Consider the following 137,896-nt stretch of genomic DNA (forward strand, 5'->3'; position numbering starts at 1 on the left):
AAGCTCCTCTGGAGGAGAGTCCCTTAGCAAGGTCACTCCTGACCTGTGACATTCTGACTCAGGATCCCTCACTCGTCCCCCCACAGCACTGTGACTAAAAAGTGGACCGGAAGGGAAGATCATAGAAGACAGTGTGCTCCTGCTGCCTGAGCCCTGGGTCTGCGCCTTTAACTGTGTCCTCACACCGCCCAAGCTCCCTGAAACAAGGGTGCTGTCGATGTGGAAGCTTCCCAGGGAATAGTCCTCGCCTTCCTTCAGGTCCCTCACAGTTCCTCCCCACCTGTTCTGCCCATCGGCAGCCAGGACTGTAACCCTGACACTGGGAGGCTCCTCTTCCTCCTCTTTACTTCCAGGAAGAGAAGCAACCTCACCCCAGGTCAAGGCTGCGGGGTGGGATGGCCCACAGTACCCTCTGCCACGTGGTCATTCATGGCGTCTCCTGGCACCGCTTGCCTCAGTTGCCTTTGCAGAAGAGGAGGAGTTCCTGGCCACATCCCCTCAGCTGCTGCCCTGGCACCCACATCTAGAGACTGGGGAGACAGGCCTGTCAGCAGCCTGTGGGGAACCGGGAGCAGAGTCAGCAAAAGGCACGCAGGAGGCCTAGAGCAAACCCATTGACGGGACCCTGGAGTCCCCTTCCCTCTAGGAACACCTTGAATGATCCTAGTGACTCTCCACTTTGTGGCCATCCCCCTAGAGTGGGTGCGGTGACCTGGGATGCCTGATGACCTCTGTCTCTGGTCTAGCCTTCCCCACTTGAAGGGCAGGGGTAGGTCAGCTCTAAGGTGCACGGCCCTCCAGTGGCAACACCTGCTCATGTGTCCAAGCTGTTCCTCTCAGGCTTGCCCTGGCCTGGGCTGGGCTGGGGTGGGTGTGGCAGGAAGTCTGTTCGTCTCTTCCAGGCACTGACAGTGTAGGCAGGTGGAGACAGGCCCAGCTCAGTCAGCAAAAAGGCATTGTAAAAGGTGGGTAGGGAGTGTGGGGAAGCACCACAAGATCTAGACATTTGGGGCCGTAAAGAGGAAAGTTTTGGATACACTGGAAGCCGGAAGTTTGTGTGTAACATTTTGCCACGCAGGGAAAAGCTTTGGAATTATTGGTTTATGAAAACGTTAGATTTCGTTATTGATATGACTTTTCCAAACACACCCGAAAATGATAGTTTGAAATCATGAAGTAGGGACAATGTGAGTACAAGCGTTTGTTCTTGCCGAGCCGACTCTGTGAAGTAAAGGAGGTTCTACTGCCGAGCTTGTAAGTCTGTTCATTCACAAAAACAGAAGCGAGCAAAGTGAAAGACTCTATTTTGAAGTTGTAAGGACACTGGCTTGGCTGAGTCACACTGCGGCGCATCCCTGGGGGCCAAAATTTAAAGGCCAAAATGTCCACGGGGACAGGGCTGCTGCTGCCTTGACAGAGTTACTGAAATACCACACTCAGGGCTACCGGCTACAATGGGCTTGTGTCAGCAGTAAGGGGAACACCCAAACCTGTGAGTGGGGAGAGTTAAGTTCTAGTCCCCACTGCCTCTAATTTCCTCTCCATTTTTGCTGAATCACCTCATCTTCCAGGGCTGCAGTTGGCAATTGGCATCTTAGGAAGAGGGGTGGGGCTTCCTTGAATCCATTTGAGTTCTGAATCATGTGTTCTAAGTAAGGGTGTCTAGAGCATAGAGCCTCTTCAGATGTTCACTCATCCATTCCTCTAAATGACCCAAGCAGCTGCGATATCCTGTCCTAGAGAGCTCAGAGGCTACTGGAGTGAGAAAGGGGATTCAGAAGGGTAAGGAGGGCACGGGGCACACCACTGGCCAGGACTTGGGATAACTGACACCTCTCACTTGCAGCAGGCAGCCAAGCCTTTTCAGGAATTCTTCCTATGGCTGGCAGATCTTCCCTTCATGTGGGCTGTGCGTGTGTGCACATGTGTACAGACCCAAGTTTACAAATATCTCACCCAGCCATACAACAGGACAGGGTCTCAGTCTGTGCAAGGCCATCAGCTTTCAGAAGTCCCTAAAGATACAAGAGATCTAAGAGACAGCAACCGCTGACTCTCATACTCGTGACCTTAATTAGAAAAAGTGGTGGAGATGTTGTGACGGCCCCTGGCTGCTGTGTTTGCGGTTGTTGAGGGTAATTTTTGGTAGCCTGGCACCCAGTTCCCATTTCTTTAGTGGTAGCACACTAATTTTCCAGTTCATATGGGTGATAGCAGAAGCACTGTCTCCAGAATCTCCCTCCCCCTTGTCAGAGTGAGAGGAGGGCACATGACCTAAGCCAGCCAATCAGAATCCCCTTGGTCCCAGGGCAGGGTTGCAATAGGTGCCTCGAAGCACCTTTTGTCCAGGTGTGAGCGTCTGTGTAGACTGGGGTCAGTGCTGATGCTTAGAGGCCCCGAGGCTGCCCTGATTTCTCTGTTCTGTTCTCGATCTCCGGGTTGGTATTGGGAGAACGTGGCTGATCCAGAGTGGGAGAGGGAGGCGGCTTGTTTTGTTCTGTCCACGCACTCCGGGTTATCTGTGACTGCTGGGTACTGTAGCAGAAGGGAGGGAGATGTGTCTTCACTGGGGATGCTGACAGTTTCTTCAGCATTTCTGCTACTACTTATAAACCGCCAGGAACCTAGAAATGTTACCGTTCCTAAAGAGAGTGAATGTAATTGTTATCTCAATCAATTATTTTTTCAAATTTAGTATAATGAACAACCCACCTCCTAACCCCTTCAGTCTTTATGTGCCCTTCCTTCTAAAACAGATCATTTCTGGAAATTTGAAAGAAGAAAAACCGTTTTTTTTTTTTCATGTGCCCACACTGCCTTGGAATGGAATTGGAGGATCTTCAAATATATGTATTTTAATTATTCTTCATAACTTGTGGGTTTCCATGCTAGCTTTGTATTCTGTGTTTGAAATTTTAAACTCTTGCTTATTTCCTTAGAGCTTTTATTTTATGTATATAGGTGTTTGCCTGCATGCTTTTCTGTGCACCATGTGTGTGTGGTACCCACAAAGGCCAGAAGAGGACATCAGATCCAGTGGTTCCAGCTGCCATGTGGGTGCTGGGAATCAAACCTGGGTCCACTGGAAGAGCAGTCAGTTCTCTGAACCACTGAGATATTTCTCCAGCCCTTCTTGCTTATCTTGAATTTTATAATTTTAAGAGTAGAAAAATATTCTAAGTGAAAATTTCAAATAATGCAAAAGTTATTTTTTTTTAAGTAAAAGATTCACTAGGTCCCATCTCGGGGGCAACAGCATGAGAATTTGTTGCTCAGCACAGATGCAGAAATACCTTTTACTTTTCTTTTTTTTTTTTTTTTTTTTTTTTTGGTTTTTCGAGACAGGGTTTCTCTGTGTAGCTTTGCGCCTTTCCTGGAACTCGCTTTGGAGACCAGGCTGGCCTCGAACTCACAGAGATCCGCCTGGCTCTGCCTCCCGAGTGCTGGGATTAAAGGCGTGCGCCACCACCGCCCGGCTTACCTTTTACTTTTCAACAGACATGAAGTACTATTTTCTCATTGTCTTGCAACAAATTGGTGTCTTCTCTTTTCTCTTAGCTGTCGCTACCATCCTTCCCCACCACGAACAGATGCAATTTTCAAATTTTATTTTATTAATATTAGTGTGTGTGTGTGTGTGTGTGTGTGTGTGTGTGTGTGTGTGTGTGTGTGCATAAATGACAGGGCACACATGTAGAGGTCAGAGGATAATCTCGCTCCTTCCACCATGGAATCTGGTGCTCCAATTAGGTTGTCAGGTTTGTGTGGCAGTCACTTTTACCCACTGAGCCATCTTCCTGCCCAGCTCCATCTTTCTTTTTTTTTTTTTTCAAGACAGGGTTTCTCTGTGTAGCTTTGCACCTTTCCTGGAACTCACTTGGTAGCCCAGGCTGGCCTCGAACTCACAGAGATCCGCCTGGCTCTGCCTCCCGAGTGCTGGGATTAAAGGCGTGCGCCACTACCGCCCGGCCCATCTTTCTTAAGGATCCAGGTACGTGGTTGCATTAGGAAGGACCCCCTATTTGTGAACCTTATTATAGCTTCCATTTTTTTTTCTAATCACAAACAATGCTAACATATGTGTGGGGTGGCAAGAGAGGGACATCAGATTCTGGCAGAATCTTTACTCTTTACGTAGCCTAGGCTAGCCTCAAGCTAACAGTAATCCTCCTGCCATTGTCTTCCGAGTGCTGGAATTACAAGTATGAACCATTATAGATTTGCTTCTGACAAACTTTGCATCTGTCTGGGTTTTAGATCCTGTGTAGATCATCCTGTATAGCTGTTTCCTCACAATGTTATGTTGAAGGATAAAAAGGTAACAGAGTTCTCCAAGAAGAACTGCCTACCTAGTTAAAGGGGAAATGTTTCCCGTTGGCCCCTGAATGACGTTCGTATTTTGATTCCATGATGTGGGGCACTGAAATTGTCTATGTGTGAAGCCTGAGACCTTTGCACAAGCAGTGCCTGGGACTCACGGCTGTAGAGGATCAACTTGCTGACTGGGTAAATAAGAAAGAGCAATAAATGACTTAGACCAGCCAGGAAGAAAGCAGATGTTCATTGATCTCTCCGATGAACAGTCCCCGAACCAGGAGCTTTGTTCGCCGAATTCCCACAAGCCTGGGAGGCAGGTGAAATTGTCTCCATTTTATAGATGGTGACATTGAGGTTCAGTTGGTTAAGCAGTACGTCAACGTCACTCAACTAATGAATCGTGGAGCTCAGATCTGACCTCAAGACTGAAAATTCAGAGCTTAGGGTGTTAGCCACATTTTAGGAAAAATTAAAGAATGAATATTCAAGAACAGTATGTACACCTTAGTGCCATCTTGAACATCAGGTGGTTAGAATCAACAACTCCAGCTTCCCCCGTCAGTACTTGTGGGCCTAGGAACAGGTGTTGGCCAGTGTGGGGTGGGCTGCCCACAGCGGGACAGCTGCTGCATCGGTTAGAGGCCAGCCTTCACCAGATTTTGGTGGAAGCCACAGAGAGGAGGTGTTTCACTGGAGGGCTGGGTGGGAACAGGGAAAAGACAAGTAACTGGCCAGCACTGGAACTTGGGCGCTTCACAGATGGATGGACGGGAGAGAAATGACCGGTGCAGGAGGCGGGAGGCTCAAGACCCGAGTGCTATCCAGGGAACCAGCAGGTGGGCATCCTGAAAGCCCAGGTCTCCATTCCAGCCAGGGCAACTGTTTCTAGTCATGGGAGGGGCATTCAGGGGCAGGGGAGAGCGGGAAGGCTGGTACCCACAGGGCAGAGTACCCCACCCTGCATCCTCACCCTTTCTGCCCTTTAGGACAAAACCAGATGAGAGCCAGTAAGGGGTAGGCATCCCCGGCTGTGGCCACGCCTGCCATGGCCGAGACCCACAGCCGCAAACCTGGGGCGGGGGCGGGAGAGGGGGTGAGGCTTGGCGGTGAGCCAAGAAGGTCTGACTTCTAGGGAGCAACGGTGACTACAGTAGGCTCCCGTGAGCCCCACCCCTCCGTCCTTCCTCGCCCTCCCCCTCAGCAAAGGAAAGCAGTGAGAAACGTGTTTTTTATAAATAGCTCCAGCCCCAGCTGATTTGTAAATTCAGTGGGTTTTTTTTTTTTGTGTGTCAATGACATCACCCTCCTCCCCATGGCAACCCCCGACGATATCAAAATTGCCAGGCAACGTTGGAGCTGCTCGCGCCCTAAAGGAGCAGGTCGCTGCCTGAGGAGCTAATGGAGAGATCCCAAAGTGAGCTGGGGTGCACGGTGGAGGAGGGGCGCGCCGCGGCCGGGGCTGCCGGGCCCTGATCGATCCGGCCAGAGGAAGGCGGGAGTGGCTGCGGCTTGCTCGGCCAGCTCCTCTTGACAGCAGCAGCGGACCCCATCAGGTGGGGGGGAGGGCACTGCTCGGTTCCTGACGTACCGGGAGCAGCAAGCAGCCATCCAGGTGACTAAGCCGGCCCACCGCCACTGAGTCACCCACCCGCCTTGGCTTTTCTTCCTTCCCCCTTTGCGTCTGATTATTTGGGGAGCTAAAAACTTGGAGGTGTACCTGAGGCCCGCCCCTTCTAACTCTCCCCTCCCTACCTCGGCTTGGAGGAAGATGGAACTCGCTGGGAAGCTGCCACTACCCCCTAAGGACATGGAAGGCACGGAGGGAGCCAGAGGTGCCCAGGGAGAGACCGCAGCTGGCAGAGTACAATAGCAGACATGGTGATCAGGCTGCCCATGTGTCCTCTGAAGGTGCTGGAAGAGAAGGGGAGTCTGGTCCATACCGACTGGAGTCCTCCTGTGCCGGCTTTAAGCTCACCTCTCAAGGGGATCTTTCTGTAAACGTGTGGCTTCCAGGGCCATTGGTATTTGGAGAGCAAGGCTGGATTGGCATAGGCAGGCCTGTGCAGGTAGGTGGCTCTGTACTGGGTGTGGACCCACGTGTCTGTGTGAGAGGGTGAGGGTGTGTCACGGGGTGTGCGCCCAGCCAGATCTGAGGGACAGCGCTGGTCAGCGGAGAGCTGGGGACGGGGACTTGACAGCCGCGGTTGATTCTGACGGATGCTGGGCGGGTCCAGTCTTGAATGCATGCTAGGGAGTAGGGAGAGCGAACACATGGCCTGAGCAGACCAAAGAACAGCTGCCTGCTCAGGCAGGCCCAAGCCCTTGCTGGGTCCACAGGACAGAGACATGGCCAGATGCCAAGATGGGAGGTGGTCCTGAGGCCTGGCCAAGTGTGAGAACTAAACTCGGAAGGCTTGGGTCTGCAGGTCCATCGCTCCATCTTCCTGACAGCCCTGGGCACTCGGGGAACGCCTTCCTACCAAGACCGGGTCACTCCCCCATGCAGAGCAGGTCCGCAGGGATGTGTGTGCCCTGCTGCGCTCATAGACACATTCAGTGAGCAGGCTGCTGTCCGGGGCTCAGCTGGGGGCCTCTTCCAGTCCTGCCCCAGTGTGTGTCAGGCAGAGGGGTGTGGGCCCCCTGCCTCCCCCACACCACTGGCAGGCTTTCAGGCACACCGGTGAGTAAGCTGCCGCAGGGAGGGAGGTTGTGCCCACAGAGACTAGATGACACCCATCAGGAACCTTCCGGAGAAAGGAGGCTGAAAGAGAAAGATCACTGAGGTTTTTCTTTTTCTTTCTTTCTTTTCTTTTTTTTGCCTAAAGGTAGAGCAGCTTTCTGGGCTCCAGACAAGCATCAGCCTGCAGTGGGAGAGGGTGAGGCCCAGCTGCCCAGAAGGAGTGCCAAGGTAAGGTCTCCACTGTGGCAGCAGACTGAACTCTTGAGCTGGGGACAGGGTGTCCATATATTGAGGCTACTCCTCACCTAGGGCAGAGAAGCTAACTCCATGTTTACAGAACAGCTGTGAGGAGGTCCTGGACTAAGGATTCCCAAGGCTGCTTGCCTGCTTGCTACCACTCTCCAGGCAGATTTTGAAACAGTTCTGTGGAAACTGGCTTCAGCCTCTGGGCTTGTTTCTGCAGTCCCTGAATTTGCTTCCTGCTCCAGCCGGACCAAGCCAGGGCCACCAGGACTCCTTCCAAGAAACCCTTCTCACCTGCCCCTCATGTAGTCATTCCACAAATATTTATGGCGAGTCCTCTGCCTACTGGATTCCTGCTCCCTCTTGGTGCCCTCTTCCTGAACTTGACCTGCCTGGGGGCACACTAGTGCTCCCCTTAATCTTGGGCTCCCGGCCTCTGCTCAGGGTTCTTGGCTGGTAGGCTCCATCAGGCCCCAGGAACTCAGGTTCATAAGGCACAGAGCTCCAGGCAGCAAGGCTAATGCATTTCGGCCTCTGGTGTGGAATGCCAAGGTCAGAGAACTCTTCATTTGTGCTGGGAGTAGGGGGTAGAGTCTCTGCCAAAGTTGGTTCTGATGGAAACTGAGTTCCCAGGGTGGGCTTGGGAGCTCACTTAGATAAGATTGAGGATTGGCCTTTGGGCCGAGAAGGGTCTCCCTCTGTGGGTAGATATACCCACATTTTTTCTGATGGTAAGTCTGGGAACTCTAATGATGAGGGCACCAGGGGAGTTGGCACCAAGGGCAAGCCCTTCTAGAAGTATTTGATTTGGGTGGAAACTCTGAGCCCCGGCAGGGCATATAGGAACTGCATAACCTTTCCCCCACATATACACTGAGTGCATTTGGGACTTGCCCAGCACAGGGAAGGTGCAGGCCAGTGGGGTCCCAGCATACTCTGTACCATTCTTCAGGATGAGCAACACTGTCCCTGACCTGGGAGAGCACATAGGACCTCAGTCAGAAGGAGCCTATAGTATGTTTTACACCTGGATCCAGCGTGAGGAAAATGACCTAGCTCGGGAAGTTCTTCTCACTTCCTCCCAGAAGATGACTCTTAACCTTGGGAGCCTCCAGGTCTGCAGAGCTGAGCAGAAGCCAGTGCCCAGCTGGGGCCAGAGTGGCAGATGCTAGCAAGTACCTGAGCAAACAGTGAGCCCTCAGGGAAGCAGCTGGCTTGGCCAGGAGGAAGCCTCGGGTAGAAGCCAGGGCATCGGCAGATGGAAAGGCTGTCGGGTGCTTAAGAGGGTTCAATGAAGGCTCTAGGCTGGTTTCTGACCATGCCTGTCTCTGTGAGAGATTCTCTGCACGGAGGACTGACTGAGTCAGTCAAGAGGTAGGCCAAGATCCTCGAAAATGGCATTCCTTACCCACATGGCCCAGAGGCTCCTCCAATGAGCTGTACCTCCCTTGCAGAGGCAGAAAGGGCTCCTGGGAGACCTGTGGCTGGAAGCAGAGAACCCTTCCCAGTGGATGCCATCCAGATTGTCAGTGGAAAGACCCAGCAGTAGAGCAGACGACCAGACTTGGGCAGTACTGGGGTCTTGCAAATCTTATTATCAGGCATTTTGTAGCCATCCTTGAGAAAAGAGCTCATTTCTGTGAGTCTTCTGGTATAAATGAGCTAGCTAGCAGCTTGGGGCAGAGCCTAGGAAATGGAAACTCCTTAGCCAAGGTTGGCCTTCCTGTGTGTATAAGCTATGTGCATGACCTGGGAAGCTGTCAGCCTCCCCCCTCACACACACACACACACACACACACACACACACACACACACACACACACTCCACCTCCATCATAACTTAGACTCTGGGTCCAGGAAGGGATAAGCAGAGAACTGGGACCAATGAGATGAAGGAGACCTTGTCTTTTCTGGTGTCTCATCTGCTATTACAGCATAATCTGTACAGCTAAGTAAACCACACACAATGGAGCTTTATCGGCATCCCAGTTCTAGAGGCTGGGAAGTCCACAGCGGCAGGGCCCACGTTTAGCCAAAGCCTTGGTGCTAACTGCGCCATCGCATGGCGGAAGGCAGAAAGACAAGAGAGCTCCACACACTTCTATAGGACACTGCGCTAAGGACATTAATCCACTCACGAGTGTGGTACCCCGGTGACCCGAACACCTCTCAACCCTGTTGCATTGGGGGTTGCCCGTAGACCGTGGTACCCAGTAGGCTGTGAGGTACAGACAGTGCTTATCCCTGCTCACTGGTTTGCATCTCGTGATTGCCTGGCTACTAAGTACCAAGTCCAGATGGCTGGACGAGGGAGTGGGAAAGAGATACACAGGACAGAGCTCCGGGCCTGGGCAAGTCTGCATGCCGCAGAGGGATGAAGAGAGAAGCTTGGGGTCAAGGCCACCAGAAACTAGCTGAGCCACAGAGCCAGGTTACGACTGGATGGTTTTGTCCTTACGCCTCTGCTGGGCCCCAGGCTCATCCCTGAAGTTGTCACCCATGACTCATCCATTCCAAATACTTCATGAATTCAAAACAGCTCTGAACTAGAACTCCATAAAGTACCCCCTACCAAAAAAAAATCCCTATGTTATGAGTGAAACTACAGATGGGAGCAGCTATCACCTCCAGGCCCAGGCAAAGAGTGCTCAGGGATATGTCGGCCAGACCTCGGACGGTGTCACCGTGGACGGTGTCACTGTGCGCAGTCAGGAGCGAGTGCCAGGCCTGTGTTGCTGCTTCTGCTAACGTGGATGGATTATTTCATGTCTCTCCATTTCAGTTTCCTCTCCTGACCCGCAGAGATAATTAGCAGCTGTGGGCTAGGGCTGTTGAGTGGGTAACCATGATGCTTTCTGCTGAGACCATCAGAGAGGCAAGGTGCCACCAGGAAGAGACCCATCTGATTTAGGGGACTCAGGAGAGCCTTGCTGGGTGACTGTGGAAGACCCTCCCCTGAGAGAAGCCAAGGCATCACAACGGATGGATGATGGATCAGGCCCAAGAAAACCAGGGAGAATAGCAATGCCAGATCCATTTGCCCCATAGAGCAAATGGTGTGCTCAAGGTCTTTAAAGATTCCCAGGCTACTGAAAACAGTTCCTTCTGAGGTCCAGACTTGAGGGTCCTGAGGATTTGGAGCGGATTGTACCCATGGAAGGGAGGGAGAGATGGAGTGGCCTAGGACCACTCCTCTCTGGCCTGACATCTTTGCTCACAGTGGTGGCTGCAGTTCTTGAAGAGCTATGGACTCACCATCCCTGCCTGAATCACAAAGCTTGGAAGGCTGCATGCAGAGAGGACCACTCTGATGAGTGGCTTGGGGACACTCAATCCCAGAGCCTTTTTAAACTTTTCTTACCAAATGGTAATCCATCATAGTAATTTGGAAAATGTAGGCCACTGTTCTGATTTCACCTAGAAACAAAGGCAAATCCAGAACATGACAGGCTTTTGTAAGCTGGGAGAAATCATGTAAGTTCCCTCTCTGAACAAGAGGCTGCAGGACCTCAACCCCAGCAAAGGAACTCTCATAGTAGTCAGTAATGTGTATAAAAGCTCTTTATGGCACTATTGCGGTACAAAGACCCAAGTATTCACAGAGGGATGCCAATGACCATTTTTGGACAATTGGGACTTCTCTGGGGCATGGATTTTGCTAAAGTCCCGTTTAATCAGCAAATCAGACATCCCTGTCCTAGGATGCTCTGCTTGTGTGTGCATTTGTGTCTGTATCCTAGGGTTCCTGACCTCTGGCTAAGGAAGCACCTTCATGGCTAGGTCTTTCCTCCTCACTTCAGGCTGCCCAGAGCTTGGAAAGGGCTTCCCTGCATGCTCAGAAGAGGAAGTGCAGAAACCTCAAGTCAGCTCTGCATTGCTCTGGCCTCTGATCTCAGTGCAGCAGGAACCCAGCCTACTCTCCCCTAGGGCAAATAGCAACAAACCAGTCACCTTGCTCAAGGCTGCTGCATGGCACCAGGACTCCCAAAGCCAAGGCAACAGCAGAGTTAAAACCGGGAGGACTGGTTCTGTAGTTTAGTTTCCTGGCCTGGAGCATCTCCAGCTCCATGGCTTTCTTTCAGCCTCAAATGAGGCATCACATGGAATTGTACAAGAAAGTACTGAGGAAGAAGGAGCTAGGGGACCAGTTACACCACAGCCACATGGCCAGGGGAGGAGAGGACTGTCCACAAATGAGCTCGCCCTCTTAGTTGCTGCAGCACCTTTAAGACAAAGGAGGGTCTCTGACAGTGTTCAGTCCAGCTCGCATTGACTTACAGAAGGTGGGTCCTGAGGTCACCCAGCTAGCTAGAAGCTCCACCTCTCTTGACCAGCCGCAGGCAAGAATGGCCCATAGCTTGATGATTTGGGGAGAGGTGGTTTGGTCTGACAGTGTGAGGCTGGACAGGTCCCTGTGCCTCCTCTGGGCATGCTGTTCTATCTCACAGGGGCCTGAGCTCTGCCATCCCACCCTGCATTCTGCTCAACGTGGGGCCTCAGTCTGACCTGTGCTTATTGACCAAGTAGTCCCCAAGGACAGACATCATTCCTGGCACTAGGCCGCTGGCCAGTGAGCAGATCTAACTAATTTGTGAATGGATTGACTCAAGTTCTGTGTGTCCCAGGTCCTAGCACAGGCCGAGAAGGCCTTGGGCCAACAAGGGGGAAGAATTTGGGCAGAGGGAAGAGAGGGCATAGGGGGAGAGGCATCTCAGATCATCTTTCCACCAGTTATATTTTCCTTTCCAGCGAGGAGTGTGTGTGTGTGTGCGCGTGCGTGCGTGTGTGTGTGTGTGTGTGTGCGCGCGCGCGCGTGCGTGCGTGCGTGCGTGTGTGTGTGTGTGTGTGTGTGTGTGTGTGTGTATGTGTGTGTGTGACATGCTGGTGTGCTCAACAGTATGGACCCTTGCGGAAGCCAGAGGTTGATATTAGTGTCTTCCTCAATTACTTCTCTACCTTATTTTTTTTTAGAGATTTAGTTTTATAAGTATGTGTCTGTGTATGTGGATGCGTGTGTGTGTGTGTGTGTGTATGCTGTGTGTGTTTACATGCCAATAGTGGCCAGAAGAGAGTGGTGGATCCTCTGGACCTGGACGTACAGGATGTTGTGAGCCACGTAATGTGAGTGCTGGGTACTGAACTTGGGTTCTGGCTGAGTCATCTCTCCAGCCCCTTCCATCTTATCTTTTGAGACAGGGTATCTCACTGACCTGGGAGTTCATTATTTCAGCTGGATTGCCTGGCCAGTGAGCCTGGGGACTCTGTCTCCCGCTTACCCCAAGAGTTGGGGATATGCTCTGTGCTTGCCATAGCTGGCTTTTTTATGTGGCTCCTGGTGGGGGAGGGGGTATGAATCCAGGCTCTCACGCTTGCACAGCAAGCTCTTTGCCCACTGAGCCATCTCTTTCCCCATGAGGAAGGGATATAAATATGTAGCTGTCACCATTAGAGGTCAGTTCCCAGGAAGAGGAGGGTGGTCCCGTGTCAGCAGATCTGAGACAGGCAAGGAGACTTTAGGGTAGAACTTGTTGGAAGAAGATGGTGTGTCCAACGTCCAGAAAGGAGGGGTGAGGTAGAAATGTTAGCCCATGTGAGGGATGGAGCCAGACTCACAGCAGGTGGGGCAGGAAAAGCAGATATTCAGGACCCTACGGAAGCATGTAAGAGCAATGTCGGGGACACCCCCCCCCACCAGCTAAGCAGGGGCACGGGTATGGGTGTGGCAATGGTGTGATAAGGACCCACCCTGTCCGTGTTCACAGGAATGTTCCAGTAAGCAAACGGGAGCTTTGCCCAGTATGTGCCAGAGAGCTGGGAAAGGAAATACCCAGAGAACAGACAGTTAAAGAAGCCATGCCTTCAAACATCAACCCAGTGGTCAGAGCTCCACAGAGGCCACACAGCCCAGACCCTGTGGCCTTCATGCAATTACATCTAAGTATGGTCTTCTATTCGAAGAGTTAGGGTGGTACTTGGGGGGCCAACATCATACTCCCTCAGAAGCTTTGGTCCTCATCTGGCCAGGCACAGGTCTCCCCCACACCCATACCATCACCTGTCCTTCCCCATGAAAGTCAGACCCAAGGATGCCACAGTCATAACCGTGCCCCAGCCTCGGACCTGGGGCTGTGGGTCCAGCAGAGAGAAAGAGGGATAATTAAGGGGTCCTCTTCAAAGGGGCTTCCAGCCATTAGTTCGGCCAGTAGCAGTGGCAGCCAGAGCGCTGTAGTGACAGCAAGAGGCATTTGGACGGAACTTTGGGGGCCATTAAGAGTAGAGCCTGCAAAGCAATTGTAGCAGGAAGATATTAAATGAATCCATCATGTCTCTAAAGCGAGTGTCCTTACTGTAGAGATGGCTTTGCTCCCCAAGCCTTGCCAAGTTGGCTCAGCTTAAAGTCCACTCACCCGGGAAGGATGCCATGGTCTGCAGTAAGGCCTCTGCTCCTGAATGGCTCGTCTCAGGTTATCAGGCCCCCTTGGGAAGGTCTGGCTAGTGGAACCCCCAGTGCCAGTTTTTATTTGGAGGGCAGTCTAGAAAGGGTCAGAACTTGAGAAAAAGTAGCCAGAAAGAGACTGTTGTAGATGAGGCTGTCTCCTTCTACTGAGGCCAGTGTGGGCCCGAGCTCCTGTCCCATCAGCAAATGGATGGGTGGTCCCATCAGGTGGGCACCCATGAACTTCCCCAACACCAACTGGACCCTAAGCAGGGCTGGGTTTTTTTCTTGTTGTTTTGTTTTTTTCTGGGCTATGAATCGGTTGAGTAGCAGGCAGTAACTTTATCTTCTGGAAGAATCCTGGAATTTTGCTCTTTGGCATACCACAATGGGCTTGGCTGCTCTTTATGGAATTGTGTGTACACACTCGTGTGTGTGTGTGTGTGTGTGTGTGTGTGTGTGTGTGTGTGTGTAGTCTCCTTCCTATATCAGTTTCATTCACTCTGTTTGGAGGTATTTTTTGTTGTTGTTTTTTTGTTTTTTCGAGACAGGGTTTCTCCGTGTAGTTTTGGTGCCTGTCCTAGATCTCACTCTGTAGACCAGGCTGGCCTCGAACTCACAGAAATCCATCTGGCTCTGCCTCCTGAGTGCTGGGATTAAAGGTGTGTGCCACTGCAGCTGGGCCTGTTTGGAGGTATTGGTCCTGACCCCTGAACGCTAATGCTTAGACCTCATCACTTCACCTTCCCAAGGGAAGAGAGCAACGTTTCCCCATTATCCACAACAATAGACCAAAGCTGAGGTCACGATGAGCAGATAGACAGGCCAAGGGGCTCCAGTCCTGCAGGAATCCATGGTTTCTACAGCTAGACTATGTCTGCCTCCTCCTGCAGGAGGACCCAAGGGTCTGGCAAAGGAAGCTTCCCTAACTCATGCTGCCTGGCCCTTAGAGGTATGCACTTGCTCTTGCCCCTCAGCAAATAGTGGATGGGCTGTCATGGAAAGGCGCTAGCGGGACCAATCCCAGAACAGAAAGAGACAGGTATGGAACATCTTAGATAAGAGGCATCTTCTGGGGCTGGGAGTTCCGGGGAGCAGGCCCACTGCCCCTCCTAGATCCCAGTCCCCACAGACTCCTCCTTCTGCCTGGAGTATGCAGGTGTGTTGGCTGTTTACCTCCCCAGCAGTCTCTGAATGTGAGACTCATGCTGTCAAGCCCATTTTTGGTCTGAGATGGACAGACAGCTTGAGGAGGATCGGCAGGCAGGGTGTTGACTCATGACCAGTGAAACCTAGTACTTGGTCCTAACAGGGGACTCAGTGACCACCTTTACCCTGAACATATGGTAGTTCTCATGTCCTACTCAGATTTTGGGTGAAGATATTCCATGCACCAGACTCACTCTTCCTGCATAGTGGTATAAGTTGACATCTTCCCACTGCCAACTGTTCAGACTGTCCTTGGCCTCAGGGACTTCTGAGCATCAGGTTAGGAGAACAAACTTGGAGTCATGTGATGTGGCTTCTCCACTCAGTAACTGGCTTAGGCCACTGGCTGATGTGCAGGATACCACTGACCTTGCGCCTTATACACAGTGCCATTTCTCACGGCTCTGCAAGCTCAGAAGTCCAAGGTTAGGATCCTGGAAAGCTTGGTGTTCAGTGAAGGTCCATTTCCTGGTTTATAAGTGGTTATCTTTTCATAATAACATCAGGTGGCTAGAGACTGGAGCCCATTCTGAGGCCACTTGTGTCAGGCACTAATTCGGTTCATGAGGTGTTACGGTTTTTGTTTGTTTGTTTGCTTGTTTGTTTGATTTTTAGAGTAAAAGCCTGTCCTCTGGCAGCCCCAACAAGCTAGGCTCAGTCACCTCACTGATAATGCCAATTAAAGAAAGAAGTAATGGGGATTGGGAGTGGAGCAAAAAATATTTATTCAATAAGGCCACACCGGGAAGAGGAGCAAAAGGAGGGATTCAGTGGCCCCCACCAAGTCCATCTTCAAGAGTACCAGCAGGTGTAGTCGTAAACAGAGGGCAGGAGGAGTGTATGACTACCTAGTCCTAGTCAAGGTTGGTTGGTTCTGCCGTTAGCCGCCCATCTTTGTCTCAGCAACATCCTGTGCGGTGGGTGGGTAGGTTGTCAGAAGTGTATGAAGTCCCTTCCTGGGAGGCAAGTTCTGGCCGGCACCAGAGCTTCAGCTCACCCCTTCCCTTAGAAAGGAATTCAAGCAGAAAATCATCGTTCTGTGTGGTCCACTATCTCATAGACTGGATGCCTCTAAGGGAGAGGCACAAGTGCTTCTCTTTAGACTATGTCCCTGCTAACCTGGGGAGTTATTTTGTTGGTGGTGAGTGCTCGTTTGTTTTTGGAGACAGAGTTTTTCTGTGTAGCCCTGGCTGTCCTGGAACTTTCTATGCAGACCAGGCTGGCCTCACATTCACAGAGATCCACCTGCCTCTGCCTCCTGGGCGCTGCCTGGGGTTAACCACCAGAGTTGTTACAAGGGGTCCTCTGGTGCTAATCACCTCTAAGACCTTGCCTCCTAATAACTTTCTCACATTGGTGATTAGATCTCAACATATGGATAGGCAAGCATGTGCATGGGTGGGAAGGATCCATACATATGCTTTACAGCAGGAATTATGGGTCCTTTCTTAGCCACCCTGTGCCTCAGTTTCATCACCTGTAAAGTAAGAATAATAATAGTACGGCACTTCCATCAGGGTTACTGTGCAGATAGAGTGAGGCAGCATAAGCTAAGAGCTTACCTCAGGACTCCGCCCACAGGAACCATTCAGTAATTGGCAGGTGTGATTACTACTGTTGTTAGGAGAGCAGAGGCATCCAGAGATAGGAAACGAACAGAGAGCTAGGGAGCTTGTTAGCAAGCTCCTGGTTCCTAGGAAGCTTTTCAAGTTCTGAGCAGAAAAGCACAGGGAAGGATAATGTGTTTGTATTTCTAAACCACAAGTTGATCCATATCTTTCCTCTTTGGCCCTAACCTGGGCTCGCAGCCCTGGCGGTGCCAGTCAGATGTTCCAACAGGCCCGACAGCCACTGGCTGAGAGAGAATTGGGAAGTGCTCACCCCACCCTATGTGCCACCCTGAGGCCCTTGAAGACTGCGCTGGCTGGCTGGCCAATACTCCAAGAGCCTTTTCTCAAGGTCTTATCTGTGCTTTCTCCAAGGCTCCTGCCTGATGTGTGGATGGCAGCACATGAACTCCCTTGGCAACAGACCTATGCCAGAGACCAAGTCTCCTCAGGGGACTGTTTGCCTGGTGTCCCACAGCCTTGGCACCGCAATGGAGGAAACAGGCCCAGAGTGAGGTGTGAGCACACTGGGGGCAACACTGTCCTTCAGACTGTGGCTAGGACTTGCCACACCGTTGTCCTGCGCCCTCCTCTGAGGCAGGGCTGAGCTGCGCATGGATGAGAGCAGCAAGGAGGGAGAGACACAAACAGGAATCAACCATTCAATTTACCCTTTATATGCCAGTCATCCCAGCCAACAGGGCATCATCCAACCTGCTGAGTTGAGCCTTGTGTAGAAGCAGCGGGAATATAGAAACACCGCTTGATGTGTGTGGCTCATGAGCCTGAGAGGTCCGCTAGTGTAGTCCTGTACTGAGGATGGACATGTCTCTAGCGAATCTTACTGAAAGCTGATTTGGTTAGCTTCATCAACGGAGGAGTCATCACCTCCTTGGTCTATCTTGTTTGCGAGCCCTTGCCTTTCTTGAGGCCGCAGGCCCCAGTTCAGCTTCCAAGGGTGGAGGAGAGACCCAGTGTTTCCTAAACCTATTCCCTGTAAGGAAGGGATGAGACTTGACTAATAGCTATTCTGGGATATGTCAACCTTGATTCAAACCAAATTAGGTACCAGTTGATTTCCGGTAATATTCTAACATTCATATTTTATTGTAGTCCAAAAATTCAAATTAATGCATAGAGCCATGGTTTTGACATATAAAGGTATTTTATTAAAAGACGGTAATTCACATGTACACTTGTGGATCAGTAAAGAAAGTCATTTAGGGTGTTGATTCTAGAGCCAATGCTACACTCCATTCCAGCTTTGGTTTGCAGTTCATTTCAAATCCACAGCAACCTGTCTCCTCCCACCCTCCACACAGCACAACCTCCTTCCTATAGCCAACACCAGGCAAGTACCTAGGCCCAGGGTGACTGATCTATGGGGAAGCCATATTGGTATCACTTCAAGGGACTCAGGCAGCTTCCTAGCTGGCCACAGGAGATCAGGGCTTTGCTTATAATGTCCAGAGGAAATAGAATCCACTTAGGAAAGACAGAGAGGAGAAAGGGAAGACAGAGGAAGGAGTGAACAGACATGAAATGCACATATGTGTGGGGCTGGGAGAAGCTGTGACCAGCTGCTGAAGCTCCCCTACCACCCTTCCCCAGCACACAAGGCTGCACCATGCCTTCCCCAGTACAATGAGGGTATGGAGGTCCGAGGTGCAACCACACAAGGCTCAGAGCTTTGTGAGGCTGGCAAGTTCCCATGGCTCACCCTTATATAGGTTGGTGGGAGCCCTGGAGTACACTCCAGAGAAGCAAGCGAGCCCACAACACAGACGACTTACCTAGAAACAGCACCCAGACGGCTAAGGAACCAGCGATCAAAAATATGTGGCAACCAAGATGTCAATTAAAACCCAAAGTTTGAGATACCTAGCAATGGTGACAAAAGAAACAGTCCTGTACTATCCGGTGTCTTGTGTCCCCTACCTGTGACTGACACCACAGTAGGAAGCAGCCCTTTGGGTTCCAGATGTCACACATTTCTAAGCTAGAATCCCCTCAGCACTCAACGAGTAAAGTTCTCTCCGAGGGCCCAAGTAGAGGACAGCAAAGGTCTTTTCCTTAGTGGGGGAGGAGACAGACAGGTGGCCACTGCCCCTTCCTCAAACCAGGTAGAGGGCTCCTGCTGGGACGTCACCGTCCAGTTTGTGGGTGGCATGCTGCTGGAAGCGGTCTCTCCCCTCAAAGTCCCTTTTCTGTAATCTTAAAACCACAGAAAGTTCTCAGGACTAAGCCGGGGTGACAAGGAAATCGGGATCCCTTTCTATCCTGCTCTCCTGCCTGCACGAGGAGGCCACCCCAGGACAGTCGCAGGGCGGGGGGGAACTTGTCCAGACTTGGCAAGCAAGCTAAAGTGCCCAGTTTCAGGACTCCGGATCGGGCTCTGAGAGATGTGCAAGTGGACACAGGTTTTGGAGAGTGGGCCCGGGGCCCCAGTCAGGTATCTGCGAGCAAATTAACGAGTTGATTGCACAACAGCCGCTCAGTAGATAATCCAGGTCCTGGCTTTGGTGCCGCGGGGAGGTCGCGGCAGGCGGGCTGTGGTCGGCGGGGCTGGGACCGAGATGCTGGAGGGAAGGCGTGGGGGTGGGGAGTGGGGCACGCAGTCGCCCCTTAGGCCGAGCCGGGAGCCCCTGCGCCCCTAGCGATCTCCCCGGAGCTCCGGCGCTCGGCTCGCGGCGTCCCACCTGAAGCCACACCCTGCAGTCCAACTCCGCGCCAGGTGAAGCGGGCGGGCGCCGCACCGACGTGCCGCGGCCCCTCCTTGCCGTGCCCGCGCCGAGGTCCCTCCCGCGGAGGGCGGGCCCGGCTCCCACGGCCTCTCGGGGCTCTCCGCGGCTTCCCGCTTGGCAGGTGGGTGCCCCGGGCGCCGCGGCGGCCCGGGGATCCCGGGACCCGAGCGGGGATCAGGACTCCCTAGGGGACCGGCTGGCCTCGCCCCTGTTCCTGCCCGGGGCTCTCAGTTCCCGAAGTTTGGGACTGGCCCCCCGCGGGACCTAGAGGCCCTGGGGCGCCCGCATACCAGCTCGGCGCCCCACCTCGGCGTGAGCGCCGCGCGGGACCGAGCGTGAAGGGGGGGGGGGGGACACTGGCGACTTCGGAAGCGGCGCTGCGAAGCCCTCCCCTCCCCCACCCGCTCCAGCCCCACGGTCCGCAGCCCAGCAGGCACCCGAGTTCGTTCCGGGAGGGGTGCGGTTCCCAACGTCCTGGACTCCAGCCAGTCGCAGAATCCGCAGGGACACTTAATTACATTGATCACAGTGTGCTTCTCCCTAGGCCGGCAGAGGACTGGCTCTGGAAGGTCCTGGGATCTTCCCTCCCCTGCGTGCTCTAGAGAGCTGAACGGAGAATAGTGAAAAGGAGAGGAGAGAAGGCCACAGGAGGTGAGTGAGGGGCCTCCTGCTCCAGACCTCCCTGGGAGGTGGGTTGGGAGGGACAGGGGGAGGGCAGGAGGCCCTCCTGGAGCTGGATCCTCTAGGCACTGTTAGACAGTGGCGGGGTGGAGGTGCCATTTCTCAATCCATAGAGAGTGCCCGGTAAGTCATTTGCAACCTCTTCCAGCACATGGTAGGCCAGCAGGGCTTCAAATGGACCGCCCAGTCTCTGGCCCAGCCTCTGATGTCATTAGGTTTGATAACCTGCTGAACAAGGCAGAGTCCCGCAGGCCAGGTTCTCAGAACGCATGCTTAGGGAAGAGGCCCCAGATAAGGAGGATGGTAACTAACCCAAGTCTGTGCTGATCAGTGCAGGAAACTCTGCTAACATACTCCAGCTCTTCCCACACTCAGAGAGCAGCGTTCGATGTGGGGTCGGCTCCTGGGATCATCAGGGTCTAAGGCAGAGAGTTCCTGGGATGCGAGCTATAATCTGTGTTTTGCCATATTCTAGTGCTTTTGAGGATCTTCTGACTTGTTTTTCTATGCGGAGCTGGGGAGGGGACCCCAGCCCATGTCTGCTTATTTTGCGCTGCTGTATGTATTTAGGACTGAGAACACAGCATTTGAAACCAAATGGAGGTGGGTTCAGACCTCCCTCCACTTGGCTGATGACTCCTTAGGCAAGTTGTTTTACCTCCTCTCTAAAAATTGTATTGTCTGTAAAGTGGGGTTCAGCGCAAAGTGCTGGTGATAATGCCGCCCTCGTAGGTTAGTTAAAATGTGAAACTGGAATGGTTTACATCCAACAGCCCAAGGAGGCCACCTCACCAGGCTCCGGCTAGAAGAGTTTAAGCTATCTTGAGCTGGGGACTTTTGAGAACAGAGTGGTCCACTTGGCAAGATTGTTATTGAGGGCGTTAGAGACAAGCGATAGGCATAAAACCAAGGCAGAGCGTCTAAGGAAGTAATAGGAGACTCTAACTCGCCACCTCTAGCATGGAGAAAGGGACTGTTTCTGGAAGGAGACCCGGCTTCACAGACAGGAACAGGAGGAACATCTGTACACGTGACATGCATTCTCACGTGTTCACAGCCTGACCTGAGATATTGTTTCCGTGGGTACTTCAGGAACACCAGGAGCCTTTGGCTTGTGGCTTCAGAGTCCATCAGAATAGTGGTGTGTTAGGACAGACTGGGGACTCCTTGTGGTGGAGGAGCTTAGAGTCAGAGAGACTGTGTATCCCACATCTCCACGTGCAATCGAGGAGAGAAGGTTTTCTCTAAGCCTCAGTTTCCCCATCTGTAAAATGGAGCCAGAATAACTGTACCATCCATTAGATGCAAGGATCAAAAGCACCTGGGACAGCATCCAGCACATGGCAGGCATCATACATGTGTCATCTCTTTCTTCCTCTTCCATGATGCCCACCATCTTTAAAATGGGCCTAGTGGTGGGACATGGTGGCACATGACTTTAATCCCAGATATTGGGGGGCAGAGGCAGGGGGACCTCTGTGAGTTCAATTTAATGAGCTCCAGGACAGTAAAAAAAAAAAAAGAAAAAAAAAAGGCCCTGCAAAGCTGGTTCTGCCTATCTCACGGTGGTTTTGAGCATAAAGCAAGGAGGTGAACAAACCAGAGTTCTGGAAAGCTGAGGGCTGTAGGAACGTAAAGCCATCTTGTGGTTGAGGACTGCTGAAGTTCTTCTGGAAAGGTCCTGAGGACCAGGGCTTCTACATGAAGTCAGTTGGAATCTGACAGTAAGAAGGGCCTGGGCCTGTAGCGCTCTTAAGGAACGGCATTCTTCAGCCTTCTTAGAGCCTCCTGCCCAGGCCAGCCCTGTGTGCACCAGAAGCAGGATGGGAAAAGATTGGGATTCTCAGTCCAGCACACAGAGGTCAGAGGGCTGGACTGGTGTGAGCAGCTGCTGAACCACAACACTGTTAGAATGGGCTGGAACTGGGCCCAGACAAGGCCCAAGTCAATATTGACTGTCCTCAGCTGGCCAGCCTACACTTCAGCCTCTCACTCAGAGGGAGTGTTGGCATAAGCTACTGAATGAGCTTCATCGTGGTATTCTTTTAAACAACCCATTATCTCTCCCCTGGGATTCTCTGAGGTCTGTGGTGTGGGAATGGTGTAAGGGTTTAGATCCACTTTGTCTCCCTGGGTCACACAGAACCTCTGTGTCCTGCTCAGTTTTCTGGGGCCTTCTACACCTCAGCACCGTGACCCTAGGCAGCTTCTCAAAGCCAGCAGACCACAGAGCAGAGGATTATGGCTTGAGCCTAAGGTCTCAACCCTGAAGGTAGCAACAGCCAAAAAACAGGTGAAACTTCCTCGGGTGTGGTTTGGGAAGTCAGCATAGGGTGCTGGGACACCACTTCATCTGACTCTCAGGGCGTGTGAAGAGAAGCAACTGGAAGGCCTGGACCCTCCCTCGTGGGGCTGAACAGTGAGGGGACCAGACAGGCCTTGGGAGGAGACAGAAGCCCCCATTGCTGACCATGTTTAAGCAGAATGCAGCCAGACCCCTCTTGGGAGTGCCATGGAGATGGACAGAGGCAGAGGAACAGGTCAGAGGGCCCATCACTTCCTCTGGGGCAGGCTAACCCATACCAGCATCTCCTTGGAAGGAGCAAGCTTACCCTTCCCAAAAGTGAAGTCTTGTTTACCATGGTGTGCAGAGCCAGGTGTGGGGTGATGCATAATAAATGATATAATTTGATATTTAGGCAAACTCCAGAGAGTAAAGGCTGAGAAAAATCTTCCTGGCCAATGAGACTTTTGAGACCATCTTCTGTTCACAGAAACTTCCAATGTGGGGGCTGATGAGGCCCAACGTTCTTCCTAGAGGAGTGGGGTGATGGGCCTAAGGTGAGGTACAAGGAAGCCACACAGGCCTGCTGTAGATATGAGTGTTGGGGCCCAACTCTGTAGGGAACAGGATCCTCTACAGGCCACATCACGCCCAATCGTGGCAATAATGAGTATATTTCTAACCTCTGTAGAATCCAGGAAAGTTGCCTCTGTCTTGTAGTATGATTTTTAAAGTAGGCCCTTCCTCAAGAAATCTTGGGAAACACCACTTGGGCGGGATGGGGTCCTGAGGACTGAGTGAAGCCAAGTTTGCCTCAGGGTCTAGAAGAGACCCTTTCTCTCCTTGCCGCTGTACTTAGGCAAGCAGTTTGGTTTTTGTGGTCATGCCATTCCTCACCTCCATAAGAGAGTGAACACTGCTCCTCACAGACCTGTGCATAGGGATCGTGTACGTGACACACTCAGCCCAGAGCCTGGTACTTCAACTAGACTCTCCCTGAGGGAGCCTTACTAAAATCGCCCCAACAGCTCCCGGAGTAAGGACCGTGACTCTCCTTGCCGCGCCGAGGGAAATGAATCCCTTCTCTTATCAGCAACGGATACAAAGGCTGAGACCTAATATTAGGTCAAGGCCACAGGCCCCAAGGTCCCTGCTGAGCCATAGGCCCTAGACATGAGCTGATAAGCATGCCCTGAGCCTTTCTGTGAGGGAGCTGGGACATTACTTCCTACCATGTCACTGGCACCTGAGCTAGGGCTCCTTCACTGTTCTGTGAACCAGATTCCCAGAAATGGCAGGGACTCCACCAGCCTCATTCCAGTATCCCAGAACTTACTTGTGCAAGAACCTAATCGAATCGAATCCGGTCTTTTCCCCAGGAGCAGCACACCCCTTGCCATTCACTTTTTCTCAGCCTGTGGCCCACTCTCTGAATCCCTTTAGCGAACTAAGCATGTTTTCCTTGAAAGGTATTCAAGGTGTGGAAGCCACAAGCCATCCACAGCCAGATGTGGCAGGGTAAGGTGGGTGGCCACATTCGATACTCGCTCCTGGTGAGAAGCAGGGCCGACAGGTTAGAACAGCTGACATTGATTCAAGATAGGACCCAAACGTGGCTCTCAGAGCACAGGAAACAGATGTACACCCCAAGGGCCCTGCTCTAAGGGTTGTGTCAGTCTGGGGCCTCTACAGTTCGGTCCTGGGTCTGTGAGGAGCCGGCAGGGCAGACTGGCTGTCTTCTCTCCTCCAGGAGCAGCAGTTTCAGAGCTACCCTCTCATCCTCCAAGTGGACACTTGACCTGTTTTCCTTTGTCCCTATGGAATGGTGGCCTCAAACACGGAACCCTGCCCACTGCCCTGGGAGCCTAATCTACGGTTACCTCCCTCCTTCCTCAGGGGCTTTGTTTCTCATACGTGCCAGACCCTGGTCATCAAAGCCCCTAGTGCAACCTTTTTCAAATATTTTGCCCACTCCTTACGGAGTACAAGACATACTGGTTCCATATAAGGTAGGGTCAGCCTACAGGTCAGGATGGCCCTGCTTACCTGGTGACTCAGGCAGGCAGCAGGTCAGGTGGAGGGAGAAGGCCCTGTCCCTGTCACTTTAGACTTCCCGGAGTCTTCACTAGGCTATTAGTGGGGTCCTGTTCCCTGCTGGTGGAGGCCTCACAGTGCACAGGTGGACACACGGACAGACTGCTCACAGTGCACGGGTGGACACACGGACAGACTGCTCACAGTGCACAGGTGGACACGCGGACAGACTGCTCACAGTGCACGGGTGGACACACGGACAGACTGCTCACAGTGCACGGGTGGACACATGGACAGACTGCTCACAGTGCATGGGTGGACACACGGACAGACTGCTCACAGTGCATGGGTGGACACACGGACAGACTGCTCACAGTGCACGGGTGGACACGCGGACAGACTGCTCACAGTGCACGGGTGGACACGCGGACAGACTGCTCACAGTGCACGGGTGGACACACGGACAGACTGCTCACAGTGCACGGGTGGACACATGGACAGACTGCTCACAGTGCATGGGTGGACACACGGACAGACTGCTCACAGTGCATGGGTGGACACACGGACAGACTGCTCACAGTGCACGGGTGGACACGTGGACAGACTGCTCACAGTGCACAGGTGGACACATGGACAGACTGCTCACAGTGCATGGGTGGACACACGGACAGACTGCTCACAGTGCACAGGTGGACTCGCAGACAGACTGCTCACAGCGCGTAGGTGGACACAGAGATAGAGCAGGCCCATGGAATCTGATCTGGGTTTAGTCCCCATTCCCACCCCACACACATACACAGTCATTTCCTGTTTCTGTGATCTGCTCCCCTTGAGCCTCATCTAGATGGTGAATAATGATGATTCCCTTCCTTGCAGAGCTGCTAGCCCTCAGAAGGGACCTAACAGGTACTCACAAACAGCTCCTGCCTTTTCTGATTCTGAATCTCCAAACCCACTACAGTCCCTGTCTGTGACCCCAGGCCTCTGGCTCCCTGAGTCACGGCAGCTCCCTTCCTCCTGAGTTTACTGGGTAGGGCAGCACTTCATCCATAAAGCCTCTGCCAGGGACTGCCATACTCCCGTCTGCCAGGCTCCCTGCCAGGGGAGCTTCCTTCTCTAACTGGTTTTGGCTGGAGTCATCCCTCCCAGCACTGGGCACCCCGCTCTGATCCGGTCATGGGTCAGAGAGCTGGAAGGTAATATTGTAAGTACTCCGTAAACATCATAGTGCATTCCTGGCCTGAGGTCTGATCCTCAGCCAGCCTCCCTATCCTGGGTTAAAGCTAGTGCCTGGCAGAAGTGGAGAGGCCACCTCATGCCTGTCTGTTTCTACGTCAGGTCTGAGGCTACAGCCTTCCTCAGGCTGGGCAGAAGAAAGTGTGGTCTGTGAGGAAACTCCTCCCTTGCTCCTCTTTACATCTAACTCCTCTTTGGATGAACAGAGGAGGAGGACGCAGAGGTGGAGTGACAGACGGTTAAAGGTGGAGTGTGGCTGATTTTATTGAACACCGCAGCCTGTGGTAAATGCAGCAACTGCTCTCTCAAGGCTCTTGGAAATATGTGGGAAGGAGGCCCTAGAAATGGCAAGTCTCAACAGCCGTTCTTCGCAGAGGACATTGGTGTCCCAAGTGGTTCATGGAGACTGGGCAACACTGGCTATCATGGATCCCTCTTACATTTAAAACTATTTTGGGGGCTGGAGAGATGGCTCAATGGTTAAGAGCATGGACTGCTCTTGCAGTTTGGTGCCTGGTACCCAGATCAGATGGCACACAACTGGATAAACCTCGACTTCCAGGAGATCCAACTCCTTCTTCTGGCCTCTGAGGGTACCTGCACTCACATGCATGTACCTACACACAGGTACCCACACATGCACGTAAAAATAAAATAAACCATTATAAAATAGATAAAATATTTTTGATATACTCCTATAATTCCAGCACTTGGGAGTCTGATGCAGGAGGACCAACAGAAGGCCAGCCTGGGCTACATCCTAAAAACTCTGCCTAAAAACCCAGGTTGTTTTCCTTAGACGAATGGACAGGTGGCATAGGAGAAAATCCCCACAGTCCCACCAGTTGCACTCAGCAATTCTTTTTTTCCTACTACACTGCCAAGTGGCGGAGGTGAAATTTTAAGTTGACCCCTTATTCCTCCTGTTTCGACAAAGGAAACCTTAATGGTCTAGTTTGCCTCTGGGATCCAGGAATGCAGACAGGTTTGGGCCCCAACATGTCAGCAATTCCAGAAGCCATCGAACTTGGGCCCAATATAGTCATCGCATGAGACTGGGGAAGGGACAGCCAGACTGTACCCTCCACCCCGGCACCTGCCACCAGCGTTATGATTTTACCTTTCTCATGTAGGCTATGACCTGTATCTAATTAATTTGAGGGTATGCTATGAGCTCATTTCTTCAGGTTCATTTTTTCCCCACATGGATATTTAATTGCTCCAGCTATATTTATTGAAAAGATCATCCATTCCCACCATATTGCAATGTCACCTTTGCCATAAATCAAGTGACCTCATCTGAGTGGCTCTATTTCTGGATTCCTGCTTCTGTCTGTGCCTTGCTCTGTTTGTCAACCCTTGTGCTGTTTCTACGGCATATTAATTACTGTAGCTTTATGATAAATCCCAATATATATTTAGTTTAGTCCTCCAACTTTGTTCTCTCAGGCTGCCGAGGCTATTCCTGGTTCTCTGTTTCCTGCACATTTTAGAATCAGTGTGTCAGTTTCTGCCACAAGAAATATGCTGAGCCTGAAATAAGTCTGTAGGTTGATTTGGGAGTAACTGACATCTTCACAGTGTGAAATCTTCAAAATATGAACAGTCTTTAATATCTCTAATGTTTTATGGCTTTCAATGAGAAGAGATTTATCCCTGTGTGCTTGCTATTTTTAATGTGAAATGATAAATAATGTCATTTCCTTTCTCTCTTTAAAAAATGTATCTTTATCCTATTTTGCATGTGTACGTGTGTGCTGCATAGATGTAAGTGCACCACTTACATGCAGGAGGCTGCAGAGGTCAAACGAGGGTGTCAGATCCCCTGGAACTAGAGCTCCAGGTGGCTGTGAGCTGCCATGTGGGTGCTGGGAACCAAACCCAGGTCCAGGTCCTCTGCAAGAGCAGCAATTTTTGTTTTGTTTTTCAAGACAGGGTTTCTTTGTGTAGCCCTGGCTGTCCTGGAATTCACTCTATAGACCAAGCTGGCCTCAAACTCACAGAGATCCAACTGCATCTGCCTCCCGAGTGCTGGGATTAAAGGCGTGCACCACCATTACCCAGCTCAGTAATCACTCTTAACCACTGAGTCATCTCTCCAGAACCACCACCTCCTCCTCGAGACAGGGTAACTAGCCCAGGTTGGCCTCAGACTCACTGTGTAGTGCATGCTGGCCTTGAATTCCTGATCCTCTGGTCTCATCTGGGATTATAGCTGCTACGCCCAGCTCTGTTTCATTTTATATTGAAATTCAATGAACTTTTATTTATGTTGACCTTGAGTTGAGGACTTTCTAAATTAATTTGGTTGTTGTAGGCTCTTCTGGTTTTTCTTTCGCAAACACACTGTCCCAAGCACGGCTGGCCTGACCACATTTTGGATGAGTCCTAGTGGCCTTCCTTTAGGTCCCAGGTTCTCCATTGTTTAAATAATTAGCTGATCTGAATCTCTATTTCCTACCCAAAGCTCCATTGACTGCTTCTGCCAGCCTCCAACCTCCACAATCCCTTGGATGCTGGTCTTTCTCCTTGTGTCTCTCCGCTGATCTAGAGATCTTGTCAAGGAGTGGCTGGTAGGGTGAACTCCAGAAGGTATGGAGTCACTGAAACCACTTAACACTGCCACCTTCCCTCCCCATGAATCCTATGCAAGAGCCAAGAGCTGATCTATTGGTTGGCTTGGGGGAGTTGCAGAAATCAGGGTTCTTGGAGGAAGGCCTCAGCCAGTTCCTTTGTGGCTCTGGATGGTATTTTCACCTCTAGAAATTTTCACAGCCACGGAGGAAGCAAGTGGGTCTGTGTCTTAGTTAGGGGTTGTATTGTTGTGGTGAAACACCACAACCAAAAGCAAGTTGGGGAGGAAAGGGTTTATTCAAAAGCTTACACTTCCAGGTAACAGTCTATCACTGAGGGAAGTCAGGACAAGAACTCAAACATCTGGAACCTAGAGGCAGGAGCTGATGCAGAGGCCATGGAGGGATGCTCCTCATGGCTTGCCCAGGCTGCTTTCTTATAGAACCCAGCACCACCAGCCCAGGGATGGCGCCACCCACCATGGGCTGGGCCCTCCCCCATCAATCACTGATTAAGAAAATGCCCTACGGAGGCGTTGTCTCAGTCGAGGATCCCTCCTTTCAGATGGCTCTAGCTTGTGTCGCGGTTACATAAAACTAGCCTGAAGAGTCCAGGAGAGAGGGTCTGCTGAGGGGGCTGTGGGGATTGGCTTGCTGGCCGAAGCAAGAGGCAGGGGCCGAAGCAGTCCAAAGTGTCTGCACAGTGGAGACGTGAGGTACAGTGTCTGGGGCCCAGAACCCAGAGCTTTAGTCATGACCCCTTGAGAAGGTAAATGAGAGGGGAAAGAGTTTGACATCACTCCCAGACCCAAATCTACCCGAGTGCCAGCGTCTGAAGACCCCAAGCTCAGGAGCGAGGGGAGAGAGAACACAGCTAGAGAGATGGCCAGCATCTACGGGAGTCTATTACTCTGCGCTCCCTAGCCTTGTGAGCCGTCTTCACAAACACACCGCTGGACAGCCAGGAACACAGAGACTTGAGCTGCCTGGGTAACTTGTTCCAAGTCACTCCTATTTAGGGAAGAGATTCTCTATAGCTGCAACTCAACAATGCATTTCAATGTCAAGTCCTCGGTCTGTAAGGGTCCTGGATACTGACTCTGCCCTTAAGGAGGGTTAGAGGGACTGATCTTCTAAGGGTATGCCATGGACTCCACTGCCTTACACATGGCGAGTTCTACCACCTTTTCCAGTGGTGCCTATTGCGTGCACATCCTCTCCAGAACCTACCAAAGTGGTGGGGGAAATTCTGTTTCTGGAGCAAGAGCAGTCAGGGACCACCGTAATGACCCTGCATGTCAACTCTTGAGCTGGAGGAGGGATCCAGGCATTCACGAGGAGAAACAGGAGAGGCTGTGTAAGACAGTGTATCTGCAGTCCTAGCTACTGCAGAGACGGAGGCAGAGGGATACCCCTCTGGGAAACGCAGAGACAGAGGCACACTGATTCATTTCCTTTCTGAAATGTTTTGAGCTACTTCATATTCAAAGACTCAAGAGTCGTTCATCAATATACTGATGCTGGCCTGGGACTCTCTAGGACTGACTAGGACACCTTTGGAAACCCCTCCGCCCTCCAGGTTCCCAGTTTCCTCCTCTTAGGTCTAGTCATACTATCCTTTCCAAGCCCACGTCATTCCCATTGCCAGAGCTCAGTAAAACCTCATGCAAAATCAGCAAGGTGTGGGTTGCAGGCTAGACCACAAGAGACATTTTGTGCAGTGTCCCAGAATAGGATTAAAATCCACAGGAAATGGGTAAGTGGGACTCTGTCTTTTCTGGAGAACTTGACCTGTAAGGTAGCTACCCTAGCCCTACCCAAGGCTGACCTTTTGATTCCACCCTTCCCAGAATTAAGGCAAAGTGCATGTTCATGAGGAGGGCCCTTCTGGAGTGGCCAAGTGGTATGATACCCTCTCAGCCTGGGCAATAGTACTGCAAACTGACTGGTTAGCTTCTTGTTAATGTATGTCGCTTTAACAGGTTTCCTGTTTGTCAGGCAGCAACAAGCCAGAGCTGAACGTGACAACATTTTTAACGTATCATTTGATTCAGTTTGCTAGTTTTTTCACATTTATGGAGTCGGGGAGGAGGCAGTTTAGACAAGGTCCTATTATATAGTCCAAGCTAGCCTCAAACTCACAGCAATCCCCCTGCCATAGCTTCCCAAGAGCTGGGATTACAACCATGTAACACTATGCCCAGTTCACGTTTACGTTCTTCAGTGAGACTGGTTGAGATTCTCCTTTTCTTGTATTCTTAGTTGACTGAGAGTCAAGGTCACACTTGCTTCACAGACTAAGTCTGCCCGCCTCCTACCCATCTGCCCCCCTTTTGTAATTCTCTGACATGGATTGATGTTTGTAAGGGGCTTTGGGTTTTAAAAAGCACTCCTTGGCAGGCGACTCGGCACAAACAAGAAGGCAGACACCTCTTTTCCTTGCTTGTAGTCTGTGTTGGCTTATTTATTTATTTATGTATTTATTTAATTTTGTATTTGCGGTACTTTTGTCGTTTTCTAAAACTGTTCTGCTGGGAGCCAGCCATTCCCCTGAGGACGTCTGGAAGACAGTGGGGGAATCTCCAGGGACAGAGAAGTTACGCTGAGGGAGAGACACAGGCCTGAGCCTATCTATACCCAGCGCCCACTGAGCCGTCCCAGGGTCCCTGGGACCAGCTCAACTGACCCTCCTCTTACAGGCACCATGTTCCGCAAGAAAAAGAAGAAACGCCCTGAGATATCAGCCCCACAGAACTTCCAGCACCGTGTCCACACCTCCTTTGACCCCAAGGAAGGCAAGTTCGTGGGCCTCCCCCCACAGTGGCAGAACATCCTGGACACCTTGAGGCGGCCCAAGCCCGTGGTGGATCCTTCTCGAATCACGAGGGTGCAGTTGCAGCCCATGAAGGTAAGGGGACAGGCCTATAACCTTGTTCGGCCTCTCCCACTCCACAGGAAGGGAAACCCCAGAGGCACCTGGAGGGGCCACTTGGGTATCAGAATCAAGTCTGCCATCTCAGTCCTCTGCTAGTCAGCTTTCTACCTGGGGAGAATTTTAAGCCAGGTGTGGAGGCTTTTGATGATAAAGAAGCCCAGTGCTTGACAGACTGAGGCAGTCGTATGGCAATGAGTTGGAGGCCAGCCTGAGCTACAGGGTGAGGCCCTGTCTTGAAAAAACACCCTCAAACCTACCAAAACTAATTAATTCGAATTTCAGTTAACAACAACCTTTAAGAATGTCTCATCCGCCATTTAGACCTGTGACCCCAGAGGAGTTGCAGCTGTCCCAGACCAGAGGTCACATGGGAAATTTAAGAGTTGGGTAGGAGTTGGGATCAGGAGCTCCGTTGTAAGGTGGGATGTGGGGGAGCGGGGAGGCCCCAGAACTGGTTTTCTCAGACATCTCTCTGGAGACCATGGGAAGAGCTCAAGCCTGAAGCGCCCCTCCTGAGTTCTCCGGCTTCCTAGACTCGCCTGGCCACCCGCTTTTCATTCTGGCCCGACCCATAGCTACCTACCCGTCTGTCCTGCTGACAAGGGCTTCCTCCCTGCATCCTTATAGGCTGCACAGCACGGGCCTCACCCACTGTGAACACAGACAAATGTCTGGAAACCGAATGGATGGGTGGGGTGATAACGGAGGTGTGTGGGTAGGGATTCCTTGCCAAGGCCCTCAGGCAGGCTCTGAGCTACCCTCTGCCGTGAAGGGGCTGCCTCCCCACACTCTTTTGTCTTCCACAGACGGTGGTACGGGGCAGCTCCGTGCCCACGGAGGGCTACATCTCAGGGCTGCTCAACGACATCCAGAAGTTGTCAGCCATCAGCTCCAATACCCTGCGTGGACGCAGCCCCACCAGCCGGCGGCGGGCACAGTCCCTGGGGCTGCTGGGCGATGAGCAATGGGCTGCCGACCCAGATATGTACCTCCAAAGTCCCCCGTCCGAGCGCACTGATCCCCACGGCCTCTACCTCAGCTGCAATGGGGGCACACCGGCAGGTCACAGGCAGATGCCATGGCCGGAGCCACAGAGCCCACAGGCCCTGCCCAATGGGCTGGCTGCCAAGGCACAGTCCCTGGGCCCTGCTGAGTTCCAGGGGGCCTCGCAGCGTTGCCTGCAGCTGGGTGCCTGCCTGCAGAGCTCCCCACCTGGCACCTCACCCCCTACGGCCACAGGGAGGCGGGGAGTGAAGGCTGCCAAGCACAGCTCGGAGGAGGCCCGGCCACAGTCCTGCCTGGTGGGCTCAGCCATTGTCGGCAGGCCGGGTGGAGAAGGCAGCCCCAGCCCTAAGAACCAGGAGAGCGGCCTCAAGCACCGGCTCTTCCGAAGCATGTTCCTGTCCACCCCTGCCGCCGCTGCAGGCTCTGCAAGCAGCAGCAAGCCGGTCCCTCTGCCACAGAACAAGGTACGTCCGTCCCCTGGGTCTTCCTCCTGGGGTCACTCCAAGGAGGACAAGGAAGCATGCCTAGCAGACAGCTACAGGGCACTAAGTACCAGAGATGCCAAGCCTGCCTGGCCCTCCGCACTTACTGGGTCAGGAGAAGAACGTGAGAAATCAAAATGACCATCTAACCAGCGTGGCCTCCGCTAACCACGGTGGCCTGACTTCGCCATCCGAGTCCATGTCTTCCAGAGGCTTAGCACGTGTGAGTCACAGGCTGTACGCCACCGGGTCATTTCAGGTGGAGCGAAGGAAACCTGTGGTTGACATTCCTATCCTCTGAGGCCTGGCACTCCACTGGGAGGATCCTTCTTTAAAAGCATTTTTAACCAAAAGCTCAGGCCAGAACCTCAAGACCACAGCAGGGATATGTACCCTGGCCTGAAGAGGGCAGGGTCTCTCCACCTCCCTGTTTTGGGAGCTCTGTGGAGCCCCCTGCTTCCTTGAGGACTGCAGGCGGATTCTGGGTTGAGCTGCCTACAGCGAGCACCCCTTTCACCCTCCCTGTTCTCCCCATAACTCTTTCTTCTCCAGTGTCGTACAGAAAGACCAAAGGGTCAAAAGAATCCGGCTCCGGTTCCCGCTTCCACAGTGGTGAATTCGGCTCCAGTTCCCACTTCCACAGTGGTGAATCCGGCTCCGGTTCCCACTTCCACAGTGGTGAATCCGGCTCCGGTTCCCACTTCCGCAGTGGTGAATCCGGCTCCGGTTCCCACTTCCGCAGTGGTGAATCAGGCTCCGGTTCCCACTTCCACAGTGGTGAATCCGGCTCCGGTTCCCACTTCCGCAGTGGTGAATCAGGCTCCGGTTCCCACTTCCGCAGTGGTGAATCAGGCTCCGGTTCCCACTTCCACAGTGGTGAATCTGGCTCCGGTTCCCACTTCCACAGTGGTGAATCCGGCTCCGGTTCCCACTTCCACAGTGGTGTGTGCTCTTCTGCCCCTCCTTAGTTTTCCAGTGTCCCTGGAGGGGCACAGCTTGCCAGAGAACGTGTACTATGCGAATCCATGGGACTGACTTTGCCCCAGAACTTGGAGTAGCAGGACAGGGGAAAGAGGGGAGAGTGTCTTGGTGGTGGCATTCCTTGGCAGGCAGATTAGCATGTTTCCACTTCTCACCTGGCCTGCACCTCCTGTCTGCAGTGACCGTAGCACTCTCTCCCATCCAGCAGGTGATAGCCTACCTGAGCTCGCACTAGGAACTCCAGTGAGGCAGAGGAGCAAGCGGGCACGCACTCACTCAGAGCCGGCATCCTGCCTCGGCCGTCTGGGCTCCTGGATCTTGTGTACACGGAGCTTTGCAATCATGGTGGATAGTTATCATCTAACTCTTGAAAGACAGGCTGAGCATGAGGGTTTCTAGCCAGGCCTAAGAGACGGCGGCTGACAGTGAAGAGGATGGGCTTTGAGAGCAAGCCGGATCCTCTGCTGTGGTGATGCTGTGATGGTGGTCTACCCTGAACTGGAGGGTGACCTGAACTTACAAAGTCTCTGCCAGCTGAGGCACCGAGGAAGCTTCGTGGCTTCATACATTCGTGCCCCTCACGTGTCTGTGAGCTTAGGGGTCTCTGGAAGGGAGGCTGCGACCTGGGAGACATCCTCCACTGAATTAAGGTGCGGCAGGGCAGGGCATAGCACCAGGGAGGTTAAGGTCACCTGATCCCCCCATGTCTGCTTGGGTGGGCTGCAGGGGTCTGGAGGAAAGGGGTCCTAACACTGAGCTGGGCACTGACATCATCTGCTTGAACTGCCAGTCACCACACTGGCCCTCCCGCCTCACTCCTGAGAACCCCTGTGGGCCACTGTGTGTGCCAGGGCACGCCCACAGCGGAAGCGGTTTGTGGTTGTCACAGGCCCAGAGACAGCAGGGTTCCAAATTCAGGGGAGCAGTTTCCTTCAAGGCATCTTGGCAGACTTTCCGGATAAATGTTCTCTCACTGGGGCTCTTCAGCCATCACCGTGTACCTGCTAGACTCCCTGCAAGGCTGGGGCCCACGCTGGGGAGTGGATCCCCAAAGCCTGAGAGTGGGAACCTAGAGCGAGAAAGTCTTTGGTGGAACCTAGATTTGAGCGAGTTCAGTGCTGAGGCCGTGGGCAAAGCCAGTGAGTGTTAAGACATCTGTCTGTCTCTGTGATGGACTTGGGGACACCCTAAGCAGCCCTCTGTGTAGCCCCCAGCCAGTCCCTCTCCACATGTTTAAAAACACAAGATCCTGGAGGGGCTGCGGAGGGGAGGGCTCCTTTCACTCCAGTGCTAGCTGGAAGGCTTGAGCTCAGAAAGGAGAGAGGGTTTCCCTGGCTTTCGGTCAGGACGGGCTGCCCCTCCTCTGCCTCACCCCCGACCGAGGCTGTGAGACCAGCTCCGGGATTCCTTCTCCGAGGGTCCCTTGGCCAAGAGCCTCTTGGTGGGTTTAACCCCCTAGATACACAGCCTCCCTGTTCTACCCACAAGCAGGGCTGCCACACCCCAGCCAGGGCTGCCACACCCCAGCCAGGGCTGCCACACCCCAGCCAGGGCCTCCTCCCTGTCTTGGTTCCGGGAGCCAATCACAGCTACCCACCACCCGTTCCTTGCTCAGGGCCTCTTCCACTCACATCAGGGATCTCACAGTGGCCTGAGGCCTGCCTGTCAGTGGCCCAGGAAGAAATGTCCCGCTAGAGGCCACCCCAGGACCCTCTGTCTTTGTCCTCTCTGGAGCAGTAGAGTGGATGTAAAGAGATGCTCTTGGGCCTGTCACCCGGGACCTTGGGGGTCTGGTTAGACTCAGCTTCAGTTTTCACTTCGTCTATTTAACCGGAAGCCCTGGGTGCTCCTGCTGGTGTCCAGGCCACAGTAGCCAACCCTGCCTCTAGGAAGCTTGCCTGGAATATTCCCTGGCCACACCCGTCATTGTGTCTTTCCCTGTCTTCACAGCTCAGCTCTGCTTTCCGACCACCGCAAAAGGATTCCTCCTCAAACCTGGTCGCCAAGGCCCAGTCCTTGCCCTCGGATCAGCCCATGGGGACTCTCAGCCCTCTGACCACCTCGGACACCAGCAGCCCCCAGAAGTCCCTCCGCACAGTCCCAGCCACTGGCCCGCTTCCAGGCCGGTCTTCTCCAGTCGGCTCCCCCCGCACTCGGCACGCTCAGATCAGCACCAGCAATCTCTACCTGCCCCAGGACCCCACAGTGGCCAAGGGGGCCCTGGCTGGCGAGGACACGGGCGTTGTGACCCATGAGCAGTTCAAGGCTGCGCTCAGGATGGTGGTGGACCAGGGTGACCCCCGGATGCTGCTGGACAGCTATGTGAAGATTGGGGAGGGCTCCACGGGCATTGTGTGTCTGGCCCGGGAGAAGCATTCGGGTCGCCAGGTGGCGGTCAAGATGATGGACCTCAGAAAGCAACAACGCAGGGAGCTGCTCTTTAATGAGGTGGGAGCCAGGTGGGACCATCAGCGGGGCCGTAAGTGTGCAGTGAAGCTGAGGAACCTGGGGGCAACCTGGCAGGACGGCAGGGGGGCAGGGGGCCCTGGCCATGGGATACTGTGCCAGGCACTCAGGCCTCTCTCTCCCCTCAGGTGGTGATCATGCGTGACTACCAGCACCTCAACGTGGTGGAAATGTACAAGAGTTACTTGGTAGGCGAGGAGCTGTGGGTGCTGATGGAGTTCCTGCAGGGCGGGGCCCTCACGGACATCATCTCCCAAGTCAGGTGGGCAGCTGAAAGGGCTGAGCCGAGGGAGGACCACCCCGCCACTGCCTCTTCCCCATAAGGCTAGTCATCTTAGACTCCCTATTTGGGGGTAACTGTGACTCAGTGGTCTTAGAAAAATGGTTACCGCCTGCTTAAATAGGCTGCTTGGGAATTGTAGGCCCCTTTGCCTGGGTCTCCTCTCCACTCAGCCCAGCCACCCTGATAACTCGGCTCTCCCAATGGGTGGCCTATCTTCTCTGTCCAGGCTGAATGAGGAGCAGATTGCTACTGTGTGTGAAGCTGTGCTTCAGGCCCTGGCTTACCTGCATGCCCAGGGTGTCATCCACCGGGACATCAAGAGTGATTCCATCCTGCTGACCCTTGATGGCAGGGTAGGTCCTCCCTTTTCATGTCTCGGCTGTCCCCCATATCCTCTCTAGCACCCCCTTTCCTCCTGGTCTCTACCCACTTCCTTTTCAACTCCCAGGTGAAGCTCTCAGACTTTGGATTCTGTGCTCAGATCAGCAAAGATGTCCCCAAGAGAAAGTCCCTGGTGGGAACCCCATACTGGATGGCTCCTGAAGTGATCTCCAGATCTCTGTATGCTACTGAGGTAACTATTTCCTCCACCTCCAGGTCTCCCTGGAGAAACTTAGGAACATGTAACTCCTCTGTCTTGTCCCTCTTAATAATCCCCACCACTTGTCTTGTCCCCACCACTAATAATCCCAGTTCTGAAGTATCCATTTAACCAGCATCTGTCCCTTGCCCCCCTTTTGAGATAGGGTCTCTCTATGTCGCCCTTGACTTCCTGGGACTCATCGTGTAGACCAGACTGGCCTTGAACTCACAGAGATACCCCTGCCCCTGCCTTGCAAATGCTGGGACTAGAGGCCCTCACCACCACGGCCAGTCCCACCTCCCCTTTTCGATGGAGTCACTCTTGCGTGGACCTCACCGCCAGGAGCAGGCCCTGCCACACACTGCTCTCTTCAGCTCAAGGCCACAGTGGCATATGGCCAGCGTTCTCCATGAGGGATGGCTTCTATGGCCTCTGGCCACTCATACAAAAGGGGTCTGACCACAGGGCAGCTGGCCAGGGGATGAAGGAGGCAGACTCACTAAGGAGACTTGGAAGGAGACAAGATGCTCCATCCAACACACTGCCCCCAAGAGCCAGACCCCAGCAACAGAGTCAGGGCTATTCTCCTGCAGGTGGATATCTGGTCTCTGGGCATCATGGTGATTGAGATGGTGGATGGAGAGCCTCCCTACTTCAGCGACTCCCCCGTTCAAGCCATGAAGAGGCTCCGGGACAGCCCCCCTCCCAAGTTAAAGAACTCTTACAAGGTCGGTTGTTGTGCAAGCTGTGAACTCCCCGGCCTCATACCCCGAGCCCCTTTCTCCTGAGATAAGAGGATGGGAACATAGGCTTCACGAAAGCAGAGAGTATATCCCCTTGGTCCTCTTCCACATAACATCTGTGCTGGGTACAAAGTCACATTTATGTACAAACTCCCACGTTCACTCCAACAAATTCCCACCGGTAGCTGCAGCAGGAGAATCACTTCTTGGCAGGCTCTCGGCAGGAACCCACCCATACTGATGAGGAGGAAGAGTGAGGACCCCAAGAAGGAATCCAGAGTACAGCTCCTTCCACCCTGCTTGTCCGGGGCCCCATACCAACACAGTGCCGTCACATGAATGGCTTGTCCTCTTGTATGACACATCCTGACCACAGCTGAGCCAAATACCACTACAGCTTTCCCCCTAGAACCAGTATACCTACTTATTATAATTCACTCTCTCCTGCCAAATCAATCCCCTGCTGGCTGATTGGCACAGGACAGCTAAGTGGTACTGCCACCTGGTGGCCAAAGCCAAGAAAATGTCCTAGAGGATTGAAGCGCAGTCTCTAAATAGCTCCAAGACAGCTTGATCCTTGGAGACTGCTGTGCTAAGTCTGAGAAGAGCAGGTCCAGAAGAGCGCCCATCAGTGAACTGCCCCAAGGAGGCAGCCTTCTATAGCATCCTAAGGCGGCCTTTTAGATCTGGAACTGGAGCGCGGATGCCAGTTCCATGGCCACTTCACAGAGCGGCAGAGCCGGAATGCCAGGAGCCCCTCCACCCCAACCCCCCCCCCCCCCCGAAGCAGGCAGGGGTAATGGGCCGTGTATGGAACCCAGCTCCCCAGAGTTCCAGACATCCTCATTCCGTTGCTCTGCAGCTCCCATGACAGGTGAACTGGCCTCCTTTTCCTACCTCATAATCCAACAGTCAGTGAGCCTGGGAGGAACCAGGCAGTAAGAAACCAGAGGAAAACGAGGTATAAAACAGTGGGAGCCCCACAGCCACGCCGCAGGGAAGCGACTGTGAGCCAAGGCTTCCTGTCACTGTTCTGCTCCGCAGATCTCCCCAGTGCTGCGAGACTTCCTGGACCGGATGCTGGTACGGGAACCCCAAGAGAGAGCCACAGCCCAGGAGCTCCTGGATCACCCCTTTCTGCTGCAGACAGGGCTGCCTGAGTGTCTGGTGCCCCTGATACAGCTCTACCGCAAGCAGACCTCCACCTGCTGAGTCCACACCCAGGGTGCACCTGCTGCCTGTGCCCGCAGGCGAAGGACACCGGGCAGCCAGTCCACTGGCAGGGCCTACCTGCCTTGTCCTCTCAGTATTCTCTCCAAAGATTGAATGTGAAGTTCCAGCCCTTCCCTCTTGCCCTTCTGCCCGCTGGGCCAGGCCGGACCTGCCCCCCTCAGTCTCACCCCCCCCCCAGCGTCCCAGTTGCCTTTGGGATGACAGTGACCCCCTTCTGCAGGTTTGGCCCCTTTGTTATTTGCACAGGGATGTTTCTAAGAAACACGGAGAGTGGTGCTCCTGGCCACCAGCCAGCAAAGCCGACAGGCTGCTGAAGATTTCTAAAGGCAGTGTCCACTAGTGTCCCGGGCCACCAAGAGGGTGCATGCCCCATCTTCACACGGATACTCGCTGTTCTCAGCTACGGCTTCAAACCCTGGAGGCCCAGAGGGCCGTGGGGAAGGATTTATTGCCTGAACCCTTCTTCCTCCCTTGGGCTGACTTCTGGAAGCCCCACTTGCACCTGTTCCCCATCTGTCCCCTGGCATAGCCTCTCCCCAGCAAGCCTCCACAGAACTGTGAATTGCCTGTGTATAGGCCATGGGAGTAGCAAGGGGGAATCTTCTGAGAGAGAGTATGTAGTTGATGGTAAAAGTGACTCCATTTTTCAGGATGGAGAGAACATATTCTCATTCTCTCTCTCTCCCTCCCTTTCCTCTCTCTCCCTCTCTCTCTGTCTCTCTGTCTCTCTCTCTGTCTCTCTGTCTTTCTCTCTCTCTCTCTCTCTCTCTCTCTCTCTCTCTCTCTCTCTCTCTCTCTGTGTGTGTGTGTGTGTGTGTGTGTGTGTGTGTGTGTGTGTGTGTGTGTAAAGTCCCCCAAAGGCCCAGGCCTTTCCAGTTACCCACAGAGAGCTTCAGAAGAGCTCCCCGCCCCCCACAGTCTTCTTTTCTACCAAGCTCTACTCTGAAGGGACCTGCTTTGGGGGCCTGGTTTTCTGCCTCTCAAGTCTCGTGTTATTACCTAAACAGCAAAGGGGTGTGTGTATGTCAAGTCTAACACATGCTGGGGCTGGCTCTTGGTGTGTCTGAGTTTCTCCCTACTGAGACAGGAGCCAGATCATCAGGGACCCATCCTCTTTAGAACCCTGGGCTGGGACAGGAAGGTGAACCACCTCCTGTGTGTGTGTGTGGGGGGGGGGTCCTTCATGCCAAGGGATGGGTACCTCCTTGTGTGAACCAGCTCTCCCTGCAGACGCTTACCTGCCCCCTTGTCCTCCCTCCCTCCCTTCCCACCTTCCTGGCTGTTGTGAGACAGGGAATGCCAAGGAAGAACTCCAGTATCTGGACCCTATCCAGATAATATTTTTAGATCCCTCTGCTCCCTGGTGACCTGCATTAGGGCAAAAAAACAAACCTGCAAGGTCTTTTTCTAAGGGTCAGAGTTTTAAAAACAAAAGTATCTTCCCTAGAAATGTTTGTGAATCGTTTGCACTTGTGCCTGTTTTAAATTAAACTGACTGTTCGAACCCCTGGGTTTTCCATTCTCTGGGCCTGAAGCCAGGCTTTTTTGGAGCCAGATGCCCTTGGAGTGGGTGCTTGGTGGGCTCCTCCGTGGTCACTTGAGTCCACAGAACACCTGCTTCTCTGGTGACCTGCACACCTAGAACGAGGGCAGAGGAGGAAGGAAACGGAGTGAAAGGCCCTAGGAACAGACGCAAAGGGATGAGGGGGCTCTGGCCAGGGCTGAGCTCCTGAGCCACAGGGCTGACTGACCCCTTAACTTTGGCTTCTCCCCTTGCCTGGTCCTCGGGCTGCCCGTAGAAAACTCCCCGAAACGTCTGCTTGAGAGAAAGCAGACCCTGTGAATTTCTTAAAACTGAAGGAGTAATTTCAAAATTTCAAAAGAGTGGGGAAGTGACCAGAAACCAAGAAACGTGGGTTCTAGACCTGGGGTTGGAGGTGGGTAAAATTACCTTTTCACTTCTTAGCTCTGACAGGATTCCAATCTCCCTTTTCTGAGCTCTACGCCCAAGGCACTGCTCATCCAAGCCACTTAACTAGGCGTGAGGAGCCATATCCAGCGCCCAGCCCCAGCCATTCAGCAAGAAGCAGTCCCCTGCAGCCCTCTACCTCCAGGCTCTAGCTGTAGGATGGCCGGGGCCAGGGGCCGATGAGCGGAGGAAGCGCCTCCAATGAAGTGTGTACTTCCATCTTTTCAAAGGAAGCCAAGAGGCAGGCGTGAGCAGGAAGGCACAGAGAGGCTGGTTCTCCAGACGGAATAACACTGGGTTTATTAGCTGCTCTTCCTCCCACTAGTCCTTTTCACGTATCATCCCAAAGGCATGTGCCAATGCCCTTCAGCCTTCCACACAAATCAGTACTGAGTGCCAGTGGCCCGGGTGACTCTTCACGATGAGAACAATAATATGGAAAGCAAAATACACAGCAAAATCTTTTCTACAGCAGGAGGGGACAAGAGGGGACCACAGCCTCAATGTACCGAGAGCTGACAGAGAAAGTTTGGGGAGAGTGAAGTGTACTGGAGTTCTCCATGGAGCCTGCTAAGGAGTCTGTGCGGACAGCAAGGCCCACAGCTCAGTTCAGACGGGAAAGATCTGCTGTGGTGTTCCAAAGACATCACTTGCCACCACCCGGCTTCCAGCCACTCCACAGACCACAGACAGAGATGCACCAAGGTGACGTTCCCCCAGAATACCACCACATCAGAACTGAAAAGATGACAGCACCCCTGACACACAACGTGTGAGCCAAACTTCATGGTGCTTGAAGCCAAAATATTTGTATTCTCACACCATTAACAATGTCATTAAAATTAAACACAGTTGAAAATGGAATGTGAGCAAGGAAGGGTCAGAGAAAAAGCAGTATTCACTTGGAGTGTCCCTGCCCTGACCTCCTCTGGCTTTTCAGACACTTTTCAGGTATTGTTTATCTCAGGGGACTGAGGAGAGGCAGGTGTGTGTGTGTGTGTGTGTGTGTGTGTGTGTGTGTGTGTGTGTGTGTGTGTTGGAGTGGGGTGGCAGATCTATCACCACAGAATGGAAAGCAGTTGTCATGAGAAAACAACGCACGTGGTCAGGTCAAGGCTCAGAAACCATAGGGGTTGGCAGCTCCAGCTGTTCTAAAGAGAGCAGGAACTCTCTCAACAGTGGCCTTGGCTTGGAAAATGGCTTGGGGTTCTTGGTAAAGGGGTTCGGGGCACTTTTTACACCCAGTGCTGACTTTACTTGTACACTGTTCCTCACTTCATTGAAGTGAAGACTTCAAGTATCCGGATTTAATATTCTGCAAGAGGAACATGCTTCATGGGTAAAATGCACAGTGGGAGAAGTTACACATCGATGATCTCCGATAAAAGCCGAGTCTGAGTTCCCTGGGCGCAGCGAAGAGAGCGCAGCGGTTGCCACCAGGGGGCAGCAAGGATCACCGGGCTGGCGCGCGGCCTCGGAGCCTAGCCAGCCAAGGAACTGGGGAGGTGCCAGGGCTCTGCAAAAGCTGACTTCCTACCCCGCAGCCGCAGGCCCAGTTTCTCAGCACCAGCATTCTCTCTCTGGGCAGTTCCCTCGGAGCTACTGGTGAGAAACCCTCACACAAAGACAACAGATCAACGTCTTAAAAAGGCTTTATCGCGGGCAGGTGAGGAGCTACGTGCGCACTCTTCGGGGTTCACAAACAGAAACCCGAGGTACGGCCAGAAAACTTCCACTGCCTTGAAGCAGGAGTTTTCACCACACCCCGATGGTATAGATCTCCCACCAGGAGCTAACACTGACACTGGGTCGTAGAGCATGCGACCTGTCAAGCCCCTTTCTTCGCAGCTTGTTGCCTGTCGCCTGTCGAGGCGGTACAGAGTTGGAGGGCAGGGGCGGGGAGAGAGAGAGAGGACAAAAGACTTGGCGGGGAGGGGGCCTAACTACCTCTCCACGGTTGCTTCTGACTCACTAATCTGCCCAGTAATAAAAGCTGGAAGCTGGGCTGGGACTGCATCCCACGCGGTGGGGCACAGGCAGGGGGCCTGGGTCTCGATCTTAGCATCCATCATCTGCCCTGCCCTCCATTAACAGCCCAGCAAGAAGCAGGAGACGTTTAGCAGCCCCCTCCTATGCTCTCTCCGGAGTTTGATGTAATTTAGATCCGGACCTGCGGTTCGTGTGGGCTCCCGACTCCCGCGCTCCGCCGTTGAACGTTGCAAACACTCCAGTCAATTATCCCCCTCGCGGAGGTGCTATTTAAAGAGACATTGTCAGGTTCTTAAGCCTCGGATCAGACCTGCTGCTTTCTGCTTCATACACAAAGGCTCAAAACACGAGTTCTTTTGAGGGTTGGAAGAAATACAATTAAGCAAATCCTTCCTAACTGTTCCACCCTCCTGGAGCACCCACGTGCAGAATGGGGGAGCTGGGAGGAGGAGGTGGGACGCTAAGTCCTTTCCATTTCAGGCCTCTGGGACTAAGTGGAAATATAAGTAAAGCTGGGCCAGGATGAGTGAGGGATTGAACCTCACAGATGAAATTCAAATGCAACCATGCTGGGGGTCAAGCTGGCCCAGGAGCCAAGAGTCAGTAGGGGCTTGGAGGAACAGTGACCCTATAATATCAATGATGTTGAACCCTGGGTCTGACTGAGACAGTCAGAGGAAGCTCATTCTCCAGAAGCGACAACTGGTGAACAGCACGGTACAAAGTCCCCCAATATCCTCATCATCTCGAAGAAGGAGTTTCTACCTCGGAAAACCTTAACCAATGGATTCCTTCATAATCAGCCCTCTGGTCCAAAAAGCGTATGGGGCCGTTTCAAACCTCCCTTTCTCCAACGCTTACAGGGAGGGGAACTGGTAGTTTATCAGCGTCAGCAGGCACGGCGGGCTGGGCCTTTGTTCTCCAAAGCCATCTCTACTGTGGCCGGGCTGCCAAGCTGATAGGAAAGTTAGAAATAAGCAAAGAGTCTTACAGGAACCGAAGCAGAACCTAGGCGGCTGGGCCTCAGGGTCCACTTTCCTGGCTAGAAAGCCTACAGAAGAAGTCTTTCGCACCTCTTCCCCACCCCCCACCCCCAGAACAAGAGAGTCAGGGCTGTCGAAAGGTGAGGGTTCTACACAGGAAATACCAAAGAGCACAAAAAGACGAGATCTCTTTCTCCAATCTGGTGGAGGACTGGTGGAGGTCTTCCTTTAGCAGTAAGGGACAAAGTGTGTGTGTGTGTGTGTGTGTGTGTGTGTGTGTGTGTGTGTGTGTGTGTGTGTGTGTGTGTCGGGGGCGGGGGGCAAATCGCAGAGAAAGGGAAGGACTTGGAGGAAAGGGACATCTCAGTGACCAGAGACAAGAGGGTGGACTTTGCAGGGCTCGACCTTCATGCCCCTTACCGCTGAGCCTGCAGTACCACAGCCTCTGTGCCCGCCTGCCAAGGCTTTGGCTCAGGCACTGAGAAAGGCAGAGCGTTGGTCTCTAATTCCGGGCCACTCTCTGGCCCTGAAGCCTCCCCGACCAGGCTGGGGATGTCTGGGGCTGTGGAACGTCGCCGCAAACCCAGGCGGCCAGAGCCTGGACCACCCTCGGGATGAGGACTAAGGCCGATAGGGGCTTGCACTAGGGTTGGGGGCACTCCCTCCAGCACCTCCTGGGAGCGCCACCGCCCACTCCCCGAAGACTGGGGTGAGTTTGATCGGGCCATCAGAGCTCCTGCCCGAAGGCGTGCTGTCTCCTCCTCCGTCATGGTACCCAACGCTAGGCTCATGCTCCGGCCCAGCTCTGGCCTCTCGCTGCCTGGTGCCCTGTGACGGCCCGAGCCCTTGCCAGCAGAGGCAAGCTCACCTCCGTGGCCGTGGCCGTGGCCGTGACCATGGCCGTGGCCGCCGGCAGCTCGCACAAACCGTGCCAAAAGGGGCCGCGGTAGACGACGGGGGCTGGGTCGTCGACGCTCTGGGCTGGGCGCCGGGGCAGGGCGTCCAGGGGGACTGTCGGAATTGGAGCCCCGGGCCGCGGCCGCTGCGGCTGCCCGACCCCAAGGCCCGGTGAGGGCCTGCACACAGGTCCCGTGACCGCGGGAGGCGGCCAGCTGCAGCGCCGTGAGGCCCGCGCGGTTGGTGCGGTCAAGGCGCAAGCCCAGGCGGCGGAAAGAGCGCACCAGGAACTCCAGCACCGCCCCGTGGCCGCACGCCGCCGCCCACATCACCGGGCTGTTGCCGGCCGAGTCCGCTGCCTCCGGGTCGCCGCTGAACTGCACCAGCAGCTGCACGGCGTCCAGGTGGCCTCGCTCGCAGGCCAGGCTGAGTGCAGTGCGGCCGCGCTCGTCCCGCAGGTTCACGGCCGCACCCTGCTCCAGCAGCAGTCGCACGAAGCGCGAGCGCATGGCGGGGTCCGGCAGCCCCACGGCCACCATGAGCGGCGTACGGCCCTGCTCTGCGCGGCAGTCGATGATGCTGCGGTCCAGCGCGTCCAGCACGAAACGGGCCAAGTGGACTTTGCCGGCCTGCATGGCCTCAAGGAAGGTGCGCGTACCCGCCCGGGGGCATAGGTCCTTGGGCTTGAGCATGGCTCCAGCGACCGTGCTCGGGAAGTCCGACAGCTCCGCACGGGGGCGCCCCTGTTCCCTCACCCCAAGGGGCTACGGCCCCGGCCCGGACACCGGTACCGCTCTTTCCGCGCGCGTAGGTGGCAGCAGCCGAGGGTCCTGCGGTTCCCGCTCAGGTCTCCCTGCTGCTCCCGGTTCGTCTTGCTCTCCTCCCTGGGCCTCCCGCCTGGAGGTGTGGGCTGCTTGCTACTCCCGGCTCCCGCTCAGGCTCGACCTTCTCAACTCTTGGGCCGTTTCCCCCGTGTCCGACGCCCCTCGGTCCCTCGTGGCTTGGAGCAGCGCCACTCACCGGCATCCCGGGCCGCCCGGGCTCCCCTGCTGAGCGGGTGGCTCCCGCCTGGCGCGCTTGCCTCCTGCCTCGGCGGGGAGCGCCGCTCCTCCAGCTCTCGAAGCCTCTCTCCGCCTCCTCCTCTCTTGCGGGGGCCGGGACGCTTGCTTTTTTACTTGGGGGGCTCAGCGGCTCGTGAGGTGCCCGACGCCTAGATACCTGGCTTTATAGCTTCGGGGGTCTCCATGGCAATGGCTGCCCTGGAAGCGGGCTCCGCCGTAAGGGACAGAGACGGACAGGGCGAGGGAGACCGCCCCTGACCCCCCACCCCTTCGTGGGCCACGAAGTTGGGGAGCGGCTCCTCCTCCGCGCTCCCCAGGGAATGCGGCGGCGGTTGCGGGGCGGGGGCGGAGGCTGCTCGCCGGGGGCCACATGCACCCGGCGGGGCCAATCCTAAAGTCGCAGTCTTCTTTCCCCGCCTCCCCGCCTCCGCCCGAGTCGGTACCCTCCGCTGCTTAGAAACTGGCGGGAGCTCCTGCCATCGGTTCTAGGCTAAAGGGACTGGGACCCCAAGAGGATAGAACTGGACAATACACGAGTTTAACTGGGGTGGGGGTGGGGCAAGAGACAGGAGTAATTTGGGGTTTGAGGCATTTGTGCTCCGGACTGAGGGCGCTCAGTCTGGCTGATAACTGCCATCCAAAGTGCAGCGAATCAGTCACACACAATTGTGCCTCCCGCACACGCTCACTCAGAGCAGGGCGGGGGTGCGTTCTCCAATCTCAGACGTCTCAAACCTGACAGCGCGCCCGCATGCTAGTTCCACGGTCGCTGTGAAGCAGGCTGACTAGACACCGGCCGCTGTGACCCAGGGCACTAGGACCTGAGAGGGTGCAGGCATTAGGACTATCCGAGCACCACTCCCTAGTCTCTCCAGGACAAGCTACGGTCCAGGAAAGGGCAAAAGACAAAGCAAAAATTCTCCCACAGGGCTGGATTCTCTCAAACAATAAAATCCTCTCTAGGCCACAGGGTTCTAGACCTGACCCCTAAAGAAAGGGGAGAGCCTGATCCATTTTCAATCAGATGTGTGGAAAAGCCACCGGAGAGCCTCTTCCTTTGGGGAACCAGCTGCTTGGCTCTGGGGAGAGGGGATGCAGAAGGCCTCAGCTGAGATGAGTTACAATGAGTGCCTCACAACTTCCCAGGTCCAGAGGGCATGAGAATAGTTGGAATGGAATTTATTTGTAGAGTAAGTGAAGGGCTAGGGATTTTTGCAGTTGGTAGAGTACTTGTCCAATATACACAAAACCATTGGTTCAATTCCCGGCACTGCATGAAACCAGGTGTGGCGCTGCATGCCTGTAACCCCAGCACTTGAGAGGTGGAGGCAGGAGGATCAGAAGTTCAAGATCATCCTTGGCTGCACAAGACCCCTGTCTCAAAAAAAAAAGAAAAAGTGAACTACTGAGTCAACTACTGGATGTCTCAGATGTCATGAGCCCAGCGCTGCGTTTCTAGCAACGGGAAACACAGATGCACAAACTAGATCCTGAATGGATGAGATTTGCCTTCTCAGTCAGGAAGATAAACCCAGGATATGAGGAGGGGAGGCTGTCGCCCAAGGATTGACTACATCTGCTAAATACAAAACTCAGCCAGCCAGTGGAAGGAAGGTCAGAATGATAGCAAAGAGAGGGATCAGGGGTATCCTGAAGACAGCAGCTGAGGTGGTTGGCCCCTCAGGGATGAGTGATGTTGGGCTTCTAAGCAATAAGACGGTCCAGACAGAGGGGTTACAGAGACAAGGGCACCTAACAGGGACAACTTGGGGGTTGTGTTCAGGGGTCCTACGCTGTAAGAGACAGGAAATCCAGTGAGGCATCAAGGGGTCCTCAGCCTCAGAAGGGCAGGAATGTGCTTTGTAAGAGACTCCTGCGGCCCAGGATTCTGTGAGGAGGGCTCTTGGTCCTGGAGAAAGGACAAAAGGCCCGAGAGCCCCTGTGCCTTCTGAACTCCGGGGCTCCAGGGATGCCCACCGTGGCTTTGGGCTAGACCGTGCAGCAGGGACTCACACTGTCCTTTGTCCCCTGAGGAGCAGGTACTAACTGCACACCCTGTGGAGTGAGCCCCCACGCATTTCTTGGCACGAGAGCTAGGTCTCAGCCTGTGTCATGTACTAGCAGCCTCGTTGCAGACCTGCATGCTCCCATCTGTAAGAGGAAGTGAAGACACCTCAGCCTGCTCCCCAGACAGTGCCGCATCATTTTTTAGAGGGTAGTCTGTCCTACCTCTAGGTGACACTCTCCACTCCCAGGAAGGGAACAGGAATGTTCTCTTTACTCAGAAGAAAGGCTTTTGTCCCTTTTGGACTCAGTTTTCCCTGTCTGCATCATGAGAGAAAACACGTTCTTCCTGTGTGTCTGCCTTTAGGCTCAGGAGATAGGTTAGGCTGGGTACCTCTGGGAGGAGAAAAGTAGCAGGAGCCCAGACGAGGGCATTGGCCAGGCCCTTCCTCCCAGTGGGCCAGCACAGCTTTGTTTATGCCCCTTGCCTGTGGTGGAGAGAAACAATGGGGTGGGTAGTTGGTCAAGTCCCCTTCAGAGCCTCACGCTGTCTGTGCCAAGTTCCTAGACGGACAGTGATCCCAGGTCCTTCGCTCTGACTTTCTTCCCTGGGCTCACCATGTTCTGAACAGGAAAGAAATGGCAAACCAGGAAAAAGCTGAGCCTTCACTGTGAGGCGCAGAGGCACCAACAGCCTGAATTAGAAGCTGTCGCTGAGGGAGCTGAAGGCTGCCAGGAGAAGGGGCTGTGCTGGCAGGGGGCAGGCAGGCACTTCACCCTCCTCCCCTCCCACCTGCCCAGCTTCTCCTCCTGCAGGCCCCAGGCTGGCACAAGGGCTTCCTCCCAGAGGTGCCTCAGACTGCAGATCTGTCTGTCTGTAACTGCCCTTCCCCGCCCCCTCCTTTCCTCCTCAAGTGTCACCAGCCCCCTCAGCCTGTCACATTGCACTAGCTAGCTCCTCAGGGTTGAGTCTAGTGGCACGTGCCTGGGAGCTGCAGGGAGCTGGGGAGGTGGGGTGAGTCAGCAGAGGATCTGGTACTGAGTCAACCACGGGACTGCGAAGGGGTGAGGACCCTTCCCCATGCGGGAGGTAAATGGAAATCATGAGTGAAAAGGGAGCCTGGCCCTGGCCCTATGGTATAACAGGGATGGAACTCAGGTGTCTTTCACCTGTCCAGTGCTCAGTGCCCAGTGCCCAACGGAGAGCATCAACTCTTCCTCTGTCCTTCCCAGGTGGCCAGAGATTAATTTCTCTCTGGGGCCTAGAGACAGCATTTGCCCAGGGGGAGAACTGGCCCTTTTGGCATCAGACTAGAAGCAGGCAAGTGAATATCCGGACTGCTTAAGAAGCTGTTCAGAGGCCCCTTCAGAAGGCAGGGTCGTATCCCCTTCCCATTCCTGGGCTGCTCCGTTCAATCCTGACCTGGCAAGAGGAGACATGAAGGCAGTTTCTCCTTGCCCCGTGGGTTCATGGGTATTGACTGTGGCTATTACCCAGTGCACTGTGTCGACTCTGATGGATGCTGATGTACCTGGCTCACTGAGGTCCCCTCAGTCTGGATCCTCATCCCTACAGAGGTCTAAGCCCCGGGAGGTGGGAGGAAAGGGGAAAACAGGACTTCTGGCAATGGGTCGAGGTCAGAGCATTGCTCTGGGGTGCAGATGTCCCACCCCGGTGGTACCCAGTGGGGTATGACGGGGAGGCTGGCTGACAAAGGCCAGGCTTTAGTTGTATGACTGAATAGGCCTTAGCTTTACCCTGTGGTCAGGGACGGGTAGGGACCCCTGAGGTCAGGCCCTGAGAGGTACACAGGGAGGGTGTCCCTGTTCATTTTCCAAAGGCACAGGTGCTCATAGTTAATGGCATCTGTTGTAACTCTCCCATAAGAAAACAACCTCTTCCCAGAATCACCCCACCCTGCTAGCCCCATTTGGGATTTGGGACAGAGCTGTCAGTGTGATGAACGGCTATCCACAAGCCCTGCCTCCAGCAAGAGCAGCAATCAACCGCAGCGGCGGCCAGGCCCCGAATATGTGGTCACTGCAGGTCTTCCTGAAAGAGGCCCAGATAACCTAAGGTTTGGGAGTTCCTAAGAGATGGGGTGCACTTTTGTATTTTGCTCCAGCCCTGAGGGTGGAGACAAGGAAGGGCCCCATCTGTGTGGGAGTGGAGAAGGGGAATGACATCATCCTCCAGTGGTTCCAGCATCGGGACCAGCAGACAGGGAAGCAACTCCTGTTCAAGGCCAGAGGCAGGGCCATGTTACAGAGAGCCCCGGGGGACTCCCCAGGGACCCACCCCCATCCTCATCCAAGCAGCTTCATTTCAGAGACATTCCACTCCTCTGCTGTCTTTTCCTAACCAGAGAACAGAGGCCAGCCTAAGGCAGGAAGTTCCAGGTAAGGGTTCTTTGGTAGGCATAGAAAGAAAATAAATAAACCACCTAAATCCAGGAAAGAAAATGATGACAAATTCCTTCCTCAAGCAACCCACCTGATAGGGGTGGGGTACCTGATAGGAAGTGCCAGACCGAGACCTAGAAAAAAGGGTGAACCCAGGTTCATAGGGGGGAGAGAGAACACCCGAGAAGCTACAGTCCCCCCTCACCACTCCAGTGTTTGAGCAGTCAAGGAATCTTGTCCATGCAGCCTCCTGTCCCCACAAGCAGGAGGTGAGGGCAGGGCCTTTTGCTGCCATTCTGGAAGTAGCTATCCCCAGAGAACTTTGAGGCTTTACCAGGCTCTGCCTTAAGGAGATGGCACTCCTTACTCAGAGTACACTCTGTACTCAAGGAGACCTGAGATGTGGCCTGGAAGCCCCTACATCAAGGCAGGAGGGCTTGGATTTGGTTCTACGGGGGCCCCACGTAGAAACATCAAGGTTCTGGGGAGCAAAGGCAAGCCTCCAGAAAGGGAGCTCCAAGTGAAGAGCTGTTAGTTGCCCACTAGGAAAGGCAGAGGGAAGACCAGAACCCAATCTCCTCTCTCTCGGTCCGTACTCCTTTGCCTTCGATGACAGAAGAAGCCAGCTTAGAAAAAGACGTGGGTTCCAAGTGGGTTCTTCACCCTGGTGGTCTCTTCTTCCTGCCTTTTCCTGGAGCATCCAAGGAAGACACAGGCTCCCACAGCCCCCGAGTAGCAGGGTTCTTCTCTTCTAGGGAATAGAACCATGTTCCAGAGAAGGGTGTGACTATACTTGCTAAAATGTCTGAGTGAGGATGGTGGCATCAGAGGCGGCTCTCCTGGGTGTCTGCTTTGGTCATGAGTGGTTCCTGTGGACACAACTCTTTGGAGGCCTCGCAGGCCCCCTCAGGCCTGTCCTCTGTTTCAGTGGGGAAGCAGGCCTTGAAGCAAGCCCTCACTGATTCCTTTACTTCCGTCTCCAGGCCCTTCATCCTGGCCTCATACTCAGCCAGCGCCTTCTCCTGGAACTGTAGGGACAGCAGGGGGTCACTACCTGGGTTAGGAAGGAGCCCTGCCAATCCATTCCCAACTCTGGACTATGAAAAACTAAGATGCTTAGTCTAGTCAGAGCTCCCAGGAGACTGGAGTAGATGGGGGTAGTGAAGCCCATCAGAGAACCTCCCAGGAGAAAGGTCAAACAAAGAAATCTACAGAGATGTCTCATTTGAAAGTGCCTCCGGGACACCATGAGAACCTGCCTGTGACCCCCTGGTCGGATGTGATGGTCCCCTTCCCTGACCTCTTGCCCAGAGCCCTGGGGGGTTGGGCCCCTTCCCACCCTCGAGCTCATTTGGCTCCACTGGGGCCAGGACCGAGATCTTCTCACCTGCTTTTCCAGCTCCCGTATCTGCTCCAGGCAGGCTGTCTGCTTCCCTTCCAGCTTCTCCTGGTGCCGCTCCAGGGTCTCCGTCATCTGGGTAGGGGTGAGAGGCTGAGAATCTGAACAGTGCAGGCTAGCTAGGAATCCAGCTCTAATCTCAGCCAGCCAGCAGTGAGACTTGGGGCAAATTCCTTAACCTCTGGGCAGTTTCTCTGCAATTTGTAAAATGAGGTGATAGGACTTGGCCCAAGAGATTGGGAAGGGTGATTACACGTGACAGCTCACAGGAAGCACTCGGGGCGTCCTGCCTGATACAAGGTCAGGCCACAGCAGGTGCCAGGCCTGTTGCTGTGGTCAGCAAGGCCCAGGGAAGGAGCTTTAGGGCCATTCTCAGTGGGGCTTTCCTTCCCCTTTCCATTCCATGGCACCTCGGGGAGCCTTCCTCACCCACCCCATCCGATCCCATTCTTCCATGACCGGCTAACTCGTGTTTCCCAGACAGTTCCCTTCACACAGGCCTGAGTACTTCCTCCCACTCCAGGCCGCATATACGGCACTTCTGGACAGCATGCCGTAAGGGCTGAAAGGAAGGACATCCACATACCTACCCACGCACGCACGCACGCACGCACGCACGCACGCCTGTGGGAAGGACACAGCCCCGCATACCTGCTTGATAGCCTGCACCACTTCCTGGATGTGGGAGTTGTTAATCTCTCTCTTGAGCCTGTGGATATAATTGGGGTTTTACAAAGGAACTTGGGGAGGGGGCAGAGTCCTAAGGGCTCCACAAATAAGAACTTGTTGAAGCAGCACCGAGCAGAGAGACCAACTTGGAAGATGGAGAGGGGGCTCTGGGAGCCCTGGGGCCTACCTACTTCCTCACTAAAACACGCTGACTTAAAGGCAGCCAGGGTGGGCCCAGGTGGGGAGCACAGACGTCTAAGTGGACAGGCTGCTATCCCCAGCGCTCTCTCTCTCTCTCTCTCTCTCTCTCTCTCTCTCTCTCTCTCTCTCTCTCTCTCTCTCTCTCTCTCTCTCTCCATGGTTTCCCTCCATTGCTCCTCTCTGCTTAAGCAGTGTGGGCAACTGTGTTTGGCTCAAGGGAGACTCGGAGAGATACAGCCGTGGGACCAACTCGTTAGGGGCCAAGAGAGCGGGAAGAGCCGTGGGAGACGAGTTAGGATCCCTTGTAGGAAGACCCTCTTCCAGCTGGAGTGGGGCCTGCTCAGCTGGGCCTCCCCTTCAGGGTTTACCTCTCCTGGGCCACCTTGTCTGTGGTGACTTTGGTCATGGCTTGGATCCGTTCCAGCCTCTTGGCCTCCAGTTTTTTCTTCATCTCTTTGGTGTCACTGAGGGGAGACAGGGAGAAGGAGATGTCCTGTGAGCTGGGGCCTTTGCCCGGAGATAGGAACAGGCAGCCAAGGGAGGCCCTCTCACGTTTCTGAGGTCTCCTTGAAGGTCTTGAGTTCAGCCGCCTGTCTCTCTCTGGCCAGCTCCATCATCTTGGCGATTTGCTGCGAAGGAGGAAGGGCAGGCTTAGCGAGCAGCCTCTGGCCGCGCAGGAGGGGTGGGGTTGGTGGCTGCCGCGTCCCAGACCTCGGTCACGTGCTGCTCCTTGCGCTTGAGGACAGAGAGGTACTGCTCCTCGCCTTGCTGCTGCAGCTCCTGCTCCAGCCTGTTCTTCAGCTCCTGCACGCGCGGGTCTGCACCCTCGGGAAGCTCGTTAGGCGCCACCCCGACAGTCTCCTCACAGGGCAGGGTCCTGCGGAGGAAGCCACGTGGGAACAGGCCCTGAGCCAGGCGCCAACACTCTGGGGGAGGGCAGGACACCGCTGACTCCCTTACCTCTTCTTGCGGGAGCCCTTGCCCGGGCGGAGCTTGCAGCCAGCTGCTGGAGCCCCGAGTTCTGCCAGCTGTGCGGTGCCACGCTGCAGCAGCTCTTCCCAGCGCCTGGCTCCACGCCGCTCCAACTCTCGAAGCTCCTTCTCATGTCTCCGCTGCAGCTTCACCACGCCCTTCAGCTCCTGCAGCTCCTCCAAGCTGGTGGTCTGTGGCTCTGAAGAGGCATGGCTAAGGCGTCAAGCCGCCCAGAGCGTCTTTCCTGCCCTGCTGGCTTCCCATAGTTCCAGGCCCTCTCTCCAGATCCTGTGCCCAGATCACAGGGCTCAGCAGGCCTTATCTGCCACTTCTTTCTTAGCGTCCTCCTTGGCCTTGGCCCCAGGTGCTGTAAGAGCACAGGACTGGACTGCCAGGTGCCTTGGAGGCACCTCAGTTTGGTTCTCTGCAGGGTGGCAGTTTGAGCCCTCTGCAAATAACCCTTTCTCGTGCTGAAGCTTCAGACCCGGATCTTCTCTTCCTAGATGAAATTGTTAGTCTCTGGGGGACTATGGGTGTGGTGGGAGAGGCGGAGAGCTATACACTAGGCAGGTGGACCCAGGAAGACCTACCTGTTGACCCGTTGCCTGCTGGGACTGATGCTCCATTGGACTGGCTGGCAATAGGAATCCCGGATGAGAAGGGCTTCTGTGTGAAGACAGCCCGTTAGAAAGGTGGCTCTAACACCATTTTCCCTGAGCAGGAAACTCTGCCCCTCCCCACTCATTCCACAGCTCTTGGAGGTTTTTGGCAGTAGTCCAGGTGACACAGACCTCAGGCAGACTTCCTGTCACCTCCTTGAGCTTCATAGACTTCTTATCATGGGCATTGAAGTACTTGATGGGGTTGGCGAGAGCCACAGTAAGATCTGGGAAGCACAAGACGTGACCAGCCTGGTATGTGTGAAGTTGGGCCTGGAAGGGTCCACCTACCATCCTTTTCTTGTTCCACTTCAGATACTGGCTTAGTGAAGGAAAGGGAATGGGCAGTCTGGGGCTCCTGGCATGCCTCAGGTCTCCTACCTGCCCACGTGTCGGGTACATAGTCCTTCATCTCCAGGAAGACGAAGAGGGCGGGCATGGTAAGAGGCATGTTGCTCTCACTGCGCAGGCACAAGTGGTGGTATCCTGTTGAACACGATGAGGCAGATGGAAATGGTAAGCCAGAGCCCATTCCTGCCCAGGTCTACACACAAACAGCACTTCGGATGCCTGCCTTTAGAGTCACCGGCCAGGGTCTTAAGTATAATGCTCTGCTTCCTTACTATGTGACTTTGGGCGGGTTAGGCTATCTCTCCAGGTCTCTCCTCATCTATCTGCCTCGTGTGTTTGTTATGAGAATGTGTTTTAAGCTCCTCACACAGTCTTATTACATTTTTATGTATTTACTTGGTGTGAGCACGCGTGTACATGTGCATGCAGGGGTCAGAGGACAGCTTGTGAGAACAAGTTCCCTCCTTTCACCATGTGGGGCCTAGGGTCAAACTCAGATCAGTAGGCTTAGCAGCAAGTGTCTCTGCCCGCTGAGCCATCTCCCCAGCTCCTCTCACACATTCGGAGTACCCATGGATGCCAGCTGCTCAGGAATCTGTAACAGTGAGTCCAGAAAATCATGGGCATTCTGTTCGGTGGGCAGAGTTCCCACAGGTCAGGTTCCCGGAGAAAGTCTATTCCTGTCCCACTCCTTAGATAAGCTGGTGAGGCCTCAAAGACCCTGTCGGAAGTTCCCTCACCTCTAGGCAGGATGCTGGTCTCGGACTCAGACTCTCTGCAAGTAGTTAAGAAGCCAGCCCACTCCTTACCAGAGTGTAAGGCATTGATGGGGATGATTCGGTGCCCAAGGAATCTGTTGCCTTCTTCCATCACAGCTATCCTGAGGGAGGCCAGCTCAGGCATCAAGATCTGGAGGGAGTTTAGCACAGGAAAGGCTGAGGAGTGGACATGGGGGAGCCAAGCTGCCCCTCCCCTGTCTCCAGAAGTCTCTGTGCCAGAGTAAGAGCCTGGCAGACTTACCAGATTTGGTGAGGATAGGCAGAAGGCATGCCCTATGGCACATACAGGCATCTTACAGTTTGTGCCAGGCTCACATGGGGGAAAAGGCTAGATGTGCGCCCAGGACAGTGAGTCCCATGCAAATGGCCCTTGGCAGCTTTCCAACCAGTGTCCAAGGAGACAAAAGAATCCCACCATCCCCTTACCTGATCAGGGAGTTCATGTTTCCATCCCTAATCCTAATGTGCTCTCTCTCTCTCTCTCTCTCTCTCTCTCTCTCTCTCTCTCTCTCTCTCTCTCTCTCTCTCTCTCACACACACACACACACACACACACACACACACACACACACACACACACACACCCCTAATGAACTTGAGTTTGGGACCTCTGAAAGTCAGAAAGTAATAGATGAGGGCCAGAGGGAGGGAATGGTAGGTCTAGGAGCCCCTCTCCCATTGTTTCCTCTCGTCTGTAAGCAGAGGTCAAGAACCAGGGACAGACCCCAACGCCAGCCCCATCCCTAGCACCTTCTCAAAGACAAAGGGCTCCTCTTTCCAGACAGGATTGATGGAGTTAGTAGTAGGTGACAGCTTGGTGCGATAGCGCCTCTTGGGGTCCCCTGGGAGGCCGAAGAGTTCCACTTCCACATAGGTGCGAACACTGCGCTCTGACAGGAACTGCCCAGAGATCACCTAAGGGTGAGGACCCAAGGGGGGCCAGCATTAGATATCCCACTTAGGCTGGTTCCTAAGCCCATAGGGCCTTTGTCTCCACAGGGCTAAGTATCTATCGTGGGTATTAAGAAAATCCCTTTCAACACTAGCCATCAAATAGAGGCTGTGTGGCTCAAGATTTACAGCCAAGCTCTAAGGACCTGGGTGCTTCCGGCACTCAGGGGAGAGGCGGGTCACCCACATTTCTCCTCAGACAAGAAGGGAGCAACAACTGGAGCCTGGGCTCCCACTGCCCAGCATGGACTAGTCCCTCTCCCCTCCCCCACCGGAGCCTCAGCCCTTCCCCTTGGTTTCCATGGGGACTAAGAGGCAGACTCCTGTGCTGAGGAGGAGGCAGTTTCCAAGGCAACTTGCTACTGCACGAACTGGCTGGGGCTGAAGTCTTCAGGATATCAGGGAAGGGGGTTGGGGCAGAGCAGTGGGCTTCTCGGCCCTCCTTCTCAAGAGCCCAGCCCTCCCGGCTTGTCAGCCCTGGGCCTTGCCGTGATGGAAAGGGTGGTGGCTACCACCACATCAATGCGGTCCACTGAGAAGGGGTTGAACTGCTTGTCCAGCCTGCGCATGAACTCATGCTTCAGGAGGTATCCACTCTGCCCGTTGAACTCAAACAGTGCCATGTTCTGCTGCATTGGCAGGTCTGGGGGTGGGAGAGGACGCAGTGAGGATGATGTCGCCTAAATCCATTCTCAGTCTCTTTTCAATACTTTCAAGCCTCTCTTGCCTTGGGAATGGGGAGATTTGGGTAGATCATGAGGGCGAGAGTTTCTCGTGTCCCATCCCAGGTCCTTGGGGTATCTAGCCTCTCAGGAAAGGTCCTCAGCCTCGAGTCAGCAAGGAACAGTGGTATGACTGAGCTGCAAATTCACAGTGGACCTGGGACAGCTGGCACAGGTGTTTCCAAAAACACAACCAAACCGAGCAGCCAGAACCCAGGCCAGCCTTGGTGTCTTACGTGTGTTCTGATATATGAGCAGCTGAACAGGCGTGAGGAAATGCTCCCCTCCCCAAAGTGTTCACATACCAAGACATGCTCCCGGAGCCCTACACAAACGCCACAGCTCGTATGCACCAAAGATTCCCCAGGGAGGGGTAAAGATAGGATAGGCAGGGCCCAGGGGAGGGTTCTTACCCATTGTTTGGAAATTGAGGGCAACCATCTGGCATCCAGCATTCCAGAACATCTGGGGCATGTAGTTGGAAGAGTCCATGCGTGTGCCCTTGGGGTACACTCGGCTCATCTGGCGTTTATTGTAGCTGTTGCTGGGTATAGGATCTGGCCAAGGCCCCTTGCACGAGCTGGACCCCAGGCCCCCCTCCCAAGTCCCATCCCACCAGGGGCCTTGGTTAGTGAAGCCTCAAGGATACTCCACAAACTGCATCGAGGCCTTAGAGAGCAGCTCATAGGCCTTGAGCTCCGTGAAGGAGGAGATGACGTAACTTCTGTTCTTCTCTGAGCAAGGGAGAAAGGGAGGTTCGGAACTCCACACCAGGCTGCCCTCTGTCTCAGCCCTGCCCTCCTTTTGTGGCACCTTCCTCCAGAGAGCAGTGCTTCCGATCCAGGGTTCTGTTGTGGTCTCGGGTTTTAGTGGTCAGATTTGAGAGGGATATGTGTGCTGGGGCAAAGGGACTTCAAAGTGGACATGCAGAGGGAGAGAGCCTGCACTGCGGTCCTAGAGAGTGAGGGCTATGTGCCATGGATGGACATGGAGGGTGTGGGGGACACATGAGGCTGAGTCCGGGGTATCAGGAACATGTGGTATGTACACCTAGTGAAAGAATAGCTGGGGTGTGTAGCTGAAAGAGTCCACGTGCACGCCCCTGGGACACACAAAGTCATACGCTGTTTGTGATTGAGTGTAAGTGCTGGCCAAGGCCATTTTCGTCAAGGACCCCGGGCCTTCCTGCATGCCCCCAACGAGGGGATTTGGCTGGTGAAGCCTCAAGGATCCCAGGCAGTGACATATACAGGAAATGAAATGTGTAAGAAATTAGCTAGTGCACAGAGGGACAGCCATATGCTAAGGGCAGTACCCCATGCCCTCCAAAGCACATTCTGGGCGTGCCCAGGTAGCAGAACCGGTTGTGAGGTCAGGCATTGTCAGTCAGTGTTGCAGAGATCAAGTGCACAAGAGAGTTCAGAAAGGGACTGAACTGCTCGTGTTGGGGGGACACACTGGAGAGTGGGGAATGCACTTGAGTGCACCCTGAAAAGACCAGGGCAAACAGCAGGAAGGATCCAATGGGGTAAGTAAGCTTCCACCCCCTCCTGGAAACCCCACTCTCTCTTTGGACAAGGTTTCTCTATGTGGAGTCCTGGCTGTTCTGAAACTCACTATGTAGTTCCTATTTCAGACACCCACTCTCTTCCTCCCCAGTGCTGGGGTTAAAGGCATGCTCTCCCAGGAACTCTTACCTCCAGGACTGGGGCTCCTAGCCTGGGGGCAGCACTTAATATAACTCAGGCCTGGGAGCTGCAAAACTTTAGGAAACTCCAGAAGCCCCAGACAGGCCTGGATGAGGTGGCCTGTCATAGCGACCTGCCTGTCACTGACACACTCCAGAACATTCCATTTGCTGCCAAGTTCTTCAGTCCAATGCTGGGAGCCACTGCCACTTAAACAAGTCGTTTGCCTGACTCCTCGACTGAGTATTTATGGACAAGGACCTTAGTGCAAGGAGGGGCAGGTCTCCCCTCCTTTCATGCCACTCACCAGGCCACTCTTGAATGAGGGCAGCTTTCTCCTGAGCCCAGCCTGCCTTCTCCTCCCCCACCTCCCTGTACTAACACACATACGTGCGGAGAACTCGAAGGAGATGAACTTGGTGGGCTGGATGTAATTGACAAGGCTGGACATTTCCTCATAAGCTGTCACCTCCAAGCCTGCTGTACCCTAGAGATTGAACGGGAGAGTGAAGAAAGGAACAGGACAGAGCTCAGATGGCAGTCCCCATGTCCACCCAGACGGAACCACAAGGGAGACGGCAGAGGGACTGTCCCCACACACCTCGTCCGACTGCATCTTCTTTATCTCTTCTTCGTCCAGGTTTCCTGACTCCTCCTCTTCCTCCTCCTCCACCACCTCCTCCTCCACCTCAGTCCGGTCCTCAGCAGTCCACACTGACACACAGAGTTTTGTCAGCACTGGCTCTCCCCAAACCCCACCCCATTCTTGTTGCTCACTCACCTGTGTCCTCAGTGGGGACACTAGACGGGCAGCTGCCCTCGGCCTCCTCACCAGGTTTCTGCCCACCAGGGAAGCTGGGGGATGCTGGCCCAGAAAACTGGTTCTTCTTATTCTTAATGAGGATCTTGCCCCGGAGGTCCTCAGGGCTGGGCAGAGGGATGCCAGGCTTCAGCTGCAGAAAGGGGGAAAGTGGGCACCATTGCTTCTTCTGTGGTGTGTGCTCCCTACGCCAAGCTGTGCCCCTCTGGTGTGGGCCTATGTCTGTCGCCTCGCTTCCCGCCATTGCCTCTTGTGTCTTCAATTCCCACTTGACCAAAATTACCTGATCCTGGGCAGTAATGTCTCTTTCACCCGATCCTTCTGACTAGAAGGTGCTTTTCCCATGCTCACTGAGTCTTTGTCATCTTCCAGATTTCACCTTAACCACCGCATCCCTCCAGGAAGCCTTCCCTGATCCTCTAACTCTCGAGCACTGTTTCCCATAGCAACCGCTGGCTGTACTTGGCCTGGATGCTTGTCCATCTCCTCATGAAGAGGGTCAGAAACCTGGGACAGCAACTGTGGAATTTAGGTTTGTTTTGTTTTGTTTGTTTGATCGTGTTAGATAGGGTCTCACTATGCAGCTCTGGTTGGCATGAAACTTGAGAGCTTCCTGCCTCAGCCTCTCAAGTGCTGGGATTACAGATAAATTCCATCACTAGGAGACCCCTAATTCTAGCACACTCTCTGACACGGGATAGGTGACAGGAACCCAGACTCACAATCCAACCAAAGGAACTCAAGTATCTCTGCCCTTCTAACCGGGTTCCACCTTTCCCCAGGTCCAGATGCCCCACAAGACTGCACTCACAGGGAATTTTTCCAGGGGATCTGTGAGCAGGGTTTCTCCAAACATACTCCTGCAGTACTCGGCCATCTTAGCCTGTTGGCGGGGTCTGGTAGCAGCGAACAAAAGGAAGGGGTTAATTGCTTAGCACCAACTCTCCTGCCCATCTTTTGTGCCCTGATGGCCCAGATCAGAGGTCCAGGAAGTGGGGGAGGTAGGAACACAGGAAGGAGAAGCTGAGGTCCCAAGGAGGCTGTATTGAGACCAGAGAACTCAATGACGGACTAGAGGCCAGGGACAGTGCATGTGTGTGAGTGGGGTTCAGGCCAGAGGCTGGGGTGCAGGTAGAGAGTGAGGCTGGGTAGTCCTGGATACGCACGAGTCCACGTGGTTTTCAAACGACAAGATGACAGGATAGGGGGAGGTCTTAAAGGCACTTTCTGCAATGGCTTCGATTGCTTCCTAGAGGAGAAAGGAACACTGTAAAGAGGGTAGCCCCTCCCCAAGGTGCCCCTCCCCACGGTGCCTCTCCCCACTACTTAGCTTCAGCATAGGCATGAAACTAGATAGCCACAGTAGCCTCCAAGCAGCTTGAGGCATTCCAGAAATTTCTCCCCTCCAGCTTCACTCCCCTAACTTCAGAAAGCCTCTCCTCAGCCCCTTTCTGGTGACCATTGTACTCAGTCTCCATACCCCAAGACCCACCTTGAACAAGATATCTGTGGTCATGGTGAAGCCATGGGTGATAATGGGCTCCTCATCGGGGGGCTTCCCCTTCCAACAGTCTAACTCCACACAACGGCAGCCAGACAGGAGCACCTGGCGGTACATCTCAGCCGAGGAAGGGCCAGAAAACTGGCCAGCTGGGCCGGTGGAGAGAAGGGGAAAGATGTCACTCACAGCCAGGCTAGTCCCCTCACAACCTCATAGTCTGTCCTGTGAGAATCCAGGGTCCAGGAGAGGATGGACAGACACGGGGTTTCCGGGACCCACCTGTCAGGTAGGTGTTGTGTGAGGAGTTGATGAAGTAGTGATTCAGTGGCTGGGTCATGTCGTGGTGGAGCAGCAGTGTATTGTGGGCTAGCACACTGTTCTCTGGTCCGCAGAGAAACCAGACCATGCCCTCTGGTGACAGCTGGCCTGCGAGACAGTGGGTAGCAGGCAGGTCACGGCTGCACCTCGGCTCCCAGGGAGGGACGAGACGGCAGGAAGCGGGGGGCTCCTCGGTTCTCACCCCTCTGCACATTGATGCCGCTGGGTTCGTACTTGTCGATGAGAGTCTGCACCTGCTCGGGCCGGGCGGGCGGGAACAGCAGGGAGTTGAGCCGAGCGTCTCGCTGCTTCTGATTGATGAATTTGGTCAGGTGCTCCTTGGTCATGTAGGGTTTAGCTTTAGCGTGGCTGCAGGCCGGGGGAGGGGGGCACAGATGCAGTCTTTGAACCTGAAGGCTTGGACTGCCTTCCTCTCTTGTCCAACCTTGTGATTCCCAAAAGGCTGGGTGGAAGGAAGGAACTGCCTCCCTTACCACCACTCCATGCCCAGCCCAAGGAACTCACTAAGAAGTGAAGATCTCGTCAATTTCTGGCCGAGGACAGAGACTCATGAGGAAGCTCTTGTACACAGACTCTGGGAAGTCCTCGGGATTGATGGCATCATTCTGGAAGAACCACCTTGTTACCCTTTATCTCGCCTGCTCAGAGCTAAGACTCAGCACAACCTGTCCCCAGCTCTGGGAAAGGTGGCCTGATCAGAGAGAGTCCTTAAGGCAGACAGGCACGTGGGCACACGCATCTCAAGGGCCTTGTCATCTGACTGCAGCACCAGATAGCGGGCTTGCTTTGATGAGGATTTTGGACAGTAGCTAGTTCTGTAGCTGGAACAGGATTGGAACAGCATGAGCTTAAAGAGGGTAAAATGTCAGAAGCAAGGGGCGCTGCTTTCCGGCCTGAGTACTGGACTCTCATTTCTTTTTTTCCTTCTAAGTGAAGAACAAATTATCTAAAGAAACTGTTTGAATGTAGACAACTATGCACCTGACAGCAGAACCCTGAAATATGAGAGGTAAAACCTGACTTGGAGAGAAATAAAGCAGTTCAACAGTAACAGAGTATTTGCCTAATATGCACAAGACACAGTATACACCACCACCACCACCACCACCACCACCACACACACACACACACACACACACACACACACACACACACATCAAACAAACAAACACACAAACAAAACACAAATAATTTGGAAAAAAACAAAAGAGACATACACAAAGAGATAAAAATCAGACTTCATCAAAATCTAAAGTATGTATGCTTATAAGGACGCCATCAAGAAACTGAAGGGTATTCAGTTTCTAAGTGAGCTAAGGAATAAAGGAAGGGAGAGAGGGGGGGAGGGAGGAAGAGAGAGAGAAGGATAGATAATCCACAGAATGAGATAATATTTACAAATCAATTGTCTGTTAAGTGGTAATTCAACAACCAAAAGATAACCCAAAGGATGGGGGATGGATTGGCTGTTCAAGCCCCTGCTGAGCAAGCCTGAGGCCCTGAGTTCAGATCCCAGCACCCACATAAATGCTGGTCTCAGTGTGTGTGTGTCTGTGGCCCCAGGGTCAGGAGTGGACAGATCCCTGAAGTTCATTGCCAGCTAGCCAAACATGAGCTCCAGGGTCAATGAATGCTCTTCAAAAAATAAGATGGAAGTTGGAGAGACGGCTCAGTGGATAAGGGCCAATATCAATCTTACAGAGGACCTGAGTTCGATTCCAGGCACCCACACCAGACAGTTCACAGCTGCCCGAAATTCCAGCTCTAGGGGGATCTGATGCCTCTGGCCTCTGCGGGCACCTGCACTTCCAGGTGTATATCCTCACACAGACACAGAAACATAATTTGAAAGATAAACAAACCTTTAAAAAGTAAGATGGAGAGTGATTTAGAGGGACACCTGACATTGGCCTCAGTCTCCACACATGTACAAACTCTCTCTTTCTCCCTCTCTCTCTCTCTCTCTCTCTCTCTCTCTCCTCTCTCTCTCTCTCTCTCTCTCTCTCTCTCTCTCTCTCTCTCTCTCTCTCTCTCCTCTCTCTCTCTCTCTCTCTCTCTCTCTCTCTCTCACACACACACACACACACACACACACACACACACACACCATAAACACACATACATACAAAAAATTCAAATGAGAGATAGACAATGAATTTGAATTGATGTGTCTGCAAAGGAGATGTAGAAACGATCAATAAGTACATGAAAAGATGTCCATACATTATTGGTTATTAGATAAATACAAATTATAATCACAATGAGATATCATTTCATCCCCACTAGGATAGCATCAACCATGGCGGGCAGCAGTGCTGCTGGTGGGGTGTAGGGACATTGAAACCCTTCTTCAATGCTGGTAGGAGAGTCAAATGATGCAGCCACTCCAGATAACAGTTCGTCCGTCCCTCAAAAATGGTAAATATAGTCACCAATTTCACCTGAATGTATATATCCAAGAAGGCTGAAAGCAGAATCATGACAAAATGCTTATAGAGGCATTATTCACAGCAGTCAGAAAGTGGAGAGAAGCCAAGTATCTGTCAACATAGACTATGATACCGCAATATAAAAAAAAAAATGAAACGCTGATGCTACCACGTAGATGAATCTTAAAAACCCTATGTTGAGTGAATAAAGCCCAACGTCAAGACCACAGACTGCATAAGTCCCTTTACGTAAAATGTCCAGAGTAGGTGAATCTATAGAACTAGAAATGGAAAGTAAGTATCCTGTGCTTTTCATTGTGTTCCTCCGGAAAACAAAACAAACATTAAATACCACTCAGGATCGCACTGGAAAATCAACCTGAGTTTTAACTGGAGGTGAGGGTCTCCCCCAGCCCAGCTCTGCCTCCGAAGCTGGTCAGTGGCCTCTATTGGGATACAAGGGAAACAGACCAATAAGGAGGACACAGCCAGGAATGGGAGCTCAGGAGAGAAGGTGGCTGGGTGTCACTGGAAGCAGACAAGCAGTACAAACCATAAGGACCACCTCAGGAGCCCAGCCCACCTTCTCCTCTGCCTCGGCTGCACGTGGGGTCACCAGTGCTGTAGAAACTGGGCCTATAAGGGGGCATTCCTCACGTGGCTCATAAGGATGGATGCTTACAGTCTCAGTTTTACTCATTTCTACTGTTCTAGATTCTTACCAGGAGAAATGTTTCACGGGGGAGGGTTGTAACTACACAAGGACGCTGGCCGAGGTGGACAAGGGCTTTAGGACTAACACCACTCCCCCAGCCAGGCTTGAGCCTTGGCTATGGGCCGTATCTACCCAGAGAGCTCTTTTTTTGGTAAATCACATAAGACGTCTCATGGGGTGACCCTCCATCTGACTTGTAATTAAAAATTAATTGCTTAATTAAAAAGAAGTGGAAAATGTGCTTCCCAATCGAGCCGAAGTCTGTGCCCTGGCAGCTTCCCCCCCTTGGCCCTGCTCTTCCCCCTAACACCCAGGAGAACTGGTGCCTTCCTGGAACTGTCAGATCCCATGGCCTGTCTCCTGTCCCTGCTGACCCTGTCTTGCTCCCCGACAATGTTCCCAAGGCTAGGATAGGAAGGCTTGCCTCATCTGCTGTTCTCCTCCCCAACACTGCCCCTAGCACTACTGGAGGCAGGCCTTGCGGCTCCAGCTCCAGCACTGCACGCACCCCCTTGCCTTGGGCCCACCCTTTATGCCTAGTGTAACCAGAGGTTCTGGGTTAATTGGCTTTGGGAGCTATTGATGGGCTAGTGATGTCATTTTGGCTCGCCCCATCCGTCGCTATCCCCGGCCATGTTTTTTTTTCTTTTTTCTTCTGGTGGGAGTGAGACTTAGTAGAGTTGACTGGGGAGAGGAGAACGACTCACCTTGCCTTTTGCAAGGTGACAAGCACTGAGGGCAGCTTCTACTCGTTTGCGATCAGCAGGAAACATCTGGAAAAAACTGAGGGAGCAAAGAAAAGGACCAGGCAGCAGAAGAGTCATGCCTAGGCAGGGAAGGCTCAGGGAGCTGGGAGGCAGCTCAGAGGAAACTCAAGAGACTCACTTCTTCACAGGGATCTTCCCTTCAGGGTTGAGCTGCATCTTAAGCTTCACCAGGCTGAGGGGATGGACGGTAAGTAGCCCATCAGGCTGTGGGCTGGTAAGCAAACCCCTCTTGAGCTCAGGCAGGGTGGGGGTACTTACATCTTGTCTAGGAAAGTGCTTCGGGGAGCGTTGGCTGTCATGGGGTGTTTGGTGAGAGCCAGTATATCCTCAGCCCAGTCCTGCAGAACACAGAGCCTAGAGGTCATGCTCCTGACCACAAGCGCCCCTGAGCCTCTCGGCCCAGGCCTATGACTCTCGGGGAAAGGTCAAGCTGTCCCAAGTGCCAACACTACCCGGGTGTTGCCAGTGTACCTTGCCCACATTCTCCTTGTAAGAGACGAAGTTGTGGAAGGTGAGGTCCACCATGTCCGGGCCGGACACCACGGTGAGTGCTTTCAGCAGGAAGTGGTTGTCTGGAAAGTCCATGTTGAAGACCTCCCGGAGTTTCTGGCTCTGTAAGAAGCAGTGGTACCATGAGGAATGCTGACCCTCAGTCTTGCCCAACATGACTTCCTATATCTCCTTGTCAGCCACGTGAACTGCAGGTCACTGGGGCAGAATGGCCACGGAACCTAGGAACCATAGGCCTCAGTATCCCCCTGCCTCTGGTTCCAGCAACTGCCATTGGAAGGGGAGGCCCATAGGAAGACCTTGGCTAAGGCAGTGGGACCTGGGAATCCTGGGAATTTCGTTTGAAGAAAGATTCTTAGCCCCCTAACTCCGGGGATCCTGCTTCCTACTGTCAATCACTTTAATCTTTTTACCAGCTTTAGGTAAATGTAGGCAAAGCAGTCACCAAGCAATGGGGAGCAAGGGGTAGAAGAAACACTGCCCAGACAGTCTGGCAGGCTTAGGGGCAGGAATTAGCTCCTCCTCCTCCATTCCTGCCTTCTTGGCTCACTGTGACCAGTTCCCATGCTCAGAACCCAGGCGAGCTGAGCAGCCGCCGCCACACCACACTTCCTGGGCCTGAGCTAGAATCCTTGCTGTCTAGCAGCCCGGGACCCAGTCATCGGGTCCCACAGATGGGATCCCCACCCCAGCAGAGACTTGGTCCTTGCTCTTTGTAACTGGTGGCTGCTTCGGGGCCCACCTACCTTGGGCGTCTTGGCAAACTTGCCAAAGCGAGTGTCTCGGATGCTCGTGATGTCCAGAAACTCCATCTCCTGGTACCAGTTCCCAGTGGGAGCAAAGAAGGGTGGGGACACAATGGTCAGAGTGGGGAGAGCGTCCACACCCCTTCTGGTCCCAGCTGCTGCCTTCTCTGGATGCCAAGACTACCTGGACCCCTCCCTTCACTTTCTACTCCTCAGTTTCTATTAATGGGGATCCTCTTTACTCCTTGGCCCATTCCTTCTCTGGGATAAGAGCTGCAACCTGCACCCTGTCTTCCATCCTGGAAGCCCCCAGGCCTTCTTCTGTTGTTCTGTCTGGCTGCTGAGCCTGTCCTCTGAGTGTTGAGCTCTGATGTGACCTGGAGCCACCGGTACATCATTGCCCTTCAGCTCAGCCGACTCGTCTTTTCCCGCTGTCTCCAAGGGATACACACTCAGGACTGAGCAGGCCCAAGCAGTCATGGAGGGAGGTGACTGCAGCTTCCCTCCCCGGCCCATGAGAGCCGCAGGGGCTTCTCTCCCAGGCCAGTCTCTACTCTACATCCATGACTCCATCCTATACCACCAGGGGTCTAGCAGAGTTCATTGGTTCAGTTGAAGCTAAGGGCCGTGTTGGGTAGCGTCTTACCTTACTCTGATATGTCCAGTATAAGTAATAGCCCTTGGGGTCCACACGGAGGATAACTGGAGAGGCAATTGAAGTTTCCTGCAGAGAGAAAGGGTCATCTCTCTGCTCTGAGATCTCAGACCAACTTCCCTGGCCCAGGCCAAGGACTCAGACAGAGACCATGTCCTTCCTAGAAATTAGAAGACATTACCTTTTGTTCTCTGAGCTAACAGGGGGAGGCCTTGAGGACGGGAGATGGAATTGCTGGAGGAGAGGTGGTACACTTTCTGGACCCCAGCAATACCTCTTTACCTCTCCATGTTCTCAAGGGTCATGGCTCCATCAAAAGACAGAATCCCTCTCCAAGATTCCTTGCTACCATCCTGGAAAGCTTGGCCAGTGAGAGCTGAGAGCCTGGGTTGTCACCTGCACAGTCAAGGCCCTGCACACACAGCAGCGGATCTGCTCCTCAGAAGCTCTGCCATCCAACCGTGAGCACAGCCTACCCCTCCCGTCCAAATAACCCAGAGAGACACCAAGTTCCCTCCCACCTCCAAAGTGAAGTACTCAAACCTCCTCAGCCTGAACTGTCTCCAAAGACCAGCCCACACCTCACCCCTTCAGAAAAGGCTTTCCTGAAATGTGTTGTTATTAATATGTGGGGGGTGTGGTCAAGAACCAGTTCCCAGATATAGAAACACATCCGGGAAATCCTGGTGAGCTCAAGGACCCTGGGGCAGTAAGCCTTGAACTTGGTTGGAGTTTGCAGAATTAAGTACATGAATGAATGAGTGAGCTGGCCTTCGAAATCCCTGTTCTCCTCACAGAGTACATAAGCCATCTTCTATTTTAATAGTCTTTGCATACATAAACAAGATATTGCAACTGAAGTTTCCAACAATACATGATTATTGCTGCTGACACACCGGACCAAATATGGGATCTACCAAGAAAATGATACAAAAAGGTTCCCGCGTTAGAGGTCATTAAAACATAGCAGGGAAGATTGTGTAAAAAACCTGATTTTGGGCAAAGCTGTGTAGTGAGCTCTGGGTTTTTTCCTCCCCAGGGGAATTCAGCCTCAGAAATTCAGCAGGTGCCAGGTAGGCTGCCTCTGAGTGCATGGTGTGACTGTATGGGATGAGCCTGCATCCTCAGAACTTGTGAGTATTTGCTGGACCCAAAGTGGACTCAAGGGTGAGGGATGATGGGCGAAGGGCCCAGTGCTTCAGGAAGAAGAAACTGGGAGTAACAGGGAGCTGAAGAAGTAATTGTGAGTGATCCCCTGAATAGAGGCATTGGGAGATTTCAAGCAAGTGAGCCCCAAGACAGGAAGGAGGGTGTCCCCCAAAATCATCAAAAAGACCACCAGAGGAAGAATAGGTTTTAAGGTCTGTCAGACTTAGAAATTCCAAGCCAGCTGTTGACAGCACGTATTCAAGAATGAACTGCCACACCTCCCTGTGCCCCACTTAGAAGGACCTAGAAAAGAAAGAGCTGAGAACACCACCATCGGCCCTTCCTCGGGAGCCTGCACCTGTCCTAGGCCTGGGAGGACAGCAAAGCACAATGCTGAAGCAAGGCTGGAGTTTCACTTCTAACTTGTTTCTAGAACAGGACTGGGTTTTGTGGGGACTGTGGGACCATTGTCCAAAGGTGAAGGTCATGTCTGATAGCTTGCAGAGTTTCTTCCCATAGCTAGGAGAGGTTTTCCCTCTAAGGATGTTTTAAAGGGGCTGTGGGAGACTAAACAGAGTCAGCTTTGGCTGTATCCTTTGCACTACAGTGATTAATATAGTGGGACACATCCCTGTCACCTACTAACCCGACCCAAAGCAGCCCAAGAGCAGAACCTGGCTCATAGATCACGTGTCCTGTGACCAGGCTTGGGACATTCCTGCTCATGCGAGTCAGGATCCAGGGATCACACAGTGCTCTGGCTTGGGGAGGTGAATGGGTCAACAACAGGTTGAAGAGAGAGCCACACAGCGTGTCTACCTCGGGTGACCCACTGCCCGCTCAGGTTATACACACTGCCCAGAGGAACTGAGAGCAGCCACTTCAGTTTTCACTGTGAGTCATTTCCCTCTTTCCAGGGGCTCCTAAGACATGCCCCATCATCACCTCCATGCCACCACCATGCCCATCACCTCCGTGTCACCACCATGCTAGCACCGTGCCACACCAACCAAAACAGAAAGCATCTACTCCCAGGGCCTCACTCCCACAGTCTGGGCAGCCAGATGCGTTGACCTAGCGTAGCCCCAAAGGGTCTAGACTCAGACTCCCCTCGTTGCCCAGAGAAACAAGACAAGCCAATTCAGGGAGCTGAAGTAATACTTGTAGGTAACCTCCTGAATGCAATGTGCTGTTGGAAACCCCAAGCCTTCCTAAGGCCAGTCTAGAGTTCTCTTAAGGAGGCCTAGCCTCCCTGAAGGACAGTCCTCATTTTATTCTTCCTAGACCAAGAGATTCTGTGGTTAAGGGCAGTGTTTTCAGGGCCCAGAAGGACCAGAGACTGTCTAGGAAGGAGCAGACTCCTCGGACTGGGGTACAGTGCTGTTCTTCCTGGCAGACAGGTTGGCAGGTAGTAGCAAGTAGAAGGCTGAGCTGAGGTGAACCACCAAGGGGAAGCAGAAGTCAGCAGGTTCCTTCCCAGGCCCCAGAAGCTTGAACCTCCCTCCAGTTTTCAACTGGATCCCCAGCCCTTTCGTGACTGCCCCCACAGTCATAGCTCGAGGGAGAACATGGCTTCCCTGGGACAGGATGCATCTTGTTCTGTGGACTGGGGTGGTCCAGCTGGTTATGGGTCTCCTGCCAGAGCAAACTTGGGGATGTCTGTGCTGGGAAGGGGGGCCTGGCTGACCTCTTTTGTTTGCTTGCCCTATCTCAGCTGGGGGGTATGCATTTCCCCTGCCAACACTGAAACTACTAGAAACAAACCTTTGTCATCTTCAGGGATTTGGAAAAGGGCAAATCAAGTCCAAAGAGATTACCTTTTCTGATACTGCGCCCCCCCCCCCCCACACACACATGCACGCAGCCCACCTCCACCTCCTCATTCCCAGACGCACCGGCTTCCTCACAGCAGCCAAGGACAAGCACCCTTACCCCAGACTTGTTTATCTAGCTGTGTGCCAGCTGCCTAACCAAGCCACATAGGCGCCTGGGTGCTGGGAGACATAAACCAACCCACCCGCTCTGCCAAGCACCGGGGAGCTACCCAGCACCGGCCACTCCCAGGGCCCGTCCCTACTCACATCATCCCACTTGATGAAGCGCTCTCCTTGACTCAGATACGCCTTCACATTGGGGGGCAACAGGACAGGGTTGAGCAGAGACATGATGTCAAGTGTCCCTCTTTGGAGAGGCTGGGCAGATACCAGCAGACAGGAGGAGGGAAGGAAGGCGGGTGAACAGGAGGGGAAGCTAGACTGGGCTCACATGGCACCCGCCCAGCCCTGGTCCGGAAGTTGGGGTGCTCTTATAGCCTACAGGCTAGACGCAGGACTCATAGCCTCAGGCAGGGGTCCAGTCGATCTGCCTTGTAAATCAGCCTCCTCCTCTGTCTGAAGTGGGGGGCTACAATAGCTGTTTCTGCCCGGAGGGGCTGGGCTCCTCTCCTGGGAGTCCCTCCCCACCCTCTGCCTCAGCACTTCCTATTCTGGGCTTCCTTCTCTGGGCTGCTGTGAACTGAGGGGCGGGCCATGAGGTCTAGAAGTCCTGAGGCCAGGGCCTCTGTTACAAGGATAGTCTGCTTAGATTTGACCCTGAAGGGTGGATGGAAGAGAGTGATGTGAGGTGTTGGACAGTAGGAGATGCCATTACAGAGCCTTGGGATGAGGGACCGGGAACACAAAGAGCTCTCTAGAAAAAGGGTCCTCCACAGAGCAGGGGTTCTGTCCTCAGAGGGTGGGTCCACTCTGGAGATGGGAGTCAGGGACAGGCCAAGCCCCAGCTGGCATTGAGTGTTTTGAATAAGCAAAGTTCCCTGAGCACCCAGCTCATCTTTCTCAATGCTTCCTCCCAATGAAAATGAGGGTCAGGTGAAGCAATATGGCCCTCACCGGTGACACTTCTCTGGGCCTCTGAGCCTTTCAGTGAAGGCCTAAAAATCATTACCGCTCTACACAGCCTGGAGAAGCCCTTTGCCACCAGCCTCCCTTGAGTACTCCACTTCACACAGGGACCCGGGGGGCAAGAGGTTCTGAAAGGCAGAAGCAGCCCTGCTCTAGACCCTGTTCAGAGTGTTGTGGTAATTACAATATCGCTATCTATCCCAGAGGTTCAGTTCCAGCCCGGCTTAGCCCCAGCCACTTCCTCTTACCTAACCCACTCTTATCGAATTTCTTAGTCCAGCTGGGGAGGCTAGAAGCTCTACCCATGGTTTCCTTCCCCTCTGAGGCCCCAGCTTTCAGCAATAGGTCACATCAGGGGTCTTTGTGCCACTCCTGACAACTGTGAGGCCTTCCCCCTGCCCTGGAATTACTCACCTCTGCAGGTGAGAGCCAATGCAGGAGAGTGGGGGTGGGCACAGGGGAACAGGCTAGATGGACAAGTTAGTTAGCCTTAGTGAGAATTTAAGGTAAAACTGTGGGCTGTGGCACATGCCAGTTGTCCCAGCATTTGGAGGTGGAAGGGGGGAATCAGGAGTTCAAGCCAGCCTGAGCTACAAGAGAGCCTCTCTCAAAAACAAACAAACAAAAGGTAGTGAGCACTTCAGTGGAAGCTAGCTCAGAAATGGTCCCAGAAAAGCAATTCTAAGACCAGAGGGGCAGGAGCCTAGAGCAAGACCTAAATGAGCCACCAGGACACAGCTCCCACACTCCCACAGGTGACAGGTGCTCCAACCCCTTCCTCAGTGTCTCTCCTACCCACTCCCTCTAGCGCTGGACCTTCCTGGGGGCCTCCTGGGAGCCCCTGCAGATCTGCCTGTCTCCCTGGGATCAGGATCCCTGTCTGTTTGAATGAATTTTGCAAGGGAAATCCCTGTCCCTTCCCCAAACCCTACACCTGTCACCTGCGACGGATCTGGCCCCCACATCCAAGTTCCTCCCTTCCTGTCTTGCCTACAGCCATGGGCCTAGAAGAGAGTCTGCAAGGGAGGAGGGGTGTTTCTGTTCCTCCTTCAAAGACTTCTGGACTCTGCTCCTTCAATCTCAGGCCCTAAGCCCACAGAACAAAGGTTTTATATCCTTACCCATCCATGGTATCCCCTGGACAGGTCCTGGGATTCCCAACTGTAGCTTCAATGGAGGCCTGTAGGCTCCTACCAAATCCTGATGCCAGCCCTAAGAATGGCAAGCCACTTGAAAGACCTTTATTGAACAGGGGGTTTCCTCTTTTAAAAATACACATAGGCTGCCCAGCATGGTGGCGCATGCCCATAGCCACAGTTCGTTGGAAGGCTGAGGCCAGAGGATTGCTAGAACTCTGGCTGGAGCTCTAGGCCAACCTAGAGACTGGACAATGTAGTGAGACTCTGCCAAAAAGGCATTAAAGCTTTTAAAAATGTTAAGTTGACAAAGGGGGGTAAAACAATGTAAATAATAGTGCAGTAGCTGTGGCAGAAGGAAGTCACAGGACTACGTTTGGGGAGTTGGCCTTGGGCTGACTCTTGGGCATTGCTGATTGGAAGGCACTGCTGCTGGCAGCAGGCCAAGTCGGCCCCCAGGGTGGACAGTGGAAGGACAAGGATGCCCCCTGCTGGGTGCACTGGAAAGCCGAGCCGCCGCCCGGGGAAAGGGGCGGAGAATCAGCTACTCCAGGAAGCCGCTGGTACATCTGTGTCATTTGTGATGCTGAGTTTGACTTGTGGGAGCTGTGGGCTACAGACAGGGAAGGAGCTCATATTCAACAGCTGTCATGGGGAGGGGTGCGGGGTGGGGGTGGGGGCTAGTAGGTCCGAACTTTCCGTGTTCACTTGTCAGTATGGCTCAGGACTCACGGGGTGACTGGATTTCCAATCTGCTCACCAGAGAAGTTCAGTAGTGAACTTCTGCACTGAACTCATCTCTAGGCGCAGAGAGCTACCTGCCAAGTAGATCATTTTCCTACCTGATGCAGCAGGATTCGGGAACGGGGAGGCACACTGTGTGCTGTGGGCCAATGGCTATCTTGTTCCTGAGACAGAGATGGATCAGTTGGTACATCCTCTGGAATGTGTTTCTCACACACTGCTCTACGAACCCAGCCAATTACCAAGTAGGTTTGTCTTGTGATACTTACCTTCTTCTGCACCTCATCTTTCTCATCTGTAAAGTGGGAATAATCCCACCTTACAGGGACGTCCCCAGCCTGCTGGGAAAAGGGGTGGGCCCAGGAGAAGCAACCACTCCAAGACGGCTGCTGATACATGTGCCATGTGTGATCCTATGTGAATTTGACATGTGAGAGCTGTGGGGAAGGAACTCAACAACCGCCTCCCAAGGATAGGTCCCGACTTCCCGCACTCACAGCCTGACCTAGGACACCCCTCCTGCCTCAGTTTCTCCAGTGCTGGAAGTGCAGGCATGCACCACTCTGCCCAGCCTCTTCCATCCCTCCTCAGTGCAGCTAGCCTCTGAATCCACCGGTCCTGCATCTGTGGAGTCAACCAACCACAGATTAAAAGATAAATCAGGTAAAATGCGGCATCTGCGCTGAAAACGCAGACATGTTTTCTTGTCACTATTCTCTAAGTAATGCAGGGTAACAACTACTTACATGGCATTTACATCGTATCAGGCGTAAGTGATCGAGACATGGCTTCAAGAATATGGAAGGTGTGGTAGACAACATGCAAAAGCTATATCATCTTTTGTAAGGGGTGTCTTTGGATTCTGGTGTGTATGGGGGGGTCCAAGAGTTAACACCCCATTGATACCAAGGGACAATTTTATGTGCATTGGTGTTTTGCCATGGGTGTTGGGTTGTGAGATGCCATGTGGGTGCTGGGAATTAAACCCAGGTCTTCTGGAAGAGCAGTCAATGCTCTTAACCTCTGAGCCATCTCTCTAGGCCCCAGAACAATTTTATACATGCTATTCTTTCCATACGTCTTCACTGACTTACTCTTCACACACACACACACACACACACTGCTGTTTGCATGAATCAGGAGCTGGACTCACTTTCCCAGAGCAAGTTGAATTAGAGATGCTCCAAGCTGCAGTCTTGAAATCTGCTGTCTCCAAGCTGTCTGAATTCATGCAGTTATGAGCACTGGGGCTCAAATCATTAGCAAACGGCAGCCTCCCATGAACAGCTCAGCTCAGCCTCCACAGCTGATGAGACCCAGGGTTATTGCTCTGTCCAGCTGGGCACCGGCTGGACCTCCACTGGCTGCCCACTGCAGTGCCGAAGGTGGAGTGTGAGTGGAGGCAGGGGCAAAGACGGAGCCGGTGCCAAGGTACTTTGACAACCAAGAAGACTCAAGAGCCCCCCGAAGCTGGTACGGCTCCTGTCTGTAACCTCAGAATTCAGAAGGCTGAGATAGGAAAATTACCACAAGTTTGTGGCCAGTTTGGGCTACAGAGTTGAGGCTCTGTCTTTTAAAAAAAAAAAAAGTTCTCTGTAGCCAGGCATAGTGATACATACCTGCAAACCTAACACGCAGGAAGCTGAAGCAGGAGGACCACAAGTTTGAAGGCAGCCTTGTTACATAATAAGACTCTGCCTCAAAAATAAATAAGTGAATAAATAAAAGTTCTCTAGAATTCTAGAAGTAAGATGTTGCTTGTCCCCTCCTTCCAATGCTCTAGACTACAGGAGAACCATCCAGGACTTCAGAGTGGAAAAGAACAGTCTCGAATATGGTTTTTTGTTTCTGTTTAAGTTGTTTTTGAGATAGGATTTCTCTGTGTAACCCCAGCATAGCCCTGGCCATCCTGGAACTCACTATGTAGATCAGACTGGCCTTGAACTCACAGAGATCCACCTGCCTCTGGCTTCTCAGTGCTGGGATCAAAGGTGTAGGCCCCCCCCCTCCTGACCGTGTGTTTCCTTTTGAAGTGCCATTTTGGATCAGACTTGCCTGGTCCATGCTCAAGAAGCCTAGGTGGTAGTCTCAAGTGTAGCAAATGTTCGCTGTGAACTCTCAGCAAAATGGCTGGGCTTGGTGAGCTAATAAACTTCATCATGTCCAGATTCCTCTAGTTCTAAAAATCTCTTTCCAATCAGGAGGGCCAACCTTGCCACCCATGTCTCCAAGAGATGGTCACCTTCAAGGTAAGGGCTGCAGGTGGCAGAGAAAACATGACATGTGTTTTTTTGGACGTGGTCACTTAGCCTTTCTGCCTCTGTTTATAGATCTGTGAGAAGGGCCAGTTTTCATACACACAATGAGATATCAGTCTCTAAGTGGGCACAGTGCATCACACATATGAAATGTTCTAGGTATGATATGATTGATTTTCTGTCTTTACTCCTAATTTGGTCCACCCACCTTTTTTTTTTTTTTTTTTTGGATCCGAGGAATTCATAGCCTCCTGGGTTCTGTGACTAGCAGGAAGCTAGTCATTACAGGAATATTTGGGAGAATGAGGACCAGACTCAGTCTACTCTCATGGAGCAACCACCCACCCCCCAAACCCACAAGGTGAGATGAAAGGGCTTCACTGAGATCCAGGCTCGCCTCCAAGACATCAGCTGAACAGGGACGGGGTGGGGAAGTGTCGGCTTAGCAGAAGCATGTGTGAATAAAACAGGGATTTTGCTGACAGCCAGCTCCATCTGAGTCCAAAGACAGAGCTGCCAATAAAATCGGACACTCTTTAGTTGCCGGATTGAAGCTGACTCTGAGCCTAGGGATTCTCCATCTTGAAATTCCCTAAGAGTCACCTGCCAAAGGGTGCTCCATATTCCCTGCTGCGCCCAGGCCCTTGGAATCAGGATCTAGAATGAAAGGAGAGACAAGGCAGTAAGAGGGTTGGGATTTCTATAGTTCTTCACTCTTTGGTGCCAGGAGCAGTCAGTGTCCTAGAATCGAGGAAGACTCTGCCCCATTATTCTCTGCATTATCAGGCCACACCTGAAATACTTGTGGATTTCTGTCTAAGTTGCTTTATTGAAGGAAATGCATTAACTGGAGGGCATTTGGTAGAGATCAGCTAGGATGTAGGATGTATGCAACATTTTGTTGGACCAGTATGGGAATCCCAAGTGTCTAGAAGCTCCACCTTCATATGAAGAGTCTTATTCTCTGGGTCCCAAAGGCCAGAATTGGAGATGAACTTTGGGGCTGGGAGTGTTTGGGGGTGTGCTTCCAGAGAAAGCATTTCCGAAGTGGGAAACAAGTAAGGATGGAACAGAAAAAGAACTTATCGGTGATGAGGTCACAACCCAGAATGCCTCCAGAGGCAGTGTGGTCATTTGAATGAGATTGGTTCCGATGGGTTCATATATTTGCCTGCTTGGTCCTCAGCTGGCAAACTATTTGGAAGTAGTGAGAGGTGTGGCCTTGTTGGAGTAGGTGTGTTCTTGTTGGAGGAAGTGTGTTGCTGGGGGTGGGCTTTGGGGTTCCCAAGGCCCACGCCAGGCCCAGTGTGTCTGTCTCTGTCTCTCTCTTTTTGTCTTTTTGTCTCTACTCTTTGTCTGTTTGTCTATCTGTCTGTCTGTCTGTCTGTCTGTCTTCCTGCCTACCTGTGGATCAGGATGTAAAGCTCTCAGCTCCTGCTCCAGCTCCATGTGGGCTGCCATGTCCCATCATGATGATAACGGACTTACCCTCTGAAACTGTAAGCGAGCCTCCCACCATGATGATAACGGACTTACCCTCTGAAACTGTAAGCGAGCCTCTGATTAAATGCTTTCCTTATAAGAGTTGCCTTGGTATTGCGTCCCTTTACAGTAACGAACAGTGACTAAGGCAGGGAGCCCTGGGGTTGCTAGGATCCCACTGACTTAGCCCCTACTGAATAAAGAAAGGTTTGCACCTTTGAGAGGGGTCTGTTTGGCAGCTGAAGGAAGTGTCTGGGGAGAAACTCGGACATGAGCCCTCAGCAGCCAACACTCCTGGCAACTTAGTCCTAAAGACAAGATTGAGGGTCCACCTGCGGTGTCCCTGCTCGGACCACGCCCTTCCCAGAGCAAGTTAATTCTACCAGGACCAACTCCTTTACAGTGTTGGCCTTTTTCTCTGGGAAACTTACCAAATGTAAATGGGATGAGCTAGAGGTCCCACTGCCACAGTCTGATCTCGGTGTCACAACAGATATGCATTATCTGTCCCTGTCCTTTCTGTACCATTTTGAGTCTCTTTACCTTCAGTGGGCACTGCCACTGGTCTAGGTGGGCTGTCTCTCCAACCGTGCTGCTACACATACCTGTTTTCCATCAAAATCAGCCAAGGGGGCACCAAGAGACATCCCGGGGACCCCCTAGATGCCAAATACAGTTTCCTTCTCCATTACTTAATGGCATTCCAAAGGATAGGGGTCAGTTACCCCTGCCAGCAAGTGACTCCTGGTCTGGCTTACTGGTCTCTTTGCACAAGGATTCTAGATAAAAAGCAGCACTTTTTATGGGGATTTTATTCTGTTCCCTTGGGGAGCTATTCCCCACTCTGAAGCCAAATTCTCTGAACACTGGAGTTCCTACCTAGAACTGTAGGAACACAGGGGAGGGTAGATAAATAGGGTCATTCATATTTCCACCTCTGGTTTCCTAAGACTTTATACTCCACATGTTCCGCCATGGTACCATATAATGGATATTAATTAGGGTGCATGCATTCCCTGTATCCCAGAGGCTCATCTTATTAGCACTTTATTTGGAGGGGCTAGTCCATTCTTGTCTCAACCCATAGCATCCGGGTGGTGAATTGCACAATAGGCCAGAAGATCCTGAGATCATGTGCTACTTTTGCTATAAAGTACAGTGTTCTGTGGAATATTAATTTAATATGTGTTACATTTGTTTATGCTGAGGAACATTTTTAACAGTTTTAATGATGCAAAGGGGTTTTTGCATTCTTTTATGTCTCATTTGTTTAACTTTGTGAAGCTGTGTTACTTTGCCTGTCTAAAACACCTGATTGATCTAATAAAGAGCTGAACGGCCAATAGCAAGGCAGGAGAAAAGATAGGTGGGGCTGCCAGGCAGAGAAAATAAATAGGAGGAGAAAAAGAGGAATAGGAAAGCAAGAGAGATCGAGGAGTGAGAAAAGAAGGGACCAGCCACCCAGCCACACAGCCAGACATGGAGTAAGAGTGAAAGTAAGATATACAGAAGCAAGATAAAAGCCCAGAAGCAAACGGATCATTTAAGTTAAGAAAAGCTGGCAAGAAACAAGCCAAGCTAAGGCCGGGCACTCATAAGAAAGAATAAGTCTCTGTGTGTGATTTATTTGGGAGCTGGGTGGCAGGCCCCCAAAAGAGTAAAAAACAAAGAGTAAAAGAGTCAAAGAAGAAAAAACAACCAATTACACCTTGTCAGCAAGTCAACACTTTCTAAGCATCTCAAACAGCGGTCTTTCAGATGGAAAGCTAACTCCATATGCAGGGCATATGCCACTTTGAGTCAAGTGAGATACCGACACTTCTAGAACAAAACAGGTGTAATATAATCAACTTGTTAGCATATGACAGGCTGGTTCTTGGGCTTGGGAGGTAACAGAGAGGTCACTCTTGCTGTATGGGAATCCATGCTGGTGGGCCACCCCAACCATCATTTATATGCCCGTGCACAGCCTCCATCTAGGTCACCACAGCCGTTCATGTGACCATTGTGCCGTACATGCCGGACCTCCTATCTACTTGGCTGTTGGATATCTCCTTTGTGCTGGTTCTCTTGAGTGGACACTAGCGTGTGATACACATATTTTCCCAATTCGTGCCTGTTGCCATAGACTCAACACCTCCCTCTTCCCTAGACTTTCTTGCTCTTCATCCTCATTTGCTGCAGCTTGTGAGCCTGTCCAGATTTTCACGTTAGACCTCTGTACAGGAAGGCTATGATGATAATGCAATCTCCAGTCAGGTTTATCTTCAGTATCAAGGTGGACACTATATCTAGCATTCAGCTTTCATGCTTGCTCCAGTCCTCAAGTAGTCAGTACTCAAACACACACACACACACACACACACACACACACACACAACAAAAAAAAAAAAAAAAAAAAAAAACTCTGAAGAAGTTGGAAAATTACAGCTGCATTCTCAGAGTGCTCTGGGAGCCTTCCTCTTGGAAACATGGCCACTAAGTCAACGTCTTAGTTACTATTTTATTGCTGTGAAGAGACACCATGACCACAGCAACTCTTATAAAAGAAATCATTTAATTGAAGCTTGCTTACAGTTTCAGTGGTTTAGTCCATTCTCATCATGGTGGGGAGCATGGTGGCATGCAGGCAGACATGATGCTGGAGAAGGAGCTGAGAGTTCTACATCCAGATCCACAGGCAGCAGGAAGAGAGAGACACTTGGCCTGACTTGGGCCTTTGAAACTTCAGAGTCCACCCCCCAGTGACACACTTCCTCCAACAAGGTCACACTTCTTAATCCCTCTCAAGTAGTGCCACTTCCTGATGACCAGGCATTCAAATATATGAGCCCATGGGGGCCATTCTTATTCAAACCACCAGTCAAGTTCTAGATGTAAAAATGGAGTCAGGTTTAGAAATTGGACAGCATGTATAGCTCTGTCTCTTGGTCTTTCATCAGTTACTTTTGTTTTAAAATTTTTATTTGTGCATCTCTAGTACATTTTAAAACTTACTTTGCGTGTGTGTGTGTGTGTGTGTGTGTGTGTGTGTGTTTGTGGGCACGGGTGTGCAAAGGTATATGTGTGGAGGTCAGGGGACAACTTGTGGGAGGGCGTTCTCTCCATCTCTTCTTCCCAGGATCAATCTCAGGTCATCAAGCAGCAGGCATTTTTGCCTGTGGCACCATCTCAATGGCCTTATTAGCTTATCTTAACAGTACAAAAAAAGGGGGGGTTTTAAGATGACATTTTCATACATGTAGATAATATACTCTGATCACATTCAGCTGCCATTATCCCCTCTTCCCTCTCCCCTCCTAGTGGTCCCCTCCCCCTCCCAAATAGTCCCTCTTCTGCTTCCATGACTTTTTTAAAATCTAGACTCCTGTGATGGCTTTGGTTGTCATCTTGACTGCGTCTGGAATTAACTAAAAGCAAGCTGCTGGGCACTCCGGTGTGGGATTTTCTGAATCAGATTATTTAGAGCAGGAAGACCTGCCCTAAATCTGGGCCACACCTTCTGGCAAGAGAAGCTTTGCCTTGCCTGCTTGTCTTCACTCTTGCTGGCAGATCCATCTACCCTTTGCTGTGGCATTCCTTCACCAGTTTTAGGACCAACATATCCAGCAGCTCTCCAGGACTCCTTCAGGTCTTCAGCGCCAGATCAGGACGGACTGCAAGGCACCTAGTCCGGCAGACTGAACAACTACTGGATTCCTGACCTCCACAATGTGAGGCAGCCATTGTTGGACTACGTGGACCACATCCCAGTAAGACAATCCATTCTCTCGGTCTGTTCTTTTAGGGAACCCTCGTACAATTCCTCATGTGAAAGAAAATGTGACATTCATCTTTGAGTTTGGCTTACTTTAATAAACATTATGATCTCAAGCTATATTCATTTTCCAGAAAAAAATGACATAACTTCATTTATTCACTCACTTGCTCATTCATTCATTCTTATTCCTTCTGGTTTCTCAAGACAGGGTCTCACTATGTAACCCTGGCTGGTCTGAAACTCACTCTGTAGACCAAACTGGCCTCGAACTCACAGAGATCCTCCTGGCTCTGCTTCCCAAGTGCTGGGATTAAAGGTGTGCGCCACCATCCCCTGGCTACTTTTGGCATCTTTAAACAACAACAACAAGGAAATGGCACCAAATGGCACCAAATGGAATGCCAATGATAAACTACTAAGTTTAAGAGAGGAAAGGCAAGAAAAGAAAGGAAAAGCCAATTTCACTTAAGAATATCCTTCACAAAGCAATAACCATTGTTAAACTAAACTAAATCATGATGCATGCATTTCTTTCTAATATTCTGAGTGACTGAATGCAAAGTGCTCTCCTGCATGCAGGAGCACACTTGTCCTTTTGGGGAAATCACTTGAGTGACCAGGTTTCAAACTGAACTAGCCACCTCCCTGCGGAACATTGTTCCCACTCGAAGAGCAACTGACATAAAGTCACTGTCATGCAGACTGCTTGACAGATGTTTGCTCAAATGTGAACCAAGAGTCTCTGTCACTGTGAGGAAGACTGACATCTGTCACTAATGATAAAAATCTGACCTCTCAAGTAAAAATAGAATTCACAGTAACCTATTTGCACCATATTATGACCCTGACTGATTTCCAAGGGCTTAAACTGTTTCTGGTGTTACCAAATATGATTAGCATATTACAAAATTAAATGTAACAATATTTGGACGTATGCATACATCAGTAAATCAACGTTTTCACACTAACCAAAGTAGGGTGTTACAAAATCATCTATGTATGTGTAAAGTGCCATTCCAAGAGCAAGGTGGACAATGACTTCAGTGTCAGTTACCAAAGTGCCACCGATATAGTAATAACGGGGTGCAGGTTTTTTGAGTTTTTTTGGTTTGTTTATTCTGGTTTTTTTGAGACAGGGATTCCCTGGGTAGCCCTGACTATCCTGGAACTCGCTTTGTAGACCAGGCTGGCCTTGAACTCAAGAGATCTACCTACCTTTGCCTCCCAAGTGCTGGGATTAAAGGCGTGTGCCGCCGCCGCCCCACCACCACCACCACCACCACCACCACCGCCACCGCCATCACCACCGCCGAGCTAGTAATGTTTTATAGTCTGCATTGCAACTTCCATTTAGTACTCATTGAGATTTGATGTAGTACAAAAAATAGCCACAACGATCTGAAAGACTACTAAAATACTCTTCTATTTTTCCAACCACATATCTGCATGATGCCAGATTTTCTTTATATATTTTGACCGAAGGAACACAGTGCCAGCAAAAGTAAGACTCCAGCTGTCTCCCATAAAGCAACATGCAAGAGAGTTGTAAAAATGTGAAACTGGCCAGGCATAGTGGCACATCTTCAATCACAACACTGGGGAGGCAGAGACAGGCAGGTCTCTGTGGGTTCGAGGCCTGGTCTGCAGAGCTAGTTCCTGGAAAGCCAGGGCTACACAGTGAGATCCTGTCTCAAGAGAAAAAAAACGTGAAACTTAACCAGGCATAGTAGCACACACTTGTAATCCCAGCTGAAGCAGGAAAACTGCGGGTCCAAGGAGAGACTTGGCCACTCAGCAAGACCCCATCTTAAATAAATACAGCCAAGCTACTTTTTTAAAAACTATTTTTAAAATAAATGTATTTATTTTCATAAAAATATGCTCTTGGTTCACGTGCAATGGAAATGTAATGTTCTAACAAAATAATATTTTATAAATTCCTGCCTTCTTTTTAATGTGGCAATATATCAATAACTATAACCCACACAAACAAAAGTTTTTTGTTGACCTCAATTGTTTTTTTTATGTCTGTGTCGTGTTGCCAAGACTGGTCTTGAACTCCTGGCCTGAAGTGGTTTCTCTACCTCAACCTCTCAAGTAGCTAGGACTACATGGTTATGTTACCAAGGCTAGCCCAGGAAATCTGAAACTAAAATGCTTGAGAAGCCGTGGCACAGCTGAGCTACAATGTACCATTGTGAGCTGCCCAGCTAGCTTGCCCAAGGGACGCTATAGTATCAACATGTTCCATAGATCTACTGGTCAGAACCCCTCACTGGATGCTCTTCATATTAGCTATGTCAACAACTGGTTTCTATTATTTCACAGGGCCAGTTCTGGAAGGGCCTTTTTCTGTCCTACAAAGGACAGCTCACACTGAGAAGAAGCTCTATGATACTGGCATCCTTCCCACCAGACATTCCTTGTTGCTTTGATACCTAAGTATTGTCTGAGTCTTCTTGCCAAACTGAAATAGGCTCCTAGCCATACATAGAATACCACTGTAGCATCCCACTCTCAGTTTTTTGAGACCTTCTTCCATGGCAGTTCTGGAATTCTGGTGTTTCTCCAGTCTCCCAAGGTCTTCGTTAGGGTATGAAATCCTGCCTCACAGGACAGTGCTTCCAGAACAATAGACTCCCTGATCCAATACTGTGTTCAGTCCTTCCCACAACCCACTAACCTATACCTCTGTCTCTGGCTCCTGCCAATACATGTTGATTTCACTTCACCTATTGGTTTTGTAGATGGGGAAACAGAGGGAACTTCCTTTGGTGTTGGAGAATATTATTTTAAGATGTGTTACATTTGTTTATGCTTTGGAACACTTGTTTCATGACGCAAAGATGGGTTGCATTCTTTTATGTTGCATTTGTTTAACTCTGTGAAGCTGTGTTACTGTGCCTGTCTAAAACACCTGAAGGTTTAATAAAGAGCTCAACAGCCAATAGTAAGGCAGGAGAAAGGATAGGTGGGGCTGGCAGGCAGGAAGAATAAATAGAAGGAGAAAAGGAGGAGAAAAAAGAAGAAAGAGCAAGAAAACAAGGAGAGGAGGATGTTAGGGACCAGCCAGCCAGCCACGGAGTAAGACTGAAAGTAAGATTACAGAAGTAAGAAAAGGAAAAACCCCAGAGACAAAAGGTAGACGGAATAGTTTAAAGTTAAGAAAAGCTGGCTAAAAACAAGCCAAGCTAAGGCTGGGCATTTATAATTAAGAATAAGCCTCCATGAGTGATTTATTTGGTAGCTGGGTGGTGGGCCCCCAAAAGAGCCAAAAGAGCAAAGAGCAAAACCAAACAGCCCTTTGGTGCCTGCCTAGGGACAGTTCCCAAAGACAGTAGCAGCAGGGAGTCATCCATAGCCAATAAGCCAGCAGCTGGAGGAATGAGTTTGTCTATCCCATGGAAAACCTGGCTGGTACCTCACAAATGCCACTACAGAGACAAGACTTGGCTGTGCTAGCAAGCAGAGAAGAGCAGGCAACAAGCACCCAAGCCCTGGAGTCAGCAAGACTTAGGTTTTAACTGAATTCTGGTTATGTGACCTTGGGTAAGTGCTTTAACCCTCTTGAAGCAGTTTCCGCTACAAAATAACTACCGATAAATTGTGAATACTTATGACTCTCAACATAGTGCCTGTCACATCCAAGGCCACAGTTCCGGCTGCTGCTTGGATTGCTTCAAACTTCTCCAGAGACTGACGGGGCTTCTTCAGGGGGCAGAGACAGTCACTTAGCTGATGCTGCAGCGTGCTCCACAGGAATGTTGTACAAGAGGCTCTAGGGTGGTTGAGGATATTCACCAAAGATGGCCTTTCGGGTCCTTTCTGTCCCCAAACTTGCCTTGATCTTGAGTTCCTGCCTAACCTTGGTGGGGGAGAGGCACTTAGAAAAGCATATTCACTTTCAGGCCACTAGGGGGCCATTTAGTTGCCGGCAACAGGAATACACTAATGGTTTCTTAATGGCTCAGGCACCAGGGAGATCAGACTCAATTATATCTGAAAGCATTTTGAGTTCCAGGGGTAAAAGACACTATGTAAATCCAGATAATAAATAGTGCTTATTGACGACAGGTTAAAGAATCTGGCACCGTTTCATTTGGGGAAGAATAGGGAGAGGAATTGAATAAGGGCTTCGAGTACATCATTGTTTAGAATAAAAAAAGAGTGACATGTTGTTTTCCTACTCTGCTGGGAAGCAAGCAAGAAAACGGAAGTGAAATTTGCAACAGAAATATGGAGAAGCAATATAGAATGCATTCCAGGAATGGAATCAAAGGGTCTTATGTGGGATCTTTGAGCATAATTCACCTTGGGATGGTGGTATGATCAATCCTGCCAGGAGGGCCAGAGAACAACAGACCAAGAGAAACAACATTTGATGGCAATTCATAGGTGTTAACTCTATAGGCCACCTTCAAGACCAGCTCTGGCGGCACTGGGAGCAGGTCTCTCTTTCTCAAACACACACCCACCACCACCACCACCACCTATCAATCCACAGAAGCCAATAAACACTCCAAACTCCCAGTGTCCTTGTAATTTCTCAGAAAGTAAACGGGCAAGCTTTTCCTTGAAATAGCATGAGTTGGGCCATTTTGCTGGTGGCACAGCCCTACCTGAGTCTCCACCAGGACTGGATTAGAAGGTGCTTCTGTGCCTAGGGATGGGAGGATTGGGGAAAAGCTTGGGTAAGGAACGTCAAAGTCAAAGGCTCCTGGAAAAGGAGAGATGGAGAGGGCAGAGGGAGTCCTGCCCCACAGGGTCAGAAGCCACCCAGGCCCTCCCTCGCAGAGGCCACAGAGAAGGTACCCCCCACCCCAACCTCATCAGTACCACAGTCCTCCCTCCCATACACACTCACATCGGCAGTTCTCTCATCCATTCAGACACCCAGACTGTTCACAACGACAGTTTGGGGAACACAGGAAGATTCAAGCAGGAGGGCCCCAGAAATCATAGTGAATCCCACAGAGAAGGAAATACGAAGAAGAAACAAAGGAGAAGGTGAAGGCATAGGGGAGATGGTCACTGAGAGTCCCTTCATACAGAGGCACCCAAAGGTCCGGAAGAACAAACACAAAGTCTAAAGCCTAGTAGGACAAACCTCAAATGGGAAAAGACAATTCTTTAGATCCTGGGGTTGAAAAAAAAAAAAAAGGGAAGAAGAAGAAGGAGGAGAAGGAGAAGGAGAAGAAGAAGAAGAAAAGGAAGGAAGAAAGGAAGGAAGGAAGGAAGGAAGGAAGGAAGGAAGGAAGGAAGGAAGGAAGGAAAAGAGAAAAAAATAAAAACGCTGGGAGATGCCCTCCACCAGCTCAGTGCAGCCCCTTGGGTACAATTCAAGGCCAACCCCGGGAATCAGAAGACCTGAGTAGGACCTGAGATCTGTTGTCTCAGATTAAGGTGGCAGGCGAGTCTAGGGAACAAACTTTGGCTCTGTCCCTGAGGCTCACGGCAGCCTGACTCAGGGGTCCTAAGAGGACCCAAACAGTCAAGATTCGTGTAGTCTCAGAGTCCAGCCCAACAGGAGAAAAGAATCGCGACAGACAGCGATGTCGTTGTGCGCTCCAGGTTTCCGACCTGAACCGACTCTTTGGGGTGAAGGGATCTGGGACACCACTACACCCCCTTCCTCGAGAAGTAGCTGGAGATCAAGAACTTAATGTCAGGCCCATTTCGGAGCCCTAAGGGACCCGGGCCTGGTTGGCCCAACCACCTACCACCTCCTAGCCTGGGGCGAGGTGGAGAGACGCCTGAGTTGACAGCTCTCCGCCCAGCCGGTCCGCCCCGCCGCCTCCCGGTTCCGCACTCCCTTCCGCAAAACGCCGTTTCCCCCTTTAAAGCAGCGTCCGTCGCCCCTTTAAGGCCCAGCCTCCCTTAACTCTCTCTTAACTGGGCGTCCCCAGGGGGCCCGCGACGCTCGGCCGCAGCCGCCTCCCCCAAGAGGCACTTCCGGGCCTCTGCATCGCCCTTTTAAGAGGCAGGCCCCCGGGCAGCGCACGGCCCCGCCCCCTGCACCGGCGCGCCCCGCGGGGGAGCCGGGTTGGTGCCGGAGTGCGCGGTCCGCGCGGCCACTGGAGACCAGGCGGCCGGCGGCTGGGCAGGCGGCGGCAGCGGATGGGGACTCGGAGTCGGGCGGCTGTGGCTGTGGCGGCGGCCGGGAAGCAGCTGGCGGGCCGGCGGCGGCGGCGGCGCTGGCGGCGGTGACGGGCCCCGGCGGCGGCGGCGGCGGCGGCAGCAGCAGCGACGCGGTGGCGGGCTGCGGGCGGGCGGCGTGAGGAGCGGCGGCGGAGCGCGGGGCCGCCGGGAAGCTAGGGCGCCGGGACGCCCCCTGCCCAGTCCTCGCAGGCCGTCAGGCCCCCTCCAGCCGGGGCCGTGGAGCACCGGGGCAAAGGCCGGGGCCCCCCCATGAAGGAGCGCGACGCGGCCCCGGCCGAGCGGGGCAAGCCGGCCACCTACACCGGGGACAAGAAGGCGAAGATGGCGGCCAAGACCAACAAGAAGTGGGTCCGGCTCGCCACGGTGTTCGCCTACGTGCTCTCTGTGTCGCTGGCCGCCATCGTCCTGGCCGTCTACTACAGCCTCATCTGGCAGCCGGTGGGCGCCGGGACCTCGGGGGGAGCCGCCGGCCCGCCCCCCAGCGGCTCCAACACCACCGGCCCGTCTGGGACTTCGGGGGCGGCGGCGGGGCCCAACAGCACCAGGTCGTCCCGCCGCGAGGCGCCACGCGACGCTCCCCCGCTGCAGGCGGCGAGGCCGGCGCCCCCGGAACCCGCGGCCGACAACCCCGTAACCGGGCCGCTCGAGCGGCCGCGAGGGCCGGACGAGGACGAAGAGGAAGCGGCCGCAGCGCCCCGGAGTCGTTGAACCTCTCCGCGTTGGGGGCGGTCGGGAATCTTCGTCCCCCAAGCCCACAGGCAGGACTTTGCAGCAGGACCGGCTCCGGAGCCCTCCGGAGTGACCCCTACGCGAGCGAACGCCCCCCCCACACACACACCTCAGCGATCGCCAGCTCGCCCCGGGGAGCGGGGAACGCACAACCGGATCTTCAGCCAAGGGACCACGATTCGCCGGGGACTCGGGGTTTGATCTTCCCAGCACCGGGCTGCGCCAGGGCCCTGAGCCATAAGGGGAGCTGGGGGTGGGGGGGTGGGGAGAGCCTAGCACCCAGCCCTTCTGCGCCGCTAGCTCTGGTGTATCCTAAAGCAGGGGGTGACTCGGGCGCCCCATCCCCAAGACTCAGGGGGAGGGGAGGGAGTTGTGTAGGGGCTCTTTTTTTAATAAGCTGAAGCTCTCGGAAAGAAGAGGGCACCAAAAGTAGCGGAGCTCAGGTACGTCAACCTAGTTGCAGTGGCCAGACATGCGTTTAATTTATAGATCCCTGTATATAGTTGTTGACATATGCACTAGAAGCTATAATCACATAGAACTCTATGTATTTCCCCACACCCTGGGTAGCTACTGAATGGTGGGGTCCAGCAAGGGCTATTTGCTGGCGTCCAAACTGCACTTAGCCAGAAGGGCACAAACACAGCTTTTTTTTTTTCTTTTCCATCTCACCCACTCTTTCACCTGTGTTCCCTTCCTGGTTCAGAAAGCTAAGTTCCTGGTGTTCTTACACAAGAGTATAATCATTCTTAGATTGCTGCCATGACGGTGGAGAAACCTTAGTAGTGGAAACAGTTTCGGAAGGGTGGGGAATGTGCTGACCCCCCTCTGGTTCCCATCCTAGAGCTCCCACCAAAGTGGCTCCTGGTGCCTCCCTGAATATCTGGATATACGCCAGGGGCAATGGAGAGGAGGAAGTGCTGTGTTTAGATCAGTCCCTTCCCCTCACAGAATTCCTTTAGGAAGAGCAAGCCTTTTTAAGTACAGTGATTGGCAAGTGTTTTCTCTCATTCCTTTTCCGTCTCCTCAATTATCTTATCTGGCTCCAGATCTTGTCTTATTTAATTTCTTGCCCTTCTAGATCTTGTCTTACTCATTTTTGCATTTCCTATTTTCTGAGCCTGAAACAACACAGCAGCTTGCCGTTAGGACAAAATCCGTTTCGAAACCAGAGCTTTGATGTGCTCTGGTTTTGAGTTACTGTATAGATCTCAAGCCTAGGAGTGTGCTTAGACAGCCAGTGAAGAGACCAGCCGTGAAGGTTGAATTGGCAGCTTGTCTCCCTCATTCCTGACAAGCTCCCACTTAGATGCAGCAAGTTTTCTAGAGGTGGCAACAGATGTCAAGGGACACACACACACACACACACACACACACACACACACACACACACACACACACAGAGCTCCAGGGCAGCAAGAATTCCACTTCTTCAATTTGGATTCCATTTCCTCTGCCACTTGCTTTTAGGCAATTGAGTGTGGGCAGTGACAGAGATCAGACCCCTTAGTGTTTCCTTTTTGGGAAATGAGCTACTTAAAAAAGAAACAAACAGGAACCTTGCCCACCTTTGTCCTGAACTGTCTATCCAGTTTTCTGGCCTACCTTGTAGTTAGCTCTGATTCAGGTTTACAGGACAACAGTCTTGATTTAAGCCATGTCCTGTCCTGGGCAAGAAAGTAGCTACTAAGCTGGCTCGGCCTCCCAGCAGGCTGCCAACACCCCAAGGTGTCTGGGCTTGGAGATTTTTTCACAGCTGATGAGGACTTCAGTCATTAGGAGGCCCATGGGGACTTTTTAAATTTTTGATGAGAGACTGGGGGGAAGAAACATAAAATGTCACTTTATAACTTCAATAATAGCCTGTAATTTATATTTATGGTGTGAATTTTTAGTCCTATATTTTAATAATTTGTAAATTGACCTCTTATTCCAAGAATCCTCGGGACTCATGGGAGACTATCTGGGAGTCCATTCCTCCTCCCCTCGTGACCCTGCTTTATGGACTGTTTAAATCCACTTTGGGATGAATCAGGGTCCAGCAAGACCACTCGTGGTCAGCTGGCCTCCCGACTCTCCAAAGCCTTCACTGGAATTGGGACATTTTTCTCCAGCCCTAGCTGTGAACATGACCAGAGACGTTATTTCTAATTCAGCCATTCGAGATATACCTGTACTTTAAAAGTCCTGTATATTTTTTAAAAGTTTTATTTTTCAGGTGAACAAAAATACATTCTAAGAACTCTGCCTAAGCCTGTGTAAGTTGATCGTTTCTCCTGCGGACTTCATGGAGAAGGAGTCTGTGGTCTCGGGTGCCATGGATGGGTGCTGATGAATAGGTTTAGAAGGAAAAAGCAATTGCCTTGCTGTTCTCAGGGCTGCAACTGAACAGATTAGAGAAGGGTGTGGGATCCATCTTAGTCAGGAAGCCAGCCTCGTGGGGTCGGAAGATGATGCCAGCTTTTGCCAAAAAGCTGGAGGGCAGACAGAAGTTCTACTCGGAGGTAGTCTTAGCAGATTCCTAGCTAAAGGGCTAGAAAGTGTTGAGTAGTAAGTTTTAATCAAAAACATTTAGCTGTCTGAGCTGAAGACACAGTTGCTTGCTCTCATCACGTTCTCACCTTAAACGGTTGGCCTTTTACTAACTGAGGAAGCCTAACACTGGAAAAGACAAATGCATGCCTGATCTGTACTGCCTGATGAGAGCCTGTCTCCCCTGGAACCAAGCTGCTAAGAGGTGTAGGCTGCTTCAAAGGTGAGAGTTTTTTCTCTCCTTAAAACAAAAAAAAAAAAAAAAAGCCATGTGGGTGAAAAGCATAAATATAAGGGATTAGTTATGCTGCAAAAATACATGGTACGAATTGAGCTCAGCTCATTACCAGACAATGGTGCCCAGCACAAATCCAGAGCGAGAAGCCAGTGTTGGTGGAGCCCCCTGTGGCCTGCACTTCTCCAGAGCTGTTAGGGGGTAGCCACTGTGCTTTTACTTCACCTTGTAGTCTGCAGGGAGTCGAGGAGCAAGTCCCGCCCTTCCTTTATTTCCCTCTTGAGCCTACACAATGGCTTTCTGTGAGAGGGCTTGGTAAGGCAGGAGTGAGTTCTGTGGCTTTTGACTCTGCCCCTCCTTTCTGCAGATGGGGACATGTGGCTTCTACAGCTGCACACAGCTTACCACATTGGCCAGAGACAGCAGTAGGTACATGGAGAGCCTGCTGGCTGATTAGAACAGGGCCCGATGGGATGGGAACAGGCGTCAGAAACAGCTTTCTTTGCAAATGTTCAGGAGCAAAACTGCCCATGTTTTTAAGCCTGGAAGGTCTGTGCAAAGGACGTTAGAGATTTTCTCTGCACTGGGACAATCCCTAGGTGTCTGCTTATATTGAAAGTTACCATGTGTATTCATTCCCTGGCAGCCTGAATTCGAAGGCAAAAGAGAATGAAGTTTTGAAAGTATGGGGTCAGGAAGCCCAGTGGATAAGCTTGTATTTTTCTCTTTCCTCCATGGATTCTCAGGCACAAAGAAGTGTTCCTCGGAAGCCTGAAGCAGCATTATTTCCCCCTGCTAACAGCTACATGGTTTGGCACCACGGTTTAGGAAGCTTTTCTGTCTACCTTGTTTTTCAGTTTTCCCTGGGGAATTCTAAGCCGGTGTGTTCTGTAGTCGAGTATTTATATCCTGTTTTGAAATGCAGGACGCAGAACATCTACTTGTTCCTACACGCTGCTCTAAGGAGCGTTGAAAGGTTGGTGGCTTTAGGGCCACCGCAGCTATTTAGAAGGGTAATAATTGTCTTCCCTTCCTGTCTGCAGAAAATGGAGGTATTTCTGGAATTGCAGTTCGGTAACAAAAGGGCCACAGCTGGACTGTTTAATTGGCCTCCCTCTGGGGAGGAAAGGGCTGCAGCAGCTTAGCTCATTTCTCATGACCAGTGCCAACTCAGTGCCTGGCGTGGAGCACTGGGTCCTCAGAGTCTGTTGATCACCTGGGTGGTCACCATGATGGATGTAATGACACGTCATCATGGTGTGGCTATCACGGTCCACTCGTGGAACCTGCACCACAGCCCATAATCTCACTTGAACTATTGATGCACCGACCTGGCTGAACAGTTCCTTCCTTCCATGTTGATGGCCCTGGGTTTGACTCTCCAGTTTTACCCAGGAGCCAGAAGTCCATGCTGTCATCTATGCGGATGCAGCTTAAGCTTTTCGGCCCATTCATTGTCCTCTCTGGCCCAGCCTTAATGTAGATCTACAAAAATAGCTGCACTGTGGACAGTGTCTTGGTCACATCTGTTTCCCTCACACATGTAGCCTGTGGTTTTCTGCTTCAGAGAGCCTGTGTTACGGTTTTTGTTCCCTCCAATAGCTCATCAAACAAAAACAAACCAAGCCTGTCTTCGCCACACACCCCAACTCTATTAGGATGTCCATTGTCAGAACAAACTCGGCCCCTAACGGTCCCTCTTGCCCATGAGTCACCTGGCCAGTCATAAGCACCTTCACTGAGCCAGTTCCTGTGGTCCTATTCAGTTCTGGAAGCCTTGGTTAAGCTACAAGAAAGGGACCAGAAAATTACCACACACTTCTTGCCTATGGCCGTCACGCTCTATTGCCTAAACAGCCCCATTTTCCTAATTTCAGTCATTAGTTTTTATACCAGCAGCAAGATTCTGTTTAATATCCTCAGGAATATTTTCCACAAATCATTACCACTAATTTAGTATTTATTGAGCGCCTAGAGTGTGCCAAGTGAACATCAAAACTCTCAAAACAAACTCCTCAAAATAAAAAATAAAAATAAAAAAGCTGCGTTCATCAGAAGTGATTTCTTTTTAAATATACCTTCTTCTCCTCCCTCAGTGCTCATAGTCATTAGCTAAGATCTCTCCCCTTGTGTCCTAGAAGCCATCTGTCCCCTTAGTTAAAGAAGCAGGGCTGGAGAGATGGAGCAGCAGTTAAGGGCACTTGCTGCTCTTCCAGAGGACCCAGGTTCCTTTCCCAGCACCCACATAGTGGCTCACAACTGTCTGTAACTCCAGTTCCAGGGGCTCCCCCACCCTCTTACAGCCTCCACAGGCATCAGTCATGAACATGGTGCACAGACATGCACACAGGCAAAATCATGCACATACAAAATAAAATATGTATTTAAAAAAAAGAGTTACTGGAGCCCATCTCAGAGGTGCAGTCAGCTCATGGAGTGACCAGGACCTGGGTGTGGAGGCAGTGTGCTCTCAGAAGTGACCACTGAACAGCAAGTTAAGAAACCTGACAACTCATCAGTAGCACTGGAAAAGACCTGGGCCTCTTATGCCAACCAAGTGGGGTATCAGGACAGCAAAGGGAAGTAGTGGATGTGAAAGGGCTTTAAGGCCTTGGGAATAAAAGGGCGGTACACACACATAAGTAATATATTTTCAAGGGAATAGCCATTCCCGTGTTAGAAAAAAAAATGATGCGTGGAAGGAAATGTGAAGGGGAGGCCAGCATACATGACACTAACTCCCAGACCAAGAGCATCAGCAGCACCTGAGAAGTGGGTGGAACTGTGACAGGAAGTGGAGACAGGCCTTTTGTTTAAAACCAGCTTTCCAGCCAGGCTGTGGTGGTGCACGCCTTTAATCCCAGCACTCCGGAGGCAGAGGCAGGCGGATCTCCGAGTTTGAGGTCAGTCTGATTGATCTACAGAGTGAGTTCCAGGGGGGCCAGGGCTACAGAGAAAGCCTGTCATGAGAAACCAAAAATAAATAAAACAGAAAAATAACAAACAAAAAACCAGCTTTCCAGGTGATTCCCATGCACACTGAAGTTGGAGAGCTGGCCCAGCCTTGCCCTCTGAGTCTGTAGCTTGGGGATCTTTGTGTTTTGCTAGCTGGTTATCAATGTGACTTGTGGCCCTTTTGCTTCACTGGAGCCAGCTGCCCTGCTCAAGGGGAGAGGAAACACTATGTCTCCAGAGTTCGTAAGAAAAAGGAAAAAGCCTACACTGTCCATTATTTTTGACAGTTAGCCCTGGAGAGCTTGTTAAGATGGAGGGAGGCTTGCGAGCCCCCTCCCTCTGCCTCGGAGGTGCTGATGTGTTTGCTTCACCTCCTGCCCTGGGGCCTGCTGCTTCTCCAACCAGTCCTTAAAAGGAGCAGTGGGTGCCACGCTTGTCCTTTCTGGTGCCAGGTCTGCGTTGTTTCACCTCCCTGGCGTCAAGTGGATGCTTAATGAGAGCCGTGACGTAGGCGCAGCAGACTTGAGAGAAAGCAGCGGCAGTCTGGCCTTTCTGCTAGTCTCCTCTTCACCGTTCCCAGCCCTGAAGTTTGCCTCTGTGGGGAGGCCATGGTCACCCGATCTGTCCTTCCTCTGTAGCCCAGATAACCCTGACTCGGAAGGAGATGCTGGTGGACACTGATAAATGTCCCAATGTGAAAGGGTGGTACCTTTGTTTTTCTCTATTCTCTTGACAACCCCTACCCACGTTTAGCCCACACCTCCAGAAAAGACAGTCCATATGGAAAATTTTGCCATTTCTTGGTGTTTTTAAGGACCGGTGCTATCTTTTCCTGTAATTCTTGTTTCTGAGGGCAGAACCGGGGCTGGAATTAACTAGTGGTCAGATCTTCCAAACTTGTATGTTGTTTTAAATAGCTGAGGTTAGCCATAAGAAAATCAGTCATTTTCTCATTTCGGTGGCAGAACTTCATTCTGGGAGACTCAGAGGAAGCTCCCGAGGGGGTGGGCTTCTGGAGGAAAATAGTGAAGCAAAAACTGCCATCCTTTCCCTGAGAGAGTACTGATCCCCAGTAAGAGGAAAGTAAGAAATGACAGAAAACAAGCACACATCGACATCACATCAAACGTCCACCTCATTTATTCAACATATTCTCTGTGTGTCAGGCTACTCTTACCAGAGTCTACTGAGTGCAGGTAGAGTTTGCATACTCTAGCTTTCTCAGCAACCCCCTTCAAGGTTGTACTGCAAGCCTCATTTAGCAGATAAGGAAACAGAGGCTTTTAGAGGTTAAAGTTGACCAAGGTGGATGGGAGGTCCAGGGTTCATATGCAGTGACTCCAAGGTGTGTTCTACTCTACCATGGTGCCTGGGATCAAAACACACACCTTTCTCACAGTTCTGTCTCCATTTTCCTTCTGCCCTCTTTGTTTCAAGGTCTCTGTATAAGATTCGTGTCCTCAGCCGGGCGGTGGTGGCACACACCTTTAATCCCAGCACTTGGGAGGCAGAGCCAGGCGGATCTCTGTGAGTTCGAGGCCAGCCTGGGCTACCAAGTGAGTTCTAGGAAAGGCGCAAAGCTACACAGAGAAACCCTGTCTCGAAAAACCAAAAAAAGAAAAAGAAAAGAAAAAAGAAAAAGATTCGTGTCCTCTCCCTACGGGGTCCTCCTGGGTCCCGTCCTTGCTCGGCTCCTCCCAGCCCTGCATCTGGTTCCCCAGAGCTCTGTCTAATGAAGACTCCTACTTTTGTAGGTCACTGGAAAGAAGGGGCTTCCTAAGAGAAAGCTCTCGGTCAGACCTTTCAACAAAGCGACCAGGAAGAGTCACAACCAGTTCTTTGTAGCCTAAATAGAATGATGGACATGGATTTCTCCTGCTCCATAGTTGACTCTGTAATAGAGCAGGTGGGCCACCCCTGGACAGAGAGCTGGGAGTATCACCCTTATCTTGTCTTGGAGAAGAGCTCCCCTTTCCCAGGAAAAGCTTGGTGTTATTGATAGCACTGCAGGCTTCTGTAATGAAGATTTCCTGTGTCGGCTTCCGTTCTCTCCAGTCCCTAGCATGGCTTCCCCCAGTGGTCTACTGAATGGTTGTTGCCCATGAAGAAAAGCTCCACATCCTCTCAGTCCTCCTTGCCAGCTCTTTGTCCTGCTTAGGTCCCTTTGTAAGAACCAGCTAGAACCCTGCCAGGTTTTTACATCCTCAGCCCGTGGGCAAACACGTCGTGCTCTGTGTTGTTTGATGAAGCGCATTGGAGAGTTGGCAACATCCAGTGGGAAGCAAACTGTGAATCTCTTTTCTCTCTTCCTCTCTCCCACCCCCCTCCATCTCCCTCTCTTTCTCTCTACCCTCCCCTGTCTCCCTCCCCGCTCTCTAGCTGTCTTGGGGATCCTAGAGACTGAACCTAGGGGTTCATGTATGCTGAGAATGGACTACAACTACAACCTACACCCCCAGCCAAGAATTCAAATTTTTGATCACAATCATTTCTTCGCAATATCTGAATTCAAGAGTTCTGCCTGAACCCACTCTATTCCAGTCCCATCTTTTAGGAGTCATGAGCTCCAGGGCCCGTGTCACATTCCAAAGACCTATACTTGAGACTGGAAGGCAGGATAGAAATATCGAATTTGGATCCTTCACTCCGGCCCAGGCATGTCTCACATGTACAGGAATGTTTTTCTGCCTTTTCAAACTTCCACTGACCCTCCCAGTTCAACCTGTCATATCCCTTCCTGGTCAGCTTCCTTGTGATACACTGTAGAGTTGACTCCACTACCCACTGCCCAAAGAATCTTCCACAGGAGCCTCTGAAGCCAGGAAGCCTCTTCCCCTGGCAGGGGCGCACTCTCCTGGTTCCTACGTAGCCAGCAACTTGCCATTACAGTCTAGACTCCGCTCTAACCCGAACCCTTCACACACCTCACTCCAGAACCGACTCCTCAAAGGGTTCCTCAGGCCGGGGGTGGGGGTGGGGGGGTGGGGGGGACAGCCATGCCTCTCTCACCTGGGACTTATTAGAAATGCAAACTTCCAGACCTTCCCCAGCCCCACTGGGTTCATCCTGCACCTCCGGCCACACGGAAGTGTGAGAAGAATTCTCTGAACAACCTGACCTGTTTGAGGATTCACTCTGCCTGAGTAGAGGGACTAGATGGAACCAAGAGCCAGGAAGGAAGACCACGACAGGAGCCCAAGTTTCAGGCCTCTCGTGGAAAGATGGAGCTGGTGTGGGCCTTCCCTAGAGTCTCAGAGGCTTATGTGAGACTCCCCTCACATAAGGAAAGGAGAGGAAAGGGGAGGGGGCTGCACGGTGCCGTCCAGATAAGGGCCTGGGAGCGAAGGGCGCAGGCCACATCAAAAGAGGGCAGCAAAGGTGGGGTGGTTCTCTTCAGGCTCCTACCCTCATGGTCCCCAGGGCTGCCAGGCATCTGCAGACAGAACAGCACTTGCCATTCAGCCTTGAGCTGTGGATGACTGAGCTCCTTCCTTCCCTCCCTCCTGCTGGCAGATTCACCCTCGCCCACCGGCTGGATCACTGGGAGAAGACGCTCAGGAAATGTTTGTTGTATTGAAAGGGAGCCACAGCTTGTGCAGAGTCTGGATAATTCACCAGACGTGGGCCTCATGGGAGGGGCCTGCATGGAGCCTGAGTTAGAAAGACACCTCCTGATGCTGTACTTAGCTGCGGTTGCTACTCCTTTATCTCTGTGTGCTTGCTTTTGCACGGCCCTGGTGAGGGGAAATGCAGAAGGAAGAGAAGTCAGGAAATGGCCCTGGGCTGCAGGGTCCATTCAGGGCGCCCATGATGTCTGATCTGGATATAGAAGAGGCAGGCTCAGTACCTGCTAGTGAGCTCTCCCATTCTCCTGTGGCCATGGACAAGAGAAGCCTAGCCCAGGTCAGAGAAGAGGCCCGGCAATGCCTCCTTTCCCCCCAAGAAGCCTAGGATTCTATTCTTCCACTCCACCCTTGTTCCTGTCAGCCGTGAGTCTCAACCCACTTTCTCTGGGCCTCAGGCGATTATTGAAATCCCGGTTTGGCCATCTTGGAAGACCAGGACCGTGAGCCACCTGGATGAAAGGCATGGGTGTCAGAAAGGGGCTGGGCTGGCCACACCAGCTCTGAGACGGTCTAAAGTTGAGGCACCTGAAGACTGTGCCTGGGGAGGGAAACCTGGCAATGAGGAATGACAGGGAGCCAGGAGACCCACGTTCTGGGGTACTACCAACTCTTGCTTTGTGGGAAAGGCCTATCCTAGGTAGCAGTAGGCCCAGTCCAAGGATACCATCCTTAAACAAGAGATCCCAGCCTGGCAAATACACCAGGGGCCTTGCCTACATGTAAAAACCCACTTGTGTAGAGAGATGTGCATAAGAGGCCCTCGCGTGGTGTCCCTGCGGAATTTTGCCACACTGCTCGACCAAAAAGTTACAAGCCACAGCAGCCAGACTCCTGCCACACCAAAGACTCAGGACTGAACTCTCCCCTCCGTAGCCTGGCTCCCCGACTCCAGGAGCTTTGCTCAGCATCTCCCTGCAGGGCCAGGACCGCCTGCCCTGGTTCTCCTACTTGTGCCTCTTGTCCTTTGGCCAGTTCCTCTCGGGGGCCTGCTTCTTGGTGCCAGGCTCTGCTGGGCCCCAGCCTTACCAGCCCTGTCCTCCTTGGGTTCTGAGACCTCTGCTTCTCCCTGTGACTCGGCATAAGTGTGGACTTCCAGCCCAGGCTGGTGGTCATCCCACACCAGGGTCCGCTGCTCAGAACCATTTGGCTGTGGCCCTGGACTTTCCAGAGCCCCGCACTTTGGACTGAGCCTATCTGTGCTTTCTCCAGGCTTGGGGATGCAAGCTCCTCCTAGAGAGAGGTCAAGGGGAGCCAAGTCAGAATTTTGTGGGGAGTCTAGGGCCAAACCAGCTGTAGAGTTTCCTGACTCCCCTTTTAGCCCCTCTGGGGAGGCCAGAGCCAGACTGGTTGCAGGCACGGTCTCCTGTCTGCCTGGTTCCATTTCACCCTGCTTCGGTACATGTCCTTCCTCTGCACTGGGAGTCTTTGTGGTGCTCTGGCTTCCCTGAAGCAAAAGAATAGCCCAACTGACGAGTAGAGTTAGGGCTCCTGTCCCCAGACAGTTGTAGCCCATGCCTAAGTACCCACCTCCTGGCTCTGCAGCTTCTCCTCTTCCTTCAGGTCATACCTGTAGAAACAGAGCAAGTGGCAGATCCTGTGCCAGGCTCTGCCTGGCTTCAGGTAACCCCCCCCCATAGCCAGGAGCTCGTGTACCCCAGAGAGACGCTAAAGCCCGGTGGTTTCAGAGTGAGGCCAGAGCCACCGTGAGGCTCCCGGATGCTCCCTTGCCAGCCTGACCTTGCTTCTCAAACCCAGCCATTTCCTCTGAGCATCCACCCTGGGTCTCCAGCTGCTGTTTATGACCAAGCCTGTTGCACCATGAGATCCACGGGGACCCCAGGCATGTCCCTGCGTGCTCTGCCTGGGAAAGGCACACCTCACATCCCAGAGGAAGCGAGCTGTTGTAATTACCACAGTCTCTGGGTGCCTGGCTCTCACCTCCACCACCTATGCCGGTGGCCTTTCTCGGTATCTCATTAACCTAGAGCAGGCAGCGGGAAGCCAGGAAGCCGAGGCCCTGGGGAGACCTGGGCCAGTCCCGGAAATGAGGACACCTATACGCTTGCCTTGATTTTGTCCCCAGGCACCTGTTACCTTCGGGCCCTGCCAGTCAGCCTCTCCTTCCCCTGGGCTTTGCTGACTATGGTGGATGTCACTGAGGGTCTTCCAGATGGTCCACCCCGACCTGCAAAACATTGAGACCAGAGGGCCATGGTGACTGCCTTCGCCAGCTGAAGCAATCCTGCTCCTTTTCTCTGCCAACTCACGTTTTCCATCCATGGATGGTGGGGGAAGTTGTGGCTTCTGGTGGGTCCTGGGACCTAAAGGGAGACAAAGGAAATAGGGTTGGGAGTGTCAAAGGATCTGAAACAGAAACAGCAGTTCTCTAGGACCAAGAAGCTACCGGTAGGAATTCTGTTAGGAGTCCTACCTCTCCCAAAGCCCAAGCCACCTCCCCAGCCAAGCCTGGCCTGGCCTGTAGTCCTGGACTGGTTTTCCACTCCCCAGCTAGGTGACATGGCCAGCCTTGTTAGCCCCCAGGTTCTGTGTATGAGGAAGGAAGGCACCAGAAGTCCACAGAACTGTTCCCACCGCAGGCCAGGGAGGACTGACTACTCAGACTTTCCCCCACAAGGACCAGTGTCTGCGAAGACCCAGGTCAGCTGCCACTGAATCCAGACTGAGCTGTGGCTCAGAGGACACAGGAGAGATCCAATAGTGTGGGAGAGGAAGGAAGGAAAGGAAGATATTTCTCCATGCTCCCTTTCACCTTTGATGAGACAGAAAAGAGAGGAGAACGGGATCCTGGATGAGACAGGAGGATCATGCGTTCTGGGCCAGCCTGGGCTAAGAATGTCTCCACAAACCGACAAACAAGGCACAAGGACACGAGGCTCACTCACCCTTTCTGCCTATGGCCGAGTCCTTGTCTCCAGGCTTGCTGCTGTCCTGTGGCCTGTGTGAGACAGAGGAGGGCATTAGTCTGTCCACTGGTGACCGTATGGACAGAGCCTGCCTCAGGCTCTACCCTGACACTGCTTCCCCTAACCTCAGAGCTCAGGGCATAAAGGTGGTGGACCCAAGAAAGAGGGGGCACACAGAACCCTGAGCCCAGGGTCTGACCAGAAGTCCGAGGCTGGTCCTCTCCCTCCAAAAGGCACCCATAGTAGGCCTACCCGGGTCCCACAATCAAACCGGCTCAGCAAGCTGCTCAGCCATGCCACCCACATGGGCTTGGCTTTGTCCAGGTCCCACGGGCGGCTCCAGTCACCCTGTGCATTTCTGTGCCGGGCCAGGCGGGCCAGGTCGATCTGCTCCCGCTCCCGTTTCCACTGCCTGTAGTCATCCCTGGCCTCTGCGGGCGGTCCCGCGGGCTGCTGGGGAGGTGGGCCTGGGGCCACGCCTGGACTCCGGGGCTCCGGAACACCCTGCAAGGGAAAGACACTCAGGCTTGTGGGTGAGAAGCAGGGAGAGGACTCCAGTGGCGCTCTCTCACGGTCTCCACATCCCCGTGTATAATTAGGTTTGTCTCATCTCCAGCAGGCTGTACTTGCTATGGACGGTTTGCATCCAAACACTTGTTAGCGGTCAGTTTGGGAGCAGTAACTGAACCTCTCTGTGCATCATTTCCTTGTCTGTAAAGGGAGGTTATCACCTTTCTTAGCTGTTGGTGTGGGTAGACGGGGCCCTAGACGGGAGGGACACCCAGAGGCTGGGAGCAAGATCAACTACAAGGGGCTGCTGCCCCCTAGAGGTCACAGCTGGCACATAGCCAGTCGCCTACACATCCCTCTGACACCTGGGGGGGGGGGGGGTTGAGTCACGCCTCGATCGTTATCTCGGACTTTAACCATTTCTCACGGCAAGGTGCACCCAAAGTGGATAGAAGCCAGAGAAGGGGAAGAGGGTGAGAATTCTCGAAGATGGTGCCTAGGCCAGGTTCCCTAGGCGAGAGACATATCTGACTTCGTTTCTCTGCCTCCTCCAGATAGGGCTTGCTGATTTGTGTCCCTACCCTTTCTTGAAGATGTACCTTCCCTGCTGAATCTGGGCTGAAAGTCACCTGCAGGGGAGAACTCTGGCCCCGGCCGCCTCCAGATGTCCCCTTGGCCCTTGGGTTCCTTGCTGGGGTGGTGGGTTTTTCACTTACGATCCGCTTGGCCTGAAGAGGGTATAGATGAGCATCATGGCTGAGCCAAGGGAGATAAGAATGCCCACCTGGGGTCTGGATGCTCCACCTGCTCACCTTGGCTTTGTTCTCCATGGTCACAGCTAGTTCCACCCGGTCCCCCATGCAGAAAACGCCCGTCGAGTCTGCAGCATCCTCATCTGTCAAGGCGCCAGTCATCCCAGGGGAAGGGGGCACCCTGACCCAGTTTCTGCTGACCACCCTCTTCTCCTGCGGAGTGAGACGCCTGTGTGCTCAGGCCACATGGGTAGTCCTGGGCAGGACCAGGTGCTGGGTGCTGGGCAGGGGGGTTCCTAGGTTTGGGTTCTGGCCCTCACCCTCTCTGGAATGCCCTTGGAGAAGCTTGGCCCTTCAGGAGTCCACATGCCAATGGCATTAGTTATTCAGAGCTCAGGGCCAACCCAGGGGCCCAAGATGCCACAAGGGCTTGTCATCTCTGGGTTGAGAAATCCAGAGCAGGCAGACAATACAGAGTCTAAGACACAGTTTCTTTCGCTTTCAACAGACTTCTCTGTCCTCTGCTTCCTGCAGGGTTTCGGCCTCAGGGGCTGGGGTTGGGGGAAAGCGGTGCTTTAGGGCATATGTACAGAGCCACTGGACTAGAGAAGACGGTAAAAAGGTTTCTGTTTGGTGAACTTTCATCTACAATCCTTTGGGGGAGGACAGCAATACTGTTGAGGAGGCCTCTTGCTGGGGGGCACCCAGAAAGGCAAAGAGGAGAAAGTGGGGTAGTCGTAACACCCCAGGCATGGACCAGGCCTCAACTCTGCCTGTCTCCAGAGTGAGACTTACACCAGGAACCTGGCTGATGGTGACTGTGAGACCGTCGGGTTGGAAGAGCGCTGGTGTGGTCACAGCCATGCCCCCCTGCTCGGCCTGGCGACGATCTTCCTCGATCTCCTGTGGGAGGGCCTGGGGTCAGCAAGGCCACGGCCCCCCCAGGCTCACAGACACACAGACGCTGACAGGCCTACACAGAGAAACACCAATGGGACACCAGGGGGCAGAGGTACCACATCACCAGTGCCCAAGACTCCGACCATGCCTCTGAGAAAGACTATCCACCCAAACCCTAGGCCAGGGCCTGGAGACATGGTCTAGAGCCCTCAGAAAGAACCCACTGTACAAAGAGGCTTTTGAGCCAGGCGGTGGTGGCGCACGCCTTTAATCCCAGCACTCGGGAGGCAGAGGCAGGCAGATCTCTGTGAGTTCGAGGCCAGCCTGGGCTACAGAGCGAGATCTAGGAAAGGCGCAAAGCTACACAGAGAAACCCTGTCTCGAAAAACCAAAAACAAACAAAAACCAAATAGGCTTTTGAGGGGACAGGAGTCCTCTCAGCCGCTGCAGCCCCCTCACCTGGTACCTGCGCAGTAAGGCCTGGTTCTTCTTGCGCAGGGCAACTATCCTACGGTCCAGCTCAGCATCTTTTTCCTCGTGCCTGCGCATTGTGGACTCGGCTCTGTGAGGTCCCTGCAGAAGACAAGGAACCCAGGCTTACCAATGACCCGACTTTCACATTCCCACTCAAGGAACAGGTCGTATCCCCAAATTAAGGTACACAGAAGGTGAAGGGGGTTCCTTAGGAAGATGACCTATAGAAGGCCCCTAAGCCCCATCCCAGTGAGGCCTGTCTGCCAGTCTGCCTCTTCAGGGGGTCTCAGGTCAGGGCTTCTGTACCCAGGGCCTTTGCTCCCAGCAGCAGGCTGCCCCTCCCCCTGGCTCCCCAGGGAGTTCTGCTGTGAGCACAGTCTGGAATGGGGGTTAAAAATGGCTCTGGCAGCAGAACCCGCCGTGACTGGGAAGCTGCCAGGGGATTCGGGAGGTCGAGGTGGGGACTCTTTGCCTCAAACCTAGAACCACACACACAAAAACACAGGCCTCAGCTTGGTTCTGGCCTCCCAGGCGCTGGACCCCACTCCTTAGGCCTGTGCCCAGTGTGTTGGAGAGAGCTGCTCCCACAGGCCCGGCCGGCCCTCCGGGTCTGAGCTGCTGGCTAATGGGCAGGAGAGCAGCAGCAGGTCCACAGCAGCTCCAGCTGGGAGCTCCTCTGGGCAAACCACATCTCTGCATCAAGATCTGAGGACCTTTCCCGCCTGGCTCCAGGGTCTGTGTTTTTGCCCAATGACTTGCTCAGCCCACCACCTGCCTCATCATGCCCTTCTTCCTCCCAGGCCCAGCTGTCCCCAGCTGTCCCCAGAATGTGGCTGCTTAGTGTAGTTCAGCCCCCCTCCCATCCTCTAGAAGCCCTCTCCCCAAGACGAGGTGCCACTCACAGCCAAATGCATGAAAATAGCAGGCCCTGAGAGAATTCCGAAGCAGCTCCTCGGAGCCAGAGCTGGAGGGAAGCTGGAGCCACCAGAGCCGGGCCTGTCGGCCTCTCCCCGCCGGCTTCAGCTTCTCTGCTCAGCACAAGAGATCATGTTGTGATTACAAAAGAGTGCTCCGGGCTCCCAGCCAGGAATGCTGGGCCGCCACCCCCACCCTTCCACTCTGAGGGCGAGGACCAGAGCACCAGCAGCCGGCTGGTCTTGTCTGCCACCTCTCTCTGCCCTGCCTCCATGTCCCCACACAGGAGGCCTAGGCACCCAGGGCCCACCCACCCCTGTGGTCCTGAGCTCCAGTAAGACCCCTGCCTGTATTTGCTTGCAAACAGAATGGGTGGATAGCATAGGCCTCCATCCCTCTCAGTAGTAGAAAAAGTCAAGGGATGCAGGCTCCACCTCCTGAGGCCCCACCCCAGGCGTCCCTCTGCTTTCCTGCTGGCTGTCCGGTTGGCACAGGTTTAAGTCATCAGGTAAGAGTGAGAAAGAAGCCCTCCTCCCCAGGCCATCTCTCTGCCACAGACCTCAAGTGCCTCTCCCCACCGATTGCCCCCTGAGGTAGAACTCTCGGGTCGCCAGCCCCTTCCCTATGCTGAGGTGGCCCTTTCTCTGAGGTCCGAAACATTTCCACTCAGCAGTCAACAGCCTCCTTCCCTTGGGATCCTCTCACAGGACCCTTGCACTCCAGGGATGACCTTTCCAGACCCTCTGATCCCAAGAAAGGACACAGGCCCCCTTCCCCAGTAGTCTTCACACAGCCAGTCTCTCAGCCCAGGGGCGCCTAGGTCAGCTTCAGTACTTATGAGGGCCTGACTTCCAGGCCTTGAGGTGAGGATCACAAATTCTGCCCTTCCCTCTGTCCCCAACTGAGCAGGTTTCCGCTCTTTCCTCACCACAGTCTACCCCGTCTGTGTTCTCTGGCCACCATCCTCGGCCCCTTTGCTGTCCAGGCTTTCACCCCTGGCCCCACACCCCATCTCTGCAGCTCCAGAGTTCCCATCCTGCTTGCAAATGCCACAGTGTACCCTCCTCCCTTCCTGCCGGATGTTCCTACTGAGTCAGACTGTGTGCTTTCCCAGGAACAGTGACGCACCCAAGCTCCTAGAGCAAGCTCTCTCTCTCTCTCTCCCTCTCTCTCTCTCTCTCTCTCTCTCTCTCTCTCTCTCTCTCTCTCTCTCTGTCCCTCCCCCCTTGCCTACACACACACACACACACACACACACACACACACACACACACACACGCACACATGCACACATGTGTGTGTGCACACGAGCATGTTTCGCCCACCTTCTCTGCATCCTGCCCCACAAATACTGCTGAGTTCAGCCCTAACCCACAGGTCACAAGCTTCCCGCTATACCTGCCCCTGCGATGCTTCAGCCAGCCAGGAAGTCCCCAGAGCCCGGTACTAGAAGGAAAGAGACCGAATGCTGTCCACCCTCTCTGTCATTTTAGCCCCTTGACCAGGTTTAGGGAGAAGGGATGTGGATAGACTATAGAGATAAGACGAGGTCTTTGTTTCTCTCAGCTCCCACTCCTGGCCAGGGTCAGGGTGGAGGATCAGGAGACACCTGGCCACCCTGAAGAGAGGATGACCCCGTTCTCTGGAAGCGCTGCAGGAAGCTATCCCGAACGGGGAAGCAAAATTTCCCAGCCATGAGGCTGAAGGCCCAGGTACCCTGAACACGCCCACAGTCAACACCAAACCCACAGTTGCTGACCACGCCTTAGTTCTGAGTGTCGATCACACAGCGTGTCATGCTCTTGAGCAGCCCCCACCTTCTTCTCCCTCTTTCTCCACAAACCACCGTTTGCCTGTCTGGTCTCACGCTGGACGGAGGCTGCGAGCAGGGAGTGGTATGCCCGAGGGCCTAGGTCAGGGCCCCCACGCTGCAGAACCTCGTTGTCTGCAGAATGAGGGAGGAAACAGCAGGCGCTACACTACGTGAACTGTGGGCACCCTGTGCACAGGCTGTGATTGCCTTCCGGTCCATTCAGAGAGCACGTGAACTGAAGAGGGCCCTTGAGTGGCAAAGGATCCTGGGGTGGGGGACACAGGAAGCTGGGTTTCCAGGTAGGAGGATTTCCAGTCTGGTATTCCCAAACCGAGGTCGTCTTACTGTGAGTCACCACTAGGGGGCGGAAGCGTTCCAAAAGCTTGGTTATGGGTGGGGGAGGGGTCCTCCCCCACCCCCACATTCTCATGATCTCCTAAGTCTAGCTCAACCTCACTTTCCAACTTCTTCAGACTAGACAGACTACCCCGTGGTAGAAGCTTTATTTTATTGAGGAGGAAACAGGTCCAGAGAGGTTTTGCTTCTTGGGATGTCTCACCTGTTTGTGCTGCAGACAATACACGAAGCCGGGGTGGTGGCTTTGCTGTCCCAGGCAGGCCTCCGTGCCTCTTTTCACAGTTGCCCCACCAAAGCTAGATTAACTGAGACTTCTCTCTGTACTAGACTTGGGTGGGGTGACCTTGCTTGGGCTGAATCATTGCCCTTCTCTGGTGGCTCCCCACCTCTCCAGGCCACCTGTCGACTCAGATGGCAGCCACACCTTTAGGGCCTACATCATGTGAACCGTATTGGTGGCATCTGGAAAAATACAGCTGAGGCCAACTTCAAGAACAAGATGGCTCTGAGTCCAAGTTTCTGTCTGGGAGAAACAGGGAGATCTGTCCAGAAGCCAAGGCCTAAGAAGTCCACCAAGGAGGGACTGATGCTCAGGCCCTCCTTCCCACTTTGAGCGACTGCCCCTGTGGATCGCTGGTTGATCAAGTATAGTACTTGGGTCCTTGCCCTACTCCTCACCCTTGGTTTAGGAAGAGGTGGATTCCGGTCTCCTCCCTCCTTACAGACAGGGTCCCTTATCTCTCCACGTCTATAAAATGAGATGGCTATCCCTCAGTGAGTCATATGATCATAACATTTAAATAACCTAGCAACATCCAGAGTTGCTAGGTATTTACTCTGGGCCACTGTGGCCCAGAGTAAGGTTCAAACAGCTTTCTTCTTGCCTCAGGTAACTTCATGGTATAGCAAGAAATCCACAGAGTCTGCTTAAAGGGCAAAGGAATTTATTAGGGGATAAAAACTCATTGTACAGAACAGAATTGTCGGAGGTTCTGGAACGCAGTTCCGGCTGCCTGTGTCAGTCCCTCATCCAAACTCCGAGGGAGCGAAGAGAGAGCATGCCTCCTTGCATCTTAGGTCTTAAAGGTTGACAAGAGGCCATGCCCCAGGGGCATGTACTTCAAGGTCATAGGCAGGTACAGTAGTTACCTGCTACATCTCTAGGGGTGGTGCGTCAAGGTCATAGACAGCCACCCACTACATCTCCCCCTTTTGTCTAAATAAGAAAGTTCTAACCTAATACAAAACTACATACAATAGAAATGATTATCAAGTAATGTCCAGGAGAGGGGAAAAGTAATAATCTAAACAAAAATAGAAATGCAACCAGCAAGAACAACATCAAACAAGAGACACGTGCTAAAATCCAGATGTCCAGAACGTAGGTAAATGGCATGTTACAGAAATCACTCCAATAGCTGTCCGTCCTATCCTAAAGAGTCTGAATCTAGTATTTAATATGTTCTAGCTAAGATATGAGACGATTGTAACTGTAACTACTAGTCTTCAACCCCATCAAACGTAAGCAAGCAATTTCCGAAATTTTGCAAGATAGACAGAGAAACTGGCAGCCTGGACAGTCACCTAAAGTTTTTCAGCACCATTGGGGCATCCAATTTGGTTTCAGGCCTAGAATATCTGACAGATCATTTTCAGAAGCAGGAATTTTGAAAGACCATCTTGCTACGTGGTGGTGGCGCACGCATTTAAACTCAGCACTCGGGAGTCAGAGGCAGGTGGATCTCTGTGAGTTTGAGGCCAGCCTGGTCTACAAAGCGAGCTCCAGGACAGGCACCAAAACTACACAGAGAAACCCTGTCTTGAAAAAGCCAAAAAGAAAAAGAAAAAAGAAAAAAAAAATCTTACCCTGTCTTGGCAGGGTTCAGTAGTCATTTTTCCTTGTGTCCTGCTTGTCCGGAAGGACAGTGTTCATACTGTCAGCAGTCGAGGCAAGGGCAGTTCTTTGCCCAGCAGGACATTTTGTGCCAAGAAGACAAACATCCAAAAGGAAATGTCTTAGAAGCCCAACATTCTCTGGGGATCAGATCAGTGCTGCCAGGAGCAATTGTGTGTCTCACGTCAACAGAATTCTAAGTTATTTAAATGCCATATTCTCTAGGTCTATGAAGTGTTTGAAGATTACCTATCCATCCAACATATATTTCTGTATATCTAAAAAAAACCCTAGGGGTTGGGGATTTAGCTCAGTGGTAGAGCGCTTGCCTAGCAAGCGCAAGGCCCTGGGTTCGGTCCTCAGCTCTGGAAAAAAAAAAAAAAAGACAAAACAACAAAAAAAAAACCCTAACTAACATAACTATAGAAATGACAAACATGGGTGACTGTAAATCTGTAAGTCTTATCTACCTAAATAACCTAAGGACTAAGGCTTCACGTTAACCAGGTGAACAGTCTATAAATAGATGTACAGTATAAGGACAATGACCTCAAAATTGTGACAATACACAAAATATCTTAAATGGAGGAAGAAATGTATAGTGTAGTATGATAACAACATCTTAAATATGTATCAATATACAGAATATCCTAACAGAGGTAGAGCATACATACAGTATGACAAATATAATTTTACATTTGTACCAATACACAAAATATTTCAAACAGGAGTGGGAACATGTATACCATATGACAATTATAGTTTTGAATTTGTACCAACATACAAATTATCTTAAATATGAATATAAAAATAGTTGTACATTTGTATCAATAGCCAAGAATCCATATCAGTGCAAATTATCCAAGGCTGATAGTTTGCTAAATTAGTTTACTAATAGATACAATAATCTACCTTAATATCCTATACCTATCCATTTCCCCTTTTTTCTTTTCTTAAAGAGTAGTGAGTCTAAATTTTATTGTTCCACCCCAACCCTATAACCATTTATCCATACCCTGAGAAAAAAATGAAACCTTTGGGAGAGGGGCATCATTTTCTTAGAATTGCTTCCTGCTGTTTAGGGGGTGATAGTATCTCTGTGGGGTCCTGTGAGAAAGCTTAGATAGTCAGGTCTCAATAAGACTAGCTGTAGATTCTGCAGCCAGTCTCAGAGTAATGGGCAAGGTTGTCGGAGATTCTGGCTAGAACTGTAGCATGATAGATCATCTCATCTCGGAACTGTCCTGAAGAATTAATAAGTCCAAAGCTGATCATTGAGTAATGTTCTTAGGTACAATGGCATCATTCTGGACCAAGTAGAGTCGTTGTTGTGGGGCTCTGTCTTCCTTCTGGAGGCTTCAGATATTGCTATTGGAAAGACTTATTTTTCATTGTGGAAAACTTGAACACTATTAGTATCAAAATGGAAAGTTTGGATTTGGGATAATTTGAGCAAGGATTCCCAGAAATCAAGGATAAGCATGGAAAGAAATAGAATCTTGACAGCAATGGTCCCTAGATGAGACTCTTAATCTCAGGGTCATGGGTTTGAGCCCCACATTGGGTGCCAGATATAGTGAGAAATCCATGGAGTCTGTTTAAAGGGCAAAGGAATTTATTAAGGGATAAAAATTCATTGTACAGAACAGAATTGTCATACGTTCTGGAACACTGCTCTGGCCGCCTGTCTCAGTCCCACATCCAAACCATAAGGGAGCAAAGAGAACATGCCTACATGTATCTCAGGTCTCAAGGGTCGCTGAGAGGCCATGCCCCAGGGGTATGTACTTCAAGGTCATAGGCAGGTAGAGCAGTTACCTGCTGTATCTCTAGGGGTGGTGCTTCAAGGTCATAGACAGAACAGCTACCCACTACATCATGGTACTCATCTCCTCAGTGTCCTTTAAGGACTGCCCAAGGCTGCCTCACCCAGGCATTATCTAAAGTATTTGTAAAGTACTGGGGATGTCCTGAGGTGCCGCTTTAGCATCCTTTCTGGACCTCTTTTTCTGTCTCCTGACCAACAAAGCCCAGCTTCTGTACCACCCCTGCCGAGAAGTCCTCTGTGTCTGCTCCCCTTCCCAGGCCCCAGACTATGCCTTCTCCCCACACCAGCACCAGTGCCTCTAGAAGCAGACCACGTCCTTTATCTGCCTGTAGATGCCAGCAAGCTGTGTTAAGCTTCATCCCCGTACTCAGGAATGGCTCGTCTTTGTTGGGGCTGAGTCCTTAGAGGTCACTGGTGGGGAAATGTTGAGGAGGGTGGGTAAAGGTGGTTTGCATATGGCCCAGCTACTAGATCGGCTGCCTTCCAGCTGGAAGGAGAAGGCAGCCCAAAGCACATTCCTTTTCTGCATGACCCTCCACCCTCACTCATTCCACTGTGGACATTCCGGTCTCATGAAACGTCCTGATTCCTAGGCCTGGAATGGAAACCTCAGAGTACGTGAAGTAGGGTGGCAGGGACTAGTCCCGAGCAGGCTCCAAAATCTGGGCCCCGCCTTACCAAGAGCACATATGCCACAGCAGGGTGGCTTCTGGAGGGAGCAGGTGTCCTGCCTAGGACTCACTCCCTTCTCCAACACCTCAGGTTGCAAGGTCTGTTCTGAGGACACACCCAGTCTGTGCGTTCCTCAGCCCTAAGCCTAGAGGTGGGAGGTCACCAGGGTGTGGGATTGAACTCCCAGGATCTCCTTGGGTTGGGGCTCTGTACTTCATGGTGGAGACAGAGCCTCACAGTGTTTTCCCAGAACCCTGCATTTCATCCCCTACCTAGTGACACCCTTGGTAGAGGCTGAGTGTTGCTTCCATCAGGGCCTGCCCATCACATGCCAAGCTGGACATCTACTACGGGCTTCACCTAGCCCGGTTAAGCAAGAACCATGTGTTATAATTTAAAAGCAGCAAGAAGGCGTCGCACCATACAACAGGATCCACATGGGAGGTTTACCGAGGGGAGGGGAGAGAAGGGGCAGAAAAGGGGCAGAGAAGGGGGCAGAGGCCGGTCCCTGGGGATGAGAGTGAAGGAAGAGAAAGAGACAGGAGGTGGGCAAGGCCCACCTTTTATAAGGAAACGTTGCGAATTCGCACAGGGGGTGCTCTTAGTGGCTGCCGCTGAGGATATATCCTGTCAGGACCCTGAGGACAGGCCAGTACAGATGCCTAAATGCTAACATGCCTCCCTTTTGTGTATTAAAAAAAGGTGAGGAGTTTGAAAGGGAGTAGGTGAGGAGGGAATGAGGACACCATGTTCTTGAGACTGCTTCCTGCTGGCCTGGGGAGGTGTCGATCATCTTTGAGGGACCTGAGAAAACTAGGGTGCTGGCCACATCCTGGGGTAACCAGCTGCTTCACTTTGCTGTCCAGGCTCTGTGGAACCGTCCAGCACGGCTTGGACCTGGCAAGACGTTGTTGGAGGTAGATCCAAGTCGACTTCTTGGAGCTCACAAGAAGTGATGAGGTCACAGGCCAAGATAGAGGAGAGCCACATGGTTGCTGTTAATAGTTACATGCCCAGACACACAGAATTAAACAGGAGTTGAGTGAATAGAAAGGGAGAACCAGTGTGTGCTGTGCAAGGCGAAGCTGACTTCTCCATCTCGGACTCCCACATTGCAGCAAACAGACAGAACATTTAGACAGGGAGAGCAGACAGACAGAAGCAGGTCTTGGAGCAAAGAAAAAGAAAGAAGGCGGAGAATTCTTTCTCAGTTCCCCAGCTGCCTAGTTCAAAGAATGGTCAGTGGGTCTCCAAAACACATCCCAACAGGAGGGAGGAAGTGTATGACACAGTTCCCAAGGATGAGGCAGAGAGGAAAAGATCCAAAGACCTGAGTGTTCTGGCATCCCAGGGATCCAGGGAGGATCAGATTAAATGGGCACACGCTGTTCAGTACATCATCACGCACGAATAGGGGCCGAGGGCTAAGAGCCTGAGAGAGACACAGTTGCCAGGTACCAGGACTTTGAGAAAAGCCAGAAGGCAAGGAGAGGCCTGTGCTCAACAAATGAAGCCTCCCATCTAGGGGGATGGTCAGAGGCGGTGGCCCCACCAGAGACTCAATTGCTGTTATTGAATGGCAGGCAAAGCTGTCTGTGAATGAGAAAGCAGATCTGGTGTAGGCCGAAGAGAGCGGATCCACTGCAGGTGGAGCAGGTGGATAAGGTCCTAGCGTGAAGTGGGCGCCTTGGGCGGGCCCTGCCAAGGTATGCCACTAAGCTAATATGCCACACACAACAGTTAGTGCAAGAGGTTTATTGGGAGGGGAGAGTTGAAAGTGGAAGAGTGAAAAGCTGCATCAGAGTGGGGACTTGAGAGAGGCAGGCAGGCAAGAGCAAGAGAAGCTAAAGAAGAGACAAGAGAGGGAATTAGAGACAAGGAGAAGAGGAAGAGGCAAGAGACAAGAGGATGAGCTCTGCCTGACTTTTTAAGGGTGCACACGCCGTGGAAAAGGACCCGGAGACAGGTGGTGACGTAACTGCTTTGGCAGAGGCTGGGCAGGGGAGATGCAGCTTAACAGGGAGGTACAGCTGCAGGCTTCGTAGCAAGCAGAGAAAAGGGCTTGGAGAAAGCTTGAAAACAGGGCACCCCCTTCCATCTACTGGATCTTGGCAGAAGTTGCAAAGGTCCCGTGAAATACTGGGATGGGGGGGCGGGGTGCTGGTAAGCGGCCATTTGAATTGGTATCTGAGGGGTACTGGGGCAAAGGCAGATAAGTTTAGCCCTTAAGTCTGGTGGTAGGTATGGGGGTAGGCGCATTTTCCATGAGTGAGGTAGAGAAGATCCAAGGGCTGGAATCTGGAACATCCCAGAAATTCAGCCAGGACCGATGACGAGGCGCAGGCTGCTCAGTGGATCGTCATCCAAAAAGCAGGGGCCAATGGGCTAAGAGCCCGAGTGAGACAGTCACCTAGTACCAGGACTTTGAGAAAAGCCAGAAGGCGAGGACTGTGCTTCACTCATGGGAAATGGCCAGAGGTGGAGGTGGGGGGTGGGGAGGCTTACCAATAGTGCCCGTGTTGAGGAAGGGGCCCAGCAATCCTTTAGTCAGGAAAGTAACAAGGTTGAAGGTTCCAGGGTCCTGGCATGTCTCAGAGTGCCAGAGGGCAGAGAAACTGCCAGGAGAGCCTGTCAAATGTCACAGCACCCAATGCTGTGTTTTTAAAAGGCGGGAAGGAGTCACACCATGCAACAGGGCCCACGTGGGAGGTTTATTGAGGGGAGGGGAGAGAAGGGGGCAGAGACCGGTCCCTGGGGATGAGGGCAAAGGAAGAGAAAGAGAAAGAGACAGGAGGTGGGCAAGGCCCGCCTTTTATAAGGAATGGGCACGGGGGGTGCTCTTAGTGGCTGCAGCTGAGGTCTATCCTGTCAGGACCCTAAGGGCAGGCCAGTACAGATGCCTAAATGCTAACACCATGTGGGAAGAGGCTGAGAAACAAGGATGACTTTTACTCTGTGTGTGTGTGTGTGTGTGTGTGTGTGTGTGTGTGTGTGTGTGTGTGTAACTGGCTCTGTTGTCTGTAGACCAGGCTGGCCTCAAACTCAGAGATCCGCCTGCCTCTACCTCCCCAGTGCTTGGATTAAAGGTATGTGGATGGTGGCCTTTACTAACAAGAGAATGTCAAATTAGCAGCCAGACTAGGGAGGTCACTAGAGGGCAGCCTGAGAGGTGAAGAAGTCAGGCATTCACCGAAGGTTCCACGGCAGGGCTGGTGAGACCACATGACAGTCTAGGAAACGGAAGCCAGAAAGTCTCAGATGGGTCAGCTGAGGGATGGGCATCCCAAGGTAGTGTCCAGACACCAGAGAGTGGTGCCTAGGCCTGGCAGGGGGAAGAAGTGAGTGGGAAAGTCTTTGGGGAACCAGTAGCCACCGTGGACACAGAGCCAGCCAGGACAGTTGGGAAGTCTCAAGCCAGGAGTCCTCATGAAAGCAGGAGGCGGAAAGAGCTAGCCTGTGGTCCATAGTGCTTTCCTCGTGTGGGCCTGGAGCAAGGGGTAGAGGTCCAGAGACAAGCTGGAAGACCATCTTGGGCTACACAGGTTCTACCAACCTTGAAGCTCACCACCTCAGGCCGGGGTGTGGGCGAGGCCACACCTGGTGGGAACAGAGTGATCTGGCACAGTTTTGAAGGGTGACAGGAACGGAAGCCCATGAGCAGGCTGAAGTATGGGTAGGATTTGGCCAGGCACTGACAGGCTAGGGACTGGGCAAACATGGTAAGAAGCCTTCACTGGACTTGAGGCTTACAGGCAACAGCGGGCAACCAGGTGAAAAACGCTTGTCCCAAGGTCAGGCTTAGGATCCCGTGGTCACCATGCTAGCTGCTAAGAAACCGTTGGCAGCCTAAAGGATGGAGGGAGGAAGGGACAGGGTGACTAGTTGTCTCTGTTTGCCCTATCTGTGCCTGTTTTAGTACAGAGTCCTCTGCTAGGAATATACGTTCGTCCTCCTGAATGTTCCAACAAAGGAGATGGGGGCGGCACGGTGTCCCTTAGGAGCAACCGTGCAACGTTCTGAAGGGTGGGTGTAAAAGCCAAAGGTGATGATGTGTCCTGCAGCCAGATGCCCAGTGGGAGGAGTAAGGGGAGGAGCGACGGGGTTAGAGAGCCAAACAGCCAGGGATGCTTACACTCTCTACGGTAACACGTTGTACCCCACAGCTTAAGCTCGCTGAGTCTCACACCTGTGACGTCATTTGATCTGTGAATGAGCCTGGGCTGGTACTATTGGCATCTCTGTGTAGATCAAGGCCAGTGACCCGATTAAATGTCTCTGTGGGTGAGGCCTTCTCCCTCCTCTCTGGCACTTCCTGAGTCACAGAGGCTAATAGGCCTTCAGCACTTTCTCCAGCCCATATCCAGGGTGGGCCACCTTTGTGGGCACCGCCACCAAACCAAGGCGTCTGGATAGATGTCTACCCTCCCTTTAGCCTGCTGGGCAGGCCAGGGAGCAGAGTGGCCTAGCTAACTCTCCTGACAAATATTGGAAAGTCATAGAGAAGGTTAGTGTCCTGCTTTGGGAGACTGTTGTATGTCCCCGTCAGCCCAAAGACCCCATGTGCTTCCCCTCCCTCCAGGAGACTCCCTAACATCTCTTTTTCCTGATCCTGGTTCCAGCTTCTCACCACAGACATGCCCCCCTTCACCTTCTACAAGGTCACCTCTTCAGGGATTTCTGGCAGGAAGTTGTCCTCCGTCAACCCAGCCTTTGAGGCCATTTACTCCCTGAAGGGTAGAGGGACTACATATGTGACTGGGGCTCTGCTGGGGTTGTGGCGTGCAAGACACAGCAGATGCTCTGCCGTGGGCACTCCAGTGTGCCCATCACTGCTCTGGCAGCCTCCTTGTCTCCTGAAGGTCTCTGGCCCCCAGGCTACCCACAATGCCTCACCTTCTCCATCTATCCCGTCAAGACAAAGTCTAGCTCCTCTTTGCCAGCTGTCAGCATCTCTACTTTGGCCTGCCCTGCCCTAGGCCAGGGGCACAAAGCTTGACTCCAGAGAAAGCAGGAACCGAGGCCCCAAACCTGGAGCCCGGAGCAGAGCACTCCCATCTCCTTCCTGGGGAGGTCTATGAGGACACGGAGCTCTCTCTTCAGCCTCCTGCCCCAGGCTGCCAGTGAAGTAGACATAGTATGGTGTCCCTTAAAGAGAACAGGAAGATTCCTGAAAGAGGAAGTCTGGTCAACACAGGGGGTGGTGGGCATAGGAAGTACCATCTGCTCAGCATGGACTGCAATGTGGGAGCTTCGCGGGGACCACACCTTTGCAAACCTCTTCTGGGGCCCTGCCTGTCTGCTGCCTCTGCCCTGGCTCACTCTCCTCAGAATGGCAATGATTGTACACAGAGCAGAGTCGAAGCTCCCCACCTACTTATAAACCAAAGTCCTCTGTACACACGTTTCCAAAGCAGGCTGGAGGTTTTTTTTTTTTTTTTTAGAAGCGCCTTCCTGAAAGGAAGATGGCTCGACCTAAGAAAAGCCCAGACTCTAGATTCGGGCAGCCCCTGATTAGGACTACTGCACACTGGCAATACCTCTGAATACCTTAATACCTCTGAACCATGGTCCATTTTGAATCTGTCAAAGAAGGGAAAATAAAGGTGATGCATCCCTATAACTCAAAACTCCAGAGATGGAGGCAGAGGATCAGAAATTCAAGGTCAGTCTCGGCTATGAGAGACTGTCTCAGCATACGCACACACACACACACACACACACACGCACGCACGCACGCACGCACGCACGTACGCACGCACGCGCACACACACACACCAAAAGCAGGTTGGGTGTGGTGATATATACTGCAATTCCAGTACTTAGGAGGTAAAGGCAGAAGGATCAAGAGTTCAAGTTTATCTTCTGCTCTGTTGTAAGTTTGAGGCCAGCTTGGGATACTTGAGACCCTGTCTCAAGAACTGAAGCCCCACCTCTGAAAGAGATGAGGATGAGTCTGGAGAGACAGCTTAGCGATTAGGAGCACCTTTTCTTGAAGAAAACCAGGGTTCGACTCCCAGCACCCACACAGTGACTCACAGCCATGAGGAACCCCAGCTCTAGGGGATCCAACAGGCGTGTATGTGAGACACCTATATGCATGCAAGCAAAACATTCATACACATAAAGCAAAATTTTTAAAAATTAAAAAGAGGGGTGGAGGTAGTACCTCCTAGGGGGGAGGTCTGGAGAGATGGCTCAGCAATTAAGAACACTGGCTGCTCTTCCAAATGACCAGAGTTCAATTCCCAGCACCTACATGACAGCTGATAACCATGTGTAACTACAATTCTAGGAGATCCGACTCCCTCTTCTGGCCTCCAAGAGCACCAGGCATTCAAGTGATGCACAGATATATCTGCAAAATACTCATAATATAATGTTTTTTATATATTATATATAATATAAAATAATGTTATATATTATATAAGGTTATATATAATACATATGTATATAAACTCTAGGTGGTATTGGTATTTTGTATATATGCATGCAAGCAAATATTATATATAAAATAACAAAACCACCTAGAGGTGATCTGAGCTCCCTAATACTGTAGGAGATCCTGGTCGGCAGGTGCCTCCCTCCCCACCATTAAGATAGAGAAGACTCTCCCTGTTCCTCAATACTTTTATCTTGTTTTCTGATGGTGGCTATGGTACTTTTCATTTTACAACTCTAATTGAGGTCAAATTGATGTACCATAAACCATGCATATTTGAATTGTGCAAATTGTTTTGCCATGTGTAAACTTCGTGAAGCCATAACACCAACGCTTTTGTGTGTTCCTGCCCGTCTCTGGTGTCTCCTCCACTGCCCACTGGTCTGCTATCCTCATCAGTTTTCCAGGTTCTTTATTCTAGACAAAAACATACAGTATATATTCTTTGTGTGTGGCTCCTTTCACTCCACATAATTACTTGGAGACTCTGCCATAGTGTGGTTTGTATCAGTTGTTTATTCCTTCATGCTGTTTGATGTATGCACCACAATCAGCTTATTAACTCATACGATGGAGAAAGTTAGAGATTGTCTCTGGTCTTTAACTGTTCCCAAAACTGAGCCATTGCCAGCCTTGTTTTTATTTTTATTTTGATAGGTTCTCGCTCTAGCCTAGCTGGTGAGGATCTTGTTTTGAGCAGCACTGTAATATCAGGACAGAGCACAGCCATCTTCCAGAAAATAATTTTTAAAAATACATAAACAAGAAAGGGAAAAAATCCACACAAATATAAACCTCACAAAAAGGAAGCCAGTTATATCCAACAACAACTAACTCCAACAAATTTATCAAAATCTGTTCACTAGGGGGCTGGAGAGATGGCTCAGCAGTTAAGAGCACTGGCTGCTCTTCCAGAGGACCTGGGTTCAATTCGCAGCTTCTATATCACAACTCACAAGTGTCTGTAACTCCAGCTCCAGGGGATTCTGTCTGCTCTTCATGAGCACTGTATGTAGAGAGTACACAAGCATACCTTCAGGCAAGACACCTATACACAGAAGCTTTTATTGTTGTGTTTGGTTTTTTGAGACAGGGTTTCTCTAGGTAGCCCTGGCTGTCCTGGAACTCATTCTGTAGACCAGGTTGGCCTTGAACTCACAGAGATCCACCTACCTCTGCCTCCCCCAGTGCTGGGATTAAAGGCGTGCACCACCACCGCCCAGCCATATAAACTTTTTAAAAATTAAAAGAAAAATAAATTTCATTTCCCGAATTTACTAGACACTTAGTAATGCCAGGAGAGTGGTCAATGGTCAAGTGACTGAGGAAGCCCTGAATGTCCCTGAATCTGAGGCATGCAGAGGTCAGTGGAAATAAGAAGCATTAGAAGAAAGGATCCCAGAAGGTAGGGGCTTCTGGTCTGCTTTAGAAAGCACACAAAGCAAATCACTGTGGTACATACAGGTGCCGGGGTGGCAGTAGGAGCAGCCTACAAAGGACTTGGTAAAGGCAGAGCAAGCTGGCAGCCTGGGTTCCGAAAGTTTTCAGCCTTTCTGCCCCATCCAGATCTCACTCCCACTGTCCCCTTTTCTGTGTGTGATTTCTGTTTCCAGACAAGCTCACCGAACTGGGCAGCAACTTAAGAACTCATCTGGGACATGGAATCCAAGGCAAGAATGTGCTTAGGGTTCCTTTTCCTCTCCCACCTGCTGGGAGGAGATGATGGCCCTGTCCAGTTTGTGGAAGCACTCACTTGTGACCTTGAATCTGGCTCTGAGGATGCTCCCCACTCTTCTTAGCTGCTCCACTCCACCTCCACCCCCCACTCCCCACCCCCACACTTCTACACCTCCACCCTTCCCATCCTATTTCCTAGTGCTCTTTGCCCAGGTAGAGATTAGCCCATCCCTCTTCATTCCCTGAACCTTCTATTCTAGACTCTCCCAGAGTATATGACCTGACCCAGCCCCACCCTCTCTTGTACAAATACTCTCCTGGGGGAGACAGAGCCTCAGCCTTCCTGTCCCTGACTCTGCACTCTCAGGTAAGGACCTGGCCTTGCTGGCTGAGGATGTAATGGGAGAGGGCTCTGTGAGAGTGGATGGGGTGTCTGTGTGGTCCTAGTCTCTCTGGGTGTGTATTTGTGCATTGAACTGGTGCCTCTGCTCTGGGTCTTCGTGAGGATGTCTGCACATACTGGTCTGTTTCTAAAGGATTGAATGTGTCTGTGCCCAGTGGTGTGTATTCGTATGTGTGTCTGTCTACCTGCCCTCCCCACCTTCCAGGATGGCTCCTGTTCCTCCACTCTGCAGGAGTTAGAACTGACATGTCAGGCTTGCATTTTGAGTCTTTTCTAGAGCTGGCAATTCCTGCTTCTCTGATAGCTAGGCCCTGATGGAAAAGACATTCCAAGGACTGTCTTTTCTCTTGCTTTTAATTCAGGTCTTGATTAAACCAAAGATTTCCTTTACCTCCCCTCAGACCCCTAAGTCTAGCCTCATGAGACTCTTCCAAGCTCATTGTTAGTCAAGGGTAAAGAGTAGGGAGCAACCTGGGCTGGAGAGATGACTCAGCAGTTAGGACCATTGGCTGCTCTTCTAGAGAACCTGGGTTCAATTCCCAGCACCCACAAGGTAGGCATCTCACAGCCACATGTAACTCCAGTTTCTGGGTACCTGGCATCCTCCTCTGACCTCTGTGGGCATTGCATATGAACATGGTGCCCAGACATAAGCCCAGGCAAAACACTTATACACATAAATTTTTTTAAAAAGAGTAGCTAGTGAGAAAGACTATGGTCATAACTGGAGACTGATTTCAGCTGAACGTACAGAAGCCAATAAGAATGAGTGGTTTGGTGAGACTCAGTGGTGGAGGGCCTGCTTCCCAAGTACAAGGCTCTCTCTGCATTTGATCTGTAGCTCTAGGTCTTTTGTGTTAAAGGCGTGTGTGTGTGTGTGTGTGTGTGTGTGTGTGTGTGTGTGTGTGTGTGTGAACATCTGTGCTCATATGCTCAGTCACCATATGAGTTCAGAGAGCCTTGATACCTTGAGTCTTCAGGCGTATTGTGTTGTAACTACTGGTTACATTCTGGGCTTGTTAATTGTGATTTGCACGCCAGGCCCCAAAAGATGAGGCTAGACCTCAACAGTTCCACACGATGAGAGCTGGTCAGTGAGTGACAAATTGGCTCAGACCTTAAACTTCCCACCCTCTCCCAATCCTTGTGGGAGGAGACAATAATGAGCAGTGAGGACCCTGGAAGGCTCTCCATTCATCTGTGCAGCAAGAACAGCATACTTAAGATCTCCCAGCCCCCCATCCTCATCCATCTGTTCTACCTCCCTACTCTGGATACACGGGCCTCCCTGTATCTCACCTCTATGCCAGGTGTTTATACAGAGACCTACAGAGGGAGGGGTGTCATGACCAGGGCGCTTGGCAGGCACCCCTTTCATCTTGTGAAGGGACTGTGTGTGTGTGTGTGTGTGTGTGTGTGTGTGTGTGTGTGTGCAGCCCTAGGAGGGAAGAGAGAAAGAGATTAGATTGGGGGGTTACGTGACTGCAAACTAAAACGTTCTCTGTTAACCACAGGTGTTCTGTGTGCCACTTCCTGCTCTTGCCCCATAAAGATGAATCCAGGTAAGCAGCATGGCTGGGAGGCTAGGAGATAGAAGAGGGAAGAGAAAAGGCGGAAGAATAGGGAGGGCAGAGGCCATCAGTCAGCCATATCTACTGAATGCCAAGTGTGCTTGCACATGCGTGTGCATAGGTGTGTGTGTGCAGGGTTTCAAAATGCAAACAAACTTTTGTATTCTGAAGAACACATTATAGCTCAAGAAACAAGTGTGCTCATTTTTCATCTCACCAGCTCTTCAAGCTCAGGAGAAAAACAGGCAGGTTCCTCTCCCAGGGTGCACATGAGACCCAGGGAAGTCAGGCGTTAGGCTCAAGGTGAGATCATGAAAAGCACTGCAGGTCTGGAGCCCAGAGTCCAGCAGCTGTGCCGCTGGATCCCCTCAAAAGACACGAAAGACCTAGAACTCCCACCAGAGCTTACCTCTTGGGACACCCAGTACCACACAGGTGGCTTCTGCAGAATGAGCTGCTATGCCCACAGTGGGGATCTCCGCACCCCAGTGGTGTGGAGTACCCACTGGATAGTAAGGCAGAGTGAAGCTAGAGAGATTTCCAAGCAGCAGACAGTCAAGGCCCAGAGCTGAGACCAGAAGGTTGACCAGGATATAAGCAGAAGCCAGCACACAGCTCTGAGGGGGCTGTAAGTAAAGGAAGGAACGGGGGAGACTGGCTGGGACCCAGATGGAGATAGAAGAGGAAAAAATGGGGTTCACCACAATAGAATGCCTCCCTGATGCCCTGAAATTTGACCAAGGTTAAAGGGCAGACCACTGGACAAAAGCCTAACCTCCTACCTGGCCTGGTGCCCCCCAGGGGACTCAGCCAGCCCTTGAGCCCACAGGGATATTGACTTTCAATATGAATCTGCTGTTAGTGGATGAATGAAGAAATGTTTGTCGGGCATGTGGCCAGGTCTGAGGAGCCTTGTTGGGGGTGGGGGTGGGCACAAAACTAGCATCAGGGAGAAGGCAAGTTGTCCCCTTCAGAACCAAATGACTGAGACCGCTGTTTCTCTCCCCTTTCTCCCCAACAGGTCACAAGGTAGGAACATTCTCTAGCCTTCTTCCCTCTGCCCACCCCCACACCCCCGCCCTGGCCATTTCTTTCAGGTCCACCTCATTCTTGGACCAGTAACTTCTGCCAGATGAAGTCAGGAAGACTCAGGCATCAGCCTGGGGAGGGCGGGGTACTGCTGTATCCACCCACCCCCTGCCAACTGCACCCTCCTCCTTGGCATTCTCTCCTCTGTTTTCCCATCTGTCTCTCTCCTTTCCTCACTTCCCTCCCCTGGCCCAGCAGCTCATCCTCTCCCCTGCTGCTCCCAGGCCTGTTCTGTGTTTCCCTGGCTGGCTGGCTGGCTCCCAAGCCCTAGTCACAGTGCAGGGATCCTCAGACAGGCTTCTGCTAGGGAAGGAAGGGAAGGCTGCCTGCTCACCACCTTCCCCTCCCAACCAGCAGCAGCCAAGCTCCCTGGCCAGATCTGTGGCCCACCATAGAAGAGAGGAGAGGGTGGGATGTGCCTGGTCTCCTAGTACAGCTGAGGCAAGGACTGCTGTAACCGGAAAGCCCCCAGTTCTGGAGAATGTGTTCCCCACCTGTGTTCTGCCCTACTCAAACCCCTGGGGGGTCAAAACAGAGCAGGGAGCCATCCTTCTCCCAGAGTAGGGGGCATAACCCCACCTCTACTCCACTGGACTCCAGACCCCAGTGCCCTAGCACAGTAGTAAAATGGTTTCTCTTCCTTGGGCCTACCACAAGAGGCAACCCCTTCTGGCTGGTCTCCAGCCAAGAGCGACGGTTAAACATTTCCCAGGCCTCTTGGGTCTAACTTTACTTTCTCTTCTTCCTGATTAGGTCTGGCAGCTGTTCAGAGGCATTATAGGCTCAGACCCAGGCACCCTGTGCACGCACCTGTGTGCACATCTGTACATGCTTCTGTACCCACCCACGGGAATATACTAAGACATAGCTGTTTTCGGCTTGGTTGGTTTTTTTTTTTTTACAGTGCTGGGTTTGCACTTCCTGGACAAATTCTCTACCATCGAACTCCATACCCAGACACAGCTTTAAAATTGTATTTATTTACTTATTTTCATTGTCTGAGAAAGGGTCTCACCACATAGCTTTGACTGGCCTGGAGCTCCCTGTGTATACCAGGCTGGCCTTGAACTCACAGAGATCCAGCAGTCTCTACCTCCTGAATGCTAGGATTAAAGCTGTGCACTGACACACCTGTCTCCCCCCCCACACACACACACAAGGGAAAATTAAAGACAAGGCCTCATTCTATATATACACACAGACTCTGGCTGGCCTGAAACTCACTATTGAGATCAGGCTAGTCTCAAACTCACAGAGATCAGCCTGCCTCTGCCTTTTCAGAGGGGTGAAGCCATGTGCCACCACACTCTGCAACCAGAGCTATTGTATATAAATTTAACACACTTCCTATCTATACTCAAACACATCCTTGATTTCCACCTCTTACCTTTGACCTGCCACATCCCTTCTCAAAGCCTGGATTTCTCCCTGCCTGGTTTTCAGGGAATTCTTCTCCAGCCTCCCCAGATTCACCTTTGCTCTTAAATAAAGCAAGCTGCCATTTCTAGCAAGGCAGAACTTATAACCATTCTGTTAGGGGCCCCGGGCCAGGGAAGGGGTTTATGAGATATATGAAAATGAATAAACCTAAAGCAACTAGACTCTTCTCCCTCTTCCTTGCTGAGTTCTTAAGGGACTTCATTGCAAAAGGGGCAGGACCAGGAGCAGTCCCTTGCCATCCCCACCACAACCCCTTGCAGATGCTTAGGAATCCTGAGTCCCTTGGGGAGGGGAGGTAAAGAGGAGTTGACTGCAGTCATCAGCATCGGCTTTGAAGGCTGACATTTCCCTTTTGGCTTTCCACAGGGTCCTTGCCATCCTCACTGTGGGATACCTGGCCATGGACCTGGAGGCCACCACCCTCCAGGACCTGGTTGCCCACCCCCTGGCCACGGTCCAAATCACTGTCCTGGGGGACACCACCCTCCAGGACCTGCCCCACCCCCTGGCCATGGCCCAGGACACTGTCCTCCACCCCCCGGCCATGGCCCAGGACACTGTCCCCCACCCCCTGGCCATGGCCCAGGTCCACATCACTGAGAAATCGGAAGAAAGGAGGACACAAGATGAGGAGCCTGCATAGAACCCCCAGCTGACCCAGCTTAGGGGTCTAAACCTGAACTTTCTCTTCCAAATAAATAGCCTCCTGGAGGCCATGTTTGTTCTTCTCAGAGACTGTCTTTCTTCACATCCAACCTGGCACTCAGGGCCCAGTTCTAAGTTTCCTTGTTGTGAAAACCGAATGTCCATCTTGGCATTTCCAGAAGCTTGACTTGGTGGTGGCCACAGCACAGGGCTGCTTAAGACTACTGATCTGGGGGGACAGCTGCCTCTTCTCCGCCTGCGTACATTCTCACCATTTCCTGACCACGCACTGAACGCCCAGCTTCCTTTTGTCGCGGTTTCCCAATTCCCACTCCAGGTGAGACATGCTCCCTCTCTCTCTGTCTTTCATACCTCCACATTTCCAAAGTCTTTCCAAGCCAGCCGCAGTCCTCGCTGTCTCTAGACAGTTTTCCTTAAGCCCGTTAGGAAGAGAAACATCTCTCTTTGCGCCCTGCCCCTTCTCTGCCACACACTGCCGATCAGAGATGGGACGAGCCATCTCATAGGCCCAGCCACACCCTGGCCACCTGGCACCCATTTAGTTAGGACCGCCCTTTATCTCTCCAGCCAACTGTAAGTCACTCAAAGCCCTTCTGAACCTCGAGATCCGCTCAGTTCGTGCCCTATGACCGGTGCCTTGCCTAGACCAGCACTTGGACACACTGACGGGATGTCTTCCATCCAAACCCTCTGGAGTCTTACTCTCCTCAGCCCCTTGCTGTCAGCCTTTACCTATCCAAATCTATCCAGGATGCTTTCCGCTCCGCTGTACTCCAGGCTTCTCATACTCCTGGTATGCACTGTAATTCTGCTACAGTCCTCTAGTCAGGCCTCCCCTGCAACCAGCACCCCAATATGTTCTTTTCCTTCACAGCTAGTCCCTGGTGAGGGTTGGCAAGAACTCCGGAGTGGGTGGCTACCAGGTCCCTGTAAGGCTGAAGTGGGGAGTGGTAGTGACGGCAGGAAGGGGGCTGGGCATTGCTCTGAGCGTCTCTCCTCCTCTCACTCCCCCTTCCCCTTGTTGCGCACTTTAAAAAATCGAGGAGAGGTTCTAAAGCAGGAAGAGGCCGCCGACTCAAGGCCAGGTCCAAAGTGGGAAAAGACCCAGCCCGAGCGTCTAGCTACCTAACCCCCTGGGGAGGACAGAAGGACACGGAGGGAAGCCGAGAGAAATAGGGGTACTCATGAGACCCGACCTCTCTGCCCCTCCTGCGCTATGAAGTGTGGAAGCCTGCGGCTCAAGTTGTGAGGATTTTTGCACGGGTCGTTTTTCTGGTTTCCTATAAGAAGAACGGCGCGTCCAAGGATGGACGGTTCGGTCACATTTCTAAGGACAATGACCAGACCTGGCCAGGGTAGAGAGGCCTGTACTGCAGCCTGCAGCCTTAGTGGCAGCGAACCCCCAGCCCCCGATGCTGCGGCAGCCTGAGTCCCTGTCTCCCCTCCCTCCTTCCTGTCCTGCGTCCATTGGTGGATTCCTCTTCGGCCCCGCCCAGAGACTGGCTTCTGAAACTGACGCATGCGCAGAAGTCCACCGCTGCCTCTGCTTCAGCACCAGAGCCCGGACAGCGGCGCCGCCCACGGGCATGGACGGTGGTAGCAGCCCCAGCTGCTGCAGCGACAGTCTCCTTGCCAGTTTCTGAACCGGCGAGCAGCGGCCTGCGGGGAATACATTAGCCAGCCCCAGAAGGCAGCTGCCGGGACAAGTAAGAAGAACCCCTCCGTAGATCCCGCTGGAAGATCTTCTCAGCACGCCTGCATCAGGTATCTTTAGTAGCTGCCGCCACATATCACCTCATTCATTCCCCAGCCCTTCTGAGAGCCCTTTCTCGGGGCGGATATGTCTGTGCACTTTCATCTTGCCTGGTTGGTTTATCCTCTCACCGACACTCGATAATGCCAGCTGTCATTGCTTCACCTCCTGGGGGACCTGCCCCACCCACTGTTCCCTCCTTTCTCCTAAGGCCTCCGAGGTCCCTTTCCATGGCCTCTGGAACTCCCCCACTCCCCCTAGGCCTTGCCTCTGCGTCTTTGCAAAAGGCCTCACGTCCGTCCGCAGCTACGTCAGTCTGCATGTCAGTGTGCAAAGGGGTGTGCATGGACAACGGAAAAAAAGCTCGCCAAAGCAGGTGTCCTGGGGAGGGGAGGCAGGCATTTGGGATCGACATCAAGGACTGCCTTTGTCCATCACCGTCAGTTGCTCGTCTGCCCATTGTCATCGGTTGCTACCTGCCCACCGCGTCGTTATTTCTCTCCCCTGCATGGCCTCCTGCTTGTGTACAGACTGATTTTAGTCCCCAAGTATGGTAAAAACTAGACCGAAGCCACTTGTATATGCAGGATCTGAGGCTCAGGCAGTGGTCTATTTGACTCCTGAAAGAGCCTCAGGCTGGTGAAAGAGGAAAAACACCTTCCTACTGAGCACCCATTCCCAGATCCGGGTGCCCTTCATTTTTCTGCCTTCACCATACATGTGGCGGAACAATCTGGCCAGATAGCAACATGGCGCCATTTCTGTGTCCTGCCTGACTCTGCCACCCCCAGAATCTCTCCCCAAACACGATACTACCTCTCTCTCCTGCCTGGACTGAAATAAAAGACATTTTTAAGAGGCAAAAAGCAGATATAAACACATTATCTCCAGGTTATCTGATTTAAAATGTGCATTCTGTTCCTCAGAGGGAAGAGAAAGCCCCACAGGTGGAAGCAAAGGTTGCCTTCCCTCTTTTATTAATTCATCAGTCTGGAAGATATAAAACCATATTCAAGAGGGTAAGACATGGGATGGATGTATTCTCCAGCCCAGGGACTCCGCTTGGAGTCATAGCCTAACCAAAAGAAGGTGGGGATCGGGGGGCACAGCTCAGTGATAAAGCATTTTCCTATCATTGGCAAGGCCTTAGGTTCCATCCCCAGCCACTGCAGAAAAAAGGGTGGAGAGGGAGGGCAGTGATGAATCAGGGCAGGCCCGGGGCCAGGAGCATCTGTACAAGGGGCTACGGCATCATTGGCTGTCTGGCATCTCTTGCCAAGGATCAGCCCTGTCTGGTTTGCTCATTCCTCCCGGGCATGAGAACCACTTGTTCTCTTCCAGCAGTTCTCTGGAACCCTCTGCCTCTCTCTGCAGCTCCCCCAGAGACTATGGACACTGTGCAGGCATAAGGACTTTGTTCAGCTCAATAGAAGAAACACAAACATGCTCCTGTTGAATTAAGTACCATCCTTGGGATAGCTATACCATGTACAAGAGTACATACACTGTACGTGTTAAACACATGTACACACCACATTACACACTCATACCCTACACATACATACACACACACACACACACACACACACACACACACACACACACACACACGCATGCACACACTGCAGTGTCCTGTCCCGTCCTGTCCCCGCCCCCCCAGTACGGGAGATTAAATCCAGAGCCTTATGTATACAAAGAATGCTTTCTACTACATCCTCGCTCCCATCCTCACCCCCAGAACATTTTGGGAAGGAGTCAGGTCTTAAGCCTGGTACCACACAAGATAACACACACCTATAATGCCCACGCTTAGGTGGCTGGAACAGGAAGATCACAAGTTCAAGGCTGCTCTGGACTATATAGGTCCTGGTTTCTCCCCTTTTTTGGCCTCCCAAGTCCCTCTTGCTAGACTTTGCCTCTGCATCTTCATCCAGACTATGCAGAGAGTCTCTATCTTTAAAAAAAAAAAAAAATCAGATGTGGTAGCAAATTAACCCCAGCATTCACTTAGGAGGCAGAGGCAGAAGTGTAATTCAAGGCCATCCTCAGTTACATATTTATAGTTCAAGACTAGCGGAGACTGTAGGTAATCTCAGTTTGAGAGCTGAGGAAGGGATTGACATGACTTTGAGGTCATCTTGAGCTATATATCAAAAGCCCAGAGAGAGAAAAGCCTGGATAGGGGAGTGGAAATCATTTGTCCAGGTTAGCCTCCAAGTATCTGCGCTATCGGGACAACCTCCAATTCTACAGTATTTTATAAATTCATTGACTAGGCGATGTTTGAAATAGTTAATTATTTGTGTTTTTAAAATTACCATTTATTTTCTTAGTGGTGTGAACTGCTCCCCCCATCTGTCCTGGCCACTCTGTGGGATCACAGTGACATCCAGATGACAACTCTGTGGGTTCAGGGCCACGTTAATTCATACACATCTGCCCCTTCTGGAACTCCCAAGTTGGGGCTCTGTGTCTAGGGTCCTGATAAAATGGTGACCTTCTGTGTGAGGCCAGATTCACCAACTTCCACCCTCTCCATGACTTGGCTTATAGGCTCGGGGGTGCGGGCAGGCAGCCTAGGAAGTTACTCGTCCTAATTAGAGACCTGGCTCTTTTCATTGGGAAGACTGAGACAGACTCAGCTCTACCACAGTCAGGCTAGAGAATTCCAGGTTCTCTACACTGGTATAATGTCCTGTGAAGAGGGGTAAGATTAGGATCGGTTGATTCTTGATCTCTGAAGAGGGACTGAAAGGGTTGAAAGAAGGAGGCTGGAGCCATAGAGACACCAGTAGAAGTAAACAAATGATGGAGACTAGATCCCCTGTAACTAGGAGTTTGAGAAAGAGAGTACTCCATTTCCCAGCAGCTCTCCCTGTGGCTGACACTCCAAGCGAGCGCCTGGTTGCTAGGACAAGTGCTGTGCTCTGTGCTGTAAGGTCACAGGCTGCTGGAGCAGGCCCCTCACCTCCACCCTGGCTACCCCACTGCCTTAACCTGTAGGAGGCAGGCCCTGCTCTAAAGGCGGGAAGCAGAGCTGATAGTGGCCATGTCAGAACCCAACCCAGAGCAAGCGCAGTGCTATAAATTACATAAATAAATCAGGGCAATGGAGACAAAGGCCGAGCTCTACAGCAGCCAGACTGGAGGGTTTCAGGCTCTCCATGGTGATATAACGACCAGTAGAGTGCAGAGGGTGAGATTATGGATAGCGGCATAATCTAAACCAATATGTACACGAGCAGGCAGCCAGGCAGGGGAGGCAAATGGTCACGTGACCGGCAGGGAGGTGAGCAGGCGATGGCGAAATAAAGGGCAAAAATAAAAATAAAGAGGCAAAAAGCAGAAACTGACACTGTCTCCAGATGAAGGGAGGAGAAGGCCCCACAAGTGGAAGTGAGCGTTTTCTTTCCTCTTTCATTGAGTCCTCAGCCTGGTAGGTAGGAAGCCTTCTTCAAGATGGTAAGTCACAGAACGCAGGCTTCGTTCTCAAGAGAGAGACCATTGCTAATGCTGGCCATACTCAAGCCTTCAGGACCCAGTGCAGACCAAGCACTGTGTTGAGCACATGAAATATACAAATAAATAAACGAATACGTAAAGTAGAAGAAGCTACACCATTTAAAAAAAAAAAAACAACTCTAGTAAATATCAGTACCAGGCATGGTGACACACATCTGTAACCCTAGCACTCAGGGAGCTAAGACAGGAGAATCAGTCCAGCCTGAGTTACACAGTGAGATCCTGTCTCAATAAGTAAATAAATTAATAAATGATCTCACATATACACATGACCCAGGGCACTTATCCAGTTTCTCTTTGGCTCAAAGGATTGGCCTCCAAGAGTTGGTACCTGCCAGCACCCTGGCTGCTTATGTCATAAGCATTATGGAGTCATCTAAGGTCTTGCTTTAGAATGTCTTTAGTCAAATTCATATATTTCTAAATGTTGAGTTAGTTCAAATAAACATCAGTGATTTCAATCATGACATCAGATTTCAAATGCAACTTTTAGAGAACAAACAAAAGAATTTAAGGTTAGAGCTACAGTGAGATTCCCAAGATCTATGACATTATGAAACGGGGGTACTACCTGAGTACCTAAAAGGGACAAGTTGCCTGTGCAAATATACTTCTCAGAGCATACACTCCCTGTGGTCCTGAATTTGGGAAAGGGCAGGAAAGCAAATGCACCCTCCACATGCCGAGCTCTGTTCCAGGAACCTCACGTGTGCTACATCAAAACATTCAGCATCAAATGCTCCAATCATTGTCTTTTCTGAGAGCCCAGAGCCAAAAGATGATGGAGCCTCGAGTCTACCTCTACTGATCCAGTTTGAGGCTTGTTCTCTCCTGAACAGCCATCCTTCCAGCGGGACAGGGGGATCTAGGCAGGGTTCACCTTTTATTTCCAGTTTCTCTTCATAGTTTCTGGGCCATTGATTGATGCCAGTCATAGGTGCAGCTGTGGAGAGAGAAGCTTCCCAAGATGCTAAGCCTTCATTTTCTGAAGGAGCAGAGGGGTTCAGCCTTCTCGGAAAAGACTGACACCCAGTTAGCTCACTCTAGTGACTTTGTTCAAACATATACAAGGTTAATGGGGGCTGGAAAAGGCTCCAACCACCAAAGTCATTTTTCTCTTGCTGCCTATGAGAGCAGACAACCCACACAAATCTCAGATTTGCCAGGAGTGTCTTAGGACCAAGATCCGTGCAGCTACAAGCTCTCACATAGCACCAAGTGCATACTCTCCAGAGAAACAATGTTTCTTCAAGGTTTAGACAGTCTCAAAACAAATTTTCAGCCTCTACTGATTAACCCAAACATAGCAAAGGTTTGGCTGAAACCTTTCACTTAAAGCCAGACAGAAAGGCTTTACTTTACATATCACTACAAGGCAAGCTAAGGGAAACTTCACCAAATCATTCATCCCTGAACCCCTGTGGAAACCCCCACGACCTCCAGGCAGTCTGCTCTGTAGCCATTGTTTTTCTTTCCCAAGACTGGCCATCCTGCCACAGGAGTGAGACTCTACTTTCCCTTGGAGCTGAAGACTGGAACTAGACCGACCTATGTACAGTGTTGTCCTGATGACTAATTTGGGGCCATCACTGACTCCTTCCTGCCATATTCCTTGGAGGTTCCAGCTTCCTCTCTGACCTGTGCACACCCTGACAAAGTAAAACCATGCTGTGCATAGCCCTGGGCCAGCACTGTTGAAAAAGCAGCACTCCTGTTTCCTGAACTTTCCGACTTCCTTCACTCCCATTGAAACTGAGCCATATGGATTTCTTTCTCATACAAATCAGCATGTTGGGCTGTCTGCATCTCCCAACTGCTATGAATTCCCAGGGACAAGAACAGGGTCTTACTTATCACGGTGCCACTCTTCATAGCCAACCTAGCACCGTGTTCACTTAATGAATATACCCCCTGACCACCTTCTGTGCCAGTGAGCTGTTCAATGCACCGCAGATATGGCAATGAACCTTTCTATGTATCCGCTTCCGCATCCCCAGCCTCCACTGCCCGCCTGAGAGGCGGGACAAGTCTCTAATCTGATAGCTAGTTGCAGCAAATACATGAAGAAATACCCAGTAGGGCAATGGAACAGAGACAGGCCGAGAGACTGGATTAGGAAGACTAATTAGGGAAGCAGGTACTCAAAGGATGTCTGTCAAGACTAGAAACAAGCTGGACAGAGTGGCACACGCCTTTAATCCTGACACTGGGCATAGGCAGGCAGATCTCTGTGAGTTCAAGGACAACCTGGTCTATATAATGAGTTTCAGGACAGCCATCTCTACATATTAAGACCCTAGAGAGAGATGGGGTGGGGATAAACAGACAACTATACAGGAAGAGCACAGTCTCCAAGTTCTTTACTTCTCACTGAATCTGTTCTCAAACCTGTAAAACAAGGAAATTCTTGTTTTTGTAGGCAGTAAATAAGATCATGTATGTAGAAACAGGTTTGATACCAAGCACTGTCTGACATATGGCAGATTGCCAGTGATATTTTTTTAATGCATGGATGTTTAGTGTGGACCCCAGGATGCAGATTTTGAGCTCCCAATCATCTCATTTGACCTCAGAACTAATAAAAAATAACAACCTCAGGCTCCCATCTCCCTGTCTTGCTTACTGAACAACTCTGGGATGCAGATAGCCCACCATCACTCCATCTTCCCTACCTGCCCTCTCCCAGGTCCTAGACCAAAGCCATGGCTCCCGAAGCAAGCCCAGAGAGAAGCTGCTCCCTCCACACCTGTCCCCTTGAAGACCCGACAGGTGCTTCCGTACCAGAGCCAGCAGTTTCCACCCTCCAGGCTGGAGACCCGACTAGTCCGTTAACAGCGGGCCATTTTGCCTTTCCTCGAGCACCTCAAGACTACCAAGAAGGCAGTTCATTACTAGGATTGGGAGACCAAGCATCTTTATGTGGCCATGTCTCCAACCTCAGCACTTCCATAGACCCCTCACAGCATGACGGGGTCTGGAAGCCGCCTTCTGTGCAGCACCACGTGGTCAGTGTCAGGTAAGGAGGGGCTGGAAAACCCGCTGGCTGCCGTGGAAAGGTACAGCAGTCACTGAAGCCTCCAGATTCCTTTCTTAGGAGGAAACCTGGACATCTCCTGCTTCTAACGAAGGAGGCAGCTTGGATAGAGCGGGGGTGGGGGATGGGGGGCGGGGGGCTGAAACTTAGGGGGGTGAGGAGCCCTAAAAATTAATACCACTTCCTCTATGCCCTGTCATCCGTCCTTACCCACATCCTCCCCATTCAATGCATATTCACTCTTTCCCCCACCTCCAGCCAGGCATGAACACGCGGTGTGCACATGCATTAGCGTGTGCACGCGCACATGCGCGCGCTTGCGTACACACACACACACACACACACACACACACACACACACACACACCACACACACGCACGCACACCAGAAGACTGTGGTAATTTCTCTTCTTCTCTTTCACAGGCAGGAACGCATTTTCCGGATGCCAAAGAGGTAGGCCCAGGCCTCCCCTGAACTCCCAGGAGTGGCCAGGCTAGTACCCACTCCATGGGCTCTCTGCTCTGCTCTCCCAGCTCACCAGCCTTACCGCCACACCCACCATCAGCTCACATGGGCTTCCTCTCTCTTTTCCAGCTATTCCCAGCTGATTGCTGAGTGGCCAATGGCTGTGCTGCTGCTGTGTCTGGCCTTCATCTTCTTCTGTACCTTAGCTGGGCTGTTGGGAAGCCCTCCACTTGACTTTTCTGAGCCTTTACTGGTGAGAGGCCAGGAGGGAGGGAGACCCTTGGACTAAACATTGCAGCTCAGTCTGAGGCAGACAGTTGGCCCACCTTGGGGGTAAGGTGGCATTGGTGCGCTCCTGATTGCCAGAGAGCTGTAAGTATGGCACAGAGATCCTATGTCTACGATCCAGGTAGGGGCGACCAAAGAGGCAGAGCTGGGAAGGGTCCAGAGGGAGGGCACCCTCACTTAGTGCCACTCCTCCCTTGATGCCACCCCTCCTGCACACCTGCTCCTCTCTGCTCTCCTCCCTGCAGGGTTTTGAGCCTCGAGACACAGAGATCGCCAGAAAGCTAGAAGTCTGGAAAGCAATGCAGGCCCTCACTGGCCCCAAGAATCTGTTTTCTCTTTCCCCAGACCCTGAGATGAACAGGTAACAGGTTCCCATCTTCCCACTGAGAGTAGTAAAGGACGGAGAAACTAGGAGGGGCACTGGGTGACCTCTCCAAAGACATGAGACATGTGAGAGGTTGCTGGTCTCCTTGGGGGAATGGTCTACCATTTCCTGAGTCCACCATGCCGAATGGTACTCTGGGAAAGCTATTCTCTCTACCTCAGCTCAAACCTCCTCAGCACTCTGAGCCCTGCAGCCTGGGGCAGGGCCGAGGAGAGCGTGGTCCGGACCAAGAGGATGGTGGAGCCTGTAAAAGACAAAGAAGAGGAGAACTTCTTCTGTGGTCCTCCTGGTAAGTTGCAGCATGGCCAGTCCTGACTTCAGTAGCGGCGCCACAGACTCGGATGAGCAGGTCCAGAGCAAATGTGGGCAGAGAGAAAGAGAAAATGCCCACCGCCATATTCAAGCCTAGGAAGATGGAGTAATGAAATAGGTCTCAAGTCCAGATGCAGTCAAGCTGATGTGGGGCAAGATGATGCATCAGGCGTAGGCTTCAGGTTCCTGGGAATTGAGGTGGCCCAGGACGGGCATCTTCTTTTAAGTGTGCTCAGGTTCTGGGGCCAAAGGGCTGAGCTGTGTGTGGGTTGTGTTGCAGAGAAGAGCCATGCAAAGCTGGTGTTTGTGTCCACCTCTGGGGGAAGCCTGTGGAACCTGCAAGCCGTCCATTCCATGTGTCGTATAGAACAGGAGCAGGTAAGCTGTCTGGGGAGACGCCAGGGGCCTGGGTGGGAACTAGGGACACAAAGAACCTAGTCCCGGTGCAATACAGCTTAGCCAGGACCGCCAGGGTGGACTGGGAAGCGCTCTCCCTGCTTAGAAATGATTCCAACTCTACTGGAGGCTCTGGGTTGGGATAGGAAAAGCAAAGCTAGCTGATTTTAGAAGCACCAGCTTCCTGTCTCAAAGAGAGTCCAAGCAGAGCCTGGGGGGTTTCAAAGGGTTTTGCAAAGAGATCTCAAAAACGTGTTGAGGAGCCTCAGGTCCTTGGAAGCTAAGACTCTCGGCTTCAAGGCTGCCGCTCTTGTCAACCCAAGCGAAGCCAATTTGATTGTGCTATTAGAGAACCACATACAGTCATATCTGTGATGTGTTTACTGCTGAAAACAGCGTGGAAACCACTCTAGTTCTGTAGCCCAAGTCCCCTGTGTCACCCCATGACTACGGGTTAAGAATATGTGTTCTGCACTCAGATGCCCAAATTTAAGGCCAGCTCTCAAATTTAAGGCTCCCTTGGTTCATGACTTCTTAAGCTCTCAGTGCCTCATATGTGTTGGTGTTTTTTGTTTGTTTGTTTGGTTGGTTTGGTTCGGTAGTGCTGAGCATCAGTCTTAGACACTTGTATTACTAAACATGTGCTCTATTGCTGAGCTACAGCCTCCCCCCCCCCCGCCCCCCCCCCCCCCCCCCCGTATGTGAAATAGGGACAATGGCAGTGCATCCTTTATAGGGATAGTGACAGTGAAAGGAGATAGAATTCGGAAGCCTCTAACACAATGCTGACACTAGCAATGACTTGACACACGTTCAGCATTGTGGTCACTGTGAACCAAACCCCATGGCTGTGCATGTTAGGTCAGCAGCCAAGCAGGGCTTCCGACTCCTGGGTGGGAGCTATTTGTACTCCACCGGCTGTTGTGGTGTGAACAGCAAGGTTGAAGAGGAAAGGGGGTACAAGCTGGGAAAAGAAAGGATTTAAGCACCCCAGAGAAAGAGGAGCTGGGAGTTCTCAGTGACCCTAGAATGTCTCCTACCGCTTCCTACCAGCTTTGTTCCATATGTGGTCTATCACCTCCACTCCCCTTCCTAACTCAGGAAGTTGCAGAGTTAGGGTGTGTGGCCTATAGGAGCCCTTCTGGCAGAGCCTCTGGGAGAGGCCTGGGGAAACTTCCCAGAGGTTCCTCTTGGATGAAGCCAAGACAGACCTATAGAAGCCAGGCCAGGGGCAAAGGCAGCTTTGAGAGAAAGCATTTCTGTTGGGCTGTTAAGATGCTTTCTCTCTGCCCTTCAGCATGACAAGAGGTGAGGGCCCAGGACAGGGCTGGGGAGACCTGGGCCCCTGGACTTCCCTCTGAGCCCTCTCCTCCCACTCCTGTGTGCCCTACAGATCCGCTCCCACATCAGCTTTGGGGCTCTGTGCCAGCGATCAGCAGCCAATGAGTGCTGCCCCAGCTGGTCCCTGGGCAACTATCTGGCTGTGCTGTCCAACCGATCCTCCTGCCAAGACACGACCCAAGCTGACGCAGACCGCACCCTGGCCCTGCTTCGGTTCTGTGCCACCTACTACCACCGCGGTGTCCTGGTTCCTGCTTGTGTGGGGTCTGGGCAGGATAAGCCCCTGTATTGCGCCCAGGTTCCCACCAAGTGTACCTGGAGTAGTGCTATCTATCAACTCCTGCACTTTCTGCTAGACAGAGACTTTCTGAGTCCCCAGACTGTGGATTACCAGGTGCCCTCCCTCAAGTTCAGCCTTCTCTTCCTGCCCGTGATAAAGACTTCCTCCCTGCTAGATATCTACCTGGATGGCCTCGTTGACCCGATTAAGGTCACTGACAACTATACGTCTATCAGTGGCATGGACCTGGGCCTCAAGCCTAGACTGCTGAAGTACTATCTGGCCGAAGACACCATGTACCCCTTGCTGGCCCTGGTTGTCATCTTCTTTGGCATGTCCTTCTACGTGCGTTCACTCTTCGTCACGTTCATGTCACTCCTGGGAGTGCTGGGCTCCCTAATGGTGGCCTTCTTTCTTTACCATGTTGTATTCCGCATGGCCTACTTCCCCTTTGTCAATCTAGCATCCCTCCTCCTGCTTACTGGCAGCGGTGTCAATTACACGCTCATCTTCTTCGACCTGTGGCGCCTCAGCAGGGGCCAAGGGTCCTCCGGGGGCCTAGCGCAGCGTGTGGCCCGCACCATGCACCATTTTGGCTACCTGCTTCTGGTCTCAGGCCTCACAACCAGCGTGGCCTTCTACGGCAGCTACCTGAGCCGCCTGCCCACAGTGCGTTGCTTCGCTCTTTTCATGGGCACCGCTGTGCTAGTGCACATGGGGCTCACACTAGTCTGGCTTCCGGCCACCGTAGCGCTCCAGGAGCGCTACCTGGCACGAGGCTGTGCGTCCCAAGCGCAGGGCCAGAGGGGCACCGACCCCTTGCGGATGTTGCTGACGTTGCACAGGCGGATGCGCTTTTTTCGCAGGATTTTTTCCATCCTTTCGCGCCTGCTCTTCCAGCGCCTGCTACCCTGTGGTGTCATTAAATTTCGATACATCTGGGTCTGCTGGTTCGCGGCGTTGGCGGCAGGGGGCGCCTACATCGGCGGCGTCAGCCCTCGCCTGCAATTGCCCATTCTACTACCACTTGGCGGCCAGTTCTTCCGGTCTAGCCACCCCTTTGAGCGTTTTGATGCTGAATACCGCCAGCAGTTCCTGTTCGAAGATCTGCCTCCAAACGAGGGCGGCAACTTGCCAGTGGTTCTGGTGTGGGGAGTCCTGCCGGTGGACACTAGTGATCCCCTGGACCCTCGCACCAACAGCTCAGTAGTAAGCGATCCTGACTTCGCACCCAGCAGCCCCGAGGCCCAGGAGTGGCTCCTGGCTCTCTGCCATGGAGCCCGGAATCAGAGTTTCTTTGCAGACCAGCCAGAGGGTTGGCCTACCCTGTGTTTAGTGGAAACCCTCCAGCAGTGGATGGAAAGCCCTAGCTGCGGCCGCCTGGGTTCCGATCTGTGCTGTGGCCAGTCAGACTTCCCCTGGGCCCCCCAGCTTTACCTGCACTGCCTCAAGATGATGGCTCTGGAGCAAAGTCCTGATGGCACCCGTGACCTGGGACTCCGCTTCGATGCTCATGGCAACCTAGCAGCTCTAGTTCTGAAGTTCCAGACCAACTTACCGTACAGTACAGAGTACGGCCCGGTCCACTACTTCTACACTGAGGTCAGCCGCTGGTTATCAACAGAGCTGGGCAAGGCCCCTCCGGGCCTCAACCAGGGCTGGTTCACCAGCACCTTGGAGCTGTACAGCTTGCAGCATAGCCTAAGCACAGAGCCTGCTGTGGTGCTTGGTCTGGCTCTGGCGCTGGCCTTTGCCACCCTGCTGCTGGGCACCTGGAATGTTCCCCTCAGCCTGTTCTCTGTGGCATCTGTGGCTGGCACCGTGCTGCTCACAGTGGGCTTGCTGGTTCTCCTCGAGTGGCAACTCAACACGGCCGAGTGCCTCTTTCTCTCGGCCTCTGTGGGCCTCTCGGTAGACGTAACCGTCAACTACTGCATCGCCTATCACTTGTGCCCACACCCTGACCGCCTGAGCCGGGTGGCCTTCTCCTTGCGTCAGACCAGCCGCGCCATAGCCATGGGGACTGGAGTGCTGTTTGCCTCCGGGGTGCTCATGCTGCCTTCCACCATTCTGCTGTACCGGAAGCTGGGCATCATCGTCATGATGGTCAAGTTTGTTGGCTGTGGCTTTGCCAGCTTCTTCTTCCAGTCCTTGTGCTGTTTCTTCGGGCCAGAGAAGAACTGTGGGCAGATCCTCTGGCCCTGTGCCCACCTGCCATGGGATACCGGGACGGAGGAGCATGGTGAGAAAGGAAGAACTGGGCCACCCGGGTTCTCTGAGCACTATGAGTTGCAGCCCCTGGCACGGCGCCGGAGCCCCAGCTTCGACACCAGCACAGCCACCAGCAAGCTGTCCCACCGGCCTTCCATACTCTCTGAGGATCTGCAGCTTCATGACGGCAGCTGCTGCCACGCCCACACACCCGCCCCTCCCTCCCCACGGGATCTGCTTCTGGACCACCAGACAGTCTTCAGCCAGTGCCCCGCCCTGCAGACTTCCTCTCCCTATAAGCAAGCCGGCCCCAACCCCCAACCCTGGATCAGGCAGGACTCCCAAGGACAGAAAGCTGAGCCCTTGCAGGCCCTACCAGAAGCCACTGCCCACTGCCCCAAGCCCAAAGTCGAAGAGCTCCCGGATGGCCTCTGCTCTTCAGCCAGCACTCTGGAGGGACTCAGCGTCTCTGATGATACCTGCACCTCTGAGCCCAGTGTCCGTGTGCCAGCTTCTGTGGGCACCTCACCAGAAGCCATGAATGGCACTGGACACCCCATACTTGAGCGGGGCCAGCTGAACGGGAAGCGTGACACTCTGTGGCTGGCACTGAAGGAGACCATCTATGATCCAAACCTGCCCAACTCTCACCATACCAGCTTATCCTGGAAGGGCCGCGGGGGTGATATCAGCCCCGTGGTACTTCCCAACAGTCAGCCAGATCTTCCCGATGTTTGGCTCCGTAGGCCCAGCACCTACACCTCTGGTTACAGCAGCTGAGAGAGCCCAAGGAAGGCCAGACCGGGGTCCAGAACCCTGTTGGTGAAAACAAGGCAGAGGCCACACAAGCCTAGAGCCTGAAGGTATTTCTCCATATCGACATGATGTCTCACCCTCCAACTATGGATTCTAAACCCTGCCAGATGTTGCAGCCTTGATCTCTTTGCTACTTAACCCCTACATCTGGAGGATTCAGTGGGAGGGC

General features: G+C 52.4%; 6 protein-coding genes and 2 long non-coding RNA genes across 17 annotated transcripts in view; 5 read left to right on the forward strand and 3 right to left on the reverse strand.

The window, feature by feature from the left end:
- The first annotated feature begins 5,563 nt into the window (after nucleotides 1-5,563).
- On the forward strand, nucleotides 5,564-40,259 carry Pak6 (p21 (RAC1) activated kinase 6). 3 transcript variants are annotated; one of them, XM_052726509.1, is made up of 11 exons: nucleotides 5,567-6,383; nucleotides 7,143-7,225; nucleotides 19,766-19,887; nucleotides 30,744-30,952; nucleotides 31,786-32,448; nucleotides 35,398-35,895; nucleotides 36,042-36,175; nucleotides 36,423-36,549; nucleotides 36,645-36,770; nucleotides 37,373-37,507; nucleotides 38,567-40,259. In XM_052726509.1, exons 4-11 carry the CDS (start codon nucleotides 30,749-30,751, stop codon nucleotides 38,732-38,734), a joined length of 2,055 nt encoding a protein of 684 aa, XP_052582469.1. In that variant the 5' UTR covers nucleotides 5,567-6,383; nucleotides 7,143-7,225; nucleotides 19,766-19,887; nucleotides 30,744-30,748; the 3' UTR covers nucleotides 38,735-40,259. The 3 variants fall into 3 exon arrangements, with proteins under 3 accessions (XP_052582470.1, XP_052582469.1, XP_052582468.1); XM_052726508.1 differs by having other exon boundaries at nucleotides 19,781-19,887; XM_052726510.1 differs by lacking the exon at nucleotides 19,766-19,887 and having other exon boundaries at nucleotides 5,564-6,383.
- Nucleotides 40,260-41,507: 1,248 nt separating this feature from the next.
- On the reverse strand, nucleotides 41,508-46,005 carry Ankrd63 (ankyrin repeat domain 63). Its single transcript, XM_052726511.1, has one exon. It carries the CDS (start codon nucleotides 45,283-45,285, stop codon nucleotides 44,113-44,115), a length of 1,173 nt encoding a protein of 390 aa, XP_052582471.1. The 5' UTR covers nucleotides 45,286-46,005; the 3' UTR covers nucleotides 41,508-44,112.
- Nucleotides 46,006-46,801: 796 nt separating this feature from the next.
- Nucleotides 46,802-72,756, reverse strand: Plcb2 (phospholipase C beta 2). Of its 5 annotated transcripts, none has more exons than XM_052726504.1 (31): nucleotides 70,165-72,754; nucleotides 66,926-67,003; nucleotides 66,280-66,348; nucleotides 65,495-65,635; nucleotides 65,282-65,361; nucleotides 65,142-65,195; nucleotides 64,964-65,039; nucleotides 61,617-61,717; nucleotides 61,294-61,460; nucleotides 61,053-61,199; nucleotides 60,765-60,922; nucleotides 60,439-60,521; nucleotides 60,084-60,168; nucleotides 59,234-59,405; nucleotides 59,054-59,166; nucleotides 58,843-58,939; nucleotides 57,414-57,498; nucleotides 57,178-57,302; nucleotides 56,531-56,685; nucleotides 55,842-56,006; nucleotides 55,122-55,221; nucleotides 54,343-54,447; nucleotides 54,094-54,188; nucleotides 53,893-53,968; nucleotides 53,291-53,501; nucleotides 53,042-53,207; nucleotides 52,883-52,959; nucleotides 52,699-52,794; nucleotides 52,112-52,169; nucleotides 51,449-51,535; nucleotides 46,802-51,089 (listed from the first exon to the last, which is right to left on the reverse strand). In XM_052726504.1, the coding sequence occupies exons 1-31, from the start codon at nucleotides 70,246-70,248 to the stop codon at nucleotides 50,886-50,888; spliced, it is 3,510 nt and encodes a 1,169-aa protein (XP_052582464.1). In that variant the 5' UTR covers nucleotides 70,249-72,754; the 3' UTR covers nucleotides 46,802-50,885. The 5 variants fall into 5 exon arrangements, 4 of the variants coding, with proteins under 4 accessions (XP_052582464.1, XP_052582465.1, XP_052582466.1 ...); XM_052726505.1 differs by lacking the exon at nucleotides 70,165-72,754 and adding an exon at nucleotides 67,116-67,238; XR_008215461.1 differs by lacking the exons at nucleotides 46,802-51,089; nucleotides 51,449-51,535; nucleotides 52,112-52,169; ... (7 more) ...; nucleotides 55,122-55,221; nucleotides 55,842-56,006 and adding an exon at nucleotides 56,770-56,902 and having other exon boundaries at nucleotides 56,578-56,685; nucleotides 70,165-72,756.
- Nucleotides 64,964-70,157, forward strand: LOC128102601 (uncharacterized). The gene is made up of 3 exons (XR_008215462.1): nucleotides 64,964-65,210; nucleotides 67,234-67,395; nucleotides 67,974-70,157. It is a non-coding gene; the product is annotated as an uncharacterized LOC128102601 (long non-coding RNA).
- Nucleotides 72,757-75,336: 2,580 nt separating the features above from the next.
- Nucleotides 75,337-80,480, forward strand: LOC128102135 (uncharacterized). Its single transcript, XR_008215328.1, has 2 exons — nucleotides 75,337-75,482; nucleotides 80,192-80,480. It is a non-coding gene; the product is annotated as an uncharacterized LOC128102135 (long non-coding RNA).
- A 6,122-nt stretch (nucleotides 80,481-86,602) lies between these two features.
- On the forward strand, nucleotides 86,603-89,503 carry Inafm2 (InaF motif containing 2). The gene has a single exon (XM_052724221.1). The coding sequence runs from the start codon at nucleotides 86,772-86,774 to the stop codon at nucleotides 87,228-87,230; it is 459 nt and encodes a 152-aa protein (XP_052580181.1). The 5' UTR covers nucleotides 86,603-86,771; the 3' UTR covers nucleotides 87,231-89,503.
- A 7,023-nt stretch (nucleotides 89,504-96,526) lies between these two features.
- Ccdc9b (coiled-coil domain containing 9B) lies at nucleotides 96,527-103,260 on the reverse strand. Of its 4 annotated transcripts, XM_052724217.1 has the most exons (11): nucleotides 103,062-103,260; nucleotides 102,145-102,258; nucleotides 101,581-101,688; nucleotides 100,846-100,998; nucleotides 100,663-100,761; nucleotides 99,828-100,027; nucleotides 99,503-99,555; nucleotides 98,867-98,920; nucleotides 98,694-98,784; nucleotides 98,127-98,166; nucleotides 96,527-98,043 (listed from the first exon to the last, which is right to left on the reverse strand). In XM_052724217.1, the coding sequence occupies exons 1-11, from the start codon at nucleotides 103,071-103,073 to the stop codon at nucleotides 97,501-97,503; spliced, it is 1,467 nt and encodes a 488-aa protein (XP_052580177.1). In that variant the 5' UTR covers nucleotides 103,074-103,260; the 3' UTR covers nucleotides 96,527-97,500. The 4 variants fall into 4 exon arrangements, with proteins under 4 accessions (XP_052580177.1, XP_052580178.1, XP_052580180.1 ...); XM_052724218.1 differs by lacking the exon at nucleotides 103,062-103,260 and having other exon boundaries at nucleotides 102,152-102,259; XM_052724220.1 differs by lacking the exon at nucleotides 103,062-103,260 and having other exon boundaries at nucleotides 101,581-101,758; nucleotides 102,152-102,258.
- Nucleotides 103,261-124,455: 21,195 nt separating this feature from the next.
- Nucleotides 124,456-137,896, forward strand: part of Disp2 (dispatched RND transporter family member 2) — a 15,505-nt gene continuing 2,064 nt past the window's right edge. Inside the window, exons 1-8 of the mRNA XM_052724189.1 lie at nucleotides 124,456-124,687; nucleotides 130,885-131,214; nucleotides 131,657-131,686; nucleotides 131,828-131,951; nucleotides 132,232-132,347; nucleotides 132,533-132,660; nucleotides 132,964-133,061; nucleotides 134,473-137,896. The exon at nucleotides 134,473-137,896 is cut by the window's right edge and continues 2,064 nt beyond it. Coding sequence (XP_052580149.1) covers nucleotides 130,901-131,214; nucleotides 131,657-131,686; nucleotides 131,828-131,951; nucleotides 132,232-132,347; nucleotides 132,533-132,660; nucleotides 132,964-133,061; nucleotides 134,473-137,691 — 4,029 coding nt within the window. The 5' untranslated portion in view covers nucleotides 124,456-124,687; nucleotides 130,885-130,900 and the 3' untranslated portion in view covers nucleotides 137,692-137,896. The remainder of the gene's footprint in view (nucleotides 124,688-130,884; nucleotides 131,215-131,656; nucleotides 131,687-131,827; nucleotides 131,952-132,231; nucleotides 132,348-132,532; nucleotides 132,661-132,963; nucleotides 133,062-134,472) is intronic.

Source organism: Peromyscus californicus, unplaced genomic scaffold, assembly GCF_007827085.1.
Source record: "Peromyscus californicus insignis strain IS unplaced genomic scaffold, ASM782708v3 Scaffold_7__1_contigs__length_154581171, whole genome shotgun sequence".
Classification (NCBI taxonomy): Eukaryota; Metazoa; Chordata; class Mammalia; order Rodentia; family Cricetidae; genus Peromyscus; species Peromyscus californicus.

Bases quoted from the DNA above. Each gene is read 5' to 3' on its own strand.
- Pak6 (XM_052726510.1), top strand. From the start codon at position 30,749: ATGTTCCGCAAGAAAAAGAAGAAACGCCCTGAGATATCAGCCCCACAG. The intron at 36,176-36,422 runs GTGGGCAGCTGA...TTCTCTGTCCAG, and splicing joins GACATCATCTCCCAAGTCAG to GCTGAATGAGGAGCAGATTG. The intron at 36,771-37,372 runs GTAACTATTTCC...ATTCTCCTGCAG, and splicing joins GATCTCTGTATGCTACTGAG to GTGGATATCTGGTCTCTGGG.
- Ankrd63 (XM_052726511.1), bottom strand. From the start codon at position 45,285: ATGCTCAAGCCCAAGGACCTATGCCCCCGGGCGGGTACGCGCACCTTC.
- Plcb2 (XM_052726504.1), bottom strand. From the start codon at position 70,248: ATGTCTCTGCTCAACCCTGTCCTGTTGCCCCCCAATGTGAAGGCGTAT. The intron at 54,448-55,121 runs GTAAGGAGTGGG...CGTGTTCAACAG, and splicing joins CATCAATGCCTTACACTCTG to GATACCACCACTTGTGCCTG. The intron at 52,170-52,698 runs GTAAACCCTGAA...TTATATCCACAG, and splicing joins GACAAGGTGGCCCAGGAGAG to GCTCAAGAGAGAGATTAACA.
- Inafm2 (XM_052724221.1), top strand. From the start codon at position 86,772: ATGAAGGAGCGCGACGCGGCCCCGGCCGAGCGGGGCAAGCCGGCCACC.
- Ccdc9b (XM_052724217.1), bottom strand. The intron at 99,556-99,827 runs GTGGGTGGCATG...TGTCTCACACAG, and splicing joins CTGGACAAAGCCAAGCCCAT to GCCACAGGACAGCAGCAAGC. The intron at 98,044-98,126 runs GTGGGTACTTAG...CTTTTGCTTCAG, and splicing joins AGAAGCTGCAGAGCCAGGAG to GGAAGCCAGAGCACCACAAA.